Consider the following 135,569-nt stretch of genomic DNA (forward strand, 5'->3'; position numbering starts at 1 on the left):
TGGGAGTATTACAAAAAAAATAAAAATAAAAATAAAAAATCCTAACAGGAATCATCAGTATCAAAATCATAGCCCACAAACCTAAGACTAAAGTTGAAACAAATACTTTTGTGAAGATACCAACCAGTAAAACTAGACAAACATCCACTTATTTCAAAATTAAACTGCACTCTAAAAACATACATCCATATAATTCTTGTTTTGAAGAAAAAAAGAAATAGAAAAGATCTGCTCTTCCTATTATATGAGAAAAATTTACTTCATATATAGACAACAGATATACACACACAAACACAACATGGAAATCACTATTAAGACGTCCATCAGCATCAGATAACTCAACACAACAAGGTTAATATTTAATATACAATATTATTCTCATCATCATCGCAGTATCTCCACAGACCTGAACAACAAATGCTAGAGACAGTTTTGCCCCCCCTTAAACCCCCCCACCACACACAAACCAAAACTCGAGAAGCCCACACATCTCCTAACCACTAGTCCTCAATCAGGTTGAATAAAGCATATATCCCATTCATGAAAAAAATATTTTCACCTACTACAAAGATGCATATTAAGGCCAACCAATTGTACCTAAGCTCCAGTCGCATATAGGCGTGTCCATTCCTTGGCTGTAACATTTAATAATAATGCAGAAGAAAAGATGAATATTTATAGAGCACTTTTATCATACATTTGTTTCTAATAGAGGTCATGCTTGACAAATAATAGCATCAGAGGCATCACAACTTCGGTATCCTTTTATTAGCGTAGGCAGCAGGTACTAATGAATGCTAATTCAAAACTAAATCCCAATCCAGGAAAGAAAAAAAACCATTGAAATAGAGGAGAGAACGGTGCAATTTCTTGATGCATGTCTCGTTATATGGCCTAGAAGACAATACCATATAAAGTCACTCTTATGACTTATCTTCAGTTCTTTTGTTATTTATATTATAATAGTATCGCTTTGAGATTGGGGAAACATGTCATTACCGATTTCTGATGAGGCCTTTTTTTCTTTTCTTTTCTAGCTATAAAAAGCATGAATAGATAGATGAACTACAGAACACCAATGCTAGACAGCTGTTTTTAAATCCATTGTTTAGGTACTGTACAAAAATAACTTGTAATGTTTAGTACATTGTAACATTTCATGCAAAACACTAGCTACCAATTCACCATTAATTTCAGGTTCTTACGACTTTTAACGAAAATAAGCCTCAAACTATGAATAGCCTTGTCACTAGTCAGCTATAAATCAGAAAGGTAAGAGATGGAGCCTGCTGAGAGCAGCCCAATATTAGCCCAGAGAAGCCTACATTAATAAGTCAATAGTGTTGTGTTTGTTACTTAGCTTGCCTTTTGTCCTTTTTCAAGAAAATCTTTTTAATTTGTAGTTCTTTCAAAGATGCCAAGTGCAAGAGATAGATTGCATAATGATTAGCTATTTCAAAGCATTGGGGATCGATAATTCATTTCTGATCTAATGCACTAACCTTAACGCCACATGCAGGTGATCCATTATCGGACTTTCAATTCAGACTTTCAAATCCAGACTGCCATTGATCATTCCCAATTTTTATTTACATTTTACATATATTTATGCAGTGTATCTTAGACATAATTACAAAAGATTAATAAAAAAATTCAATGTCACTAATTTTTACTTGCGTTATATACCATTTGCTCTTAATTCACTTAATATTAATTATGAACACATTATGCAAACTTAAATCACTAAATATTCATTATGAACACTTTATGTCCATGAATAATCTTATTTCTCATGTTCATTTTATTATTGAACATGTCAAGACCCAACAAAATCATCTAAATTATTGTAATTATATGATATGATTTATAAACGTAAAATACAAGTACTTCAGATTGAATTTAAAAATTTAATAATATTAATTGGGATTGCAATTTGAGTATTAAACAAATATTATGACATACTTATCAGATATTGGCACCGGATTATACATTTTGGGAAAACAAAACGAAGGTAACTTAAATATTGTTTATTTTTCTCAAAAAACTTAAATATTGTTTATTAATTGTTGGACGCAATTTTGTCCAGCCTGCATCCATATATTCACGTATGTCATCTACAACTATTAATAGTGCGTTAATTCAGAAACCAGAAACCACTTGGAGTTTAGAAATTAATGTTGTTTATACTATAGCTTAATTACGCCTGGGTCCGGATCCCCTAAAGTAACCCAACCTTTGGGTTTTGAATCGGCACCATCCAATTCGAATCCGTCACTCGAGATTGCTTCGCAATTCAAATTCATCTCTCGGAATGTGTGCACTCCACTTCAGATAGATTATCTCAGATTCGAATCGGACGGTCCTGATTTAAAATCCAAAGATTAAGTTACTTCACTGGATCTGAATTCCTTACCCCTCAGATCTGAGGACTTTACTGCTCTTTAATTACTCATAAATTTCGAAAAAAACATTAAGGATTATTAAAGCATTCCATGAAAGAGAGAATGTTTTTCATTAAACTGAGTTGTTACACTTGTTTTGTTTATATAGGGAAAGCCTAGTGTCTAATCTCTGTCTAATCTCCCATTACAAAAGTCTAACAATATTTCTAACAAATTGTTTACCAGCCTAACAATCTCTAATGTAATATATAACTGCCTAACTGTCTTGATTAGTTCTGACTGCATCTTCTCTGATAATCCCAGTCTTGTAATCCTTTGACCAGTCAACATATCAACGCATCCCAATTAATTATCTTAAAAGAAAGGTCCGAATCTGGCGAGCTGGACTCCATTTGGCCTTCCAATTAGCTACACAAACCGCATGAGTTAGTTCAAATAACAGCATTTTACACAACAAATTCACAAAACAAAATATGTAGCATGTTTAGGCTGGCTTAAACTATCATAAACTAAGGCACCTCTACATGTATTATAAATTTTGTGTTGCGTCCTGAGCACATTTTCAGGGATCTTTTGCATATTTCACCCCTTTCTTAGATCTCAACCGAATATAAATTTTAGTCATCGAATCTTCAAATCGAAATGACCAACTTAAGCCTTGTTATATTTAATCATCAAATCAAACATCACTTTGAGTACTGCAGCTTTGATTAACATTGAAAAATTTTAGTTACCACTCAAATTTCAGAATTTTAACCTTACCAAAAACTTCTCAAATGTTTCAATTTTACAATCCACAGTTCCACACAGCCTAGGACTAAGCAGAACCAGGGGGTTCCACCCATCCTGGGGCTCAAAACTTGAAGTTTCTAATTAATCCTCAGCAATTATATATTTGTTTTTCTATTATTTCAATTAGAAACGGTTGTTGTTAATTGCTCATCAGGATATTAAATTTAACAATAACTAAGATCTTAAAATTTCTTAATAGTTGATGATATTTTTCTATTTATTTCTGTCATTCTATACCATTGCTTGTTAATTAACTTAAATATAACAAATAAAAAATAAAAAAACATCCATGCTGAGTTAAATTATAAAATTTGAGGGTGGTAACCAAAAACTTTTCTTTTAAAAAACCTTCCAATTTTGTCTAACTTTCATTTCCAGTACTATTATTCAAGCTTTTAAAATTATATTTATAACCTTTTAAAATGTTACTCGCAAATTTTTAAACCTCTATCTGTAAGCATTTAATCCTAAATCAAGATAATTTTAAGTTTTAACTACTTTTGTTTTCAAGCCAAATACAAATATTTCCGACAAGAATTTTGTAAATCTAAAAATACAAATATTTTATTTTTTGGTTTGAAGACAAAAATAGTTAGGAGTTTCGGATTTCGGATTTAAATGCTAGCAGATAGAGGTTTAAAAGTTTACAAGTAGCATTTAAAAATGTTATACATAGAATTGTAAAAGTTTGAATATTAGTACTGAAAATGAAAGTGGGACATCAAATACTTAGAGGATGCGCTCGGAGATTTATTTGGGGAGCAATTATTAGGCTCCAAATATTAATTACGAACATATTATGCAAACATAAATCACTAAATTAATATTAATTATGAACACATTATATATGTCCATGAATAATCATGAATATTTCTCAAGTTCATTTTATATATTGAACATCTCAAGACACATCAAAATCATCAAAATTGTTGTAATTATATGATATTTATAAACAGAAGAGGCAAGCGCTTTAGATTGGATTTAATAATGTTATTTGGAATTTCAATTCGAGTGTTAACGGTGAAAAGAATATTATGAACTATTTAAGCGATAGTGGTTCCGGATTAATAAAAAAGAAATCCAAGGCAAATATTTTTTATTGATGGAGGCATTTTGTCCAGGCTCTTTATGAATTGACGCAAGTCATGTTTTTTTGAGGAAAATGGAGGTCTAGTCTCTATTTGATTAAAGAATGAAGAGTTACATGAGTCATGTTACAATCACATCTTGAAAGATAAAATTTAAATTTGTATATTGTCCTTGTTTAACGCAATGTATACTTCACACTTGTAAAAGAATGAGATTCTTCAATTACCATGTCTCGTCTACCTTTAATTTGTAATTTACTGAACCATTGCCGTGCCGTAGCATCGTACCAGTCGTGTCTCCAGTCTGTGCAATATTTATCCCATTTATATCCCTGAAAAAACAAAATATACTGCTAGTTAATTAATCATGATAACCTCAGATTCACTTAGTTTTAATAAAAATATGATCAACGAAGTCGTTTCTTCAGTGTATATGTCAGTTTTAATAAAAAAAATATGATCAAATATGACTCTAACAAGTAGCACGTGTGTGTGTGTTTGTGTCAGTTTGGCTACACCACTATTGCTGAATGGGTGTGTGTCAGTGTGAGCAGGGGCGGACCCAATATAGAACCAAGGGTCGGAGCAGCCGCCTCTCTTGGACTTCGAGTTTTAGTAGTGATTTATCAGTACCGATCGACTTTATCTCTCTGGAAATTTTTTTACCCCCTCTGGATGTTTAATTTAATTTGTAATTCGGGTTAAATTTGATGTTAAAATCAAAATAAATTTCTTGATTTATAATTGGTAATTAGAATTATAAGTTAAAACATCAGAAATTATAAGTCAGCGTATTGGAAAATATAAGTCAAACCATTGTTTTTTTTTATCGAGTACTCAATTAGTTAATGGGTTTACACCTGATAAGCTATTTAAATCTAATACGAAATTTTTTTGCCCCCCTGATGAAAATCCTAAATCCGCCCCTAAATGTGAGTAACTGTAATCACTAATAACAGACTCGAGCTGCTAGAGTAGCCCGGTGCGTTGGCTGAAGCAGCCCCAGATGGTGTGATATGTATTCCACCTCGCAGATCGTCTTCTCTCTGATGCACAATGCATCAGAGAATATATTGGCCATAGGTCGCGGGTCCAATCCCTGCATGACCGCTTGAAACAAGGAATTAATTAGTTATAATTAATGCAAGGACTATATATTACAAGGACTTAATTCATAGAGCCGGCCCAGCAATTAATAATCTGAGAGGAACAGATGGGCTCGGCCTTATGGGCCGTTGTAGCCCAGTAATAATTAATGGATCAACGCACGTTAATTACATTTCTTTTGTCACGGGTCAACCAACCACCCACTACACTAGTTACATCTCGGCTAAACAACGATAAGGGAGCGCTTGAAATAAAAATATAAAGCAACGATAAGGGTGCGCTTCCCACTATCTTTTTCCATGTTATCGCTGAGTAAATATAAAAATAATGCGAATATTATCGCTGAGTAAATATAAAAACAAATGCGATATTGTTCAGAATTTCAAGTTTATACGCATTGCACTGTAATTAAGTATGTCATAAAGTACAATGCGAATATTATTTCCTGGTAAAACAATACTTATAAGGAGAAAAAATAATTAAAACATCACAATATTGTTAAACAATATATAACAGTGTATATATCTCCGGCACTTCGGGGTGCAAATGGGTCGGATATCATTCGACCATATCCAAAAATTATATATGGATATCCAATATTCGAATATTCGTACGGATACAGATATGAATACGGATATAGTTTTGAATTTTAATTATCAGTATCCGAATAATAGATTTATACCATATAATTTATCATAAATTATAAAAATATTTATGTATATATCTACGGATATCCGATATCCAATCCGTATCTGTCTATCCGATATGGTTTTACCACTATCCGATCCGTTTGCACTCCTACAGGCACTGTCACATGGCCATGGAATCTACAAAGGTGGAAAATAAAGTAAAAGCTTTAACGAGGAAAATAAAGTAAAAGCGTCAAACTTAAGAGGTAAGGAAACGGTGACGTTATAAGAATTTTAAATATATAAAATACTGTATAAATAATAAACATATCAAATAAAAAAAATATGAACATATTTACTAAAGATAAAAGAAATATTAATATTAATAAAAATAAATTGTATGAATATATATAAATATAAATATTAACATTAATTATATAAACCTCAAGTAATCCAATAATTTTCCAGGATAGATCTCATATTGGGAAATTTTGCGAAATTATAAATTAGAAATTGCAATTGTCCTGTTGGAATATAATCAATAGTCCCTCAATTAACTGGCAATATCAACTTTACCTTCCACAATATTGACTGCAGGTCACATTTGATCATGTCGTGACTACACGTGATGTTATTGGTGACGTTTAATTTTTTTTTCCGGTGTTAAGTGAGTTCGTTAAAAAAAAAATAATGCTAAAAATAATAAACTATTGTAAAATAAATTACAAGAAATATGACGTCATGTGAACATATTAGTTAAAATGATGTGATGTGTCATTTTCGATCAACAGGAGACATGCACATCACATAAATGGACACATAACGTGGCGCACAAATAAGTCACGTAACAGACATGTGTGACACACGAATCGGTAATGACATGACTAATTTCCTTTAGTGAGGCCCATTTGTGAAAGTCATTGAACCCAATTCATAGTTGTGTATTTTTGTTCATTTTTCATTGTTTTATTGCAAGTGCAAACAATCAATTATTAAGAGAAAAAGAAAACACTTCTAGGAGGAACTTACCATTTTTGTCCAATAAACACATTAAGAAGAATCTTAGATTTATTTTCTTGCTTTATTATACAGTCCAGTTGTGTTACATATAATAAAAAAAAAAAAAATTGAAGAATATAAGCACCTGCATTCTATGAGCTTAATTATCTGACTGAAACATATATATACGATTTCCCAAAAACAAAACATCGAAATTCGAATCCTTTGGCTTTGCACGCAGGTCCGAGTGGGGCGCAGCTAATAGCTATGTCTAAAACTTTTGTTAAATCTATTTGTTTTGTAATTAACAAATTTTCGGGATGGTTTCTTAGAAACAGCAGACATGCATATTGACCCCACTCAACCGAAAGGCAAAAGTAATTAATCCACTATCATTAAAAAAATAAAAATGAAAAACATTGAGTATTGTTTTGTCAAGTATTATGCATGCCACTTCCAAGAACTCACCTTACTTTCCCCTCAGATCGTTCTGTCCTCTGCTTCGCTTTACTCATTTTTCATTCTAACAACTCAGATCTAAAGGTATTTTCCTTCTTTCCACAGTGATCGACAGAGCGAAATGACAGGGAATTTGATAACCACTCTGCTCTCTCTAGCCACCAATTTGCTCCCCTCAATTATAGCCTCTGCACAAGCTCATTCTTCATCTTCATCAAATTCAAATAATTCAGAAAATGAGCGTGCATTTGTTGCTGTGGAGGATTTTGAGAGGCTAATTCGAACTTTGGAGGAAATCAAGGCCACACTATCTGATGCTAAAGAAAGGGAGATCAGAGACCACTCTGTGTGGCTCGAGGAGCTAAAGAAGGTCACTGACAGTTCTCACAAGAGACAGCAGATAGAGGTTAGTACCTTGTGCATATATAAAAATTAAAAGGATCTTGTTGGAACTACAAGCTGCATGTAGAATAGGGCACACTGGATCCAGAGGAGCAAAATTAGGAATGGAAATTATTCTGATATTCCTGGAGCACCTCTGCTGCCATATTCGAAGCTTGTGTAATCTTCATTGATTTATTTATTTTCTTCCATACTTAGAAAAATGTATAATATTATTTCCATAGTTAGCTAGCAAGAATCAGGTGGCATGATTCTCTCTAATTACACCATGCTGTTGTAATCTCTATAAAAGAAAACATACAATTTCATGTATGCATAATATTGTACGATTATTATTCAATGAAATAAAAAATAGTGGAAGGGGTTGGGCGAAGTGTGGTATCAAATTATTTCTTTAAGTTATTTTAACATGGCATCGGAGCATAGTTGTCTGGTAGTATAACTAGATAAATTGTTGCCCTTCTTGTCTTTAACTTCAATTTTTTATGCTATATCGCTCTAAGGAGCTATCCATCCTCTCTGATCTTGCAATGGCTGAAGAAGTCCCTGAAACTGCCCTAACGCAGGAAATTCCTGATGCTGCCCTAACAAAAGCTCTTCTTGAAAAATTAACCCAACTGGTCCTTTTACAACAAACCGGTGTGCAACAACCACCTCTGCAGCATGCTCCAGCGACAGAAGGATTACTTCAATCAAGTCCTATCTCTGTTAAATTAGATGGAGCTAATTATGCCATTTGGTCTCAAGCAGCTGAGATGTACGTCAAGGGGCGTGACAAATTGAAGCACATCAAAGGTGATGAAAATCCACCAAGGCCGGGAGACCCGTTGTATCAAAAGTGGGATATCGATGACTCGGTGGTAAAAGGGTGGCTACTCAACTCACTGCATGAGAAGTTGTTTGTGAATTTTATTCGATATCCAACAGCAAGAGACGTATGGGACGCTATAGCAAGCACCTTCTACAATGGTAATGATACCGCTCAGGTATTTGATCTCAATAAAAGGGTGACTCGACTAAAACAGTCAGGTAGAGGAGTTGAGGAATATTACAATGAATTACAAACCTTGTGGCGTGAAATAGATTTCCGCCGCCCTAACCCAATGATCCATATAGAAGATATTGAAAAATTTAATGGATTCATTCAAGAGACCCGGGTGTATACATTCTTAGATGGGCTTGATGACCGACTAGATAACGTGAGGGCCGATGTGTTGCAAATGTCTCCGTTTCCTACAGTAGAACAAGCTTATGCTCGGGTACGAAGGGAAGCAACCCGACAAGGAATTATGATGAAAGGAGGTAAAGACATAACTCATGAGTCGGTGGCAATGGTGTCAAAAGGATACAAACAACCTATGATAAATCTATCTCTCAACAAAAATATTTCTTCTCTTGATAAATCAAAATTAAAGTGTACCTATTGTGGAGGGATAAAACATGTTAGGGAGAATTGTTTTAAATTAACCGGGAATTACCCTAACTGGTGGAAGGAGCCAAATAAAAAATTCTCATCAAAAGGTCGGGTCAATTCTTTTAATTCTAAAAAAGCCCATGCTGATCCAAACTTGGTGAGTTCGGCTTCTATCCAGTATCCAAATTCCAGAACCTCTCAACCCATGCAGAGCACTATGCAGCACGGGTCTAGTTCTGATCCAGAAGTGGGTCGGGTAGGAACCAATAGTGCATCGGCCCAGTGTGTGGCTGCAATAGGAAGTGGCTCTGGAAGTCTTCATTTGACCTCTGATATTGAAAATATGGGTAAGAAACCAGGTAACTTTTCTAACTCAATAGAAAATTTAAATATACAAAGATGGGTAGTAGACTCAGGGGCAATGGATCACATGACATATTCTAGTGTGGATCTTGTAAACCTTAAACAGCCTCAGAAAAAGGGTATATTAAATGCAAATGGAATAGCATACCCGGTAGAAGGGGCTGGTGATGTATCTCTCTCATATTCCTTAACTCTTAAGAATACTCTTTTGGTATCATCATTAGCCACAAAACTGATATCAGCAGGGCAACTAACTGAATAACTAAATTGTGTTGTGCAGGATATCCTCACGAAGGAGATGATTGGCCGTGGTACTAAGCGGGATGGATTGTATTACTTGGATGATCCAATGCTTGGAAAGACATGTTTGGCTTAGGATGATATGACGAAGTTAAGAAACAGGATTTGGTTATGGCACAAGAGGTTATGACACCCCTCGTTTGGGTATATGAGAATGCTTTCCCCTCATTTATTTTTGGGTTTGAATAATGAAGAATTTAATTGTGAGACTTGTGTTAAGGCAAAAAGCCATTGTACAATTTATCCGAATAGTTTAAGTAAAAGCTCCTCTCCTTTTGATTTAATTCATACCGATTTGTAAGGTCCTTCTCCAATTGTCTCTAAATCTGGATGTAGATGGTTCATTCTTTTTACAGATGACTTTAGTTGTATGACATGGATATATTTACTTAAAATAAAAAATGAAGTCCCGGTAGTTTTTCAAAATTATTATAAAATGGTAAAACCCAATTTGAAAGGGAAATAAAGGTTGTAAGAAGTGACAATGAAACCGAATATGTAAACAATACATTACAAGAATTCTTTAAAGAGAAAGGAATTTTACATGAAATCTCGTGTGTCGGGACACCTCAACAGAATGTAGTAGCTGAATGAAAAAATAGATACATTCTTGAAACAACACAATCTATTTTATTTGAAAATCATGTACCCCCGGTTTTCTGGGATAATGCAATTTCCTTTTCGGTCTACATAATAAATCGAACTCCAACAAAAATAAACTATTTCAAAACCCTGTTACAAGTTCTTTCCTTCAAAATTACTATTCCATCAATTCTAACCTTACCACCAAAAATCTTTGGGTGCATAGCCTATGTTCATGTTCAAAAGAAATTTCGATCAAAATTGGAACCATGTGCCGAAAAATGTGTATTTCTGGATTTTGGAGCACATAAAAAAGGATACAAATGTTACAATCCAACCACACGAAAATTTTATACAACCATGGATGTTACCTTTTTAGAACATGAGGCATTTTTTAAAAACAAAGTTTCGGCTCAGGGGGAGAATACATGTGAACCGAACTTGAACTTGAGGTGTAAACAAAATTTTAATTTGCTTAGCCACCAAATTGAAAAAGATTCATTACATAATCAGCTGCTGCCTAAATTTCCACCGAATTCACTACCTAATATATATGTCACTGCCTCCATATCAAACTTATTTACAAAAGTCAAACTTACATAATATGCCGCAGCAAGAATCAGACTTATTATTTCCAGAATCGAATATTCCAAGGCAAGAATCAAACTTATTTCCAGAACAGAATAACCCAGAACCGGATATGGATCTGCAGAATATTATTTCCGAAAATGAAGTCCAGAATTTTATTTCCGAAATTGAGACAAGCAACAGTGATCGGAATGTTGAAGTCAGAAGAACTAAAGAACCAAGTTCATCCCAGCTGGACCAACCACTACAGCGGAACCAGGCTTCTGCGACTGGAAAGCCGGTCGCAGATAGTAATTACGCCGGTCGCTAAAAGTGATTCTGATCGCAGAAAGTAAAATACGGTCGCTGATACCCCGGTCGCTGAAAGCCTCATCGCAAATACTCTTCTGATGACGTCACCGGTCGCTGAATGACATCATCCGGTCGCTAATACAGTTTCTGCGACCAATATTTTTTGGTCGCTGTTGTTTTTTGCTAACGTCATGTAAAGTTATCAGCAACGAAAAATAACGGTTTATACATTCCGAAATTGAGACAAGCAACATTTATACTCATCTGGCTCTTAAATTTATTCTCCACTTCTCCGTTGATCCCCTTTTTTCAGACTCTTTATCTTTATACAAAAAAAAAGGAAATATGAAAGTACTATATTTATATTTTTTAAATTGCAAAACATAACCAAACATTATCATTAATTATGTCTTCGATTGGAATTCTCACTATGTCGACGTGTTGATTATGAACAGTTGTTGGCTTTGGATTTCCAAATTGATTCTTATCAGGTAACTAGACTTTTCTATAATATATATTTTTAATTTGTATGATTTATTTGGATATTGGTATTGGGTATTTGAATATGATGACATATTTACCATGATAGCATGTCTAATGTTATATTTGATTTTTGATGAGATTGTGTTATGAGAATGTAAGAATCGCCTATGACAGTGATTCCACATGTGTGAATATTGTACTATGTTGTCAGTGACAAAACCCTTTAAATTAGCTGCTATGTGATTGAGGCAACTGAGTGCAGCCCAATAGGTGGCCATCAGGGCCCACATAACATTTACAAATCTTTCATATTAGCCCAGTGAAGCCCATATTAATTTATCTTCTGAGAGCCCAGTGTGATGACCTAAGTTAATAGTCCAACTATAAAATAGGCAATCCATCAATCTTTTCTTTTGATGAAAAATCTGATATACCTACTTTATGTAGCAGAAATTAAATTACAGTTCTACAAATATTCCTTTATGTTATTCAATACTAATATTTCTGACAATTTGGAAATTAAATAATTATTTAAGCATTTTCCTTTCTTTTTACAATTGAATTAGATAAAATAGTTCAGTATAATCAATTAGTAGATAGGGTAGGGTCCAGCTTGGGCACAATCCATCAGTGGATCAGACCCAACCTAAATGGGCAAATTATTTCAATCCCGGCCTGACTTGATGTGCCTGGTGGAAACAAACGGTTCGGCTCTAATGGTTCCAGGCTGCTTGCTGAAAATGAGAACATGACCTGACCTATCAAAAAAGCTCTTTAACTCTAAAAGCACTGGGAATTTTCTCCCTGGAAGCATTAAAGAGGATTGGATTTTTTCTATTTCAGTGAAACCTTCTCGATTGGACAAGAGTCGCAGAAGTATTTACATAATCGCCCATAAAGAGGAATTGATTGTTTCCTTTGACGCGACTTTTCAAAATAATAAATAATACATTATTTATATGGGTGCCAATCAATTCAACGCACCACCAGCCAATACATTTACTAATTTTAATTGGTGTACCAACTTCAACGCTTTTATTTAAATCCCATTTGGCAATTACATTATGCTTATCTAGTAAGACATATGCAGCCAGCTATACAAGGATTGGAAATCATATTGCCAAGTATCAAGTATAATAAGAGAGAGATATATGCACCAAACATTATATACCAACTTATACTCACCACCACTGCACGGACTCTACACGCTGGATGCCTAAAAAGGATTGGAAGAGAGGATTTCTGGAAATTGTTTTCAAACAGCAACAACAACTAAGTTTGCATAATTTCTACACAGTCTGTTTCAAGTCAGAAAAAAAAAAAAGAGGAGGATTGTAATAAAGGTGCAGCGAGCCAACGTTAAAAAACAAAAAAATCTTTTTCATGGAAATGCACTAGTTTCCACACATGTCCACAAAATAACTTCCTATCTTCGCTGGTTTGCCATTCTTTTGTAGCATGGAAGAGAATAATTTATATTTACATTCATGATAATTACTAATTAATAAATTAAATTTGTCTAAAACAAAATGGAAGTAAAAATATATTTTCCATTATTTAAATATGAAAATATACATGACGGAATTAATTAAGCCACAATATTTTAAAGAATAATAATTATTATAATAATAATAGTAATATTATTAATAATAATATATTTTTAATTGTTCTTTTAAATAATATATTGTTGTTTTTACTGTTATTATTTGCATTTCAGTTAGACAAGCAAACAAATTCATTTTTATCCGTTCAAATTTGCTCCGAATCAGTTTCCGATCTGAATACGGATAAGTGGAGCTTATATTTAACTATTTCGGATCGGGATATTTATTAAATAACAATATAAGATTAGAATTTGAATCCGGATAATTATGTTGATAATGACATCCATTATTACCCAGAACAGGATTCCCAATACGCTACCTTCATAATTCATTCCCCTCTCATCTGTGTCGTTACAATATCCTTGTGGAACTAACGCTAACAACATATCCGGACTTTACATGCCTTCGTCTATTAGCCACTCTATATCCGTTTAAGATAGATTTGGTTTTAAATTTTTACATCCATTTACTATCTGTATTCGTATCTGCTCATGAAAAGGTGGATACGTATTTTAGTATTAATATCATCCGCTCTGAATTCGCTCTGTTAATACTCCTAATTTAATTCAGTGTTTTATTATTTCAACTAACTGTTCGCCAAATAATGTTTTCATTCTTCTATATAATAAAGTTTACACTATTATAACTACTATCAGAAAAATATATTTTTTTTTCCTTTTACTATTCCAATATTATGCACTTATATATCAAGTACTATTGGAGACGTGCATGCATGTTTCAAATTGATTCGAAGGCATACATAAAATATTGCCTAGCAATAGACGTTGACTTTAGCTTACCTCTCAGATCTGAAGACGCAGTGTTGTTCTTTCCTCCCTCTCATTTCTCATTTTCACAATTCAAATCTAAAAAACAGAGCAAAAGCAGAGTCACACACTTGTTTCCGCGCAAAATGGCAAGGAATTTGATAACCTCTCTGCTCTCTCTAGCCACCAATTTGCTCCCCTCAATTACAGCCTCTGCACAGGCTCCATCCTCTTCATCAAATCCTAATAATAACTCAGAAAAGGGACGTGCTCTTGTTGTTGAGGAGGAGCTGGAGAGACTAATACGAACTCTGAAGTGGATCAAGGCCACTATGTACGATGCTGAAGAGAGGGAGATCATAGACCGCTCTGTCAAGTTCTGGCTAAAGGAGCTCAAGAAGGTTGCTTATGATGCTGAGGATGTGCTCAGCGAGTACCGATATGAAGTCACACGTGTCCAGGTAGAGGCAAGAAAGGCTTCTCAGGCTTCTGGTTCTCAGAAAAGAAAGGAGATGGAGGTTAGTGTCTTGTGTATATAGAAATCAAAAGGATCTAGTTTTTTTTTTCCCTTTTATCGTTGTAAGGTAGAATCTTGGATTTCAATTTAGAAAAGAAAAGAGCAATGAAAAAAATTAACTTTTGCAATATATTTAAATATAATTTAATTATTATAAGTCATCTACTTCGTGAAATCAATTCGCATCATTTATATTTTCAAAATATACATGAACTTGTGTACAAGCAAAACTAAGGTGTGATTGCTCACCAAGAGGGGTTGGATTGACTTCGAACGATGAATCCAAACCGTTGAAATCTATCTACTTCATGAGTGATGCATGTACTGTTGGATTTATTGCCAACCTCATTGGATTTAATGCCAACATTGAGCATATATGTAATCTAATTATGGATTGTGTACTGTCATATATGATTGTCAATTAAAATGATCAAATAAGTTAATAGACAATTAATATATTCATTAGGATATGGTCCACAAATGTGTAAAACAATTTAGGCGGAGATCAAATCATTGATGGACTGATTTAGAAATTTGCAATTCAGAAAAGTACATTTTCAGAGGTCAGAAATCTGCCTTTATGGAGGGTTGTGTTGTCTGCACGATATCAATGCAGTCACACAGCTTTTGATGCCCCAGCACGGTTTTTGATGCACATCACATTATATCTTTTTCAATTTGGCAGATAACCATAAAGGTTATTATATATAAGAATTGGTCCCCAAGGCACAAGGTAACCAAGAAAAACACAGAAACTGAACATATGTTTTTCTCTTAAGAAAAATACAGTTCTGTGTGCCTTTTCTTCTTCTTCCACCATCAAAGAATAGAAAAGAGAAATCCATTAGGAAATAAGGAGAGGATTTATCAAGGGCCACACCTTGCTGTCTTGGAAGACTTATTCCTCGACCCGACAACAAAAGGCGAGAAGGACTTCTTGCCATTGAAGACTTGTCTCGTGCTCACGGAGACGGCTTGCTCTATGGCTTTGGTTATTCCATGACAAATGACATGGAATCAGGTGTTATGTTCCGCACTTATGATTTATATTTTGGGTCTCTTTGGCATAGGACGGTCCTTAGGTTAAGGTGGGGAACTGTTTCTCCTTTCCCGGGGTGTAAGTGTTTGACCCCTAGATGAGATGTAATTGTTTGATCTCTAGATAAGGCGTAATTGTTTGGCCTTTTATGATTCCCCAACAAGTGGCATGAGAGCCTTCCTATACCGAAGGATTAAGTCTTTTAGGATTTAGAGAGAATAAGAAATTATTTATGATTTTTTCGTCGTTTTTTGTTGAAGTTTTCTTGATTCTTTTAGATCTGAAACTTTTGGTTTGGAGAGCACAAAACATGTAAAAAATTTGCTGCCAAAATTGTCTGTTTTTCAGTTATTAAGTTGGTTAAAATTTGCTAGAACATTTCCATTTAAAATTTCAAAATTTTAATCAAATCGGTCCTGGCAGATTTTGTACAACCCTCCGTGTGGACTCGCAGAGGCTACGCAAAATTCCGCATAGCCTTTATTAGCAAATTTGAATACGCAGTTATGGATTTTATTTTAGTTTTTGGTGAAATTTATTTTTGATAAATTTCCTAAAACAAAATATACAGATTTGGAATTAAATTTCCAAATTTCAAAGGTTCCTTAAGGTGCTTCCAAAATTATGAAATCTCTCTAGATCATGAGTCAATTTCAGCATAATAAATGCAGTTTTACAGCTACTCAGAAAACAGATTTGGCCACACGGATTTTGATGTAACAGCATGATTTTTGATGCAAATGCACAAAATACCTTTTTCAAATTGGCATATCGCACTAAAATTCGTGGGGGCCATAGATCTCTCTGGAAAATTACATAATATTTTCTGAGATTAAAATTGCAATTATTATGATGCAATTAAATTTATTTATTTAATTGCACTTATGTTTTATGGCTAAGGTATAAATTATAATTCTTATGAAGGCATTAAGGTTGTATGTATCTTGAATTGAATTAATTGAGTCCTAATTGTACACAAAGGTACCTCTTTTGACAAGATTAATTTAAATTAATTTTACAAAAGAAAGTTAAGGTGCAATTAATGGATGTAATCATCATCGGCTCAAAGGAAGGTAATGGTTACATAAATTACTTGTGCAAGTGAGTGATAATAAAGTATAGTGATGACCAAAAATTTTACACATATTTGTGCATGTTGTTCAGTATGTTCTAGGCTATCAGTACTTTATTATTGCGCCAAAGTATCATAAGAAATTGACCCGTTACCCAAAGGTAGCCGCTTAATGGAAACCGATACTTTGGTTTTAAGATGGTTTTTTAAGTCTCATAAAATGTGATGATTTATTAAGATACGATACTATGAATGTAACAATGTCGAGGAAAGTTCTGTCTAGGCAAGTCAGAATTCGAAGTGTATCCTTAGGGATCCCTGACTTACCTGGGAACTTACCTGGTTGTGAAATTCGTGTGTATAGTAACAAAAGGGAAAATCATCTCATATATTTTGAGCAAGTTGGGCCTTTATTTGAATGTAATTTATAAATTCATATTTTTTATTCGTGTTGTTCTTTGTGATTTCTAGTTCGCGATTTTTCAGTTAGCATTCTTAAAGGCCTAAATAACATTTTTTTTTTATATTGAATGGAACCAACTTCAAATTTTTACATGAGAACATAGTAATAGTTCTCGGTATCATGGATCTGGACCTTGCGTTTAGAGAAACTTGTCCCACTAGTACTTCTGATCAAAAGAAGAAAAAGAAAAAGTGAAATAGGTCTAATCGCATGTGTCTTATGATAATGAAGAGGTTCATGAAGAGGCATTAATGAACGCTCAAGGGGTTATAAATTTTATAATCCTACAGAACATAATGTATTTGAGACAGGAAATGCAAAATTTTTGGAGGATGTTTAGTTTGTGGGGGGTGAGAAAAGAATTAATTTCGAATAGGAATATAATATTCCATTAGGTGTTGCGAGATTCGAAGAGGAATATGCAAATATTCCGTTAGGTGTTGCGAGTTTTGTGGATATAGATCCGAGTTTTACTCAAAACACCTGTACGGACGAAATCATTATTGAAACTCAAACTCAACAAAATGAAACAACACAAAAATAAAAATCCAGAGACGGGTGTAGGCCACTCAAGGCTGCATGAACTTTTGGAAGATGTTGTTGTAGGCCAAATTGTTTCAGACAATGCTGAAAATCCTTAAGAAAATTCAGAAGTGTCAATAAAGAAATATAATCATTCACTGACAATGACATTAGGAAATTACCCCATTACCTAAAGATGCGAAACTCATTAGTAATGAGAAGTAATATAAAACTCGTCTTGTCGTCAAAGATTTAAGAGATTTTCTATTTAATTTCATTTAATGAATGCAAGCATTAACCAGCCCAAAGGAAGGTTAATGATTGTGGAAATTATGTGTATATAGTGTATAGTGATGATTATTATGTTTACATATAATCAATATTGTCGGCCCAAAGGAAGGCATATTGATTGATATGTTATTTGAATCATCAATACTCTATTTTTTGAAAGTCTCTTTAAATATCATGATTCATGTCATTCAGCTGTATTAGTGATATGATTATTGAGGGTTTAGTTGCGAATAAATGCGACGACTGTCGCTTTAGTTCTTTGCTGATATAGTTGATGGACCGAATTGGTTTGAGAATATATAAGGAAGATAGTAAAGAAATGTGCACACATAAGGAACACAATACATAATTAAAAAGTCATAACATATTGCTCAAGTGGGAGATTGTTGGATTTATTGCCAACCTCATTGGATTTAATGCCAACATTGAGCTTATATGTAATCTAATTATAGATTGTTTACTGTCATATATAATTGTCAATTAAAGTGATCAAATAAGTTAATAGACAATTAATATATTTATTAGGATGTGGTCCATAAATGTGTAGAACAATTTAGACAAAGATCAAATCATTGATGGACTGATGTAGAAATTTGCAATTCAGAAAAGTACATTTTCAGATGTCAGAAATATGTCTTTATGGAGGGTTGTGCTGTCTTCACGGATATTGATGCAGTCACACAGCTTTTGATGCGCCAGCACGGTTTTTGATGCACATCACATTATACCTTTTTCAATTTGGCAAATAATCATAAAGGTTATTATATATAAGGATTGGTCCCCAAGGCACAAGGTAACCAAGAAAAGCACAGAAACTGAACATATGTTTTTTCCTTAAGAAAAATACAGTTTTGTGTGCATTCTCTTCTTCTTCCACCATCAAAAAATAGAGAAGAGAAATCTATTAGGAAATATGGAGAGGATTTCTCAAGGGCCACACCTTGCTGTCTTGGAAGACTTATTTCTCGGTCCGACGACAAAAGGCGAGAAGGACTTCTTGCCATTAAAGACTTGTCTCGTGCTCACGGAGACGGCTTGCTCTACTATGGCTTTGGTTATTTCATGACAAACGACATGGAATCAGGTATTATGTTCCGTACTTATGATTTATATTTTGGGTCTCTTTGTCATAAGACGGTCCTTCGGTTAAGGTGAGAAGCTGTTTCTCCTTCCCCGGGGTGTAAGTATTTGACCCCTAGATGAGATGTAATTGTTTGATCTCTAGATAAGGCGTAATTGTTTGGCCTTTTATGATTCTCCAACATGTACATGCAATTTTTTTTAAAGTTTCGAATTCATCCAGTACATGGTCAAGCGGTCAAAAAATTAATGAAAAATTAATTCATAAAACAATTTAAAAAATAGCTTATAAAATGTTCATTTTTTTTTTACCAATATAGGCATTGGCTCTTCTTCTTATGGGGAGAACTCTACGAAACTATGTACTAAATGAATTCGAAACTTAAAAATTTTTGCATGTACATGCATCACTCACGAAGAAGACAGATTTCAAAGGTTTGAATTCGTCGTTCAATGTCAATCCGATAGCCTTTTGGTGGTGTGCATGCTCACCAACCTCTGTTGGTGAACACATCACGCCCTAGTTTTGCTCTAATTAAATTATTAAATCGTTATTAAGTGAGACCTAACTTATGGAGGGTAGAATTTTAAATATTTTATTTAAGACAATATTAAAACATCTAATCTCAACCAAGAAATTTTTCTGGATTCGAACTAGATATATAATATTAAAAGAAAAAATCTACACATTAATGAAGAGAGATAATTTGTTATTTGAGAAACAAAAGTATTTATTAGTGTTGTGTTAATAGTCAAAATTGTTTTGTGATTATCAGCTCCCATTATTTTGTAGAATTGTAGTATACAAAAATAACACTGAAATTGTTATATGCATGCTAATTTATGATTTTACATTGATAAAAACATTTCGGTTAAATTATATACATGACATATATCATACTATTGAACTTACCAATGCTTCTTCTTTTTTAAAACAAAAAAATGAACTTGTGTAACTTACTCCCGTACATATATATTCTCGATTATTGGTTAAAAGTCGGAGGTCAATTTGCCAACAGATGGTACATGCTGTGGTTCACATTGTAGGCGTCTTGATTCCTTAATTATCATTTGCAGCTAACATATTTATGAAATTTAGCGTTGTAATTCATTTCTTTTTTAACAGTACATTGTACCAATTCCTGATGGCATTGTTGATCGGCTTAATAAAATAAGAAGTCGATTTGATGAAATAGCAAATGATCGTGAGGCGTCCAAAGAAAAAAATGTTACAACCCCCAACGGGTCACATGGTGGATGAAGCAAGCATTTTTGGTAGAGATGCCGACGTTTCAAAGGTCATCGATTTCTTACTAACTGAAAAGGAAAAGTCATTCTCAGTCATTTCAATTGTTGGCAAAGGTGGTATCGGAAAAACAACCATTGCCCAACTTGTCTACAAAGATCGAAGAGTTTCCCGGTGCTTTAATTTATATGGTTGGGTATGTGTCTCTGAAGAATTTGACGTCAAGAGACTCATCAAAGCAACCATTCAATCAGTGTCCAAAAAGAAAAAGAAGAACAAATCTAATGAGTTGAGCCCATTACAAAAAAAGCTTGCCAAAACTGTAAAGGGGAAAACAATATTACTTGTTTTAGATGATGTGTGGAACGAGAATCAAAGTGTTTGGGAGTTGTTTCAAGTTTCTTTTAAAGGAGCAAAGATGGTCAGAATTATCATGACAACAAGAAATAAAAAGGTAGCAAAGGTCATGCAAACAACTGCCTGTTTTATCCCAACTAACTTGTCTGAATATTCATGCTGGCAGTTATTTCAGCATTATGCATTTAGTGGTACAAGTTACACCATGCCAATATACTTGGTAGATATGGGAAGGGAGATTACAAGAAAGTGTGGTGGGTTGCCATTGGCTGTAAAGTCAATTGCAAGTCTCCTTAGGCATGAAGCTGATGAAGAGGTTTGGAGAGAGATTCTGGAAAATGATCTTTGGGAAATCAAAGAATCAAAAGAAGTGATTTTCCCAGCACTCCAGATTAGCTATGCTCATCTACCTGCCCATCTTAAGCCATGTTTTTTATTTTGCTCAATGTACCCAAAAGATTACATGTTCAAACAAATGGATTTGATAAAGTTGTGGATCGCTCATGGGTACGTCGAGTCCCGGAGCAGTAGAAATATCATAGAAATTGGTGTTGAATATTATAATGAGTTAAAAGAGAGGTCCTTTCTTGAGTATGAAAATACATTTTTCAAAAAAGAATATTGTAAGTTGCATGATATAATCCATGATCTTGCTAGACTTAATTCTGAGAATGAACACTACTCGGTGGAGAACAATCAACCACTTGATATTCCAGAGAGGATTGCTTTGCAAGAAGCACACCATTTATATGTAAGAGGATTCATGAGATATGTAAATCAAATTCCCCAACAAAATATGAAGGGTTTAAGAACTATTTTTATGGATATGCCCGAATGCAACTCAGATGTTGACTGCGTAATTTGTACAAACTGTCAAGATTATGTTTCTCAAGGTTGTGATTCTCAAGATTGTTTGGGAGACGTAACCTTATGTAACCCCATTAAATTTGAAGTGCTCAGGGTATTGATATTGCAATGGGATTGTTTGGGAAAGTTTCCTCACTCCATTTCCGGGTTGAAACATCTTACCTATCTAAGAATTAGAAGTTTACGTCTTAAAATGTTACCATTATCCATTGACCTCCTTTACAACCTACTGTCTTTAGAAATTGATTGCTTTTCCCTTGAATATCTACCTGAAAATATTGGTCATCTGGCTAACTTACAGTTTCTAACTATTAGTAGTGATGTTTATCTTAAAAAGCTACCTCAATCATTTGGTTCACTTACTAAATTACTGGAATTAATTATAGACACTGCTAATGATTTGGAGTATGTCCCTCATGGTCTTGTTAATTTTCCATCAATAAAAACATTTTCAGCAATGTTGAATGTTAGAACTATAGGTTGGTTAAAGGATATGAAGGACCTTGAAGGAAAAATCACTTTTTACGATTTAAAGAACTTTCGAAATTTAGAAGATGCCAAGCGTGCTAACCTGAGAAATAAGCACAAACTTGAGATTTTAGAGCTACTATGGGAATATGAATTTATGGGTTTATGTGATACGCAAACAGAGCTGGCATTATTCGTTAAAATCCCGAGTGATGTGGGTAGAGGGGCAAAAGCTTCATGCAATATGAGAGAAGCCGAGTCAAGCCAATCAACCTTCACTCTATGCGAAGTCTGTGGAATTCCTGGAGAATCCTCGGGGATGGTGACATGTCCAAAATGCAAGAACACGTGTCACCCTCCTTGTACTAAATTCGAAGAAACCCCACACAAAGATGGGGCATGTTTAAAATGGTGTTGCCTACGCTGCGCCAAAGGTAAACAAATGGCGATACCCGAGATAAGAGAAATGCATAAAAGGGTAGAAAAGGAGAAAACACCCCTGCCAAGACGGGAAGTCTCCTTCCCTCCTGAAAAAGAAAGGTTGCTTGCAGATCTTCTAAACGAGTACTTAGAGGATGAGATAGTTGGGACAGATGATATACATTTTTCCTTATTAGAATGCCTCCAGCCACATCCTAACCTCAAGGAACTTCGAGTAGAAGGTTACCCTTCTGCCATAGTACCAGGATGGATGAGGGATCCATCTGTCTTGCAGTCAATTCAACAAATCTCGTTAGAAAATTGTTGCTATATTCAATCCCTTCCATTCGGCTATCTTCACACTTTCAAGAAGCTCACCGTTCATAATTGTTCTAGTATCCGAGTCATCCAGCTGGAGCAGCTGCCCTCCCAGCTTAAAATTTTGTATATCTCATGGTGTTACCACCTGGAGTTGATTACCGGACTAGAGCATCTGAATATGTTGGAAACACTGGATATTCGTACCTGTGGAACCCTGAAATCACTAACAATGGATGGACTGCAGTTGGTGGAATCTACTGAGCTATTTGGTGAGTTCTCTCATGAATTAACACATATTAATCGGCAGAGCATTTCATCGCTTACAAAGTTGGTAATTGAAAACTGTGGTTCGCTTCATTCTCTGCCGGATGGGTTGATTCCACCTGGGCCTTGTTACGTGGATGTTCATGGGTGCGGCTGCCCTGACTTTGAAAAATCAATTCAGGTTCATAATTTTAATATTATTATAATTATTATTTTTTGAATATTTAGATTTTGACCACTGAACTTTTTCACTTTTATGTAACCATTTGCCTTGGTAAGATTTGTTCACTAATCAAGCTGCTCCTGCTCCTGTTTCTATTATTCACAGGAAACTTCGAGCTCGCACCATACATCGATGTCCAATATCGAGGATGATGTCGAAGATGAGGGGGAGGATGACGATAGTGACGACGATAAATCAAATTAGGTTCATAATTTTATTGCTATTATAATTATAATTATTTGAATATTTAGATTTTGACCACCGAACATTTTCACTTCTATGTAACCATTAGCCTTGGTAAGATTTGTTGACTAATCAAGCTGCTCCTGTTTCGATAAATAAATATTTCATTTTTATATTACTTTTCTGTTGCTGCTACATAAGCTCTGCTCCATTTTTTTTTACCACAGGAGTTCCCTCCAAGACCGTCGATAGAATTTAATTTACTATCTTCCTTTCGCCCACAGGAATCCCCTCCAAGACATTCGAGAGAAATGAATTTACCATCCAATTTATTAAATGAGAAGAACTTTCTTTGCTTGTGAGGACTCATTTTCATTGTTTTTGTATTTTTTTTTTATACTCTTTTTTTTTTTTCTTCAAATATTCTTCTCTTGAGGTATGTTTGATTGGGTTAAGAATAGGTTATTCGGAATAGCCTATTTGGTGTTTGGGTGGATTAGAATAGCCAGATGGGGAATCCAAACTTTTTGTCATATTAGCATAGGCTATTCCTAAGAATTTTGAGATTTGGCTATTCTAATAAGACAAACGATAGCTATTTTTGATTTGGATATTCTAGTTGTTCTTATTTTGCAACCAAGCATACAGTTGAGAAGAAGGATTAAGCAAGCCGATGGTGAAATTTGGAATTGGCCAATTTTTGGTCGTTATTTGAATATCTGCTATTTTATTATATTTATCTCCAATTTTCAACTTTCTGATAAGGCCTTTTGCTCTTTGTTAGACATAAAATTAATTGATTAAACAGCATTTCGATAATCAATTTGAGTCCCAATGGGTGACAAAATCATTTTTGAGTCCAACTTTTTTGAAGGAACAAAACCTATGAACATGATCCTTCCAGTGGAGAACAAATCTTAAATTGGTCCCCGTTTTGTTATCGCATTCAAAAATTTAGAACAATATCCAGTCCGTATCCAATCCGTATCCGAAAAATAAAAATGGATACGAATATGGTTTTACCAATATCCAGTCCGTATCCAATCCGTTTGCACCCTATGTCTATTGCATTGTCGTTTTGGCAGTACTAGTGCTACATTTTTTACAGAACAACCCCTGCCACGATAGATATTTACACAATTTAGAACAAGTTTACCTATCCTACAGTGTCAACATAGACATAACGCAACAATCAAATTAGCTATGAAAAGGGAAATAATCTAATCCTACATATGGGAAGGAGTCTCTTCAAATATCTTTCAGAGTAACAATTAGTGCTAATCAAATGAGATTCTGTTTTGACAATATATATATTTAGCTCCTAGCTGTTGTTCTACCAAATTACATTTGATTCCACATAAAAACATTTTACTTCCAAGAAAAGAAAAAGGAATTGAAAGCACAAATCTTATGTTCTTCAACTGTCAAACTCAACATCAAGCAAAAAGAACAACCAGAAATATTATCATGTTCAATAACTAACATCGATTGAGGAGCATGGGAGTATTACAAAAAAAATAAAAATAAAAATAAAAAATCCTAACAGGAATCATCAGTATCAAAATCATAGCCCACAAACCTAAGACTAAAGTTGAAACAAATACTTTTGTGAAGATACCAACCAGTAAAACTAGACAAACATCCACTTATTTCAAAATTAAACTGCACTCTAAAAACATACATCCATATAATTCTTGTTTTGAAGAAAAAAAGAAATAGAAAAGATCTGCTCTTCCTATTATATGAGAAACTGGGAATACTCGAGCTGCTAGAGGAGCCCGGTGCTCTGGCTGAAGCAGCCCTAGATGGTGTGATATGTATTCCTCCTCGCTGAGACCGCTTGAAACAAGGAATTAGTTATAATTAATTGAAGGACTATATATTACAAGGACTTAATTCATAGAGCCGGCCCAGCAATTAATAATCTGAGAGGAACAGATGGGCTCGGCCTTATGGGCCGTTGTAGCCCAGTAATAATTAATGGATCAACACACGTTAATTACATGCTACATGCCAATTGAGAATAATTTAGCATAATTTAGTTTGAATTTAGATTAAAGTAGGACAAATTTAATGTAGGGTATTTTAGGATCTGATTATAATGTAATTTAGTTTTAATTTACTGTAATCAGGTATTAATTATTGCAAATAAAAATATTATATTCTGGATTATTTCGACTAATTAATTCTTTTATATTTCTAAATGTGATGTTTGATCTGTTGCAGGCATTATTAAGGATGATTACAAGTTAATACGAATCGCATTGTGATGAAGTATAATGGAAACATAGATGCTGTTCTGAATTTTATTTTTCTATATGAAATAGAAAAATTACAAGCGTTAATTTTATTTTTCTATATGCAAATTATATATAAATTTTTCATTTGTGTATAGTGCGTGCATGCTTAATACAAAGTATGTTACATTTTTTGCACTCTAAAGAAAATTATTTAGCTTCTTATTAAAAGCAACTTTTTTAAAAGGTGGATTCAACAAATTCAATTTCTTTATATACCAAAAATAAATTAATTTAGAAATATAATAATACAAAAAATACAGCATTTCTTTTGTCACGGGTCAACCAACCACCCACTACACTAGTTACATCTCGGCTAAACAACGATAAGGGAGCGCTTGAAATAAAAATATAAAGCAACGATATGGGTGCGCTTCCCACTATATATCTTTTTCCTTCATGGATGTTATCGCTGAGTAAATATAAAAAAATTTAAGCGACAATAGAAAAGTTGAAAACATGCGTACAGCTTCGGATTGCTAATATTATAGAGAAAAGGTCCTGGTCCACAGACCTTTGTCCACGGTCTGTCCACAGACCTTATCCACTTCCTCTTTAACTGATTTTAACTACCTCCTGTTCCCACCGTTAGAGTCTCATCTCCTTCTATTTAAACATTCCATCCCCAAAAGTGCATTTTCTTTTTTAATCTCATTTTCAAAATCTTCAACCCGATCACTCTAATCTCTTTCAGCAACACTAGTCTCCGATCTCTCTCCAATCTCTCTCCAATCTCTCTCCAATTTCTCATCTCAAAACTACCTTACTTTAGCGGAGAGAGCGCCCATCCCGCACCGATGATCCCCGCATCATCCCTTGATCCATCTCCATCTCCATCCCGACGATGTACCCGAGGCTCTCGTAGAACTGCCTCCCTCACCGGCGGTGGCGGATCATGTGTTGTTCCCAGCGCACCCCTTCTCCCTGATCTCTGGAGAAGGTCACATCGCTTCCGATCGTGTGCTTGAGAATAATTTTTGTGAGAACGAAACTGTGAAAGTAAGAATTTTCATTTATTTTTTTTGCTTCAGATTATTAATTTAGATTTAACCGAGCTGAGATTTCTCTTTGTTTTGAAAATAACATTGCATTTTAAGTATCAATTCAAGTATTTTCAGTTTAATATTTTCTTAATAAAAACACAATATGACATACTTTTCACTCTTCCACTGTAGTTTTGTTCTTAGATCTAGCGGCGACAGTAAATGATAACCACAGTTCAAATCAATCATCAAGCTATCTATGGGAGGCATCTCTGGGACCACTTTTTATCAAGCAGATTGTCGATTGGTGTTGCAGCTTAGGTGTTTGCTGAAATGCCTCTGATGGAATGTGCTCCCGGTTTGAACATTTACAAAACTGCTTTAATCGTGAAGTGGCACGGCAAGTCAGTCTTGTTTATATGCAATCAGTCAACAATTTTTTACGCTTCAAATATTACAATTTATACATGTCACGGAAATTTGAGAATTTTTATACTTGTATGAGTCTCTTACATGCTTCATAACAGATAAACTGCTCAATTCACAGTGCTGCCTTTTGTAGCTATGTTAGAAATGGCAATAGCTTTACCTGTTAGCTATTTTAGAAATTACATTGTATTTCATGATTGTACTTGATTTTATGATATTGGTATGATAACTTACACACTGGTACATTTATGTACCTTAGATCTGATTGTGCAGTACAAGCTAGTTATGACTGGTAAACACTGATACGGTGATACCTATAAGTACAGTAACCCTTGCTAATAGCTTATGAATATATAAACCCTTGTTGATAGCTTATGAATATATTAACCCTTGCTAATAGCTTATGGTTAGTCCTTAACCATGGTGTACCATACCAATTGTCACCAGTGGCGAAGGTAATTGAGGCATTCAATCTATCCCTCAATTAATCATGTCTATGTCAAGTTCAAGGAATTGAGGCATTGAATTCTCTCTGTCATGTATTTGTGAGTGAAAAAAAAGAACTTCCATCACCGTCTGTGTGCAATTTGATAGGTTTTGATTTGTTTTTGTCATAACACATTAGTTAATATTATTGGATATATGAAGTAACTTTACAGGATACATCAGTTATTTGATTTTATATGTTACATAGGATAAATAAGTTAATTACATGGATTTAATATGTTATTTTTGTAGGATATATTTGTTAATTTTATTGATTAGATATGTTATTCTACAGGATTATTTTTGTCATCTACATAGAACACATTAGTTAATATTATTGGATATATGAAGTAATTTTACAGTATTCATCTTGTGGAAATCTGGAAGAAAGAGATGATAGAGAGGCGATATGGAGTATTGATCTGTTAATGTTATAGTATTGCCCCGTTAATTTTATAGTATTCATCTTGTCATTTTACAGTATTCATCTTGTGAAAATCTGGAGGAAAGAGATGATAGAGAGGCGATATGGAGTATTGATCTGTTAATTTTACAGTTTTTCCCCTGTTAATTTTACAGTATTTATCTTGTAATTTTACAGTATTCATCTTGTGGAAATCTGGAGGAAAGAGATGATAGAGAGGTGATATGGAGTATTGATCTTGTAATTTTACAGTATTCATCTTGTAATTTTACAGTATTCATCTTGTAATTTTACAATATATAAGATTCAATTGAAAATTCTACTATATACAAGATTCAATTTTATAGTATACAAGATTCAATTGAAAATTCTACTGTATACAATATTCAATTTTACAGTTCTGCTGATTCAATTTTACAGTATACAAGATTCAATTGTAAATTTTACTGTGTAGAAGATTCAATTTTACAGTATACAAGATTCAATTTTATAGTATACAAGATTCAATTTTACAGTATACAAGATTCAACCCAGTGCGGAAGCTAATAATTAACTCTAACTGTCAATAGCCACTAATAACCGCTAATAACTAACTCTAACTGCCAATAACTTCCTATAACTGTAATTTCCGAAAGTACAATTTGAAAGTACATTTATTTTGTCCTGTTGTGCAAGTTGCAATCTTTTTTTGGGACTACTTCAAATAGTTGCTGGATGTTTTGTGATTAACTGATATATTTTATGTGATATATTGTATAATTATACAGCATATAGAAGTAATTTTACAGTATTCGCACAAGTCAAAGCTGTGGACAAATGGTGGACAAAAGGCTGTGGACAATTAGACGCTTCCAATATTATACTCGGATAAGTTGATAGATTCAGATTCAGATCTAAAGACTGTTGCTCTCTTTACTCACCTCTCATGATTTTCACAACTCACATCTAAAGAACAGAGCATACGTAGAGTCCACACACACTTGTTGCATCTTGAGGCGAAGCACCACAGTTCATCACAGATCTCACATCAAGTATTATTAGAACAACAACAAAGTCTTTAGTCTCAAACAAGTTGGAGTAGGCTAGAAATGAAATCGAAACTGGAGTTCGTGAGGATCTCATTTCCATAGAGAAAAAAAACACTGTATTTTACGTTGGCTTACTACGTCTATCACAACTTTTCTCTTTTTCTCTGACTTGACACAGACTGTGTAGAAACTACACCGGTCGCATGAGTTCAATCAGGTATTATTACTAATAAAATATTTTTCTTGTGGATTATTTTCACTAATTAATTAATTATTTTTATTTCTAAACATGGTGTTTAATTTGTTGCAGCCAAATGCGATATTGTTTCAGAACTTTCAATTAAGTATGTCATAAAGTACAATGCGAATATTATTTCCTGGTAAAACAATACTTATAAGGAGAAAAAATAATTAAAACATCACAATATTGTAAAACAATATATAACAGTGTGTATATCTCCGGCACTACCACATGGCCATGGAATCTATAAAGGTGGAAAATAAAGTAAAAGCTTTAACGAGGAAAATAAAGTAAAAGCGTCAAACTTAAGAGGTAAGGAAACGGTGACGTTATAAGAATTTTAAATATGGAAAATAATGTATAAATAATAAACATATCAAATAAAAAAAATATGAACATATTTACTAAAGATAAAAGAAATATTAATATTAATAAAAATAAATTGTATGAATATATATAAATATAAATATTAACATTAATTATATAAACCTCAAGTAATCCAATAATTTTCCAGGATAGATCTCATATTGGGAAATTTTGCGAAATTAGAAATTAGAAATTGCAATTGTCATGTTGGAATATAATCAATAGTCCTTCAATTAACTGGTAATATCAACTCTACCTTCCACAATATTGACTGCAGGTCACATTTGATCATGTCGTGACTACACGTGATGTTATTGGTGACGTTTAATTTTTTTTTCCGGTGTTAAGTTAGTTTGTTAAAAAAAAATAATAATGCTAAAAATAATAAACTATTGTAAAATAAATTACAAGAAATATGATGTCATGTGAACATATTAGTTCGCGTGATGTGATGTGTCATTTTCGATCAACAGGAGACATGCACATCACATAAATGGACACATAACGTGGCACACAAATCAAGTCACGTAGCAGACACATGTGACACACGAATCGGCAATGACATGACTAATTTCCTTTACTAAGGCCCATTTGTGAAAGTCATTGAGCTCAATTCATAGTTGTGTATTTTTGTTCATTTTTCATTGTTTTATTGCAAATGCAAACAATCAATTATTAAGAGAAAAAGAAAACACTTCTAGGAGGAACTTACCATTTTTGTCCAATAAACACATTAAGAAGAATCTTAGATTTATTTTCTTGCTTTATTATACAGTCCAGTTGTGTTACATATAATAAAAAAAAATCAATTGAAGAATATAAGCACCTGCATTCTATGAGCTTAATTATCTGACTGAAACATATATATACGATTTCCCAAAAACAAAACATCAAAAGTAATGTAATATAGACACAATCTTTTATTTACATAATTTATATAAAAATAATATAAAGTATATTTGATGAATTGTGGTGGAATTTTAAGTAAAGGATATGCACCATGCGGTTCGAATCCTTTGGCTTTGCACGCAGGTCCGAGTGGGCCGCAGCTAATAGCTATGTCTAAAACTTATGTTAAATCTATTTGTTTTGTAATTAACAAATTTTCGGGATGGTTTCTTAGAAACAGCACAGACATATTGACCCCACTCAACCGAAAGGCAAAAGTAATTAATCCACTATCATTAAAAAAAAAAAAAAAAAAAAACACTGAGTATTGTTTTGTCAAGTATTCTGCATGCCACATCCAAGAGCTCACCTTACTTTCCCCTCAGATCGTTCTGTCCTCTGCTTCGCTTTACTCATTTTTCATTCTAACAACTCAGATCTAAAGGTATTTTCCTTCTTTCCACAGTGATCGACAGAGCAAAATGACAGCGAATTTGATAACCACTCTGCTCCATCTAGCCACCAATTTGCTCCCCTCAATTATAGCCTCTGCACAAGCTCATTCTTCATCTTCATCAAATTCAAATAATTCAGAAAATGAGCGTGCATTTGTTGCTGTGGAGGATTTTGAGAGGCTAATTCGAACTTTGGAGGAAATCAAGGCCACACTATCTGATGCTAAAGAAAGGGAGATCAGAGACCACTCTGTGTGGCTCGAGGAGCTAAAGAAGGTCACTGACAGTTCTCACAAGAGACAGCAGATAGAGGTTAGTACCTTGTGCATATATAAAAATTAAAAGGATCTTGTTGGAACTACAAGCTGCATGTAGAATAGGGCACACTAGATCCAGAGGAGCAAAATTAGGAATGGAAATTATTCTGATATTCCTGGAGCACCTCTGTTGCCATATTCGAAGCTTGTGTAATCTTCATTGATTTATTTATTTTCTTCCATACTTAGAAAAATGTATAATATTATTTCCATAGTTAGCTAGCAAGAATCAGGTGGCATGATTCTTTCTCTAATTACACCATGCTGTTGCAATCTCTATAAAAGAAGACATACAATTTCGTGTATGCATAATATTGTACGATTATTATTCAATGAAATAAAAAATAGTGGAAGGGGTTGGGCGGAGTGTGGTGTCAAATTATTTCTTTAAGTTATTTTAACATGGTATCAGAGCATAGTTGTCTGGTGGTATAACTAGAGAAATTGTTGCCCTTCTTGTCTTTAATTTCAATTTCTCGTGCTATATCGCTCTAAGGAGCTATCCATCCTCTCTGATCTTGCAATGGCTGAAGAAATCCCTGAAACTGCCCTAATGCAGGAAATTCCTGATGCTTCCCTAACAAAAGCTCTTCTTGAAAAATTAACCCAACTGGTCCTTTTACAACAAACCGCTGTGCAACAACCACCTCTGCAGCATGCTCCAGCGACAGAAGGATTACTTCAATCGAGTCCTATCTCTGTTAAATTAGATGGAGCTAATTATGCCATTTGGTCTCAAGCAGCTGAGATGTACATCAAGGGGTGTGACAAATTGAAGCACATCAAAGGTGATGGAAATCCACCAAGGCCGGGAGACCCGTTGTATCAAAAGTGGGATATCGATGACTCGGTAGTAAAAGGGTGGCTACTCAGCTCACTGCATGAGAAGTTGTTTGTGAATTTTATTCGATATCCAACAGCAAGAGACGTATGGGACGCTATAGCAAGCACCTTCAACAATGGTAATGATACCGCTCAGGTATTTGATCTCAATAAAAGGGTGGCTCGACTAAAACAGTCAGGTAGAGGAGTTGAGGAATATTACAATGAATTACAAACCTTGTGGCGTGAAATAGATTTCCGCCGCCCTAACCCAATGATCCATATAGAAGATATTGAAAAATTTAATGGATTCATTCAAGAGACCCGGGTGTATACATTCTTAGATGGGCTTGATGACCGACTAGATAACGTGAGGGCCGATGTGTTGCAAATGTCTCCGTTTCCTACAGTAGAACAAGCTTATGCTCGGGTACGAAGGGAAGCAACCCGGCAAGAAATTATGATGAAAGGAGGTAAAGACATAACTCATGAGTCGGTGGCAATGGTGTCAAAAGGATACAAACAACCTATGGTAAATCTATCTCTCAACAAAAATATTTCTTCTCTTGATAAATCAAAATTAAAGTGTACCTATTGTGGAGGGATAAGACATGTTAGGAAGAATTGTTTTAAATTAACCGGGAATCACCCTGACTGGTGGAAGGAGCCAAAGAAAAAATTCTCATCAAAAGGTCGGGTCAATTCTGTTAATTCTGAAAAAGCCCATGCTGATCCAAACTTGGTGAGTTCGGCTTCTATCCAGTATCCAAATTCCAGAACCTCTCAACCCATGCAGAGCACTATGCAGCACGGGTCTAGTTCCGATCCAGAAGTGGGTCAAGTAGGAACCAATAGTGCATCGGCCCAATGTGTGGCTGCAACAGGAAGTGGCTCTGGAAGTCTTCGTTTGACCTCTGATATTAAAAATATGGGTAAGAAACCAGGTAACTTTTCTAACTCAACAGAAAATTTAAATATACAAAGATGGGTAGTAGACTCAGGGGCAACGAATTACATGACATATTCTAGTGGGGATCTTGTAAACCTTAAACAGCCTAAAAAAAAGGTATATTAAATGCAAATGGAATAGCATACCCGGTACAAGGGGCTGGTGATGTATCTCTCTCACATTCCTTAACTCTTAAGAATACTCTTTTGGTACCATCATTAGCCACAAAACTGATATCAGCAGGGCAACTAACTGAATAACTAAATTCTTTTTATAAGTGGTTATTGTAAGTGCCGACAAGATGATCATTTCACTGTTCATTATTTTTATAAATGGTTAGAATATGGTGGTATTCCAAATTTTGAATATGATACCATTTGGAAATCAAAATCTTTCTTTGGCTCGTCCGACGTGATAAAATTCTTACCAAGGTTAATTTGGCAAAAAAAGGTTGGCCAGGAAATCTTACTTGTGCATTTTGTGACCAACATGAGAGCGCTGACCATTTATTTATACATTGTTCATATGTGCGCTTGATATGGAATTGGATTGCCACATACAATTCATTCCCCTTTACCTGTACTTCTGTAGATGATTTATGGTTACTTGATGCTTCTATTCCCTTAAAGGATAGACTCCTTGTGGAATTATTAAGGGGAGCTATATTATGTAATGTATGGTTAAAAAGAAATAGAGTTATTTTTAATGATAATACTACTCCCATTTCTGCTAAATCATTAGGGTTTAAGATAATCTCTTTAGCTACTTTTTGGTGTTAATCTAGCTCTGATAATTCATACTTAAAATTAAGTCTAATGCTTCCATGTGATGTTAAGGACCTTTCAGATCAGATACTAGAGGAGGAAGAGGTATCCATTCAAGCTCTTGGAACTGGCAACCCCCCAGATCATATGTCTGGAGACGAGATGTCAGATGAGGATCTCTTGGATTACTAGTCTCCTATGATATGATTACTTTTTGAGACTTTTATTTTGCTTAGTATTCATTTTGTTTTCAGTTTAGCTTTTGATGTAGTACTATATCTCCTTGTATGCTTTTATGTTTGTTGATGATGACTTGATGTATGACTTTTCATATTTGATTTTGGTACCTATTTTAGGTACCATATCAGGTATGCTTTGATTTCTATGAAATCGTTGGTAATACCACTATTTTTCAAAAAAAGTTGTCGCTATTTATTTAACTACTAGATTATATGTTGTACTCTACATTGTTTTGGTGCTCGGTGCTATTTCAGTTTTAGTTGGTTGGATCTGCGGATAATTTGACTGGGACTGAATACCGCACTGGCAGATTTTCACTCCCTCCTCATTTCACTTTGTGGGTTCCAGGTACAAAACACAAGATAAGGAAATATGATTTCGAACTTGAAGACTGCGGGACTTGCCACAAAGAAAAGTAAATGATGCCATTGGTAATGTATATGTTTATATATATGATATTGTAAGATAATAGAAATCGTCTTGCACTGATGAGCGCGACGGATTGTCTGGCGTGTGACAACATAACTGAACACAACAAGGTTAATATTTAATATACAATATAATTCTCATCATCATCGCAATATCTCCACAGACTGGAGACATTTTTGTCCCCTTAACACCCCCCCCCCCCCCCCCCCCCCCCCCCCCAAAAAAAAAAAAAAAACTCGAGAAGCCCACACCTCCTAACCACTACTCCTCAATGAGGTTGAATAAAGCATAGATCCCATGAAAAATATTTTACCTAGTACAAAGATGCATGCATAGTAAGATCCACCCTTTGTACCTAAGCTCCAGTCGCGTATAGGCGTGTCCATTCCTTGGCTGTAACATTTAATAATAATGCAGAGAAAAGATTAATATTTATTGAGCATTTTTATCATACATTTGTTTCTAATAGTGGTCATGCATGACAAATAATAGCATCAGAGACATCACAACTTCGGTATCCTTTTATTAGCATAGGCAGCGGGTACTAATAAATGCTAATTCAAAACTAAATCCCAATTCAGGAAAGAAAAAAAAAACATTGAAATTGGGGAGAGAACGGTGCAATTTCTTGATGCATGTCTCGTTATTTGGCCTAGAAGACAATACCATATAAAGTCACTCTTATGACTTATCTTCAGTTCTTTTGTTATTTATGTTATAAATGTATCGCTTTGAGATAGGGGAAACATGTCATTACCGATTAATCTTGACTATGAACAGTCCAACACCATACAAAAGGAAAAAGGAAGCAACTGCAGGAATACTATCTAATACAACTTGGTACAAATCAAATCAAACCACAGCCTAGGGTAAAGATTTTAACAGATCAGTTTTAACTTTATGCAGCGCACCAACCATATGCAGTGATGTTTTGATGCTATTGTTCGTGCGCTGCATGATGCAAAAACTACTCTGTTAAAATTTTCAGCCCACAGCCTAGAATCAATTACTGGAATACTTTTTGGTACCAAAATATGCTACACAGATTTGCCACCCGACCCTACACAACTGAATAATTAAATTTTGTTCACCGTTGCATTCGACCAATGAGACCATTGGTACACGTATCAGCACCCATAGAACCCAAAGAAGCGGCCATATAAACCATTGTGGATCCCTAGTTTGTATAGATATCACCACACTTTCCTATGCATTGTGGGACTTATAAAGAGCTGCTACAAACCATTTTAAATACTTCTACATTTTACTAAGCACATGGCTGTGGGACCAACTAATAGTGACCAATACCCTTTTTCATTTTAAATATTGCAAGTACAAACTGGTTGTCCTCTATAGCTGACGAAGGTGCTCCGATTAATAAATGAGTGTTTGTTTATCTTTATGTAATACCTATTATCTATCAAAATTTATAAAAAGAACGTCATATAAACCGTATTGCATTTTTAGAATTTTTAAAAAATGTTATATCTGTAGATTATATACTATATCCTCGAATATATGTATCTGTGCAGCATAGGTACCAACCAAAGCAAAACTGAAACCATAAGAGCATCTACATCCCTGAAACTCTTGGAGTTTCTAATCTGATGTGGCAGTTTCTAAACCAATTTCAGGAATGCAGATGGGTTTCTTATTTAACAACTTTGCTTCAAAGTTTCTTAATAAGAAACCGTTTATAAACTCTGACGTGGCCAAATAATTCGCTGAAATTCTTCTCTCTTGTAATTTATTTGCTGATGTGGCAATTAAGAAACTCTAATTTTAGTTTCAGGAATGTGGGGGTTTAAAAACTTTCAGAGACAAAATTTCTAAAAATTAGTTAACAATTATTTAGAAACTCTAAGAGTTTCACGGATGTAGATGCTCTAAGGCACCAAGAATTACCTGTCTCTAACAGCCTCGGTTTCGTTTGCTTTCCAATGTTTAGCAACATTGTCAGAAAGCGGGTCATCCGGGTTTGGAGCACTAAGAAGTGCTTGAATACTGAAAAAAGGAAATAACCAATTACTATTATGTGTAACGAAGCAAAGTATAATATGATAACATAAATTTCGAAAATTAACTTTAAAGATTACCTTAAAAGAACAGTACGAATCTGAAGTGCAGGACTCCATTTGTCCTTTAATATATTTAGGCATATTCTTCCAAGCTACACAAATCGCATTGAGTTAGTTCAGATAACAGCATTCTACACACAAATAGGATTGTCCATTGGGTCGGTTCGGTTAAAACTGAATTAAAATAATCAAACCAAAATTTTATTTGGTTTTCAATAACAAAACCAGCCGAATAACAACCGAACCAAAATACCGAAAGTAAATTTCGGTATGTTCAACTGAACCGAAATAAGAGAAATCAAATTTTAAAAGCTCTAAACTCAATACATACACAACTATCATTTAATAAACATAGAAATTAATATTAATATATATATTAGTTGTTGATGTTACACACATTGTTCAATTCCATACAAAATATGTAGATTTAATAAAAATCCAAACCAAAAAATTTCTTCCTTTTAATTTCAGAAACCGAACCATGGATTTAAACCGTATAGAGTTCAGTCGGTTTGGTCTTTTTAGTTTTGAAAAATATAATCAAACCAAATATAAAAAACTGCCGAAATTTTTATTAATATGAAAAATATTAATTAAATATCGAGATTAGAGGAAGCTTTTGAATTTTTTTTCAGAAATAGAGAAAACGGGATGGGAAATCACGGCCACTGGCCGTTATGCTTTATCCCGGCCATAGTTAGTGCTTAATTATCATCCACTAAGCTCAATAACTGGTGAACTGGGAAAAAAACCGGTCCGTTATGGCTTGAAATGGACAGTGTCCGTGATGGGGCGCTACGGCCAGGTGATACACAGCGAAAAAAATAAAAACCAAATCCTGTCCGTGATGCGTAGTAACGGACGGAGAAAAAAAAAAAAAAAAAGGGGGGCCGTGATGGGCCATCACGGACAAGGGAAAAACATAATTCGGTCCCTCCCAGACCCTTCTCTCTCGCTCTCTCGCTATTTCTTTCCCTTTTCTTGTCTCTGAACGTTTTGGATTTAATTTATAGTATATCTGAACGTTACGGGAAATTACGGATCACGGGCAAGGCCGTTATGGGGCATCACGGGCATAGGCCGTTATGGGGCATCATGGGCATAGGCCGTTATGGGGTATCACGGACATAGGTCGTTATGGGGCATCGCGGACATATGCCGTTACCCCATAACAGACAGATTTTTTTCGATGTATTCCTTTTTGGCTTCTTATTGATTAGATTAAAAAGAAAATCGCAAAATGTAGTTCAAGAGAAAAATCTGAATTTTGGCTTCTTATTTTTGATTAATTAAGTCTGAATTTTGACTTAATTCCTTCATAAAAATGTACAGAAAAATGTACATAATTGATTAGATTTTTCTATTATTCTCAGGAAAGTTCAAGCTCGCATGATAGTGATGCAGATGACGAGAGTGACGACTCAGATGAGAATGACGAGAGCTTGCACGATAGTGACGGGGATGAGAGGGAGGATGCAATTGAGGTTCATAACTTTATTATTATTATTTATTATTTGAATATTTAGATTTTGACTACTGAATTTTTTCACTTTTATATAACCATTAGCCTTGGTAAGATTTGTTGACTAATCATGCTGCTCCTGTTTCGACAAATAAATATTTCATTTTTATATTACTTGTCTGCCCACAGGATCAAGGGATAGAAATTAATTTACTATCTCCCATTCGCCTACTGGGCTATGTTTGTGAGGACTCATTTTGACGATATTTTTTTTGCTATATTTCATTTTGAAGATATTTTCTTTGCTTGTGAGGACTCATTTTCATTGTTCTTGTATTTTTTTTTTTTTTTACTCTTTTTCTTTTCTTCAAATATTCTTCTCTCGGGCTATGTTTGATTAGGTTGAGAATAGGTTATTCGGAATATTCTATTTGGTGTTTGATTGGATTAGAATAGCTAGAATTGGAAATCCAAACTTTTTGTTATATTAGAATAGGTTATTTTTAAGAATTTTGAAATTTGACTATTCTAATAAGACAAACGATAGCTATTTTTTATTTGACTATTTTAGTTATTCTTATTTTGCAACCAAACATACCGTTGAAGAATGATTAAGCAAGCCGACGGTGAAATTTTAAATTGGCCAATTTTTGGTTGTAATTTGGATATCTGCTATTTTATTATATTTATCTGCAATTTTCAACTTTCCGATAATTAATTTGTGTCCCATTTGCAATGGGTGACAAAATCATTTTGAGTCCAACAACTTCCCTTTGGGGAAAAAAGTGACAATATTTTTTTATAAATCCTGGCAGAGGCTGCCAAGTTATAATTGGCAATATTAATCAAGACAAACCTTTTGAAGGAACAAAACCTATGAACACGATCCTTTCAATGGAGATCAAATCTTAAATTGGTCCCATTTTTTGTTGTCGCATTCAAAAATTTGAGCACCTTATCTGTTTTTTTATTTAGGGGTGCAAACGGATCGGATAAATATCCGATCCGACCGTATCCGGATCCGTTTCTAAAAATTAGATACGGATATCCGAACATCCGTACGGATACAGATATAGTTTTGAATTTTAATTATCCGTATCCAAATAGTAAATATATACCATATAATTTAGTATATATTATGAAAATATTTATGTATATATCTACGGATATCCGATATCCGATCCATATCCGTATCCGAAAAATAAAAACGGATACAAATATGGTTTTACCAGTATCCAATCCGTAACCGATCCGTTTGCACCCCTATGGCTATTGCATTGTCGTTTTGGTAGTACTAGTGCTACATTTTTCGCAAAACAACCCCTGCCACGATAGGTATTACACAATTTAGAACAAGTTTACCTATCCTACAGTGTCAACATAGACCTAACGCAACAATGAAATTAGCTAAGAAAAGGGAAATAATCTAATCCTACATATGGGAAGGAAACTCTTCAAATATCTTTCAGACTAACAATTAGTGCTAATCAAATGAGATTCTGTTTTGACAATATATATATATAGCTCCTAGCTAGTGCTCTACCAAATTACATTTGATTCCACATAAAAACATTTTACTTCCAAGAAAAGAAAAATGAATTGAAAGCACAAATCTTATGTTCTTCAACTGTGAAACTCAACATCAAGCAAAAAGAACAACCAGATATATTACTATGTTCAATAACTAACAACTATTGAGGGGCATGGGAGTATTACAAAAAAAAAAAAAAAATTCCTAACAGGAATCATCAGTTTCAAAATCATAACCCACAAACCTGCAACAAAAGTTGAAACAAGTACTTTTGTGAAGATACCGACCAGTAAAACCAGACAAATATCCACTTATTTCAAAATTAAATTGTACTCTAAAAACATACATCCATATAATTCTTGTGTTGAACAAGAAAAAAAAAAAAGAAAAGATATGCTCTTCCTATTATATGAGATAAATTTACTTCATATATAGACAATACATATACACACACAAACACAACATAAAAATTACTATTAAGACGTCCATAAGCATCAGATTTGTCAACAGATAACTCAACACAACAAGATTAATATTTAATATACAATATTATTTTCATCATAATCACAATATCTCCACAGACCTGAAAAACAAATGCTAGAGACATTTTTGCCCCACCCCCCCTCCCAAAACCAAAACTCGAGAAGCCCACACATCTCCTAACCACTAGTCCTCAATGAGGTTGAATAAAGCATATATCCCATTCATGAAAAATATTTTACCTAGTACAAAGATGCATAGTAAGATCCACCCATTGTACCTAAGCTCCAGTCGCGTATACGCGTGTCCATTCCTTGGCTGTAACATTTAATAATAATGCAGAAGAAAAGATGAATATTTATAAAGCATTTTTATCATACATTTGTTTCTAATAGAGGTCATGCTTGACAAATAATAGCATCAGAAGTATCACAACTTCGGTATCCTTTTATTAGCGTAGGCAGCCGGTACTAATAAATGCTAATTCAAAACTAAATCCCAATCCAGGAAAGAAAAAAACCATGGAAATAAGGGAGAGAACGGTGCAATTTCTTGATGCATGTCTCGTTATATGGCCTACATGACAATACCATATAAAGTCACTCTTATGACTTATCTTCAGTTCTTTTGTTATTTATATTATAAACGTATGGATTTGAGATAGGGGAAACATGTCATTACTGATTAAACTTGACTATGAACAGTCCAACACCATACAAAATGAAAAAGGAAGCAACTGCAGGAATATTATCTAATACAACTTGGTACAAATCAAATTAAACCACAGCCTAGGGTAAAGATTTTAACAGATCAGTTTTAACTTTATAAAGCGCACCAACCATATGCAGTGTTGTTTTGATGCTATTGTCTGTGCACTGCATGATGCCAAAACTACTCTATTAAAATTTTCAGCCCACCTCCTAAAATCAATTACTGGAATACTTTTTGGTACCAAAATATGCTACACAGATTTGCCACCCCACCCTACACATATCTGAATAATTAAATTTTGTTCACCATTGGATTCGACCAATGAGACCGTTGGTACACGTATTATGCTTGGCAGCTACTGTCAAGATTTCAAAAAAAAAAAAAAAAAGGGACCGTTGGTACACATATCAGCACCCATAGAACCCAAAGAGGCAGCCATACAAACCATTGTGGGATCCCTAGTTTGTATAGATATCACCACACTCTTGAATAATTTCCTATGCATTGTGGGACTAAAAGAGCTGCTACAAACCATTTTAAATACTTCTACATTTTACTAAGCACATGGCTGTGGGACCCACCAATAGTGACCAACCCTTTTTCATTTTAAATATTGCAAAGTACAAACTGGTTGTCCTTTACAGCTGACGAAGGTGCTCCGATTAATAAGTGTTGTTCGTTTATCTTTATTTAATACCTATTATGTATCAAAATTTATAAAATGAATGTCATATAAACCGTAGTGCATTTTTAGATTTTTAAAAAATGTCATATCTGAAGATTATATAATATACTCGAATATGTATCTATGCAGCACAGGTACCAACCAAAGCAAAACTGAAAGCATAAGGCACCAAGAATTACCTGTCTCAACAGCCTCGGTTTCATTTGATTTCCAATGTTTAGCAACATTGTCAGAAAGCGGGTCATCTGGGTTTGGAGCACTAAGAAGTGCTTGAATACTGAAATAAATAAATAACCAGTTACTTTTATATGTAACCAATTACGTTAATATGATAACATAAATTTCAAAAATGAACTTTAAGGATTACCTTAAAAGAACAGTACGAATCTGAAGAGCAGGACTCCATTTGTCCTTTAATATATCAAGACATATCCGTCCAAGCTACACAAATCGCATTGAGTTAGTTCAAATAACAGCATTCTACACACAAATAGGAGTGTTCATTGGGTCGGTTCGGTTAAAACCAAATTAAAATAATCAAACCAAAATTTTATTCAGTTTTCAATAACCAAACCAGCTGAATTGAACTTGTCAGCCGAATAACAACCGAACCAAAATACCCAAAGTAAATTTCGGTATGTTCAACTGAAAAGAAATAAGAGAGATCAAATTTTAAAAGCTCAAAACTCAATACATACACAGCTATCATTTAATAAACATAGAAATAAATATTAATATATATATTAGTTGTTGACATTACACACATTGTTCAATTTACAAAATATGTAGATGTAATAAAAATCCAAACAAAAAAATTTCTTCGTTTTAATTTCAAAAACCAAAGCATGGATTTAAACCATATAGAGTTCAGTCGGTTTGGTCCTTTTAGTTTTGAAAAATCTAACCAAACCAAATATAAAAAACCACAGTAATTCAAAAATTCAACCGAATTTATCCATTTAAACCAAAAAACCAAACCATATAATCGGAACTTTTCGGTTAGGTTGAAAACCAAATAAACCGGACCCAATGAACACCCCTACCCACAAAGACACTAACACAAGCACATAACAAATGCAGAGAAAAAAAAGATAAGAGAATTTTAGCTCACCTTGTCAATGTTCGGATGGTAAATTTTGGTGAGAAACCGGACCTGTTCCCAAAAAAAAAAAAAAAAAATGAAGCCAATTGAACAGATAAATATTTAGAGCACACTTCGGTTATTTAAAATCGAAAGTGTATATAATCGAACAAATAACATCATACTTTTGGGGGCGCCATTGGGTATTCTTCGGGCAAGAACAACTCAAGCTTAAAAACCCCACCTAAATCAATTAACGCATTTCAAACACAACAAATTAATCAAACAAATCAAACTACCAAAGTATGGACCAATAGAAAATTTACTGACATCACGTAGATTACTAGCCTTCATAAGGAGATTGTGTGGGGCCCAGAATCATAACATTGAAATAGCGCATGTTTTCCTCAGATGGTGATGCACTAATACCAGGAGCTGGGGAAAACAACAAACAAACATTATAACATTTAGGGGGAATTTCATGTATATCCCTCAAAAACTTCAAAATTACATATTTACCCTTCTAAACTTCAAAAACTCACAAATTTACCCATTTTTTTTGTCTTTTCTATTAAAACTCATTTTTTAAGTTCGTGAAGTACCCTTTTGACCCCCTCATTAAAAAATAAAAACTAATAGCTAGTTTCATAAAAATGTCAGTCTTCTAATTTGTTGGTTTCTGAGGGAAAATGGGTCATTTTCTAAAACATTTTGCATAATTTTTCCATTAGTAAATGTGAAAAATTGCATTCAGAGTATAAATGAAGCTATTTCAAATGCAAAAGTTTTCAACTTTACTGGGAATATTACAAAATTAAAGAATTTTGCTTCATAACCAAAAATGATTTATTTAACAAAATTAGTAGTTAGAAGTGAATCCTTGGGATTTAAGTTGCATGCATGCCTTGGTAGTTTAAGATCACTGAGGAGTCTTTTTTTTATGACTTCACAATTCTACAAATAAGAGGGTGAAATTGCAAAAAAAAAAAAAAAAATAGGAAATCATTACCTGGTTCGCTAAGCAGTCTCTGTGTTTCCTGTTTCAAATCAGAAAATTCAAAACAGATGGATTTCAGAATGAAGTCGAATGAGAATTGAGGCGAGATTATGAATTAGAATCGAAGTATGAAGGAATTGCACTTACCTTGATGATTCTACGAGGGAGATTACTGTTCGCCATTGCTAGATCGGTGGATTGAGTTAGGGTTAGGGTTAGACTATCGTTAGATAGTAGATGAAGAGAGATGAGAAAGAGGAAAAGAAAACATGGAAGGCAGAGTTTGGTAAAGATAAAAGCAAAGGTAGGAATTTTTATAGAAAACACCCTTGTATTGTTCCAATTTACTCTTGCCTCAAAAATAAAAGGGGGAATTTCATGTAGCCCCTCCCAAGCAACAGGAATTTGTATCGTTAATGCAACAGAACGTGCATTAATAGATCTGGACCGTCCGATTGAGATCCATATTAATATTAAAGGCCCCGTGTATTATAGGCATGGACCGGATTGGCTCCGATCCAGATCAGGCAGATGAGATGCATTAAATCATATAGTTTCCTCGAATAAAGATTTTAACAGAGCAGTTTTGATTTTATGCAACGCATAAATCATATAGGATATTGTATTGATTTTATAGGTTGTACGCTGTGTGAAGCAAAAACTGCTCTATTAAAATCTTTACACATTTCCTTCCCACTAGCCTCAAAAGGCTCATATGTGCGTTGCATTTAAAAAATTAAACTATTTGTGGCTACATATTTTTGTCTAATAAAGATAAAATGAGTAATTTATTTAAAATGAATTTTATAGAAAGTCAATAAATTAGACAAATATGTGACTTTTAAAAAAATTTTAAGGACAAATATGATATTATTAACTTTAAAGGGGGGAATGCATTATTTTGAAGTTTTTGAGGGATGTACATGAAATTTTCCCAAAATAAAATATGCTTCGAAGGCAGCAAGATTCAAAACCTCAAAATAAATTGTTGTGTATAGTAAGCAAAATAAAATTAAAATAAAGTATATCATATATAAGATCAAAATCACCTCATATATTATATTAACAAGTGAAATAGTAAAGATAAAAAAGAGGAGGGTTCAAATGCACCCAAATTTTTGTGCATCCAAATGCACTCTATCTTTCAAATCCTTTTTTCCGTTTTCAAAGTCTGAATAGTCAATCCGAACCGTTAGATGTGATCTATATATTAAGATGTGCTTGGAGACCAAATTTTACATTTTTTGGAATTTTTTTACTATTTATTAAGCCACTTTGAAAATCGCTGATTTTACATTTTCTGGACCATTGGATCAGCGATTTTCAAAGTGGCTTAATAAATAGTAAAAAAATTCCAAAAAATGTAAAATTTGGTCTCCAAGCACATCTTAATATATAGATCACATCTAACGGTTCGGATTGACTATTCAGACTTTGAAAATGGAAAAAAAAAGATAAGGTGCATTTGGGTGCACAAAAATTTGGGTGCATTTGAGAGGAGATAAAAAATAGCTAAAGTTAAATTTATATTGATATTTCCCCTACTAGAAGGTGTTAAGGTTTTTTATCCACCTTAAAACATCTTAATATAGTTTTATTTCAATGGAATAAATGATATCAAAGCACTTAAATCATTAAGATTTTACATGTCGAATACACACATTTGGATCTGATATTATTTCTTTAGTTATGCATTGAAAACTTTAACACTGCACAGTTCAGCTGGCTAAAGCATATGTTCTCCTACCGAAATTTTTAAATATACCATGGTTCAAAAAAAGATAAATCCAAACACTATTTTTTTGAAAAATTTCGAATTTTGACACGGCCGCATCCCGAGGGAGCGGTCACCCTGTTTTCAGTTCAAAGTCACATGAGAAAAAGGCAAAAAAAAAAAAAATGGGCCGCTACCCCTAGATGCGGCCCACAGAAAAGTGGCCGCATCTAGGCGATGCGGTCATGTCAAAATTTGAAAATTTTCAAAACCGGGGTGTTTGGGTTAATCTTTTTTGGGATGATGGTATATTTCAAAATTTCGGGTTCTCCTATAGAAGAACTTAGATTTGAATCCTACAAAATATAAAAGTAGAGAGTGTGTGTGTGTTGTAGACGTTTATCCTTTATAATCAAGTGTGGATCTACTCTAATTGAATGGAGTCAATTGACCTTATTAATTTTTAAAATTTATAGGTTTTTGTGATTTTATATATAATTTAGAGTAAAAAGATTTAGGTACTGTAAAATTGACCTCATACTCAACAAGAATTTTTTTACAACTTTTGCCCCCATACTCAAAGTTGCAATTTTTATGTTTAACAAAGTAAAAATTGTTTGCTTATTCTATTTTTTGTAAACGAACTTGGACTAATTATTTTCTCTCAGCAGTCAATTTTTTTTAATTCTTTTGACTATTCTTTAAAATAAAATGAAAAGACCGAATTTTGTTACTTAAAGGGTGTCTTATTTTAATTCCAGATTTTATCCAGCAAACTTAAAATATTAAATTTATATGAAATTTTTATATATTTGAATTTGGATTTGAAAACCACAATTTTTACAAAGATCACTTCTCTTTTAATTTTTATGGTTTTCAAAGATTTTTTTTAACACAAGTGTTTAACTCGTAATCCATTTGTTTTAAAATATTTGACATGTTTAATTAAATTAATCGGAACTTCTATTTTCATTATGTTGAATTTGGATCTTCTAAAGTAACTCAAAATTTGAGTTTGGATGTAGAATTCTACTGGTTTCAGGGGCGGAGTCAGACTTTCAAGCTACGGGGGTCAATTATAAAAAAATTAAACTATGGAGGATGATATAAAAAATTTCATGCTGTGAATGAAAGTCAATATTACAATATCTATAGAATTTTACTCCAAATTATATATAAAATAATATATAAATAATAAAATTTTAAAAATAAATGAAAGTCAATTGACCCCATTCAATTATACTAAATCCGCTCTTGACTGGCTTCACTAATATTCGTGCAAATTTTGATCAGATGGTTCGAATCCAAACTCAAATTTTGAATTACTTTAGGGGATCCGCACCCAACAATGTTGACGTGCCACGTCTGGTATAAATCAAAATTTAGAAGAAAAAATATTGTTTAATGACATAAATTAAAAAAAAAAAACCAGTTTAAAAAATAAAAGCTTCTGATTTGGTGTAATATTAGAAAATGAAATTCGTACATAACAAAGGCTCCCATAATCTATTTTTTTCCGAAGGATTTCTATGACCAAATTCAAAGATTCTAAGACCATTCAAACAATGGTGGCAACGAAACGTGTAAGCAAATTCAGATAATAATTACAAAAAAAAAAAAAGATTCTAGAAACATCATAGCAGGGGAATTCATCATTAAATTCAAACTTGGCGATTATTATATATAGATGGGATATGTGGTGAGTTGCAAAATAAAAATCTTGTTTTACTTCACGTTCATATTTTTGTTTTGAAAGATCACACAGTCAATTTAAACCGCTCAATATGATATTTATATTGAAATGTGCTTAGAGACTAAATTTTATTTTATTTTTTGATTTTTTTTTACTATTAGTTAGATAGATAGAAAATCGTTATTTTTGGACGGATTCTAGACCATAAAAATAACAATCTAAACTATTTAACATGATCTTTATATTAAAAATTTTATAATTTTTAAAAATTGTTTACTAATTTTTTAGTATATTTCAAAATCATTAATTTTTTATAGTTCATAATCCATTCAAAAACAGCCGTTTTCTATCAATCTTAAAAAAATAGTAAAATTGTTCAAAAAAAAAGCAATCCCATGATTGGTTTATCATGCGGCAATCAATTTGGGCAACATAATAAATTTTGCAACCTCATTTATTTCTAGAGGGATTCAAATCAGCTGAAATCCAAATGTATGAACAGTACGGGCTGAAATTCCTAGAATTCTGAATTCAACCGTTCAACTTTTTTCTGTGCACGGATCTCGGAACAGCTGATTTTTCTGTGCACGCATCTCGAAACAGTTCAACGGTTGGATTCAAAATTACAGGAATTTCAGGGTTACTGTTCATGCATATGGAATTTCAGCTGATTTGAATCCTTTCTAGAGATATGATGATAAATAAATAAATAAAATATTCCAAACTGCTTGCTTCCTATCTCATATCTCATATAATACAATAGCGACATCTTAGCCAACAATTTATGACCACCAAGTTTCTAGCCTTCTAATCACAACCACTTGATTTCATTCATTCTTTCTTTCTATTCTAGTTGACTACTAGTTTAAACGGACTTGATAACTGTAATCGGGTTTGGATCATGCATGATTCATGCCCGTTAAAAATGATATCCATTAACAATTATTATATAATTTTTTTACCTTGCAACTATGAATTGACTTATTAATTTGGGGATATGTTAAATAATGTAATGCAAGAATTAAATATATTACGGTAATTATAATGAGTGTGGCTAATATGATATCAGTGTTATTTCAGTCTTATAACATCAATTTTAAAATATATCAAATCAACTTTAAATTGTAAATTCAAACCGTTCAAACTCACATACTTCATTAGTTGTGTGTTTACATGTAAAATTTATAAATTTTCAAACTTATTTAGTATCTAGTTAAGCAGTCAAATGTGGGGTGTTTTTAAAATAATTTTGATGCATTTATTTTTCAATATTTTTTACCGCTTGATTTGATATATACTAAAATAACTCGAAAAAAGAAAAAAAAATGTATGTAAATACATTATTATTGACATAAGTCAGTTTTATTCGTTTGAATTAGTTGTTTGAAGTCTATTCAACATCTTTTGAGGTAGATATCATATGATACCAATATCGTACTAACCGAACTCAGTTATATCTATAAATAAATAACGGAATAATTTAGTATAACTCGTTAAGTCGACATTTATACTGTTATTTGATTCTTATGATTTTTGTAATTTAATCAGATTGACATTTTAGTAATATAAAAGTCGCTTCTTTGTTTTATCTTGATCTTAATTTGATGTTGAATTCCTGATCTTGATTAACCATAATTCATCAAATCAACATATTCTTTTAATGGTTAGCGGGTCGGGTTACCTACTAGTCAAACCCGACCCGATCACGTGCATAACGTTTTAAGGACAATCGGAACAAATTTAAAAAGTTGGAAGGTTCTGAATGTAAAAAGAACTTCTTTATATCTTCGCAACTAAAAAGAAGTAGAGAACAAACAACGAATCTAAAAGGCGAGCGAGCGAGAGCTCAACGCTACTATTTCTACTTGTTCGCCACCTCGACGATTCGAAATCGAATCAATTTTTCAATCTATACATCAATTCCAGTTTTCTAATCTTCGAAAGGTGTGATCTTTAATCTCCTAAATAAAAAAATTATCCAAAAAAAAATTATGTTTTATTGCTGTCAATCATGATTATTCAATACTTTTTGCTGATTAATATTGGGTACTTTTAATTTTTAAGAATATGTTTTTATGGGTTATTGAAAGCAGCAATCTTTGAGCTGTCAAAGTTCTTTTACTTTTGCTCATTTTGATTTTTTTAATATCAAAATTAAAACCCAGAATCCAAATTAGTGTTTAGTTAGAGGTGAAAATGTTTATCCTTTGGTTAGGTTTTAATTAAGAAATTTGGGGTAAGCTATAAAATTTTTAGATTGTAATTTATTTTTTTACTTTTGTTTTGGTAATTTGAAGATTAAATAGGGGTAAAATGATAAAAGAAAGCAGCTCCGGTGAATCTACACCGACTCATGGAGGCCGAGTTCGACACCGGAAACGTTCTTCAAACGAGGTTTGCTCATTTTTTTGTTCAGGGTTTATGCTTTTTTGATAAATTAAAATGATTCAGCTTAAGAAATTATATTTGCATTTAGGTCCCTGCTGGTGGGAACAAATCAAGCGAATCGAATTTGTTGATAAATGACAGGAACAAGTACAAGTCAATGCTGATAAGGACATATTCATCAATTTGGATGATTGCAGGGTTTGTATTGATAATTTACATGGGCCACCTCTATATTTGTGCTATGGTGGTAGTGATACAAATTTTCATGGCTAGAGAACTCTTTAACCTGCTCCGCAGGGCCAACGAAGCAAGACAACTCCCCGGTTTTAGAATGTTAAATTGGTATGTTTCGCATTTTTTTTCTTTGAGGGTAGGGGTTTAACCGAATTAAAATTGTCAAACCAAAGTTTTATTCGGTTCTCAAAAATATAACCAAACCAACCGAATAACAACTGAACCAAAAAAACCGAAGTAAATTTTGGTTTGTTTGGTTAAACTGAAGTAAGAGAGACTAAATTTCAAAAGGTCAAAACTCAATACATACACAGATACATTTAATAATCATAGAAATGAGGATCAAGATATATAACAATCGAACAAAAATAAGAGAGATTAAACCGAACCAAATATGATAAAACCGAAGCAATTCAAAAATTCAATCAAACTGAATCATTTAAACTGAAAAACCGAACCGTTTAATCCAAAATTTGTCGGTTCGGTTGAAAACCGGATCCAATGAACACCCTATGTATTACACATATTTCTCAAAGAAATCAGAACTATAAATGTCTAGTGTCATAGAAAGCTTGTTTTATCTTTGTTGCTTCTGATATTTGCGTGTTTAAGTGGGTTACTTTGGTTCATTTTTTTATTTTAATTTAACTCATTAATTTTATTTTATCTTTTTATATTATTTTAGGCATTTTTTCTTCACGGGTATGCTGTTTACATATGGCCGCTTTTTGAGTCAACAACTGGTGAATACTGTGACATCTGACAAGTTGTTATATAAATTAGTGAGCGGCTTTGTGAAGTACCAAATGTTTATTTGTTATTTCCTCTACATAGCTGGTATCTATCTATTTATGTTTTAAACTTTTTCTTACCTATTTCATATTTTCTATTTCATAGAGATGCACTGGTATTGAAGTACAATTGTTTACGTATTCTACTGATGTTGTTTAATTACTGTCTCTTTATGTTGTTATGTTACCAGGTTTTATGTGGTTTATTCTGACATTGAAGAAAAAAATGTATAAATACCAATTCAGCCAATATGCGTGGACCCACATGATCCTTCTCACAGTTTTCGCTCAATCCTCTTTTACTGTTGCTAACATTTTTGAAGGAATTTTCTGGTACGTTCATGTCCTTTTTTACCATACTTTCATTTACCAGTATCAATATATTATACAGGCCATCCCAAACAGTTCTGGGTTTTTCTTGAAATCTTTTTATATATTTTTTTTAATTAAGGGTAAAATTGTTACTTTATAAATTTAAAATGAGTTTTAATAGAAAAGTCAACAAATTGGGTAAATTTGTGAGTTTTTGAAATTTAGAAGGATAATATGATATTATGAATTTTAGAGGGGGGGATACGTAATTTTGAGGTTTTTGAGGGGTATACATGAAATTCCCCCAAAATATTATGCATGACATACTAAACCGTTGTGGGTTTTGTTTGAAATCTTCCAAGTTTCTAGTTTTTTTTAATTGAATGTGAAATTTTTAAATACTTTGGTTGCTAATTTCTTGTGTTGCTACAATTTCAGGTTTCTTTTACCTGCATCTCTTATAGTAATAAATGACATAGCAGCGTATTTCTTTGGATTCTTTTTTGGAAAAACACCATTAATAAAACTATCTCCAAAGAAAACATGGGAAGGTTTTATCGGGGCATCTGTTACTACTATGTTCTCAGCTTTTGTGGTTAGTCAAATATCAAATTTTTTTTTTAATTCATGGTGAAAATACAGAGAAATTTAATTTCACAATATCATTTATCTCATTTTTTTTTCAATTGTCAGTTGGCAAATTTAATGGGTCGCTTCCAGTGGTTGACATGTCCTAGAAAGGTATTCTACTTCATTTTATTTTTTATTTTTAGAACTCTATTATCTTTTAATTATATTAATGAAAATTTGACCTTGGATAAATACAGGATCTTTCTACTGGGTGGCTTTACTGTGACCCGGGCCCGCTTTTTAAGCCAGAATCTTACTCATTAATTGGATTGGTTCCTGTTTGGGTATGAAAATATATTTAAAACATCATTTTTTTCCCATTTATTTTTGTACATGGAAACCTTGTACCAAACCTCAAAAAATTTTATTTACGTGTTTTGGTTATAGTTCCTTATATTCAATAGTGTCACACAGTTTACCATTGTAGTTTTACAGTAGGGGCAGTTTGGGTAGTTTGAAAAGTGACCCTGAAACATTCTTACTGCTTACATTTCAATGCAGTTTATCTTTCGTATAGTTTCAGACTGTGAAACAGTAGAAGAATGTTTACAACAACAAAATTATACATCTTCTTAATATTGATTTATATCTTTTTTTTGTTTTTTTCTTGATTGTAGTTTCCTTGGAAGGAAATTTCAATTTTGCCCGTGCAGTGGCATGCACTTGCTCTTGGATTGTTTGCATCAATAATTGCACCGTTTGGGGGATTTTTCGCTAGTGGCTTCAAAAGAGCTTTCAAAGTCAAGGTAATAATTACAAGTTCCTCACTTTAAATTTTTATTCCTTTCTATTATTTGTTATTAGTTGTTACTTAATCACATTTCTTTGTAGGATTTTGGCGACAGTATCCCTGGTCATGGTGGAATTACTGATAGAATGGATTGTCAGGTACTTCAATTCATATTTTTTTCTTTTTTCTTTATTTAAACATAGATAAAACTCTGTTAATGAAGAAATTTGGTTTCATCTATGTGACTTCAAAGCTGTTTGAATCTCTTTGATATTAAATATGTAAACCTAAAATGGATTTATTGTTACTTTCTAAACTTTATTCTTTGTATCTCTGTAGATGGTAATGGCTGTATTTGCATACATATACTATCAATCTTTTGTGAGGCCACAAGAGTTTACTGTAGAGATGATTCTTGAGCAGGTATATATATACTCAGACTTTAAAAAAAAAAATCAACAAATTATTATTTAATATGTTATTTAACATCCTTTTGTGCTCTTTTTTTTTGTTACAGATATTAAAAAATTTAAGCTTTGAAGAGCAACAAGTTCTCTACGAACAACTCGGAAAGGTTTTTCATGATAGGCTACTGATTCAATCCTAATTTTTTTTTGTCTTTTTTTTTTCATTTTCATTTTGTGCGTAGGCGCAATTAATACCTGTTTAGTGTTACTTTGTTGTAATACATCTCCTTTTTTTATTTGTTTAATGTAGATTAGGGACTATGCAGCTGATCCATATATTTTTGGATTCATGGCTAAGTTCTAAAGGCCAAGTTTTTAACTTTTATGAGATTTTGTATAGCCTCATTTTCCTTTTCTCTCTATTTACCAATAGCAGGGGTAAGTAATTAGATGTATCAACTTATATTGAACTTCAGATAAATTCAAATTCATGTTTACCAGCTGATAGTTCTAGTTAAAATCAATTGGGGTTGATAATTTTTGCATGAGAACTCAAATCATAGCTATAAAAATTGATGCAAAAGAAGCAAGAAGACCAACAAAATAAAAATGCCTTTAACACTAATAATATGATTAAAAGAGGGAATTTCATGTATACCCCTTGAAAACTTAAAAATTACATATTTCCTCCTCTGAAATTCATAATACCCCATAAAGTAAAAGATGTCTTATCAGTGAAATTTTCAAGTTCAAGCAATACAATAAATTTCCTAATTATTTCCTGCGAGAGAGCGAGAGTTCAATACAATTTCACTATAAATATAATGAACACAAATGAATTGCTATACAACAATCAGAAATTAAATGGAAAATTCCAAATAATTTTATATCTCACACAAGTAAAATAAATGCATGTGAACCTTAATTAATTAGCTAATATGCCGGTTTAGAACAAACAACTGGCCTGAATCGCCATTCAACAAGTAAACCTCCAATGGGTTGTACGATGAATTAGAAGATAACCTAATTGAAGGTTGTAGCATTTTACTTCCTTTGGGGCATTGTATTGTCAGGAGGCGGGGCCCGGTTCTCATCTGCCATACCTGTATAAATGTTACGCCTTTAGTTCATACACAAGCAAAAATAAATAACTTCCTTTAGGTATTATAGGAATCATTTGAAATCAAATCAATGCACATATGTTATATAACTTTTGGTGGTCAAGAGAGGAGCTTCAAACAAGGTAAAGATTTTAACAGAGCAATTTTGGCATGTACTATAGAATCAAAACAGCGCTGCATATGGTTCGTGCACTGTATGAAGTCAAAATTGCTCTGTTAAAATATTTACCCTTCAAACATCTTACTTCATCATGAAAAAAGGCATTGTCAAGGTCTTATTTTAAGAGAAAAAAAATGTTCAATGGTTATTTCTTGTAAAATGTTTAATTTTTAGCAATTAGGAGGCCAAAAGGTGGTAAAATATTAGGCCTTGTTATTATTTAAAAAGGAAGTGTACCTCGATAATTCCTTTACGGGGTGCGTGAATAGCTAAGCACAAGCAATAGTCGTTTTTACTATATCCATAATAGTTAGATGAAGTAGCCGATTTCTCTTTTTTTGCTAACATCTCCACAAAGAGACAGTGTGCATCACGATAACCCTATAACCACAAAAAAAAATGAAAACAATTCAGAAGTAAAAAAACACAAAAGAAAATATGCATACAGATGAATCAGAAGAGCTCAAGTATATAGTTGTCCTTTGCAAAATACACCTTTTTTTATCATTTTTTTTATCTTTTCTTTGAACAAACCTGCCTATTCCAGACTTCTACATGAATAATTAATGAATTTCTTTTTTCACATTTATAAACTAATTAAGGCTAGAGAAGTGCATAGACAAACAACAAATACAAAGGAAATAGAACAGTAAAAAATTTCGGTCTGAAAAAAAAATTGCAATTTATTCTTAGTTTATAATAGAAAAATGACTGCAACTAACTAATGGTTTAATTTGTTCGTTCTCTTTAATTTTTCAGAAAAATTATACAAATATAAAGTAGAAGAACCTTCCATAATCTGACAACCACAAGAGCTTGAGTGTCAAGAAGTAAAATCCGACCTAAAGAATCAGTAACAGCCGCTAATGTACCGCTAGGAGAGAGAGTTAGCCTCTCCCCTCTCCTTGGTGGGTCTTTCACACATGTCAGAGGCGATGCTGTCCCAAATTATAAAATCAAAAGAAAAATGTTTTAATTGACTAGTTTACACATTTTGTTACATACATATTATTCATGATTTTAACAAAATAGAAATAAAGAAGAGATGTACAGAAATACAACCTTTTGCAAAGGATTGGGGTTTGGGCCGAGTTTTTTTTGTGGGACTGGGTTCTCTTCTCCAAAGTATACTTGAAAAAGAGCTAATAGTTGAGATAGTAGCTGTTCCAACTCTTGACAAAATTGCCCCTACCAATGACCTGCTCCTGTCTTCTGACAGCCTTTAGATTTAATGAAGTTAGGTACGGTTAATTAACTCCAATACCTAACTGGTACAGTCCTGACTACAGAAAAAGAAAATGTACCGATATGCAGAGATAACGGAATCTTCTCCAATGGTAACAGCACAGTAGTAACGTCGACTCGACTGCAAATAAACCAACAACATTTTAACTCTTACATTCAAATTTACACTTAATATGTAAGAATAAATCTGTGATTTACAATATAAAATACAATCTTGGATTAAGATATGATCATGGCAAGTTACATTACATATTACACAACATTTTCTGAAAAATTACCTGGAGTTCCAAAAGGGGAGGGGGCATTAACCCAACAATGGCTGCATCAGCACAAGATCCGAACTTGTTTACATTCCATAATTGGAAGGGAACAGTTGAAAAATTGCTCTCTTCTTCTTCATTTTCATCCTGAAACCTATTTTTCCAAACCCTCGACCCCGCCCCGTCAGACCACTTTTGAACCATATCCTAGCATACCCACAAACCAAAATCAATCTCTCTTAAGATAACAGTATGTTATAATTTGATATATAAAGTACCTGTATATCTAAACCATCGAACCGAGCAATTATGCCGGAGAAAACAATAGAGAGCTCGTCAGAAACCGATTCTTGTAAAGAACCCGCCTTTCCCTTTGCCGTTCTAAATTTAAGTCTCAGTATCCTTCCAGGGTATATACTCTGCACAATAAAAAGGATCAATAAGAGAGATACAAATGGGTCCCACATGTCAGAGAGAAATAGAGAGAGAGAGAGAGAGAAACGCACCTGCTTGTGAATAAGTTCACCGGCAAGAGAATAAAACAGCAAGTACCCCACAGTGGTCCCCACTGCCAGCACAGGCGCTGCATCATCATCACCGTCTCTGACATGGGGGACCCATTCGATGGCAGCCAAAATCCCATCAGATTCACCTAAAGAAGGTCTGATCCTACTAACAACAGCGTAATCCGCGTTCCCAACGCGATCGCCAGTAGTGGATGAGAGAACAAGGATGAGGGATTTGGAAGGGTGGGCCAATGCGAGGGAATGGCTGTAAGGAGAGAGCGAAGAGAGAAGGGAAGCGTCTTCGAGCCATCCCTCGCGCTCACCTAAACCTAGAATTGAGAGATCGTCGCAGCCTGATGCGAGCGCGCAAACCTCTGTTAGGTGGAGGTGCGATCGTCGCGCCATGTCTTTGCAACAGTTTCCCGATTACTGAAGAGGCGGATTCGAAGCGTATCCTTACCGCACGGTAGAATGGGTGAGGATTCCTAAAGTAACCCAAATTTTGTAGTTTAGATCTGGACCGTCCAATCATAATTTGAGCCAATCCGGCTTAACGTGAGATGCACGTGGCTTCTTTAAAGCAGATCAAATTACTTTAGGAGATCCGAACTCACTGGGGCTAGAATGGGTTTGGATTCCTAAAGTAACACAAATTTTATATTTAGATCTGGACTGTCCAATTAGAATTCAGCTTAATCCGAGCCGACGTGAAATGCACTTGTCCCCTTTAATATTCGCGCCGAAACTGATCGGACAGTGTAGATCTAAACTCAAAATTTGAGCTACTATAGGGATCTGAATTCCAGTGGATGAGCTCCCAGCCGAGCAAAAATAATTTCGGTGCCTTTCTGGATTGTAGGGGTCCGCTTGAAGATTCGTGCAGGGAAATATGTGCAATCCGCATCAAAATTCGCACAACTTTTTTTTAACAACGATTATTTTTATGTGCAAATTTCAGACCACACTTTATTTAATATATAAATTGTCCAAATATCTTAATACAATATTAGATCATTTAATTAAAACAATCACAGTATACAATTTATAATTATATTACATATATGCTCAATGTTAGATTATGATTCCTAGAATTTCAACTTCTTCGTTTTATACAATGTATACCTCGAACAATAGAATTTCAAATTGTATAACTCCCAAGTAAAATATTTTAGCTACATTTTTGTAGCAGACTAAAATGATAGTCTTTATTAACTCCATATTTAGATTGTCCTGGTTTTTGTGACTATTTTGTGGTAATATATGCCAATCATCTTGGAAATTATTATTTTATTCTTTAAATGCTTACAGGAACCAGTGTTGTAAAAAACGTCCGTTTAGACCGATTTGTCGTTGGCGGTGATCAAACCGTCATGGGTTTTTTTTAACTAATTAACTGATTATTCTCGATTATTCTAGATTAATCTTTTGACGGTACCATATTCTTTTGACAACCGCATACCGTTATTTACAACACTGATTGGAACAGAATTATCTTTTTGGAAATTTTATGGTGTGACCTTAATTAGAAGCAAATTCATGAAAGAATATACAGCCCGGATTATTATGAAACCGATTATACACTAAATTAATTAACGGTCTTCTATGTAATATAACTAATACATTAAAATCAGGGGCAGAGCCAGACTTTCCGACTATGGGGGTCAATCGTGAATGGGGGTCAATCATATAAATTTTTATGCTGGGAATGAGAGTCAATTTACCGTAATCGTAGCAATTTACTCTAAATTATATAGAAAACTGTGTATAAATACAAAAAATTTTAAAAAAAAATTGGGGTCAATTGACCCCCATTAACCCTTACTCCCTCCGCCTCTGATTAAAATCCTTATAATTTCAAAACTTATGATTTCAAGTTCGATTTCTGTTACATCTGCTTTATATTTCTTTTTATGAATTTGAAAAAAAAAAGACTTGGACCAGTAAGTCGTCTGATAAATTTTTATTTAATTCATTACCAAAAATGATTGAGAAGAAAATTATTGTACATTATTCTTTAATTATGAAAAAGTAGTCATGGGACACTTCATCTCTATTGCATGGAATTACATAAACTTACAAAACTGTAAACAGTGATAATTGAGATGTAACCTTTTGTGTTTCTTGGTGCTTCTTGTGAAATTTCTAGCTCAATGTTTTCTACACCTTATCTTTTTGTTTTTTTTGGTTGGCTCATTTTGCAAAGCTAGCCGCATTTGATTGGTCTCCTTAGGCACTTTGCAAACCTACACTTCAAATTGGAGGGTATAAATTTTGAAATTTTGTATAGCGTGTTTTCTCGCGTTCTTCTCGCTACAGTATCCGCGTTCTTTCATTTTTCTCTCTGATTATCTTCTTCTGGAGGAGAAAAACAGCGTGAGCAGACCGTAATTGTGCAATTTTCTTCTTCATTCTCTTTAATGAAAGAGTTCTCACTCTCTCTGGAACACACCCAAAAATAACCTATCTTTTTTAGTTTAGATCTAAACTGTCTGATTCGAATGCGGCCAATCTGGCGCAGGATGGAGCACACGGGGCCTATTTAATCTGACGGTCCGGATCTAAATTAAAAAATTGAGTTACTTTAGGAGATCCGAACTCGAGAAAAGGCTTTACCAATTTTTTTTTATTGAATTACAATTAATTTCGTTTAGAAAATTTATTAGTAATTTTGAAAAAAAAAATGTGGGATTTAATAGAACTGGAATTTTTCGATAGATAATATATTCTAAGCTGTTTCAAACTTAACATCCTGTTGTCTTCTTCTGAGATAAGAAATGAAAAACAACTTCTCATCAAAAAATTTTAAACAATTTAATTAATAATTTAATAATTTTGATTAAAATAAAAATGTCAGTGCGCTTTACACCAGGACCAACAAAATATTTACATTATCACGTAACTTAAAAAAAAAAAAAAATGCACGGAAACAAGCCCAAAAAGCTTTCAACAAATAAAATATTTAGATTATCCAATTTAAGTCTTCTTGTTCCAATTATTGTACCAAGCTATTTAAGTGTTGGAATTTTCACAATTTTAACATAAAAATAGTAATTTAGAAACTCAACATGTTAGGCACGATATTTACACTACATATACAAATGCATATAAAAGATAATAAAATTTCATACATGTTTTATCTTTCATTCAATAATTAAAACATTTTTATGATATGAATTTGAGGTATCACATGAGCCACTGTACAGAAGATCGAAATCGCTTTCTAGTTTTATTTGTTTCCTTCTCTATAATTCATTAAAAGGAAAAGGAAATTGAATGCTCAAGTAAAAAATAAAAGTTCCATGTTTCACAATTGTTATGACATTTTTCATATGAAAAATATAGATTTGAAAAGACAACTCCATCACTAGAAAAAATAATGAGGAAAAGAAAAGGGCAAAAAGCTGGTCTAATATTAAATGTAAGAATAGTGAATCAGTTGACAGAATTAAACGTTCTTATTAACTTTTACTGACAAAAAAACAAAACAGAACAAGATATTTCTTTCAACAAAGAAAAAAACAGCCTTTAGTGTATTGTCTAAAGACAGTGCAATCTGAATGAGAAGTCACATATCAAACAATATTTTTTTTTGTGAATATAAGTAGTTGAATGACTTAATGTACAATTTTTATTAAAAAAACCCAGCAAACAAACCCAAGAACAGAATCAAGGGGGAGGAGCAGTTGCCTTCCTTGGATTTTGAAATTTTGATAGAGATTTATAGGTCCGGACCAACTTTGTTCCTCAGAAATTTTATTGCACCCCTCTGAAATTATGATATGTAATTTGCCTTTAGTGCATTGTCTAATATTAAATGTAAGAATAGTGAATCAGTCGACAGAATTAAACGTTCTTATTAACTTTTACTGACAAAAAAACAAAACAGAACAAGATATTTCTTTCAACAAAGAAAAAAACAGCCTTTAGTGCATTGTCTAAAGACAGTGCAATCTATATGAGAAGTCACAGATCAAACAATTTTTTTTTTTGGTGAATATTAAGTAGTTGAATGACTTAATTTACATTTTTTATTAAAAAAAAACTAGCAAACAAACCCAAGAACAGAATCAAGGGGGAGGAGCAGTTGCCTTCTCTGGATTTTGAAATGTTGATAGAGATTTATAGGTTCGGACCAATTTTGTTCCTCAGAAATTTTATTGCACCCCTCTGAAATTATGATATGTAATTTGAGTTAAAATTAGAATAAATTTCTTAAATTCGGATTGATAATTAGAATTAGAGGTCAGAGTATTGAGAATTACAAATAAGAGCATTGAAAACTATAAGTTGAGCATTGTTTTTTTTTTTTATCTAGTATCCGATTAGCTAATGAGTTTAAATTCGATTAGTTATTTTTTTGCCCCTCCTGACAAAAATCCTGAATCCGTTCATGAACAAATCAATACATACTAGTATACAACTCAATTATTAGTTACAGTAGAAAAATATGGAAAAGGAAGAGTAGAACTAGGGTGTTCTTAAGTTCACCAAGTCTCTTGGTGAACTCAAGTATAAAACCCGTTAAATTGGCTTTAAATGACGAATCCGAACAGTTGAAACCCACCTACCTTACGAGTGATGCGTCTACATGTGAAAATTTTAAACATTCGAATTAATTTAGTATAAAATCAAGCGGTCAAAACACATTAAAAAAATGAATGCATTAAAATTAATTTATTAACATTCTAATTTTGACCGATTGACTTTATCCTAAACTAATTCGAATGTTTAAAAATTTCACATGTAGACGCATCACTCGTAAGGTAGGCGGGTTTTAACGGTTTGGATTTGTCATTTGAAGTCAATTTAATGAGTTTTAGACTTGAGTTCAGTAAGGAACTTGTGAACTTAAGATCACCCAAGATCTACTCGGAAAAGAAAATCTTAATTTGTGATGACCTATCATTGGATATGTAATTTTCAACCATTTTACAAGTTTTAGAATTATTCCTTTTCTTCCTTTATTTCTCAGAAATGTCATGATCGCCTTTTCCTTTTTTTCTAAATGTAGTTGTAGAAAAGCACCATCATCATTATCTAGAATAATTCTTGGTTTTTTAAAATTAGTTGAGATTGCACTGTTTAGGGGATTTTTATTGAACTTAATGCTTCATTTGTTGCCAATGTGAGATGAACCAGTAAGTACATATTAATAGTGCTAGTTTGGCTTGAGGCAGCGCATGTGAAATTGTTATTTTTTTTTAACTGCATTACTTGTGCACTGCATCGAGTCAAACCACCTCTGTCAATATTCTTATTCGAGATAAACAGTATGTTATTTTGGTTATCAATTTTATTTTTTCTTTTGATAAATTATAAAATATAAATATTCATAGTCTCTCTTCAAAATTAAAAGTAACATTTTTTTGTCTATAAATAATACTTCTCCGTAAAAAAATTAAATAATTGTACTATTTATCATTCATGTTTATTTCTTCCCATGTCACATAAATTGTGCGTGTTATGGTTTGACCGTCAAATTTGCTTTAAGATTCGTGTACACAAAAAATTGATGTGAACACATAAATATTAAAACGAAGCATAAGGATCTTAAAATATATCAAACAGTGGTAAAGTTCATCAAGCCTAATGTAAGTCTAATAGACATCAAACCTACTAATTAATTATAATTTATTATAAAGAATCTTGTCACATCAAAGATAATAAAAAAATATACATTAATAATACGGATAGAGTACAAATTTTGTTTTTTTAATGATGATACTGAAATTAATTTGAGTACAACATGATACTTTATCTCGATTGTTTATCCATATGCCGCCAAAATAAATACTAAACTAAATTTAAACCAAAACCTCTTTTACATTTGGAAGCTGTCAGTGTCAGCCTGTGAGTGAGAGATCCCCTGCTATTTCTCTTTTCCGCTTCTACCTTCAGATCAGAGAATCCACCACGTGTTGAATTTTCAATGGAACATTGACTCTCAATTTGTAAGTAGAATTGGAGAGGATCCGGACTTAAGCTGAGGGGACAATCTCACAGTTCATCCAGAGGACATTTTTGCAAATGCGTCCATTTATTATACATTTATTATCCTCTCTCTCTCTTAAAGTACGTGTCATTTCTTTTCCCCCACCGGGTCCACCACTTGTGTTCTGATCCAGTGCAGTACCTTACCGTATAGAATGTGATCTTTATCGTCCATCTTAACCTTGCACAAATCTCAAAGCTAATATTTTAACAGCATAGTGTTGACTTCATGCAGCGCATGAGCCGTATAATCAAACAGTGTTGTGCATTAGTGCATATGGTTCGTGCTCTGAATGAAGAAAAAAGTGCTCTGTTAAAATCATTACCCATTATCGGCGAATTATTCTCCCGTGTAGAATGATATCTGAAGCGTTTGTCTTGACCTTGCACGAATCTTAAAGCAAATAAGAGTTTTTTACTCATAAGGTACCGCAGGGATTCCTTTTTTTCCTTTCTCCTTTCTCAGTTCTCACAGCCTTTTTCTTTCTTCTCTCCTCATCCATTTCCCCCACAACCTTTTTTCTTCTTTTCTCAGTAGTGCTAAATACACTCACTAATTACAAATACATCCCAAAACTATAACACAATTACAAATTCCCTTCCTTTTCTCTTTCTCGCTTCTCAGTTACTGTTTCCTGCTCACTCAATTAGTCAATTTGCTTACTATAATAAAGTTTTCATCTTTGTCAAAACCATTTCGTCTCTCTCTCTCTCTCTCTCTCTCTCTTCTTCTTCTTCTAAGCTCTTAGTTCTCAGAATCAGTTAACTGAGTACAAATTGAAGGTAAATTATTACTTGTACACTAGTAAAGTTCCTTTCTTTCTGCAGTTTGTTTGGTTTTTTGTTCTATAACTTGATAATTGAATTATTTGTGAAATTTGTGAAGAAAATGGCGGAGATGAAGCCAGAGGAATTCATGTATCGTCCCATGGATCAGTTACAAGGTCTAGAGTATTGCATCGACTCCAATCCCTCTTGGTGTATGTTAATTTTTCATTTTACTTTCTAATTTGTTACCAGTTGAAAAATAAAGGTATGAACTTTATGTAAAAATTTGTGAATTTGTATTGATGAAAATTGCAGTGGAAGCAATAGCTCTGGGATTTCAGCACTATATACTATCTTTGGGTACAACAGTGATGATACCAACTATGCTTGTTCCTCTCATGGGTGGTTCTGATGTGAGATTTTTTATTTTTTTTTTACCATTTTTATTCTTTAATAATTGAAAATAATTCAAGCAAACTTCACTTGGAAACATGAATTTTTGGGTGATTTTTTTTTTCTATTTGAAGTAATTGTTAGTGAATAAATGTGCAGGGTGACAAGGCAAGAGTTGTACAGACACTATTATTTGTCACTGGTATAAACACGCTGGTACAAACCCTAGTTGGTACCAGGCTTCCAACTGTGATAGGCGGTTCATTTGCATTTGTTGTACCAATTTTATCGATAATTAGAGACTCCTCTCTTGCTAATATATCTAATGACCATCAGGTGACTTCTCTCTCTCTATCTCTCTATCTCACTCAGTGAAATTTGTTTTCAATATTTGAATTGTGTTTGTAAATTTTCTGTACAGAGGTTTCGTGCAACGATGAGAGCAACACAAGGTGCCTTAATAATCTCTTCTACGATTCAAATAATTCTCGGATTTAGCCAATTATGGGGTATTTGCTCAAGGTACATCTATTTTTCTAAAAAAAATATTTATCTCACAAATTTCTTATGACTAAAAAAATAATTTGTTGTGCCTTAGACTCTTATCATTTTCCATGGTGTCATCTAAACAAACGGAGTTTCTTTATTTTGCATTTAAGCCCCCAACTGTATTTTTGCATTCCCAACCTCATTTTTTCTTTACAATTTTTTTATAAAGCACTATCAACTTTTTTTTTTTTTTTTTGGTGGTTGATTGATAGCTTCTGAAATTTTGTGTATTTAATTGCCAAAATTGGAAGTTAGGTGGCAGAAATGGAAATAAAATAAGACTATGGATCCAAAGTCTCAATCTTTTCGCTTTCTTGTTATAACTAGTTGAAATTAGTGTGTTTTCTCACAATAAATATTGACCAATAATTTAACTACTGCTATTTTTATGTGATTATTTCAATTTTACAATTGGATACTTTTCACAAACCCAATTAATTTTTTTTTTTTGTGGAATATATTGAAATGGTGATGGGACATCTTTGACCAGACTAACCAATCATTAATTGATATAAGCTATCCTTTTTTAGGGGCTTTAGCACCACATCTTTAATTGTGTTTCTCACATTTTGTAAAGGTGGCATCTTTATTTATTAAAGAAAGTACAGCATTTTACATACTTTCAAAGGGCACCTATTATTCTGAAAATGATGTGCTGGAATATTGTTACAATAATAATACCAATAAAAATAATATGCAAAGCAGTATAATTTTTTTTTCTTTTCTTTTGTTTTTTTTTCAGATTTTTCAGCCCATTAGGAATGGTACCAGTGGTAGCACTGGTTGGTTTTGGCCTTTTTGACAGAGGATTCCCTGTGGTACCACTTTTACACTTTTACCCCTCTTTTTTTACATATGCACCTTAATTGTGGGGACCCTGGTATTTATTTATTGGTACCATGTTTACTATATAACCAACATGATCTATTTAATATGGTTGTTTCCTCTTGTCCTTTTGTCATTCAAAAAATAGACCCTTTTTTCTGCTCTCCATTTTGCCTAAAATGGAGATGTCCATTATGATATATAGTTTCTCTGTGAAAATACCAGGCTGGAAGATGTGTCGAGATTGGTGTTCCCATGATTATCTTATTTGTTGCCTTGTCTCAGGTTTGACATTTATCTTTTTCTATATTCATACACAGAATATGCATATAAATACATGAATTTTCATCTAATTGTAATTTTTTTTTTATTATTCTAGTATTTCAAATGGATTCACACAAGGCATGTACCGATATTGGAGAGATTCGCATTGCTAATATCAATAGCCTTTGTATGGGTATTTGCTCATATATTAACGGCTGGTGGTGCATATAAAAACCGGCCTTTGCATACACAAATTAACTGCCGTACCGACAAAGCCAACCTCATCTCTTCAGCTCCTTGGTTAGTTTCTATTATACTCTTATTCATCTTTGTATCTTCCTATCCTCTTTACTATATTCAAAGTTCAAAGAGAAACCGTTCAACATGACCTCTATATAAAAATGTACTAGCGAACTAAATTTTACATTTCTTAGAATTTTTTACTATTTTTTTAGTTAGGTAAAATATGAATGGTCTACAATTTTTAGATAAAGTGATTTTCTACCTATCTAAAAAAATTAGTAAATAAATTATAAAAAATGCAAAAATTTGATCTACAATTACATTTCAATATAAAAATCATGTTGAACGGTTCGGATTGACTATTTGGACCTTGAAAACGAAGATATTGATCCATAGTATGAACCGATCAGCGCTATGCATATTACCATGGCCTCCCTCATTTTGTTAAATATTTTCATCTTGCTTCATTGATTGATTGAATCTTTCAAACAGACTGAATTATATTTTCATGTTAACTGTGCAAATATAATTATATACTAATGAAATGATATGATTGTGAATTATTGAAGGATAATGATTCCCTACCCTCTTCAGTGGGGTCCACCAACCTTTGATGCTGGACACTGTTTCGGCATGATGGCTGCTGTCATAGTTTCTATGGTGGAGGTACTTATTTTTATTTCAACAATTATTATTATTTTTTTCCTATTTTTTGTTTTTGTTTTTGTTTTCACCCTTTCTCTTGTACCTAATATTTTGTTTAGTCAACTGGAGCATTTAAAGCAGCAGCTCGACTTGCCAGTGCAACTCCACCACCAGCACCTATCTTGAGTCGAGGCATTGGCTTCCAAGTAGGAATTTTACTTCCTTCTTTATACTTATTTTATTATTTTTCTTAATTAGTCGTTTCACTTATGTTTAATTTATTTGTTTATTAAATTTATGGTAGTATTTTTTTTATTTAATTATAAAAAAAAACAGGGATTGGGAATTCTAATAGATGGGCTATGTGGTTCTTTAACCGGCTCTACGGTCTCTATGTGAGTACTATTTTGATTACTGATAGATTTTATTTTGTTTGACATAGAATCAAATGTTTACTCTCTCTCAAACTTTTGTATACTCTAACAGAGAGAATGTGGGCCTTCTTGGATCAACACGTGTGGGGAGTCGTCGGGTTATACAGATTTCGGCTGGTTTCATGATTTTTTTCTCCATTTTAGGTATAATTTATTTCCAAGTTTGTTTCCACTTAAAACTTGAAGTCTCTTATTTTTACCCCTGAGGGACATTTTGGTAAATTTGAACTTTTCAAGAATCTGCTTCAGAGATACACGGTTGATTCTATATTTTTTATAGGCAAATTTGGAGCCTTGTTTGCATCGATACCTTTCCCGATATTTGCTGCGGTATATTGCATTCTCTTTGGAATTGTTGGTAAGTTATTGTCATAAATCTCTCTCTGGATTTGTTGGTTGTTGGAATTAATTGTAAAATCTTAATTATTTTAATTTTTTTTGTGTGCTTTTAGCGGCGGTGGGACTGTCTTTGTTGCAATTTACCAACATGAATTCGATGAGAAATCTGTTTATTGTTGGTGTATCGCTCTATCTTGGATTATCGGTTCCGGAATACTTCAACCGGTACACACTAGGAGCTCAGCACGGGCCTGCTCACACAAAAGCTGGATGGGTATGATAATTTTCTCCATTTAACCTTCCTTTTAAAAAAAATATCTACTAGTTTGGATTTGGATTTGGGTTTGCTAGGTACCAGAATTTCACTGGGGAATTTCTTATTTTTCGAAATCTGGAAAAAGAGTTTGCTCATACCAGAAATAGGATAGTCAACAAAATTCCTCTCTTCAAAATATACTGTACTGATAGTATATTGAGTGAGGCTATGGTACTATACATAGTCCATATCGATCAATATTTTCATTTTCGAGGTCCAAACAATTAATCTGAGTTCAACATAATCTTCATATGAAAATGTACTAGTAGATCAAATTTTGTAATTTTTTTACTATTTTTTTAGATAGGTAGAAAATCACTTGATTTAAAAGATTAGAGATCATTCAAAAGTAGTAATTTTCTACTGTCTAAAAAAACTAGTAAAAAAATTCTAAAAAATGTAAAATTAGTCCGTGAGTACGGATTTTGAACAAAAATATTGATATGTAGTACGGACCAATCCGCACTATGTATAGTACCGTAGCCTCACTCTATTGCTCATTATATTCTTCGGCTCCCCTATGTATGCTCATATTGGTTAAGACTAGTTGGGTGGGGGCATTATAGTCATAATGAAGGATTTTCTTTAGCATCCTTAACTCATAGTTATTTTGTATACAGTTTAATGATTGGCTTAACACAACATTTGCTTCGCCACCAACGGTTGCATTAATCGTGGCCGTGGTTTTAGACAACTCATTGGAATTTAGAGGGGCGGGGCGGGACCGGGGCATGCCATGGTGGACCCCGTTTCGCACTTACGGAGGTGACAGCCGAAACGCAGAGTTCTATGGATTACCATTTAATATGGGTCGTTTCATTCCTAACTATTATTAAATCAAATGTTAAAGAGTTATTGTATTTGTTTTGTACATAGAATCAAGGTTCAATTAATTTTATGCTCTTTGTAACTCTTGGAGCATTTGAACTTGTTACATGATCTCTTTGAATGTTGACAATATACAGAGGTCTCAAAATAAAAATGACATGAAAAATATGGAAAATAGTAATAAAAAGAAATCATGAATTACAACATGAAAAATATGGGAAATAGTCATACAAAAAATAGTACTTAATTTTTTTTATTCCACACAAGTTTCTGTCAACAATCAAGTGAACTCGTTTTTTTTTTTTTTCTATGTATTTTGTGTGATTTTTAGTTTGTCCTTAGAGAATTCAATATTTTTTATATATAACTTCACTATTACAATGGTTTATATATATCCAGTGACACTGTGGGATATAAAATATTTGTAACAATATAATAAAATTGCAGTTATTTTATTTATTTTGCACTTAATAATTCAACCACAAATTATCTTAAAAAACATTATTCAACAACATATATTTTAGTATCTTACCGTAACACATGATTAGATTTTTTTTTTTTCCAAGAGATTAATAAATAAAGCTCTTCCAACAATAAATCCATATAAGATGAAAGAAAGAAATTTCACATGTTGAGGTTTTTGGAACAAACTGTTTGAACTAAATTAGTGATTTGTTTTTTTTTATTTATCCACTGACTATACATGCTCAAAAATTTATCTAATACATATTTCTTAAAAGTTTCTAACCTACCAATTCTACAAGTTCCGTGTATAAATCGTTTGTTTTATTCTTTTTGAAAAATTATCATATTATAAAGTGGCTATTACACAACCAACCCAAAGTCGCATATGACATGAGTTCCATCACGTTTTATTGCATGGGATCACTCATAAAAATAGAGCCCTTTATATCATGCATAATTTGCTTGTATTACCTCTCACAAATACATCGTGAATTAACTCTTATATTATCAACTATATATAGTTTGGAATAACTTTTTTGCTCAATGTTATATTATTAAAAAAATATTTTTTAAAAAACTTATAATATATTGTATAAATATGCTATTAATTTGTTGCATACAATCAATTAATATTTTTGAAGATGTACAATCAATTAATATTTAAAATAATCTAATAGATTTATCAAGAGTTTAGTTCATTTTGAGGACATAATTTACTATGATAATAGAGAAAATCAACATTATTTTAATTATGATCATATAATCTATATGTCCCAATTCTGTTGGGTTTGTCCATTTCCATTAGCGAAAGCCATTATAATTCAAATAAAAGAATGGTATGTTATATTTTCAAATGCCCGATTTGGCTCTCGTTGACGTGCTGAGTTAATTTTGAGGCATTTTTAAATCTATTGTAGCAGTAATGGTATCTCTCATTGAGATTACGCTCATTAATATTCTCTTTATAGTGAAAGGAAAAAATTAATTAAAATATTATTTTTGTTTAATTTGCCAAGCAAATGTTCAATATTACTTTTAAAATATTAAAAAAATTATGTGGTTATAAAATTATTTATTATTATTTATTATTATATATATGTCTTTGATGTTCCGAAATAAATTGTTGAATTGTTATTAGTAATTATATATGGTTTTTTTTTATTTTGAGGTGGAGGCAAATTGCCTATTAATCATATATTAATAAGAAAAAAAACATATATCTAGAAAGATCCAAATTAATCACATAACAATATCCCAAATAAAAAAAAAGAGTTTTCCACATAATTTTGTGGAGAGAAACTAACCAAGGTTAACTATTCAACCTTTTACATTCCATACACAAAATTAATTTCTAGTAAATCCAACCTTTTCTGCTAGGAAAAAATATTTAACAAAAATTCGATCTAGTTGCACATAATTCGTTCAATGTAAAAGATTTATTCAATATTGAAGTTGAAACACAGGTCAATATAGAAAAAAACCTGAAAAATTGGAAACTCACATCTAGTAAAAAAAATAAAATAAATAACGTGACGTGACTAATACTTCATAATTTGGTCAGGTCATGACATGATATGTGGTCACTAAAATGATGTAGGATAATCACGTCATGTGAATTGGTCCGACTAATTATGTTATTTTTTCAGATTTTATTTAATTTATAGAATATAACAGTAAAATATACTTGAAGAATTACAAGATAAATTATAATAAAAATTAATATTGATTGATCACATAACTGATTCCTTTCAAAATGACGACATTATTTCAAAAAAAAAAAAATACAAGGACACAAATGTCCTCATATTCCCTATTTTCTTTTTCCATATATATTCTCAATTTGTTTTTCTGACTCGCCACAAATTTAACTTGAAAACTAGCGTTGTTTCAGCCTTAACTTTTATATTGTGGAATACGACCAAAATGAATTATTAAGTAAAGAAAAATGAATTTAGCATAATGCATTGGAAATATATAAATCTGTTGCAATTCAAAAGAACTGTAGAGACTCTGTTATTCAAATCTAATATTTTCATTTGTTTTAAAATTTATGCATAAAAACACCTATTAAAATTCGTGCATTTCAAAAAAATAAAAGGTTGAATTTGATATAACAGGAACTCTGCAATTCCTTTGGATCGCAGCGTATTTATTTCTTAATGCATTATGTAGTAGTTTCTAATGATACTGTTAGAATATAAATATTTGTAAAGACATAATAAAATTGCACCCATTTTAATTAATCCTCAAGGCCAACAACTTACTGGATCATCAACATCATCAAGAGCACGAAGATCATATCCTTAATTGCCAAGTAGGTTCCGCTCTGGTAAATCCAATTGAGTTTCTGTGTGATATCTTCGAGCTCACCATGAAGTCAGAGCATGTAGGTTTTATAGTTTTTTTTTTAACAGCTGTCGTAAATTTTCTGACCCAGTTGGAACTTTCTGCATGGTTTTTTTCTTCAATCACAATAGCTATTCTGTCAGCAATTGCTCTGACCTGGTTCAGTCACTCTGTTACCAATTCATTTCTGACCTGGTTCACCCCCATGAGATAATATTAGTACCAAGAAAGACACAGAACCCGGAAGTGGGTTTGCAATCATTCAGTGAGCCGGCCCAATCGGCATTGGAGTAGGCATGTAGAGAGAGAGAGGAGGCTGACTGTAGAATAATGCCATGGAAAATGGTGCCTTTGAGAAAGCGTAAAATGCACTGAACCGCTGCCCAATGTGTCGTGGTAGGGGATTGCATAAATTGTGACACTTTGTTGACCGAAAAGACAATGTCGGGTCAGGTAAGTGTGGCATATTGAAGAACTCTCACAATAGAGCGATAAAGATGCGGATCATTGAAACTTGAAACCAAGTCCGTGGACTTTTCTTTAAACCATAACTGGCTTTGGTTAGTCGGCATAGGTGATTGGGCTTGATAGGATCAATAAAATCCAAAGGTTGTTGCATGTAAACCGTCTCTTGGAGATCACCATGAAGGAAGGCGTTTTGTACGTCTAATTGGCGAAAAGACCAACTGCGAGTAAGAGCAATTTGTTACCATACAAAGCCAAAATATTTATGGGCTTATGCCCATATCGCTAATTAACGGAAATGAATTTCCGATGAAACAAAAAGAGAAGACAGAGAGATTTAGACAGAGCAGTGAGTCTCCAAAAGTGTCTCCTCTCAAAGCCATCTCATTCTAGGGTTTTTGCTCTCTTGTAACAATCTATCTATACACTTGAAAATCTCATAGATTAGTATATGAAATTGTAAGAGAGAGTGAGTGTTAATAGCTTGCTTATCATCTTTTATTTGTAAAGACTCCTTGATATATTGAAGGTGCGCCGTATGCTCCCGTGGTTTTTTTTCGAAAGGGTTTCCACGTAAAATTGTCTCTTTCATTTATTTTCTTGTGCTTGATTGCTTGTTTGTGTTGGCTTCTTAATTGACTTTCATATTTCTCCATTTGATCAAGTATTGATGTATGCCCGCAAGGTGTTCGATTAAATTACTCTTTGAAAGCTTCTGCGTACTGTTCCCAACACAATTGTGATAACAAGACGAATGGTAGTGGGGCGAATGACTGGACTATAAGTCCCAAAATAATCAATTCCTTCTTCTTGGTGGAACCCCTTAGCAACAAGTCAGACTTTGTAGCGTTCAAGGGTGCCATCCGCACGTCGCTTGATTTTGTAAACCCACTTACACCTTACAATGTTTTGGTTGGGAGAAGGAGGTACAAGAACTCATGTGTTATTAGGAAGAAGAGCATCGTGTTCTTTAGTTATAGCCTCGACCCAATGATCATGAGACTTAGATTGGTTGTAAGTCTTTGGCTCGGTGTTAAGAAATGATTCGGCCAAGAGGGCAATATGGTCAGTGGTGGAGTGTTGCTTGCGAATCTTAGTGATCATAGGATGCCGGGAGGTAGATTGATCAAGCTGAGAAGAATTGAAAATTTTCAGAACAGGTGTCTCTGTAGAAAATTCGAACTCTATTTTTGAAGGGAGGTCCTTAGCAAGGCCGGTCCTGAAGATTTCGGGGCCCAGGGCGAGAGAAAAATTTGTGATCTTAATATAAATAATTTTTTTTATTGATATGTCAATAGATCATTTTGTGGTTTAATTTTTTTCCAAAGTTTTTGAATAAAACCTTTTTGAGGTTTTAGTTTTTCTTCTTCCTCTTTTTATTTTTTTTCGCTATCTGATGCATATTTTCTAGGAAACATTGTTTTAAATTAAAAGATAAAACAAAGTAATAGAATGATAAAACCTAGGCAATGAGGCAAAGCAGTCCAATACAGAGACAGCGGTCCGTCGCCTTGTCTCACCCAGTTCAGTCGCTGCCGCTGTCTCGCTACCGCTGCTCTTGAGAAGAGCAAGATTTCTTAATTTCTTTCTTCCTCATTTACTCGTTTATTGATTTACAGAGAAAAAACGACGGAACTAGATTTTCAATTTTCTAGGTTTCTAATTTTTGGAGTCACTGTTGATTGTTGAAGAATTGATATGTTTCAAAATGAAAAAAAAAAGAAAAGAAAAAGGAATGATTGAATCAATTCACGGATATCAATCAGATTGATATCTTTCCTTCTAGCGAAGAAGAAAAATTAGGAATATTTTTTTGTTGTCGGCTGTCCGTGAATGAAATAATATTCATCTCTTTCTGTTTTGCGATTTTAATACATATAATTTTTTTTATTTTCGGGGCCCTTTTGGAATTTGGGGCCCAGGGCCATCGCCCTAGCTGCCCTGGGTCAGGGCCGGCACTGGTCCTTAGCGCACCATCTGTAAAATTGAATGGGGCCCGGATCCGCTTCAGAGGAGGGAGTAGGCACAATGGCTTTGGTCTGCCAGGAGTAAGTAACAAGGGGAGCATGATCCGGTCCAACGCTGGTAGGATCCGAAAGGGAGATTGAACCAATCAGGAGGGGAAGCGCCTTTGTTGGAGAGGGGATCGGCTCTGCTGTAGTAACTGAAGTATTCAAAATTTCCAAGGGACCAGTAGATGAGCTCAGTTGAGGGATCAATGGTTCGGATGGAGGTTGAGATGAATCTTTGGGAAGTATCAGATCTGCTGTGGCATCTAGATGACAACACTTGTGTTGTTTGTCTCCAGAGGCAGCAGGTTTGTTGTGCCAATTTTCAGTTTGAAATTCGATTTGTTCATGGCTAGGGTTGGATTGACCATATGGTTTTCAACCCCATCCCCTTTGTTCAACATAAAGGTTTGACGGTTTTTTTCTCTACGGACTAAAGCAAAGGCTTGTTCTATTGTATGAAAGGGTTTTAGTTGTTGGACAGTTGCCCGGATATGATCGAAGCGATCATCAAGACTATTAAGAAATATTAAAACACGGTCTTCTTGAACAATATTATTATATTTCTCAACATAAACAAGATTGGTCATATGGTTTGGCCTACGGACATCTAACTCTTTCCAAAATCTCTGTAATTGAGTATAGTAAACCTCAACTGAACCCCCAGCTTTTTTGACCCGGTTCACCTTTTATTTTAAGTCAAAATATTGAGTCAAATCATCTCCATCATAAAAGGCTGTACGAATCGAGTCCCAAACATCTTTAGCTACAGAGAAAGGAAGTTACCTACTAAGGACGGATCAATGGAGTTAATTAAATAATCCTTGACCTGGAAGTCTTCAATCTACCACTTGCGGTAGCTTATCTCTGCCCGACAGCTTCATCTTTAACATCTGAGACCATAGGTTGAAATTCTTCCTGTCGAGCTTGATTGTCATAGAGGAAGCAAGCCCATCTTGACCGGTATTAACCGGTTTGTTTTGTTGTAGAAGTTGTGACAAGGTAGCAGTCAGACTCTCCAAGAGAACAAATTTTGACTTATCGGCTACAAACTCTGATTTTGTGTCCATTTTTCTTTTCTAGACTATTCAAGACAGTAAGGACAAAGAAATAATCAGAGGAAAAAATGACAAAGAGAACTCACACAAGAAACCGATTTGGCTATAGAAATGCACATAATCGACACGTGCTCTGATACCATGACAACTTATGAGAAATAAAGTAAATAACACACAACTCCCGTGAAACTTCCTTTCCACCCTGATTTTATTTCAATGGTAAAATCTGAATACATGCCTTCTACCAGAGATAACATCCTCCTCTTATAACAGAGATTATGGCGGCTAGGGCATACCCTTTTCTGCTGGCCTACATTCCTTATTAGTGTACATATTTTCTTTTATATTTGAAATAATACAAACAGAAATATAATAAAAGATAAATCTTCCTCCAGCTAGCATAAGAGGTAAGTCGTATCAACACAAAATTCGGCAATTCTCAAATGAGAAACCTTTCCTAACGTAACTATTACTAAAAAAATATGTTCCATTCGATACAAGTTAAATTTTTAGCAACATACATAAGCTCTAAATAATTACATGATTTGGGGTTCATTTCCAGCATTGCCATGCATGTCCGCCTCATTTGTGACAGGACTAATCTGCTCAGTCGAAAATTGTCTCTCATTATTTGATATGCTCATCGGAGGGCCCAGTTGAGAACTGTTAGAGGAACTTTCTTGCGTTTTTCGGAATGTATGGCTTGATAAGTCCTTTTCATCATATATCCTTGCCACTGAAAAGAGGCTCGATTTGAAAGAATTTATAGAAGTAAAGCATATGTGGTGTCTGTTTTGCTTTACAAACATAGCTAACTGTATCAGGCAACAAAACATTGACGTCACGCCAGTGATGAGAAATAAGCCCCAAAAGCTTACAATGTCGAGGATTTCGGAAGAGTGGCTATCTTTATTTGGACATGACAACGGCTCACCAAACCATTTTTCTGTTATCCTTGTGCTTGTATCCCCTTCGGTTAGGTTGAGGATTGCCCTAGAGAGGTCGGTGACAAGAGGAGAGCCTTTCGGAAATACCTGTATAATAATTTTGAACATTATTATAATTTGGTTTTGTTTCTTAACCTGTAAAATACACAAATTTGGCAATTTTTATACTTGGATTTTTTTTGTTTCGTCAACATTTTAGTTCATCTGATACTCCTGACTATATGCAGAGTTGAAAGAGGAGGTAACACATTTGGTTAGGAAAAAAGTCCTAAGATTGTTGGTTACCTAAAGGTCGAGTATTCGATTCCCCCTCATGTATTCGCAACTTCTGCGAATATTTAAAAAAAAAAGAAAAAAAGAAAAGGAAAAAAAGACTATATGCAGAGTTGCTAGAGTAACGATCAAGGACAACTTACAAATCCAAATCCGTTCGTCTTGTAGGGTAGGTTGATAATTTTCAAGTTGTTACAGTATTTGCTTTGAAATACTTGGAGGTAAGGGGTCTCATCCACAATAGCGTCAATGGTGTGATTCCACATTAATGGTTCTGCAAACGAGTAGGGTTTATTAAAGGCAAGAAGTCTACTTTCGTCGAATTGCATTCTTAGCAAGAAATCTTTCGTGATAGGATTTGTTTGGTAGGCGATCTTCCCTTTACTTGTCAAAAGCTCATCTATGTTAGAAGTAAGGCGCTGAACTGTCAGCATCGATGTCAAGTTGGCGGTGTAACTTGCTTGTAATATGAACACCACGAATATCCAAATGATTATGACGAATCTTGATAAGTTGCTAATTATTGTTTCCCCTGCAATAAGGTTCATAGTTAAGACCCTTTTTAATTTTCATATTCATTGAACTATGTAATCAATTTTTAATTTAATGAAAATTGTTGTATGGCTATATATGCGCCAACTAACTTGCAAACAACTGGATTTTTGATCCGTCAAATCTATTTTTTTTAACCTATGGTGTTCAAACCTTTGCAGGAAGTCTTTGTGGACTTTACTAAGATAACAACAGCTTGTACCGCATAAATGAAACCATATTTGAATAATTTGATTGATCCAATTTGCAGATAGTAACATGATTAAATTTATTTTTATTTCATTTTTGTACTTATGTAATAAAAGAGATGATTGCTAATTGTTTTTTGTTAAATTATGTAGTAAAAAAGAAGGGGAAAAGATGCAGGCAATCGAACTTACTGTGAGAGAACACAAGCGTGGAGAATGAAAAATAAAAAACGGTGCCAAGTTGGTTTGTTGGCGGTCCTCTGAACTCATCGTTGATGCGGTGCTCCAATGCCCAGATTACTGCACCGGTGAAAACAAACAATGCCAAAATACCCAACCAGAGATCAGGCTTGAGGGGTTTGAGGAATAACCATACATTCTTGCTCTGTTCATTCCTCACCAGCACCAGCATCGACAAGCCCGTTGTTGTATACGGCAGTGTGAAATCAGCAACCAGTGATCTGTTGTAGGTGATCGTCGTATCAGCAACCATTGCATCATAGGTCTGCAAGAAGTTTTATTATTTGATATTAACTTATTTTCTTGATAGATAATTACAATGGAAAAATTGAAACTACATTATGAAAAAAATTTAATGTGGAGTAGTAGCATGCAGTTTACTGCAATTAATAAAAAATGAGAACATAAGTTAATTAATTCCCCCCAATTGATCATAGGCAAATGTCTTCCCCAAGTACGTTGCTGGCCAAATATAATATCAAAATGGCACTAATTGAAATCTATGAGATTTTCAACAGATCCATAAGTTATATTATTTTATAGTGATGAGTTGATAAATCTACAATAACCTTATCAAATTGTATAGAGAAAGTTTTTCATTGAGTGCAGAATTGAGACAGCTTTTAGAAATAGTCAAGGCCTGTTAAATAAAGATCAAATGGAAAAATTGTAACTTCATAGAGAAACAGTGTACATAATTTTTCAAATTATTTACCTTTTAAACCGAAAAAGTATTTCAAAAATTCATTTTATATGAAAAAAGATGTAAAATATGGAATTAGCTTGCTTATAAATAGCTAGAATTGCTCGTCACCCTCAATATGCCAACTCAATTTTTTGAAATTGTTTATTTTACAATAGTAGAGGAATTCATCCATACTCTGCACAAAGTTTGCCGAGGGTACACAAATTCCTCAATGAGAGGATTTTTCACCAAAACTGTTGAAAAGTCAGATTAGGATATTTTTCAAGCAATAAATTAGTTGACTTGAGGAATTAATAGTGAAGTTCGATGCATATCTTCGAAAAACAATAGCTAGCTAGCTAGCTATAGATCGACAATGACTTAAAATGTGACTTCTAAATTTTGGACAACCAATTTTGAACGATTCAAGTCAACGTAGAATTCAAAGTTATTAATAAACTTGGGACCAAGGACTTGTTAATTCAAAGTTCAATTCAATAACTAATAATTTTGCAACCAATCAATGCCCCACATTTTTTGATAGAAAAGGATAGGGATCAATGGTTGATGTGAATCATATCACTGTTCATCCTTATCACTTCTCTATATATATATAGTGTATTATTATACACTGGAATTAGTTCATTCTTCTAATTAACAAAACATATCAAATTAGCCATGGAGTAAGACAAATTAGCCATGGCTAAAATGAGTCATGGAGTAAAACAAGTTTTTGCTCCATGGCACTATATTTCCATTTTGAGAATCCAAACAACCGATCGAAACCGCTCAACATGATCGCCATATTGAAATGTGCTTGGAGACCAAATTTTACATTTTTTGGAATTTTTTTACTATTTATTAAGCACTTTGAAAATCACTGATCTGGTGGTCCAGAAATTTTTATTGTTTTTTTATTGTTCACACTAAAATAACGATTTTCAAAGTGGCTTAATAAATAGTAAAAAATTTCAAAAAAAATGTAAAATTTAGTTTCTAAGTACATTTCAATATAGAGAAAATGTTGGAAGGTTCGAATCGGTTGTTTGTATTTTCAAAATGAAAATATGGCGTAGAGTACAAACGTGGTTTACTCTATGGCTCACCTAAGTCAACCTATATATATATATATATAGAGGTTGGCTAAGATCAAAGTGGTAGTTCTTGAGTTTTGATGCTATCAATTCGTCTTTCAATTTTCAAAGTTCAAAATGTCAATCTGAACCATTCAAGTTATTCTCCATATTAAATTGTGCTTGGAGACCAAATTTTACATTTTTCTGAATTTTTTTACTATTTATTAAGCCACTTTGAAAATCGTTGATCTAATGATGACTTGACAAATCAGAAGCCACCGTTGGATCAGCTGTTTTCAAAGTGGCTTAATAAATAGTTAAAAAATTCAGAAAAATGTAAAATTTGGTGTCCAAGTACAATTTAATATGGAGAACAACTTGAACGGTTCGGATCGACGTTTTAAACTTTAAAAATTAAAAAACGAATTGGTAGCATCAAAGGTGAGGAACTACCACTTTGATCTTAGCCAACCTCTATATATATATATATATAATGACAATAAGTGAATTTTATAATGGTCTTGGAAAAAATGTACAAGTGAACCAGCTGGATGCATTGAACTTAATTAATTAGTTGATTCCATAATAAATAGAGTCAAAGTACGTCACATTATCTGCAAATATTAAATTTATATTCTCTTGTGTGTTAAATATGAATTGTCTATAAATTTGACTATAAATTGTATATTTTACAAATTTAAATAGAATTGTGCCTGCGGTTGTAGCAAATGTCTAATAGATTAGCTCAGAACAATTTAGACCCCCTCATGATTATTAAACATTCATGATAACACCATCTTTAAAGAAGAACATTATAGAGTTAATTTGGACAATTAGATAGAGAAAGAAAAATATAAAATATAATTTATTAATTAATCCATCGATTAAATCTAATTTATCTCATAACAACACATTCCAAGTTCATACTAATGCATGCATGTGAACTCAATAAACATATTGTTTTAAAAGAAAATATTATTCTCATTTAGTATACTCTAGAGTCTATTTTTCCGATGTATTTCAAAGTATTTATTTAGCCCTGGCCAAGAGCAAGGAAGTTAGGATACTACTTGACCTTGAAATTTCAATCCTTAAATTTGGAGTCATGAACCTTGTAATTTTGATGTTTGAATCTTTCATATTAACAATTAACATTTCAAAGTCATATTTGACGATAAAACAATTTTTATGGTTGTGAATGGCCAAAAAAATTGCTGTGATAGTGAATGTGTCCCTTCAATAATTAACGCAAGTCTGATCAAAATTAATCATTCCTGATTGTTCTAGTTCTTGAGATTTTGACCAAATTAAATTGTAAATTTATAATATCCACATATGATATGCTTCCGGTTTACTTAGCTAGACTGTGAGATTTTAGCAATGATTCTCAACCCCTATTCTATGTTAACTAAACATTCCTTAATTAACTTCTAGGACTAAGAGTAGGGATTATAATAGCAAAAATACTATAGGAAATAGAGGATATATAATTAGCAGAAAATGCAATCAGGATTTAAAGAAAAGGCATACCCCATTACCGACCATCTTCACAAGGTTGTCATATTTCACATGTCGCACCTGTACATACTCGAACGGCAATGCGTATGGCAACTTCGCCACAGCCTCCTCGAACATGTCTATCACAAATCCTGTTGCTGTTGTCTGGTTTGTGATGTTATCCGTCTCCATGTCCAGAAACACCTCGTATCCTTGCAAAGGCCATGGCACTGCTATTCTTAATTTTTTACTAACGGTAAGTTTCACCCACCCTTTTGGCTGTACTGTTGACTCACTGGGCCAAATCACCGGCCCAAGGTTGTTTCGAGAGGTTGAGTAGGAAGCGTTGCTTTCAGCAGGCCATGTTTTGGATAAGCCATGACTTGGGGTGTAATAGCCTATAGGTCTATCTTTGTCACCATTTACATTAACAATGCGAAAAAGTGACAAGTTTAGCTCACCATTTACTAACTTGAACAAGACACCCAAGGGCTCATCAAATGTCGTGTTCAAGATAGCGTGAAGAAATTCCTCACCGGTCGTCGAGACACCCATGCTCGAAAGATCAGTGCTACCATTTGTAGCATTAACAAATTGGTTGTCGATTTGTTTCATGTGCTCAGCGGCCATAGCCAGAGCCCAGGCAGCATTGTATGCCCATATGACATACCGATTTATGTCATGGGAAACGGCGGAGTCTGCATGAGGATGATCTTTCAAGAATTGGCGGGTCCATCTATTTCTGAAGTTGCGTAACTTGTTTGTCATGTTGTAATAGTTTGTGAGGCCCAACACCCCTTCTATCGATCCTGGTTGAGTGTTCGCATGAATCCAGCTGAGCTGACTTGTGAGCCCATCTGTCAGTATCCAAACATACCCATCAGACATCATCCCGACTGAATTTGCCATGTTAATTACTTTTGTGGCTAACGGAACCCTCATGTGCATGATGAAAACACGAGTTTGTTCATTCTGGAGCTTAGTAAGAATAGCTTTGATATCAACTGTGTTGGCAGAGGTGGCAATGGGTTGACGGTACGGAATTTGTGCCTCCACACCATGGAGCTCATCCACGAGGTAAGGAATTAATGAGGCACCATATTCATCGTCTTGGTAAACTGGTACCACGCGGCGCCACCCAAATGCTTTCACGAGAGCTGTGATTGCATGGGCCTGAGTTATGTCATTTGCCGCAGCACGGATGAAATATGGAGATTCAGAGTGCGACACCGATGGGCTAGATGCTGAGGGAGATACTATTGGAACTTTTGCTTTGGTTCCCAGTTCAGCTACAAAAGCCGATTCAGGCGATGTTCCCGGGCCGAGAATTGCGTGCACTTTTTCATTCATAATTAGCTCCAAGGCTGAATAGATGAATATATTCAATCAATGAAATGAACTATATTATTATCTGATTGAGCAAGTAATTAATTCATATGTAGTGTAAAATACAGATGCAAGCTGCAGGAACTAACCGGCAGAAGCAGAGGTGATTATATCACCGCCTGGGGAGGGTCGAGTTACGAGGCTTACACGGTTATTTGAGTTCGGGTGAGCGGTGTAAAAGTCATCCAAAGCCATTGGGATGGTGGTCTTGGCGATCATCCCTACCGGTGAATTCGGGTCATAAATAAATCCAACTTTGAAATTCATGGGCTGAGATGAAGTAAGGGTTGAGAGTTGGATTAGCAGCAGAGAAGTAATGAATAGGTGGCGAGGGAAGATGGAGAGGAGGTTAGGGAGCGGTTTTGGTCTCATGGCTTGTGAATTGGACAGGAGAAAGAGAATTTGATTTGGAATCAAAAGGCTTTGGGACGTGTGGAGATATAAAGGTGGAGATTGTATGTGGTACATGGGTTGGATTATGATGTCGGATCCTCATACTTTGGAAAAGAACCGTTGCTGATCAAAAGAGGAATTCTCTCACATAGTGCACATGAGACATAGAATCAACACCAATTATAATGGCCAGGATATCTTTCATTAGGTGACCTTACCAGAAGGCAGCAGCAGATTTTATATATGATAATTATTTCCATGGTTCTGAAAATTGGAATCCGAATCAGAATTACTCACTTGACCGTGAAATTCAAATCGGATGAATCGACTGAATCATATTAGAAACTCGGATATTTATTTGATAGAAAATTGTTTTGTACTAAAAAATAAGAAAATTTTGGTAAAACAAATAATTTGTTAAAAAACTATGTTAAGACAAAAGATAACATTCAAATAATCGACTAATTATATAATATAATACAAGAATTACAACTATAACACACATTTTATTGCCAAAAACTTTACCGAGCTGACTGGATCACCTCTCGTTGTTGTTGTATAGATTCAAATAATGAAGATATTAATGTACTGTCAAATGAAAATATATATCTAATGAAGAGACTTCTGACTACTTTCCCTTCATTTCGTGGGTGTACATCAACAACTCTCAACTATCAACGGACTTTCACAAAAAAACAAAGAAGGTGTGTGGATTTTACATTTCTAGTTGCTTTACAACACTAATCTTTTCTTTTAATTAAAATTTACATTTCAGAGTTCTTAGACAAGTTGGTAATAAGGTGTGTTGATTGTATGTCATGAAGCACATGCATTACCTAGAAACTACGCAATTTGACGCTTTCCTAGAAGTATGCATATTATTTTTCATTTTTTACCACTTGACTAATTTATAAAATTTGTATGTGTTCATTTCTGACTGCATTACCTAGAAACTACACAATTTTAATGTGTTCATTTTTCATCATTTTTTGACCGCTTGATTTTATATTAAATTAGTTTGAAAATTTTAAATTTTGACATGTAAACGCATCACTCATGAGGTAGATCGGTTTCAATGGCTTGGATGCATCACTTGAAGCCAATTCGATGGGTTTTTGAGCTAAGCTCACAAAGGGGCTTGGTGAGCTTAGAACACCCTAGTTCTAATATATATTTGAGTTTGGCTATGATGAGTTACAGAGTAAAATATTTGTTTTACTTCACACTCATATTTTCTACTATTGAAAGTTCAAAAAGTCGATATGAACCACTCAACATAATCTACATATTGAAATGTGTTAGGAGACCAAATTTTACATTTTTTTAGATATTTATTATTATTTATTTAGAATTTTTTTAAATCACTGTTTTTTTATGGTCCATAATCCATCCAAAAATAGTGATTTTCTACCCATCTAGAAAAATTGTACAAAAATCCCAAAAAAATGTAAAAATTGATCTCCAAGCACATTTCAAAATGTAGATTATGTTGAGTGGTTCGGATCGGTTATTTAGACTTTAAAAATGAAGATATAAACGTGAATTAAAATAAGAATCTTTCTTTGCATCTCACCATAGTCCATTTCTCTCTCTCTCTCTCCATATATATATATATATATATAAAGAGAGAGAGAGAGAGATTGGTTAATATACTAACATAGGTTCAGAGCACTTCGTTATAACAAGTGAGTTTTTACGATTTCGAAGTTCAAATAGTCAATCTGAAGTGCTCAACGTGTACTCTCGATCAGTGGCGGAGCCACAGTGTTCCAGGGTAGGCAGCTGCCTACCCCTGGAATTTTTTTTCTTTTGACTAGATTTTTCAATGGGTCTTGTCTACCTCTGGATTCAATTCGGAGTAGCAATTGTCAGTTTAGACTTCAGAAATGGTTTGTGAATCGTTTAATCTAATTAGGAAAGAAAGTTATTTTTAAATCTTGGTTCAATTCGGAGTAGTGATTTCCCTCCGCTCAATTAATATCAATTGTTTTAGAAATTACAAGTAATTGTTTTAGTAGTTTTGACAATTAGTAATTTATTAAAAATTACAACCGATTCGATAGGCAGAGATGCAATTTGGTAGGCGGGTGGAGGCGGAAAGAGAATTATCGAGGCGATTCAAATCCGAACCCGTTAAGAAAAAAATACCCGAACCCGATTGCTGCCCACCCCTGACTCAAATCCTGGCTACGCCACTGCTCTCGATATTAAAATGTGCTTGGAGACCAAATTTTATATATTTTAAAAAAATACTATTTTTTTCGAATTTTATAAAATAATTGTTTTTGGATTTTTTATATGTTTTTTATATATGAAAACATTGATTTTAGAAAATCCGAAATATTTTTTTTTTTTTCAAAAAAATGTAAAATTTAGTCTCCAAGGACATTTCAATATGGAAAATAGATTGAGCACTTCAAATCGGTTATTTCAACTTCAAAATTGCAAAACTCACTTAGTATAACAAAATGTTAATTATGTGCCAACATTGGGTTTTTATTTCGCAAAGAAGAGATTTGATCCGTTATGACAAATCCTTTGAGTAGGGATGTAAACGGGTCTGATATTATCCGATTTCATTCGGATCCGAATCCGGAAAATTACCTAAATTATCCGATTTGTATCTGTATCCGAGACTATCCATAAAATTATAATAGATAAGAATACGGTAAGACTTTTAACTATCCGTATCCAACCGTTTATACTTTTAAACCACACAACAAATGTGCTATATATTCTTAAATTGATTTATTAAATTGCATATTGTACCAATAATTTATTAAATTACATATAGACATATATTTTGATGAACAATATAACAATATGACATAATTAGTAACTAATATTTTAATAATATAATTGATATTTTGTAACCAACAAGGTAATTATGAAAAATATCTGTATCTGTCCGATATCCGATCCTTATCCATAACGTTTAATATTTGATCCGTATCTGTATCCAAGACTATTCATATACATATCTGTATCCGAAAAATTATAACGGATACGAATACGGTAAAATCACTATCCGATCCGTATCCGACGGTTTACACCCCTACCTCTGAGGTCTTTTACGCGGTTTGTGGGGTCCAGCTGGTAATTTCTGATCGCGTCATGTAATACCTTAGGAGTTACACATAAGATGCTCAGCTGATAATGACCGATCATGGAACCTTCGAAAGAAACGTAATGGAGGAAGATTTTTCAGCGGAGAACGAACACCACAAAATAATTAGGCTATTTTTGAAGGGGCAGATATGAATGGCTATTATAATTACTAGAATCATTATTAGTTCATTACCATGAAAATAACGTTCTAGTAATACAATATGTAAATTAACTCTTGTTCTTCTTTAAAAAAAATTGAAAAAATTTAGAATGAGACAAAATTTTATAATTTTAAAATTTAAAATATATTTTTATAATTTTTTCCGAATAACCTATCAAAATAGAACCGATTTTTTTATTTATATCCAAAAAAAGATATAAATTTAAAAAACTAACCCAACTGCCTGTTAATTTCCAAATCTACCCAAACCAGAAATTTTTTTTCCGGTTTCAATACCAATTTCCGGAAATTGGATCCTAAATCCGGAATAATTTTTTCCGGAATTAGGATATATTTTTTTTTTTTTTAGGAAATTTTTTTTTTCATTTTTCAGTTTTTATTTATAATTTATTTATTTATTGTATTGAAGTATTACAAATATTTAATATATTTAAAAAAAAATAGATGGAATACTATATAATTTGATTTATTCGAACGACTGCTACAAATAATCCGGATCAACATTTTTCATGCCGGATTTTTTACGGCCGTAAGAAAAAATAATATAATATAATATATGTATATGTATATGTATATATAGAGTACGGCTAACGTGCTTCCGGTAGCATATGAGCCGAAATGGTTTCGGTGGAAATTTGAAATTTCAAAATCTAAAAAGTCGATCTGAACCGTTCATCTCCTTCTCCATATTAATATCTGCTTGGAGACCAAATTTTACATTTTTATGAAATTTTTTACTATTTATTAAGCCACTTTGAAAATCGCTGATCCAACGGTAGCTTCTGATTTTTACTGTTTGGTAAGCCACCGTTGGATCAGCAATTTTCAAAGTGGCTTAATAAATAGTAAAAAATTTCAGAAAAATGTAAAATTTGGTCTCCAAGCAGATATTAATATGGAGAAGGAGATGAACGGTTCAGATCGACGTTTTAGATTTTGAAATTTCAAATTTCCACCGGAAGCATTTCGGCTCATATGCTACCGGAAGCACGTTAGCCGTACTCTGTATATATAATATAATATATGTATATATAATATAATATATGTATATATATGTATATATATAATATAAGAGGAGGGTTCCAATGCCTCATTTTTTTCATATCTCATCATACCTCATATTTTATATTTTCGTTTTCAAAGTCCAAATTGTCGATCCGAACCGTTCAATAAAATATTTATACTAAAATATGCATGGAGATGAAATTTTATATTTTTTGGATTTATTTTGCTATTTTAAAATATTTATACTAAAATATGCACATTTTAAAATATACATATAATATAATATGAAATATACATATAATATAATATGAAATATACATATAATATAATATGAAATATACATATAATATAATATGAAATATACATATACATATACATATACATATACATATATTATATTATATTATTTTTTCTTACGGCCGTAAAAAATCCGACATGAAAAATGTTGATCCGGATTATTTGTAGCAATCGTTCGAATAAATCAAATTATATAGTATTCCATCTATTTTTTAAAAAATATATTAAATATTTGTAATACTTCAAATACAATAAAAAATAAATTATAAATAAAAACTGAAAAATGAAAAAAAATTTCGGAAAAAAAAAAAATCCTAATTCCGGATTTAGGAAAAAAAAAAAATCCTAAATCCGGAAAAAATTATTCCGGATTTAGGATCCAATTTCCGGAAATTTTTTTTCCGGAAATTGATATTGAAACCGGAAATTTTTTTTCCGGTTTAGGTAGATTTGGAAATTAACAGGCAGTTGGGTTAGTTTTTTAAATTTATATATTTTTTAAAATATAAATAAAAAAATCGGAAAATAGAATCATATTTTTTTTTAGTCACAGACAATTACTTTCTTCTGATTCTATGTACGTAGTTCTGTAATTGCCAAACATGCAGACGGTATGTCATACTTTTTATTATATATTTGAACCCAAAAATAATCTCAATTAAGACTTAACTCACCCATACACCCTAAACCTTTGTAACAAATATTAATATTATTATTATTATTATTATTATTATTATTATTATTATTATTATTATTATTATTTATTTTTATTTTTTTGCAAAGAAACATGCCCGTAGGCCTTGTATTACATCCAAACAGAGTATATAAGATAAGTAGATTTCGTACCTATACACTGCCTACTCTAAAATTCATTAATAAATTAAAATTGTGTATGTATGTAAAGCCAGTGACTCCTTCAATCAAACTGCTTCTTTCCTGGAATATGCCTACAATATAATCAAACTCATTTTCCTTGAGCAATCTCCATATTTCGATTATTTCACAGTATGCCATCCAGTCAGTTTCGAGAGGCGGATGGAAGTCTAAGCACACATCAGCGAGTACCTGATTATCGGTATAAAAAGTGCATGGCTGCAAAAGAGATATGTGCATTTGTCATAAGAGACATATGTCTTTGTTAGTTGACCAAAGGCTGTTTTTTGAAGAAAGAAGAATTTAACTATAAAACCAAAAAATGTTTAATGAGGTCGGATCACAAAGGAAGGGAGCGGGTAAACGGACCGTGTTTCACTGTCAAAGAAGGATCAAGTTGACGAGTTAACGGGTCTACATCATTGTACCATCCAATACCAATAGGAAAACAAGAAATTTTTTCCAGAGTTCCACTCTTCCAAATTCCTTTTCTCATCTCTTATATCCATAGGTGGGTGTTCTTAGAGATGAAAATTAAACCTTATCATTGTTCGAAGACAGCAACGGGATGAACCCATGGGCTTAAAGCCCGTGATGTATATCTAACCTATTATAATATCTAACCTATTAATATCTAACCTATTTGACCGTTTGTTCCAGTCTCTAAATGAACCTGATGTATATCTAACCTATTAATATCTCGCCTCCTTCTTGACTTGGCCAACTGTAGGCTCCTGCACCATGGTCTGGTTTGATGCGAACTGAATTGCACAAGTTTAATTCCCTTTGTACCACCACACTGGTACCGTACGTGCCCGTGCACATCTAGTTCCTGGCTATCTGCATAATTATTCCATTAACCATTTACAATGACCAGTAACACGTTTGAGTTGAAGCTACTGTTTGAGGGTTTGGAATAGCAAGAAGATGATGCTGACATGGTTTTGAGGCGACATGTTTCATACATGTTAGGTTTCCTAGGGTTTGAAATTTTTTAAACCAAACCGAATCAAAATATTAACTTCATCCACTAAAAAAAAAAAAAAACCGAAACCATTTAGGCTAGTCTAAATCTGTTCGGTTTCAAAATGATTACACCGGACCCAATAAACACCCCTAATTTTGACTGGTACAATTACATAAACAATTCTTCAAGCGAACCAAACCGGACAAGTAACTGGATCCAATTTTTTTGGTCCAACGAATAGTCCGGTCCGATTATGATAACACTGCTTACAACAATAAATTATGGATATTGAATCCATATAACATAAAAATAAAGAAATTGTATCCCTCATGCAACAAAAGTAATCGTGTTTGCTATGGTTCTATTGTTTGGTCCCGTGTAATTTTGACACTATTGGTGTGCCTAATTAAGTTTTACATGTTGATGTATTTGGAGTAAATTATTTGAACTAATTAAATTGGTTAATTATCTGCCTAGTGTCTGATTCACTTGTCAAATAACTATACATATTCATTATTTTATCTAATATGTATTTCTTAGAATTTTCGTGCAAACTTATTTGTTTTTATTATTTTTGAAAAATGCTAACGTGTCGATTATACAACTAATCCAAAGTCGCATAAGTTTTTGCACGCTTTATTCATGGGATCACTCATCATATATGAGTCCTTTAATTATATCATGCATAATGTATTATTTCTCCTCACAAGTATATTGTGAATTAATTTATATATAGTTATAGTTGAATAATATGGAACAACAACATATTTTGCAACATATTTTGGTCGTATGTAATATTATTTAGAAAAAGAAATCTTTTATATTATACAAATAATACTTTTGTTGCATACAATCAATTAATATTTATAATGATCTAATAAATTTACTAAAAATTTAGTTCTTTTGAGACATTAATTTACTAAAATAATGAAGAAAATCAATATTATTTTTGCGATATAATATATCTTAAATAATTTAAAAATTATTTTTTATGATATTATATTAGCTTCTACATTAGTTACTTATAATTATATTTATATATAATTTATTTTTTGAGGCATTAATTGACTAAATAATTGAAGTTATCTAACTTTTTTTTATAATAAAGTTCAAATACAAACAAACTAATTTTAACAACCATATCCATAAACCATGAATAACGAACAATTGATTGATATAAATTTTAAAAAGAAAAAAAATCAATTAATTTGATTTACTTATAATTTTTCTATGTAGAAAGACTTGACTGTAAGAAAATAATTGTATGCAACAAAAATAAATTTAACTATAAAATTTTAATTTTGATTTAATGTGGCAAAGATGTAATATCTTTTTTACAATGGCAACTTTTGTTATGTTTTTTTTGTTGAATTATGACGTGATTAATCGTAGTTATTAGTTATTATTGTATATGTTTTTCATTTTTCAAATTTTTGTTTTTTTTGAACAGTTATTATTATCTTTTTGAGGTGTACGCAAATTGTCTTATTAATTATATATTAACAAAAAAGTATTATATTAAGAAGTGAAAATAAAACTAGAAATAAAAAGATGAAATGACATAAAAAATAACATCTAGAACGATCCGTAATAATAATAATAAAAGAGTCTGCTCATAATTTTACATTTCATACAATTTTGTTTATAAGACTTCTGTACGAGGCTCTATCGGGTACTTCTATTTCTTATTATATTTTTCAAAAGAAACAAATAGTGATAAAATCCATTCCACCACTACTTTAATATCTTTGTCTTCGTTTATTACTTAAATTTAATAGGCGTTCTTAAAAGAAAAAAAGAATAAATTGATAGGAAACAATTTTGGATGAGAAGATCACTAATCTAGAATAGCTCACTAATCCGAGTTAGTGAGCTATTTCATATTTTGGACAGATTCATTAATCCAGGTTATCATAGCCCATTCAAACACGGAACAGAGAAAATAAAATAGCTGCTAATCTGAGTTCGCAATTTCGCATGTTATTCTTACTTCATTCAAACATAAAAAAAATGATCTAACAGCAAAAGATAGCACTATTTTTTTGTGAAAAACCGGATAAGGGATTTCATATTCAATTTTGAATATTAGATAGTTTGGTGACTCAATTCAACCTCTTCTACTGAAATTTTGTAAAACACCACCGAGTATTTACATCATAATTATTTTTTTGTAAAACACCACCGAATATTTACATCATATATTAAGAAGATTAATTGTTAATTGATATTTTTGTCTTTTTTGAAATTTTGATTCACCAATTCTTATCTTTATTAAAATATTTTAAGTTCAAGGATAATGTAAAAAAATAAATAGAAATCAGACAATAAGACTTTATGTCAAATATAGAAATTCAATTTTTTTTTCTAATTTATTATTATAAAAAAGGGTAATAATATCGTCATAAAAAAACCAATAAATATATTTTTTTTAATGTTTGGGGGCCGAATTCAACTAGATAATGTGAAATCTAAGGATATATTTCAGGTGGTATTTATATGTGATATTTCACTATTAGCCAAGAAGAAACACAAATATATACATTGTTTCTATTTCGGTGTAGACTTTAAATAAATATATTTTATTAAATGTATCTCGGAATAGAAAACAAATATATAAAATTAGAGAATATGAATTAACAAGCGCATGCACTGGCTATTTTTATTTTTGTTTTATGTATCCATATATATAACTCTCATGCACCCTAAATTGTAAAAATGACAAACAAAATTCTTCTTTGCACTATATATAAACTCTTATATTATAAAAAATCTCTCCAACCCAATGAGCGTTCATCCAATTTGCGGTACCTGATTTCTTTGGGTAAGGAATTCGAGCCTGTTTATTAGATTCATGGTTTCCATTGAAGATTCGTGCTGTAGCATCAATGTCAGTTAAAATTTTCAAGTTCTTTTGAACATAATACTATTGTGAGAACAATTTTCAAGTTCTTTTCAAGTTCATTTCAGAGCTTCTCATAATAGAACCATGGTTCACCTTCTCCATTTACTCGCTGGGTTCAGATATTGATTAGAGAACCAACACCACAAAAATTTTGACTGGTAAATCATTTACATATATGAAGAAAGGCTGCAAATTGGTATGAAAGAGGAGAGGAGGATCTACCTGTTTGCATTTGGATTCATTCAAATTGGTATGAAGAGATTCCTTGCAGTGCAATATCATTAATTTTTAGCAGTTTCCTTTCAAATTGGTATGAAAACATTGGTGCTAATTTTAGCATTTTTCTTTTGTCCCTGGTACTATTTTTGACCTATCTTGTCAATAACATGTTGTAACTAATTTTAGAGGATCTATAGCTATTTTGAGATGGCTATTATAGCCAGAATAGTAGAATACTTTCAATGTGTACTATAAAAGGAACCTTAAGGAGGCGATTAATTAGATAACAGTTTGTGTGAGAGATTTGAGAGGAAGTTGCAATATCTAGCTTTCTCCTTAATTTCTTCTATTTGTAAACTTTTGCTTGGTGATTGGTGATTTTTTTTCTCTGGGGTTTTCAGCCAGGGGTGGATCTTAATGAAACTCAAAAGGTGCTTAGCCAGTCCTATAATTTTAGTTTTTATCCATATGTATTGAAGTTTTTATTAATTCTTTTCCTCTAGTTTTTATATATTTTACGAGGTTCTAATTAATAAATAGCGATTATCGTGTCATTGCTTTTAAGTTCCGAAAGAACCTATAGCTACCTATTTAAAACCCTGATAAAAAGAAAGCGGTTGATAGCGTCATAGCTTTTAAGGCCCGAAAAAGCTATAACTAGCTATTTGGAACCCTCATATTTTAGCCTCTAATGAAATATCAAATGTGTACTTGTAGTTTAATAGCTAGAATTTCCCATTTTAATTGTGGAGACTTCGATTTAAGTCCCACCTACCACACATTAAAAGTTTTTGTATTTTACAATTAGCTCTTTTATCTAAATTTTATAGTTTGGCTCTTGTTTTCACCTGAAATTGTGTCTCTTGTGTGTTTGTTGTTGTGCTCTATTATATGTTTGAGTCTCTCTTCGCTGTCTAATACCCATATATATGTTAGATCAATTTTTTTCTTCTGATATTTCAATGTTTTAGCCTAAGTTAAGACTCTTAATGGCCTGACCAAATATAGAAAAGGGGCCAAAATGCACAATTGTAATTGTACATAAATGTACTTTAAACAATGGTGTAGTGCCAATATGCTACCTCCTGGTACAATACCTGGTACTGAGAAATTGGCACCTCCTGGTACAATACCTGGTACTGAGAAATTTGCCAAGATTTCCTACTGTTGTTGTTTCATCTCATGTCATTCTTTTTCTTTATATGTGCAGATCTGTTTCAGAAGCTTAAATTTCAAATTCAGAGAGGGGAGAGAGAGAAAGATCAAACTTCATGCCTTTTGCTTTGGACGATTCGGGATATTGTTCAGATCATTCGGAAGATTCCACAGCTGGGTACTATCCACCTATAAAAACCGAGGATGACAATTTTGTGGAAAGCTCCTTGCCAATCCAAAATATAAAAATCGAGGATGAAAATATTATGGAAGGGTCCTTGCCAATTCTGAATGAACAAAATGGAATCAGACGGATGCGCTTTTTGAATTTCGAGCGAAGGATTAGGAAACTTGGAGGTATCGAAAGATGGTTGCTTTCAAATGGGCTTCAAAAATTTGTACCATATTTCGAGCGAGAAAAATGGAACATGTATATACTGTTTAATAGTTCCATGGAAAGCCTTGAAAAGATGGGTGTACTCCCGATTGGACCGAGGCGCAGGTTGGTTCATGCTATAGAAATGCTTTCTAAGGAGGAACCAAAGGCACAGTCGGAGCCGTCCGGTCCACATCAAGATTCGTGTGGAAAGCTTCAAGAGTCGTGCGGATCAAATTTCGTCCCATGCCCAACGGACTGGCCCCCGTTCCTTCTTGATTAGATTGTGTAACAGTGTAAGTTGGAACTTTTTTTGTCATAGATAATCAAAATATATTCATTTTCAGGTGGGAAGATTCAACAAAATTGGAAGATCAAATGTAAATGCTTTAAAATTTTTGGTAGAATCCGATAATTGTAGTGCATTATTCACCTGAATTTATTTGGTGGTAATTTTCTATGTTTTCCTTTTGATATCATGCATTACAGCTTTATGAGGTGCATCTTAAGCTATGCATTCAATGTTTTTAATAGAAGATTTAAAGTCACAATTTCATACAATCTTATTTGAAAGAGAGAGCCTGATATGTACAAGGTGTACAACATTGGTCAAACGTATTTTACTATTTCTCAATCAAAAGTATTGTACAAAATAAAAAAAAATATGTCTATGTTTCTATACCTTTTTTAAGATTTTTTTTTTTGTAAAAGGTATATACTTGTTATTTAAAACAAATTATAAACGACATTTTTTTGATCAACATTAATCATTAAAGTAAATAAAATTAATTAATGAAGTATTGATGGACAAATATATATACATAGAGGTTGGCTATTCTACTTCCATAAGCATATGTTGACATATGCTTATAACTCATTTTGTGTTTCCAATATCCAAATGGTCGATCTGAAACGCTCAACATGTTCTCCATGTTAATATGTGCTTGGAGACCAAATTTCACATTTTTTGAAATTTTTTTACTATATTTTCAGAATTTTTCAAAACAGTATAAAAAAATATGTCCAAGCACATATTGGAAACTCAATTTGAATAGAGAACATATTAAAATAGAGAACATGTTGAGCGCTTCAGATCAACAATTTGAATATTGAAAACTCAAAAACGAGTTATAAGGATATGTCCACATATACTTATGGAAGTAGAATAATCAACCTCTATATATATATATAAAGAAAGAGAGAGAGGTGGGCTACGGTGCTATGCATATTTAGTGTGGTATGGTGCTATGCGTTTTCAATCCCCAGATGGATCTCAAAATCCGTGCAAGAATTAGTCGCTGATTAAGATTTAACGGAGACAAACGGAGATGGAAGTTTCTATTATCGCTGATTAAATAGTGCCTCTCTCTTGTTGCCATAGCATATAATATCAATTAATGCTGCCGCTGACTCAATTAAAACTAAAAAAAAAACACATTAAATTTGCACGACTCACGAGGTCTATTAATGAAACAGACAAACGGGGAAACGACAGGCATCAATTAATGTTAACGGAGACGGGGAATTGAAATCTCCGTTTATATCCATTCAATTTTAATCAGTCTATTAACTCTTGCACGAATCACGAGGTCATTCTTCTAATTCGACGTTCCGTTTTCTGGTCTAGAGCTTTGTATCTGAATCCCACTGAAGTGGAAAGAGACGAGAGATTGAAAATCTCCCAGTAAATAAATAATGAATATAATAAGCAGATGATCAAGTAAATATTTAGTATGTTTTATTCCTTACTATTTCAAAATAAATTTGCGGAACATAATAAGTAAATTAATTTCCTGTTAATATAATTGAGGCATGATCCTTGGTACGTAGCAAACTCATCTAGATTTAGATAAGAGTACTTCTTATGTTTTTGGTTTCTCACGATGATTAGAATTCTTTTGTCATTAATAATTAAAAAAAATTGAAATAATAAAACTTAATCATTAATTATGTTCTATATCTAAAGCAATACATCCACATCAGAAGTTGTGAAAATGAAAATTAGTTTGTTCTGGGAAAAAGGTAAAAAAAAAATGAAAATTAATTTTTTTTTCTGTACTTTTTTTTTTCTATCTTTTTTCCTGAACAAATTAATTTTAAAGTTCATAATGTCCCATTCTCTACCACAACATAAAGAATTAATAATGGTACGAAGCAAGATAAGATGAACTAATTAATAATGGCACGAAACAAAATAATGCCATATAACCGTTGACTTCTAATTTCTTATTATTATAAATGATACATGATATTGTCCCATCCACTGATTATTGAATAGCGCAAATCTCAACACTTTCTAATATAACAGTGGATCTGAATATGACCGTTTCTTGCGTCAACTGTCTATTAGAAAATTACAACATGTGAGATATATGAAAATTACAAAACAAGATAGAAAATAATTAACAACTTAATTGCGTATATGATTAAACAAAAACAGCGCGTCATTAAATTTAATAAATCGTCCCTTAAATTTAATATTTGCAAACTAGATATGACGGTGTCAACTACCTAGGTTAATTTATTGGCTATAAGAGGCAGAAATCAAACTTTTGTGTGACTTGAGAGTAGGGCTGGCAAAAAAATTCGTAGTTCGTGATTCGATTTGAGTTTAATTTGAGTTTAGTTCGATTCGAAATTAGTTTATTTTGAAACAAATCAAACCTAGTTCGGTTCAAATCTTATTCAAATCAAACTCAAACTGAGTATAATTCGTTCGAAATTCATTCGCGAACTATTTAGGTTCGAATCTCAAATAATACAACTAATGGATTTAACCATTAATTTTAATAATGCAGGAATCAAACTTATTTCACAGCTCAAAATTGTTAATATAATTGTAACTTATAATAGGAAAATGTTTCAGCAACGTAACAAATTAACAATGGAATAAGTTTCATTTGACTAGGTCCATGCCGTGATTTTAATCAATCTAGCAGCGTAAAAGGTAAGGATATCTTGAACTAGCCCATAATCCATTAGTGTGAATTCGTGAAAGGTATTTAAAAGAAAACCGTATGAGTTTTGTCCCGCGAGAAGAAATCTAATGCATAAAAATGTGTGGTTTGCAATTAATTCGATTCGAAATTAGTTCGATTCAAAACAAATCAAAACGGTTTGGTTCGAATCTTATTCAAATCCAAACTCAAACTAGGTTAAGTTCAATTCGGTTTGATTCGTTGCCACCCCTACTTGAGAGGGGGCTATGGGATGTTGCAATTGATTGGGAAGAATGGATTTGTGGTGCTCATATCTTCTGATATTGGTGCTCCTAGCCTACGTTTGTGTTCAAGGCCAGAACCCAAATTCTAACGGTAACATTTTTGTTAAATTTTTGCTTTCATCTCATTTTAATAAATTCCACGTACCTGCTTGATTTTATACATCATCATGGAATAAACATATTAAAGCCTGTTTATGCATGAAAAGTGAGTTTATACTTGGTCAGTTTCATATTCATTTTTTCAAACCAAACTAAAGATAAACCGGAACTTAAAAGATTAACATACACAAATTAAAAGATGGAATTAAGCGTCTAATTGTCCACAGCCAGTTGTCCACAGCCAGTTGTCCATAATTTGTCCACAGAAAAACTGACATTTGACTTACGTGAATACTGTAAAACTATTTTTTCATCCTGTAAATTTACAAAATATATCAAATAAAATACATTAGTTAACACTACTACAGAATAAGAGATTGCACACGGACATAAATGGAGGAGCTACACGCATTTCCTACCATGTAGAGTGTAAGGGTGTAGAAATCTTTGAATAAATATACACAGATATTTACCTATGTGCGATTAGAAGAGAGCTACACAGATTACTACATAAACAGCCGTGTACGATTATTATTTCTACACGGACGTTTAGATAAATAACTGTGTACAATTACTATTCCACACGGATTATTACATAAACAGCCGTGTACAATTCCTTAGAGAGCTACACGAATTATTACATAAACAACCATCTACAATTACGTTTAGCTAAATAAAAATAAATACAAAATATATATAACCTATGTGCCGAATTGAGAATTCAGCACATAGGTGATCCTTTCTTGTTGAGATCCTATGTGCCGAATTGATAAACTAATTAATCTATGTGCCGAATTGATAAAATAAAAAATATGTGCTGAATTAATCTATGTGCCGAATTGATAAACTATGTGCTGAATTGATAAAATAAAAAAAATATGCAACCTATGTGCCGAATTGATAAACTAATTAATCTAATTATAACATATGCTATGCGTTCCTTTCTTGTTGAGATCGAGTTGTCAACTAGTTGGCATTCAAAGTGCTCCCAAGACTGTTAGTAACAGTTTGTAACTAGCACAACAGAACAAAATAATTGTACTTTCAAAGAGACCACTTACTGTACATTCGGAAATTGCAGTTATAAGAAGTTATTGGCAGTTAGTGTTAGTTATTAGCAGTTATTTCGACAAAACACGTGATAAAAGGACAAAATTTAATTTTCCGAATAATTTAATTTAATTTTTTTTCTTTATTTAACCAACACACAAAAAATCATCAAAATAATGAATATTGTAAAATTGACCCCTTTAACTATAAAAATAAAATGTACAAACTATAAAATTGTAGTCATGTAAAATTTCACATATTAAAACTATAAAACAAAACGTACAAATTATAAAATTTCAATACTTTAAAATTGTCACCTTTAAACTGTAAAAATAAAACGTACAAACTATAAAATTTCAACAATGTAAAATTATCAGATGAACAAGATAAAATAAAATGTAAAAAGTATCAATTTTCAATACTAATTAATAATGGCACGAAACAAGATAATGCCATGTAACCGTTGACTTCTAATTTCTTATTATTATAAATGCTACATGATATTGTCCCATTCTCTACCACTCATGACGAGGATATTGTCCCATCCACTGATTATGGATTAATTAGCGCAAATCTCAACACAAGAAGAAAAATCGGATGGGTGTTTCACACTTTCTAATATAGCAGTGGATCTGAATATGACCGTGTCTTGCGTCAACTGTCTCTTAGAAAATTACAACTTGATAGATATATGAAAATTACAAAAGAAAATAGAAATTATTAACAACTTAATTGCGTACATGATTAAACAAAAACAGCTGTCACTAAATTTAATAAATCGTCCCTTAAATTTAATATTTGCAAACTAATAGCATATGTTATAATTAGATTAATTAGTTTATCAATTACCTAGGTTGATTAAACAAAAACACGTGTCAACTACCTAGGTTGATTTCTTGGCAATATATAAGAGGCAGAAATCAAACTTTTGTGTGACTTGAGAGGAGGTTATGGGATGTTGCAATTGATTGGGAAGAATGGATTTGTGGTGCTCGTATCTTCTGATATTGGTGCTCCTAGTCTTCGTTTGTGTTCAAGGCCAGAACCCAAATTCTAACGGTAACAATTTTTGTTAAATTTTTGCTTTCATCTCATTTTAATAAATTCCACGTACCTGCTTGATTTTATACATCATCATGGAATAAACATATTAAAGCCAGTTTATGCATGTAAATCCAGTTTATACTCCATCAGTTTCATATTTATTTTTTCAAGCCTAACTCAAGATATATAAACCGGAACTTAAAAGATTAACGTACACAAATTAAAAGATTATCCTTTTTTAAATCGGGACGGAGACTAGACGCATAAAGACAGAAACAAAGGAGGAGAAAATCCTTCGTTTTATGTCTTTCACAATTAGTCTTGGCCTCCTACTTCGAATCCTTCTTACTCACGCAAAAGCTAGCTTACTGAGTTAGAAAATTAGTGGTTCTCACAGCGGTGCAATAACCCTAAAGAGACATCAGTGTTATATATGAAACCCTAAGAGAGAAGTGAACAGGGAGCTGGAGAGACCAATCAAGGAGTTCAGAGTAGGCCTGTTAAACGAGCCGGGCCGGCTCATGGGCTTTGAGCTGGGCTCTTAAACGAGTCAAATTGAGCCGAGCTCAATTCGAGTTAAGCCCGAACTCGGCTCGAACTCGAAATAGAACATCCTTTCCCTAATCGATCCGATCCGAGCCGGGCCGCCCATTGGGTCGAACCATCGCTCTGTTTCTCTTTCGCTTTCCTTCGCTTCGCTAGGAGAAGCTCCGTTTCTCTTCTTCTTCTCCAGTTTCCATCGCTCTCGTCGCTCCGCTAGGAGAAGCTCCATCAGTCTCTCGCTCGGTACGCGCTCTCTCTCTCTCTCTCTCTCTCTCTCTCTGAGTTGTTTCAATTGAAAACAAAATCTGTTGTAACTTATAAAAAAATTGATAAATCTCTATCTGATACTTTTATTTTGTGGGTCTCGGTGCTTTTATTTTGTGGGTCTTGTTAAATTGGAAACAAAATCTCTATCTCTGATACTGGTAGGCCACCGACTTGGAATGGTGTCGACTGGATGTGCATTTTATATGAGTTTCTTGCTTTTATTGTCCGTACACCTTTTCCTTGTTCTTCTTTTGTATTTATCTCTGTCCAAGTCTGTATTGCATCTCTGATGGATTTCTGTATCAGTGCATTAATGATTTATTTTATTAAGGTGGTCTCTCCTATTTAGCAAATTAAGCCTTGATTAACCATGGATTAAGCTTCACTGTTCCATAGAGACTTTGTTGAGGCCAGTGTTGTCTCACCTAACCTATTTTTTTCACTTATGATATGAGGCTCAATCAAGCTTTGGTTTAGTTCTCGTTTTATTATCCATATACAATTAAACACCAAATAAGCCCATGTAACAATCGGTTCATAGTTTCCAAATTTATTTTGCAGAGCTCTTTGCTATTCTAGCCATGAAATACTAACTACTGTTATGTTGTTTTTGTAAATAGATGATTATGATCAGCATATAGTAGATCTGTCTGATCCATTTTCTCATGAATTTTGTACATGGGTTGTAAATTTTGTTTTACGGAACCAAAGAGACATAGATTAAGGGCTTGTATACCAATTTTTACCATTTTAGAGATTTTATTTACATTTTTAGGAATTTTTCTCCTGTCAGGGGCATGGACTGTCATTTTGACAGGAAAATTCAGAATTCTCTCATTTTTAAATATGAACTTTGAAAATTCATAACTTTGTGTAGAAAAATCAGAAAAATGCAAAGTTTGAGTCCATTTCATGTATTTTTCAATGCTTTATCTGACTGTGGAATTGGTTTTGCAATTTAGTCCTTCAATTTGTCAGCAGAGGTCAAAATAATGCTTTTCATTGCATTTCATTGTGACAGTAGCACTTCATGGTGCATGTGTGGCTGAGTATCATACATAGGCATTGTCTAGGACTGGTTAAGGGTATTTTATACCTATGCAAAGACGATATAGTGTGAAAGATCATGCGTTTGAAATTCAGATGAAAAATCTCCTTGTAGATATTAAATAGTTTGATGGCTTAACCTCTAATATTTACTGAAAAAATAACATAATTGGAATTAACTTCAACCACATTTTCTGTTCATGTACATTAGTTATAGTTGGGTCACCTACAGAGCAAGGAATTTGTAATGAATTGAGTTACAAAAGCAGCAAGCACCGCATCAATATACACAAAACCAGAATTTATTTTGAAAGAATTACAGAAGTTATTGGGATAGTGCCATAGCCGGACAAAAGAGGTGGTGAGACAGACATGCCTTTGAAATATATTACAGTTAATTGAGTTTGAGCCGAGTTTTAGGTTTGAGTTGAGTTCGGGCCGAGTTCGGGCCGAGCCTAAAGAGTCCAATGGACTGAGCCGAGTTTGGGCCGAGCCTAAAGAGTCTAATGGACCGAGCCGAGTCGGGCTTTATTCTTCAAAGTTGAGTCGAGCCGAGTCGGGTTCTAATGAAAGAATGAATGGGCCGGGCCGAGTTTTGAGCGAGTTACCGCTCATTAGCAGGCCTAGTTCAGAGTATAAATAGGACGGGGAGCGGTGGAGTTGTTGATAATTAAAAACAGGGCAAAATTCGAAGAGGTGTCCAAAATGTAAAAACCCTAACTATTAATCTACACGGTTCAAAGAAAACAACCGTGTATAGTGAATGTAAAAAGACATGGGTCCTTCCAAAACCATGTATACTTTATAAAAATAGGCACGAAAAAACAAAAACTCTAATTCAAAGGGGTTTATACACAATCGTTTCTATAGAACTGTGTACGCTAATTAATATATATTTTATTTTTTTAATTCGTGTTACTAGCCAATAAAGAATCATAAAATGAACTTCATACCGAAGGACCTTGCTACTATTTCTAATTTCATCAAGATTCGGAAGGTTATTCACAACTTTTCTCAATCAAGGAATCTCTCCATAGAAGTAATTTTTCTCACATCCATGCAAGGTTCCTCTGATAAGAAAAACTGTGATTAAACCTTCATATTCTGATGATCGAAAACACAATTTCTAGTCATTGAATATTCATTTCCCTATTCTTCGTCTGATCGGGGTTGTCTAGTCTTATAGCTCATCATAGTTCCTCTAAGTGCATATGAGGTGGAAATAATGAAGATGAGGGACAAAGACTATATCAACACCTATCGGAGGGAAGAAAATGGAAATGAAGAGACAAATTAAGGGAGGGGGGTTAACTTAAATGTAGCAAGTGTGTGTGAAGAGGTGGTTGAGCGGTGATTACTACACAAGAAATAAATACTAACAGAGGTTATGGTTGAGAGACGTGAATGAACCGTACACGGCTTGAACTAAAAAACAGTGTTTGAAAAATGAATAAAAGAATACACGGTCTTTAAATAAAATACCGTGTATGAAATGGTACAACCGTACACAGTTTAATATTAACAAACTGTTTACAAATAAACGTGACTTACTGACATAGTTTGAAACTTTTAGATTGTGTGTGCATGTTGGAGTTTTTTTCGCGCAAGCGCCTTCTCCAAAAGTGGAATTTTTATGCATATTTCTTGTATGGTCGTGTTTTTTGCACTCGTGCATCCGAAAGTAATAATTTTCTATCAATATAAAATAATAGTTAAATTTTTTAAATAATAAAGTTTGTTCTCCAAGTACAAATTTTTCTATAAAAAATATGTTGAGCAATTTGTATGTATTATTTGAACTTAAAATGAAATATGAATTCTTACACGGGCGGATGTGTACGTAAGAGCATTTACATCCCAGCAATTCAAATGAATTTCTAAATAATTGTCAACTACTTTTTAGAAATTAAGGTCTCTAAAGTTTCTAACTCTCACATTCCTGAATTTAATTTTAGATTTTTATTAAGTCGGATTGTCAACTACTTTTTAGAAATTAAGGTCTCTAAAGTTTCTAACTCTCACATTCCTGAATTTAATTTTAGATTTTTATTAAGTCGGATTGAAAAGGAGAAACAATTGAGCCAATCATTTGGTCAACATAGAGTTTATAAATATTTTCTTTATAGGAAACTTTACTACATAGTTTCTAAATAAGAAACTCTCCCATATCCCTGAAACTGGATTAAAAACTATTACATCATATTAGAAACTCTAATAATACATTAAAACATAATTGCACTTACAGTATGTTGCATAGATAAATACTTCTAAAACATAATTGCACTTATAGTAAAACATCAATGATAAATACTGTAAGACATAATGATAAATACTTCTCAAACATAATTGTAACTTACAATAAAATATCAATGATAAATATTCTCAGACATAATGATAAATACTCTATGTTACATGGATAAATACTCTATGTTAGAAGGGTAAATACTTATCAGAAATAATGATAAATACTTGTTTGAACATCAATTAACAGATAAGCATTTATTAACGAGGATTGTTATTAGATAACAGTATAATTAATGCGGAGATTATTTTTAAAGGAATAATTAATGCGGAAATTATTATTAGAGGAAGACATAATTAATACGGGGATTGATATTAAATGGTAGTCTAATTTAATGCGGGGATAAAAGAAAACTTTTAACGAAATTAGTGGGGGGATATATGGCAGTTAAGGAAGAGAGAGAGTGCGGAGAAAATGGGGGGATGAGATTGGGGGGTTTCATATAATTATTCTAAATACTAACAGTTTTTTAAACACTCATTAATGATTGAGCGGTTCCCTCATGTTTTTTTTGGCAGTATCTACGGGGATAAATGCGGGGTGGGGACTGCAGAGATTGTTATCAGCGTCCTAAAAATTAACCTCTTTCTTATAAGCTTGGTGTGCTAATTTATTATTCTCTATCAACTGTAATTAATAAGTTGACCGATATCGATCCCTTCCAACATTCGTCCCATTTCTAGGCTAAATGGCACAAGTTATAGAATATAACAATTAAAAGTACTTGTTTATTCGGGCTAATATCATGCATGTCTTCTGAATTAATGAGTATTCTTTTTTATTTGAAGAATCTCACTTTAATTATGGATATTGGTAATTATAAGTGTACATTGCTTAGATATGTATTACAATATGAAGAAACTTATAATAAATTCTTAATTTTTTTTCATTCTTCGATAAGGAAAAATGGCCTCTATACATCCATATTCTTTTGAATATATATAGGAATTACAATCGAGTATGCGATATTTTTCAATCATCATTTGGGCTAATAGTTCCCCAATTAATAATCATAGAAAAATTAATTTGGTTTGACTGAATTGAAATCCCCCCCCCCCCCCCCCCCCCAAACGTATTCGATCTTTTTATTTAAAATTATCTGTAAATGTTCACGCAATGAAACTGAATAGTTCTCGATATGCATTTTTGCATTTTGTGTAAATTTATTTCAGAGATTTCATGTTCATGAACTTTGTGTGCGTGAAACATTTGTTGCCAAACAAACGCTTTAAAAAAAAAATGCCACCATTAGAAAAACAAAATTGTTATTGTACATATTGATCAGTCGCAACATTGGTGCGTAAGGTCCTTGCCAGTATATGTTAGATGATTACTCCAAAAGAAAAAAGAAAAACACTCAAAATTAACGAAATCATTTTGATCAACAATTACAATTTTCTTCTCTTTGCAGGTTTCATAAACATAGACTGTGGTGTTACAAGCAACACGAGTTATGTTGACAGCTTTACAGGTTTAACATACGTATCTGATGATCAATATATCGACACGGGGTTGAATGACAAAGTCTCTAGTTATTACACACCGTATAAAGAATACCAAGATCTTGAGACCCTTAGGAAGTTCCCTAATGGTACTAAAAACTGTTACACTCTAACGCCAGTAACAGAAGGTTTAAAATATCTTGTGAGAGCAACATTCTATTATGGGAACTATGATGGATTAGAAAAAAATCCCAGCTTTGATTTATATTTTGGTGTCAATTTCTGGTTTACTGTTAGCATCTCTCGACCTGATTATTTTTATGCTCCCAAGATTATTGCTATTGCCCCTGCTAATTGTATACAAGTTTGTCTGGTGAACAAGGGACTCGGGACTCCTTTCATCTCTGCGTTGGAGTTGAGACCATTGTCTAGCACTCTTTATGAACTTGCAAACGCTACCCAATCTCTGAATCTGTCTTCTAGGGTAGACATGGGATCAAATAATTCGTTGGTATATATGCAAAATATAGCATTTATGAAGAGAAGGAACATTTGCTCCTTCAGGGCTTACTTTTGGTTATAATATCACTTTGACATGCATCCTGAATTTGTCCATTGTGAGAATTTATTGATCAAACATTTTAATCATCTATATTTTCTAGACCTGCTATATTCTTCTAATTAACCTACAATAGTTTATTTCAAAATTCCAATAGGCAAAAATCGTTCAATTCACCTCATGAAACTAGTGACATTTATTTTTGGATATATAAAGTTCAGTAAAATATAAAATTCTATTTAAAAATCTGATATTGTGCAGAACATAATTCAATAATTAGGAATCTCTTTTGTTGGTTGCGAGCAGGTACCCAGATGATGAACACGACCGGCTATGGTATAGTTACACAGAATCTTCATGGAATTCAATATCCACAGGCTCTGTTATTGACGGCTTTACATTTGAGGTTCCATCCCGGGTGCTACAGACAGCTGCTGTTCCCTCAATAGAAAACAACTCCATTGACATAACATGGTCGACACCTAACCGGTCGACTATCTTCTTTGTCGTGCTCCATTTTGCTGAGATCCAAATTGTGCAAAACACTAGTCTCAGGGAGTTCGACGTTTATGCAAATGGAGAACAAGCGGACAAGGACCCTGTTCCCTTAAAATACCTTACCGCAGGGTTTGTTTCCTACACAACTACATTCCTGACAAACTATAATGTGTCCCTCAAGAGTTCCACAAGGGCAACTCTCCCACCCATACTCAATGCATATGAGTTGTATACAATCTTACCAGTGACAATGTTGCCAACAGATGCCACAGATGGTACATCTCTATAATTTTCTATATTGAATCTCAATATTGTTCATTATCCTCAGTGGATTAATTCTGCTACTGACAAACAAACTTCATCAGAAATAGTTTAAAAAATTCTGAAAGAATTTTAACTTCCATGCAGTTAGTGCCATTCAATCAATCAAGGCAACATATAGTATCAGAAAATATTGGAACGGTGATCCTTGTCTTCCTACAAACTACAGTTGGACTGGGGTTACGTGTACAATTAATTCCTCTCATATTCCCAGGATCACAGTTTTGTAAGTTTTACATACAATATAATGCTTTCTTAAAATCTTCTTTCTGCATTGATCCTTCTGCAGAAGCAATTAGGTTCTATTTTTTTGCAGAAATCTATCATCCAGTGGATTAACTGGGGCAATGGTATCTGCATTTGGATACCTAACTGAGCTTGAGAAATTGTAAGTTCGTTTAACATTCAGCAAAAATAAAACTATGTTAGGCAAGTTATTATAACATCACTTACATTATTGTAACTTGTAACTTAGCAATTAATAAGTTTTTGACATGAAATTCTCTTTTAAAATCCTTTCAGAGACTTATCTCACAACAATCTGTCGGGCAACATTCCTAATTCTCTGGATGAATTAGCATCACTTACATTCTTGTACGACAAGAGAACCCTTTCTTTTTTAGCCACAGCATCAATTCCCACCGTCTCATCTTATGCTCTTTTTAATTACAGGGATCTCTCAGAAAACAGTGGGCTTTCAAGAACACTTCCTCCTGGTCTCCAAAAAAGACAAAATGATGGTCAATTGACAGTGCTGTATGCCTATTTTACCCATGTTGATATGATGAAACTAATAATCCTTTAGTCCTACCACTTGTTTCAAATGCCATTTCTTTAGTTTAGAAATTTGTTTACTAAGTAGATACATCCGTTAGTAGTGACAGCCTGGCATCCAGTGCTTGGATGTTCCAAAACTGTGCAAAAACTATCAGACAATTACCTTTATCATTTGTTCTCTTAAAGGAGCAACATAAATAATTTCACAAAAAACTAAAGAATAACAAACCATCGAGTAGCATGTATACATATAATTTAACCAAAGTATTAAATTTCAGATTTAACAGCACTGACGATGGACCAGCATGTTGAAAATTGATCCAAAAATAGGAGCACGTTTTTTAGAATAACTGTTAGTAGTGCTAAGTTATTTCGAGTATATGTTTATAATAGCAAGGACAGATTAGTGCATGCTAAATTTAGAGTAGGAATAGTGGTTAGTTATTTTCAGCATGTTGTGTAGTGGGTGCTTAATTTAGGGAGTTGTGGGTGTCTATTTTAGAAACATTGTAATGTTATAAATATCGTAGAACTCTATGTAATTGAGTAAGAGAGAAAGGAAATAAAGCGTTATTTCTATTCAGAAAAATATTATTCTCTCTTCAATTCTTTGCATACTGGCACAAAGCAGTGTAGTATTGCTGAGTTTATCCCAACAAAATGGTATCAGAGCCAGGTTCGGTGGGCAAGCAATTGAAGGTAGAGACAATTTGCAATTGATGGTAGAGTCAATTGGTGCACAACCTTGAAGAATTGCAGCAGCAACAATTGCTAAAGAAGCATTGACAACCTTGAAGACGGCATTTCAGGGAAGTTCTCGAGTTGTGGCAATCAAACGACAAATCCTACACGGAGATTTGTTGCATATGAAAATAGAAGAATCAATGCAGATTTTTCTGGTGAAGAGTCATGATCGTTGTCATCCAAATTCAAGCATATGGAGACAACATCTTAGAGCAAACCATGGTGGAAAAGGTGCTGAGAAGTGTAGCACAAAATTTGATCACATGGTGGCAGGAATTGAAGAATCAAACAATCTTTCAACCTATTCCTTTGATGAACTGATGGGATCACTGCAGACCCATGAAGCAAAGTTCAGATCAAAGGAGAAAGGAGATGAAAGGGCATTCTACAGAAAGGGGGAGTCCTCTCAAGGCAGAGGTGGACGTGGCCATTGTAGATTTGGCGAGTTTGAGTTTCAGCACGACAAAAAGATGTCCAGTTCTTCTAGCAGAACAGATATGGCTGTGTGCAAGCCGATTGTTTCAGAAAACAAAGGGAAGAACAGCAAGCATGCTGTGAAGAAAAAAAGAAAGAGCAATTCATGCTTTTCATGGCGTGTACAGAAGGTGGAAGGCAAAGATCTACAATCTTTGAAGAAGCAAGAGTGAACCCAATTTGTATGTTAAGAAGAGTTGTTGATCGTGTGCTTGTATGTAGATGATATGATATATATGAGCACAAATGAGAAGTTGTTAACAGAATTTCGAGCAAGCATGAAAAAGGAGTTTGAGATGACAGATTTCGGATTGTTGCATTACTTTCTTGGTTTAGAAGTAGAGCAAGAGCATGGCAGCGTCTTTGTCTCTCAAAGAAAGTATGCAAATGATTTGCTAAAGAACGGTATGCATAGTTGCAAGGCAGCAACTACACCCATGAATAATAATGAGAAGTTAACAAGAGATGATGGTACGGGTTTCTGTGATGAAACAAAGTTTAGAGGCCTAGTTGGAGGTTTGATTTACTTAACCCATACAAGACGAGATATATCCTATGCAGTTGGAGTGATATCTAGCTACATGCATAATCCGACCAAGCATCACTTTGGAGCAGCAAAGAGAGTATTGAAATACATCTCGGGTAAAACAGATTGTCGAGCTGAAATTTGTCAATTCAGAAAATCAGAAAGCAGATGTTTTAACCAAGGCATTATCACTAGCAAGTTTGAGAACATGAGGAAGGAGATTGGAGTAACCAATTTTGGATCAAGGGGGAGTGTTGAAAATTGATCCAAAAATAGGAGCACGTTTTTTAGAATAACTGTTAGTAGTGCTAAGTTATTTCGAGTATATGTTTATAATAGCAAGGACAGATTAGTGCATGCTAAATTTAGAGTAGGAATAGTGGTTAGTTATTTTCAGCATGTTGTGTAGTGGGTGCTTAATTTAGGGAGTTGTGGGTGTCTATTTTAGAAACATTGTAATGTTATAAATATCGTAGAACTCTATGTAATTGAGTAAGAGAGAAAGGAAATAAAGCGTTATTTCTATTCAGAAAAATATTATTCTCTCTTCAATTCTTTGCATACTGGCACAAAGCAGTGTAGTATTGCTGAGTTTATCCCAACACAGGACACAAGAAATTCCCGAAAGCTGTAATCTTTATAATTGTGGCTGTTGTTATCGTGTTGCTGATTGTTGGATCAGTGGCACTATTCTTTTTGTGCCTAAAGAAAAAGAAAGGTAGTTGTTCCATAATGATTTAATTTCTTTTATAAAAAAAGGTGAAATCAAAACTTCCAACTCTAAATAACTCATTGTCGGCCTATTCAAGGCCTTTTTAGTTTACTATTTAAATAACCCATTGTTGGCCCATTCACCCAAACATTTGACTATATGACCAATTTAATAAGTTTACTATTTCCCAAAATAAAACATTAATTTCAACACCCATGAGATCCTCCAGTAGAGTTTTCAACCTACAACCTCTAACACAGAAAGCATATATGTATATGCATATATGTATCTACTTAGTAATTGCCTTGACCAATTGAACAAAAGACTGGTTGCATTACACACTTTTCCTTCTAGGATGGCATGAGATCAAGAGCTTTTTTATTGGTATATGCATATATGTAATTTTGAAAGGCATCGGATTATTGAATACCACCTTGAATACAAAACAGCACATAAATATGAAAGGTACTTATACCCGCAGATCAAGGGAATGAAAAATTGACCTGGCGATCTCTCCTCAATGGAGTTAACTGAATGAACTAGCTACACTGTTTGCCTAATTTTTCGTATTAGCTGATTGTTGCATTTCTTTGAAACATTTGATAAATGATTTAATATTTGTAGATAAATACATCAACCCACTTACATCTCATGTCCTTGATAAATTATTTAATATTTGTAGATCCTAGAACATTTGGTACGGGAAATAGTTCTCATGTACTTGATGACCCAAATAACCCTAGCGAGTCTGGGACTGGAGGAGATGGATTAAATTTCAACAAAAAAGTATTTAGCTTTTCTGAGCTGAAGCTTATCACAAATGACTTTAGAGAAAAAATTGGAAGTGGGGGGTTTGGTGAAGTTTTTAAGGGAAGACTTGGAGATGGAAATGAAGCTGCCGTCAAAGTGTGTTCGGAGTCATCTACGCAAGGGACTCAACAGTTTCTGAATGAGGTAACAAGAGTATCTGTCATTCACTGTTGTAGCATTCGCCATGCATGATTAACTATATCTTGCATCAGTACATTTATGTTCTGCATTTCTTCTTACAGGAACATAGGTTACCTGAATATTCATACTTTAAAGGAAGTAATACTTTGAATATATTGTATACTATGGAAAATATTTAGATCAGAGTATCATTTTAAAGGAAGAGAATCTAAGGCAGAATGTACCGCAAATTTTTATCTAGGTTGAAAAGTTGTCAAGGGTTCATCACAAGAACTTAGTCTCACTACTTGGCTACTGCAAGGACGGAAATTACATCGCTCTCATCTACGAGTACATGCAAGAAGGAAATCTGCAAAATTGGATTAGAGGTTGTAAAGATGCAGAACTATAATTGTTTCCCTTGTTCAAATTAGATTAGTATCAATATTTCTGCAAGTGATTTTCACTGCACCAATATTTATTGAAAAACGCATTGATGTAAATCAAGGACCCAAACTGTAAAATTCAGTCAGATAAAAACTTGACAGTCTTCAGAATGAGGATTTAATGTTAGTTTAAACAAGGTGCTAAACAACAAGGAGATCAAAATTTTGGTTTATAAATTTCATAATTGACATATTTGACTTGTAGGTAATGCTCAGCCCCTTTCATGGAAACAACGACTCAGAATTGCATATGAATCTGCCCAAGGTCTGTCAATTTTGTTACTATTGCCATCAAGGAATAACTTGATTGATATGTCATGGAAATAACCTGATTTTTGCATTTAATACAGGATTAGAGTATCTTCACAAAATGTGCAATCCACCACTAATTCACAGAGACATAAAAACCAGCAATATTCTTCTTACCAGAAATCTCGAGGCAAAGGTTTCCGATTTTGGTTTAGTCCGGGCTTTCTCAGGCACTCATGTCTCCACCAAAATCGTCGGGACACCTGGTTATTTGGATCCCTAGTATGTTCTCCCTACCTCTCCAGTCTATTTCAGTCATTTCTTAAGACGTTTTGGCACTAGACCAAGGTCCTATGCGATGGGATTTGTTGCCCCTGTATTTTACCTTCAAACCAAATCGGTAATTAGTGTAACAAAAGGACATGAAACTGCCCTATTGTTTCAATAGTCGTACTCATGTTCTACAGGGTCATCAGCATGTCCCCTTTATTATTTTACATTTTGTAAGGTTAAAATGGTAATTGTCTCAATAATTTTATTTAATAAAAATCAAAAAGTATATAAATTAAAATTCTAAAGAATGTTTATTGAGGGTGGATAAGATCTATTATTGCTAGTTTTCATTACTTATGTACTTGTTTGTTTTTTTGTTAATTTTTTTTTTATATCTCTGCAGTTATGCCTCCACCTCCCAGCTCATAGAAAAAAGTGACGTTTACAGTTTTGGGGTTGTCTTGCTAGAAATGGTCACCGGCAAGACGCCAATCCTCCAAGGCCCACAAAAGACACATTTGGCTCAGTTCGTCCAGCAAAGGCTCTCGCAAGGAAACATAGAAAGCATATTGGACCCATTTATGGGAGGCCAATACAAGTTAAACTCAATTTGGAAAGTTGCTGAGCTGGCACTAAAGTGCACCGACCTACGTGCTAAGAGGCCTGACATGACAGCAGTTGTGACTGAGCTCAAAGAAAGCATGGATCTAGAAATGTCAAGCTTTGAAATAGTTAGCGTTGCTTTGGGGAGCATAAGGGAGCATAGTGGGAATTTTGAGATGGCACAAATAGGGGGCTCGGGGCTACCAGATCATGGACCTTTGGCAAGATAAATATCAGCGTTAGATAGCAAGGTGATGCATGCTGTGTGTGTCCTACCCTGTCAGTGGTTAGGTTTGATATAAAATTGTTTATTTGTAAGAAAAAAAAACCTGGTTGTTTTCTTATAGTAATTTAAGCATTTATAGATTGTTTTCTTAAAAGTTTTTCTTGGTGAGGTTGAATGTAAGAAAAATGGATCCTATGGCATGAGCTGCTACTAAGAAGACTTATACTCTGTTATACTTGTGTCATAAAACAATTTGCATGAATTCATTTTGGTTCATTTTATTGACTTGCATAGATTAATTGCTAGTAATAATAATTGATCATGTAATCTGTTGCTTACACTCTCACCTACAGATGTTGGATTTTGAACCATTGATCAAGCAGTGCAGAAAATGATGCCAGGATGGAAATCAACCTTGCTGTCATTTGAGGGTAGGGTTATATGCATAGTAGGAATTACCGGCCAATACCGATCCGGATCGGCCGATACATATCAGTATTGGCAGACACCGATCCGATACTGAGCCGATACTCAAGGATTCTCTGTTTTTCGTCCAATTTCTGCTATTTTGGTCAGATTCTGGTCATTATTCGTCTGAAAACTTGAATCCGTAATTGATTAAATAGAGTATAAACTATGCACATGCTGAAAACTCGTCACATTCATTGATTAAATAGAGTATCAAGTATCAACTATGCTGAAATAGAGATATATGAACCCATGATTAAAGATGTTAATAATTTTTCATTTGGTTCTACAATGTCTTCTTTTTTTTGTTCTAGACAACAATATTCCCATTTTGATCATAATACAAACGATGATGAAGTGATCCAGCCAGCACGACATATTTTCTGACAGTGAAAGAGTGTGTTTATAGTTTTAATGCTTGTATTATATTATATTAGTGGATTATTTGATTTTAATCATTTATCTAAACATAAATTATTGTCAAATTAATTTTTTTTATCAATTTTTTCCTATTTTTTAGTGTAAAACAAGATTCTGGCCAAAAAGTTTGATTTTCCGATCCGAATCGGCCGATACCCCAATCCCAGATTGGTATCGGCCGGGACCAATCCCGATCCCGATACCGACATTTCCTACTATGGTTATATGTTAAATATTAAACTCAAAACTGAGACAGATTTTAAGGCTACATTAAATGCGAAGTTGAAGGGGCAAATGGAGGTCATTTTGGAAATAAATTATGTATTCTTGCAATTCAGATCCGAGAAAGCACAAATATTAAATCACAAAATTATAGATCAGACGGTTCAATTTTGAAACAAAATTTGCAAGACTTTTGGTGTAGAATGGATAATTGTGTTCTCATTAACACCATCAGTTCAACAGATGGCCTTAACTAGTGAGCCGATGGCGTTGATACAAAAATATTGGGCAGCTGAAACAACCACACAGTGTTAGAATGTATTGAACCTCAACACCATCAGTCCAACTAATGGTGTAGGTACTAAGAATATCGGTCGGATTGGTAAGACAATAGCGTTGATTCCAAAAAAATATTAAAGAAACGAAACCCGACTTTTCGATAATATAGGTCTAAGGTCTTAGAAATCTTGAGTTTAGAACTGAATCGTTGGGTCTGCAATTGTGTGATTTAATATTCTTGCTAACTTAGATCCAATGGTGGGATCTAAATTCAAACTGTGTGTTACTTGAAAACGTTTAATTTTTGAGATGGCGGTCTAATCAACTTAAATTTCTCTGGACTCTTCTTCTTCCTTTTTGTAATTATGTGATCACCTTTCTTTTGTTAGGGTTTCTCAGATCTCTCCCTATCCCTCTTTGTGTGATCACCTATTTCTTCCTCTCTTCTCACTAGTTCCCCTTCAACAAATAAATTCATGAGTGACTACATGAGTAATTTGTCTTACCCAATACTTCTCAAAATCTTAGGGCTGCTCGAGTCCAAGGAGGCAGTGCGTACGTGCATGCTGACGAAGAGGTTGAAGAATCTGTGAACCCCTTTACCCCTCTTCAACATCAATGACAGGGATTCTTTTGCTCTAGTTTCTGTGAGGGTAATCACTACTTCACAAGATTAAAAATGTTTATATTCTGGAGTTTTACCTCATCATCTACGCGCCATCTACGCGTGGTATGAATCTAGCTCAATCGTATCTTTTTTATATATATTGCGCATGCATGCCTACATCAATATAACCCCATCAATTGATCAACTCATGATCATCTGTGGGAATTAATTGAATTGATCACCATTTTTTGTTTTTATATGAATGCATGCGTGCACACATGCGTGACCAATTAATAAAATTAACCCAACTGATCTGCATGCATGCATTTATCTTTTTCAATATTTTTGTATTTATATGTGATTTTTTAACAATAAAATATTGTGGGTACTATAATTAAATAAATTGACTCTCATTTTTTGATACTTATATGCATGCATGCACACCTGCATACATCAATTGATGAACCGATATGTTGTGGAAATTAACTAAATTGAGCCCCATTTTTTGTATTTGTATGCATATATGCACACATATATCAATTGATCAACCCATCTGTTGTGGGAATTAATTAAATTGACCCAATATATAGTTTGCAATATAATATTGTGGGTACTGTAATTCTATATATATAGTTTATTCCCACTCGTGTTTAATTGTATATATTATTATTCCAAACATGTATAGGAACTGATTGCAGAGGATTTGTCGAAAGAACATCTAAAATTGAGAACTTGACGGTTTTCACTTTTTTTCTTTGTTCGTATTCATTTTTAGAAATGCAAACTTTAATCATAGAGAGTTGTCCAAAGTTGACAAGGCTTATTACAATAATACAACATGAATTTTGTGTAAGTTTTTTTCCAAATACATAGCTTCTCTTCATTTTTAAATATTGTTGTTTAAAGTAAAGATTTATTTTTCAATTGATTAATTATTTGTTACAGTTTTGTGATGATATGCCAGTTGAATGGCATAGAATTCTGGTTCCAAATCTGCTGGTTGAAGCATCTAGCTGATAGAAGAAATCATGAGATGGTTGAGATTAAGTTTTGGAAGTTTGACCACTAGCGATGAAAAAACCGTTATTAGATGTCTTTTTTATTTGTTAATAGAGCCCATATATGTAATAGTGACATAAATTGAATCAGTCAGTACCGTACCAGTAGAGCCACAATTAATCTGATAACGGAAGACACTTCCCATCCTAACCCAAATAATTACAAAGTAAGCTTAACATTTATTTTTATCTTTTTGAAAAAAAATAAAATAAAATAATGTATTCGAGGCACATGTCCGGCTCTTGTGCAGGACGATGGCCTCGGGTCTCAAGATCCAAGGAGGCCCAATTTTTTTTTTTTTTAGTTTGTATATATTAAAAAAAATTTAATCTGTAGATATTAAAAATAAATAAAATATTAGAACCCAAACTTTGTACATATAAAGGGTCCAAACTTTTATATAAATAGATATGAATTATTGACATATCAATGAACAAATTGTATATATAAAGGCCCAACTTTTATCCCTCTCTGGAACCAAATCTTCAAGACCGACCCAGTCAAGACATTACAATTGTTATCTCATTCAAAATATTGCCTCAACTTATAAATATTTTTTCTTGGTCGTGTAACAAGTTATGGGTAAATAGAGAGGCTTAGAACAAAACAGTGGATTGTCATTGGAGCGCACATTTATATGATCAAACTGGTTACGATAGGCTCATTGACTTTTTTTTTTATTGAGTCAAGTCAAGGACTCACATGAAAGAACGTGATGTCCTTGCGACCTGGTGAGATGCTAAGAAAGTGACATTCTTTATTTGCAAGTGGAGATTACTTGTGATTATAATTAGCAGTTGCGCTATAAAAAACAGTTGTTCTTGCTCATCTTTTCCAGACAAGAACAAGAATTGTCCTTGCCAGACATGGTGCGGAGTTGCTTAGTTCTTCTGGTAATAGCTGTGGTTATAATTGGGGTCCATAGCCAACATGATTCTTCAGGTAAGACTGCTATGTCTTCTAGTATGCATTACATTTGCCTAATTTCTCTCAGTATTTTCTTTGTTTTTTCTTTAAGTAAATTGTTATCAGTATAAAAACACTATATAAGCCCAAAAAAATCAATCCAACGAACTCCAAAATTCAGGAAGTGAAAGAAAACAAATGAATATTGTTGTGAGAACTTCATTTGAGAAAAAAACTTTATCGCCGCTTCCTTTTAACCCGAAGCAGCGAAGCTTTATCGACTAAACGAAGTATATACGATTTTGTTTTCTTTCACAAAATTCAGCGCCGCTTCCACCTAAAACTCTGTTTTTGTTAAATGGTTTACTGGTTTTTGTAAAAGCTAGTCAATAAACCCAGTTTTGACAGCCAGTTTTAATGCATATACGATTTTGTTATTGAACCAACTCGGAATGATCTCTGGTTCCCTTTTTTTTTTTTTTTTTTCTTGTTTTCTTGTTTTCTAGCCAGGCCGCCCAGTCCGGTCCGGGTTTATTTTCATTAATGCGAATTAAATTATAAACTGCCTCATGCAGAAGTTACCAATTTTTAGTTTATGTAAGGAGCTAAAGGGCTATAAATTATAGGATATATCCAAGATTTTTGTCTAAAACAGGGCTGTAAATTATAGGATATATCAGACATCTTTGGGGTTACAATGTAATTTAGCTTTATAGGCTTAATTACTTAATTGTTCATTTGCTCTCCCCCACCTTGTTACCCATCCAGACCAAAAAAAATAAGAAAGATATGGAATAAAAAAACTAAGGATTTCTTCTTTCTATACCAATTATACCCCATATTAATTTCTCTAGCTCCCTTATCTTTTAGAGCATAGGAGGAAAAATCGGAATCGGTCGGAATCGACCGAATCGGATTGGAAACTCAGGCTTTATTACGAGAAGCTTGTTTTATATTAAAAAATAAGAAAAAATGATAAAAAAATTATTGTCAACAATTTCTGTTTAAATAAATGATTACAATCAAATAATCCACTAATACAATTTATGAAGTTATATATTTTAGTAACAAAAGAGAGTATTGTGTGGTGGTAGTTGGCTTGCTTGATAACCAAGAGGTCGTTGGTTTCAGTCATGCTTGATGGGAATTTTTTTGGAGATCAGTATTTGTACGTTTTGGCTGATGGTATGACTGGGATCAAACTGTTTCAGCCAAAATTTTAATAAAATACCACCATTTCGTTCGAAATTTGACCGGTATCGGGCTGTTTCGGCTGAAATTGGATCAAAAATTTACATACTGTATAACTCGGCCTGAAATTGAATCGGTACAGCTTGATTTTGGGCCGGAACGACTGATTTTCCTTCTATGTTTTAGAGCTATTTCTTATTTTTTCTTGTTTATGGTTCGGTAAATCTTAATTGAAAAATAGCAATTAGTGCACATGCATTAACATTCTCTTTCATTTCCAGAGGAGTGTGCATTGACATTCTTAGTTAAATGCCTACAGGCCATGTAATCATATAAAAGAAAAAAGATTAACCAATAGTGGTTCGGAACAAGATAAATTAAGTTAATTAATTATGCTGATATGAGATCCGATTCATGCCATATTTCCGTTGACTTCTTGGTGATAAGTACTAGGCTGCCCCTCTACAATTTGCACAAAATGTGTTCTAAAATTATTGGAATAGTGCAAATCTCAACGCAGCAAGACAAATCGGACGGGCATTTCACAATTTCTATTGTAGTAGATCTGATAATGATTACCGCGTCTTGCGTCAACTGTCAATTAAAAAAATACTCAAAAGATAAAAAATTAATGATGTGTTAGCCTACATGACAAAATTAACAGGCTATCAATAAATTCACTAAATCGTCCCTTAAATTTGATATTAATTAGCAAACTCATACATATATATACTAGATTTCTTGGCTATATATCCCGAAGTTTTAAGTTTTAACTGCTAATTATGAAGAATGCATTTGTCATGCTCATATCTTCTGATATTGCTCCTCCTGGTCTTCGTTTGTGTTCATGGGCAGAACCCAACTTCTGACTGTAAAAAAAAATACATTTATTTTTCCTTAATTCCATTTTATTCATTTCCACCTGCTTAATTTAATAGTTGGTTCCTTCGTACAATGGATTAATATCTCTGTTTTTAAAGTTCAAATAATCGATTCAAATCGTTAATTCATCACCAAAGCCGGTAACTCACCATTACGTTCGGCGCCAAACCAAAGCTCGTAACAGATCAGTTTGCATGATCAACATGCATTTGTTATGATTGAGCAAAGGATAATAAAGAAATGGGCCAAGTACTTTTTGAGATAGTTTATTTTAAATTTTACACACGGGTAACCCATTAGCCATCTGAAGTCTCAAAATGAAAATCGTGAAACCCGGATGCGATTGTGCTTCTTTCGTTATTTTGAAACCGATGGCTAAGATGTGTTGGATCGTTGTAACACGGCGGAGATCTGAGATGCTCACCATGTGAGGGATGATGCAGATCCGATGGAGCGGTCGCGAGTCCCCTCTCGATATGGTCGGGGTTCTCGGCACAGTGGGCCAGTGCAAGATGGAGATGACCAGTGTGACGATGACAGCTAATCCAGCATCCGGGATGGCAGCGGCGGTGGAGTGCTGATTTAAGATCAGAGGTGGCAGTGGCGGGGCAAGGGTGGATCTGTTGGAAATTTCAGAAGGATACAATGAAACAAAGAGAAGAAATTTGCTGCTGAAATTAACTTCTATTGCTTGATTAAATTCGATTACAACATGCTGAATTTATAGCTAAACATTATTCTAAATAAGGAATCCACTAACCCCACTACATGCTATTTCTGCCTAGTGTAAATAAGGAAACCATATTCTCCACTAACTCAACTAAACATAGAAATACTAACTCTAGAACAAATGACAAATACAGACTTCTAATTTTGGAGAAATTCAAATCCACTAACTTCGGCAGCCATCTAAATTAGATGTGTTAATTTTGAATCAACTTCCAACACTCCCCCTTGATTCAAAATAGGTTACTCCAAGCTTCAACATCATCTTCATCTTCTAAGTCATCATTCCAGATCTTCGTATCCCAACTGTCATCCTCCCATGTCGGTTTCACCTCTTCTATCTGCTCCTTAGCCTCTTTGATAGTAGCTACTTGAGATTGTGACTCGGCTGATTCATCAAACACTGTGGATTCTTCCACAACATTATCAGCCTCCATGACCTCCTCTTCAACCACCTTGGGCTTTTGCTTCTTTATCTCATATTTCAACCTCTCTTTAACCTCAGTTGTACCAGAACTTATACTGCCCAAACCCTCAGCACTTTGTGCAAGGAACTGCCATCTCATAGCTTCCAATTTTTTCTGCTCTTCCTTTTGTTTCCTAGTTAGAAGCTTGCCCTCTAGCATCTTCTTCAATTGCTTCTCCTTTTCTTTCTCCTTCTTTCTTATCTTTGCCTCCTCAACTGGCAATGCACCATATACCATTTCTTGCACTGACACATTTGTCTTCTTTACTTTCTTCTTAGACTCCACCTTGGTCTCGGTTTCCATCTGCACATGCTTCCCATCAGATTCTGGTTCAGGTTTTGAATCATGCATGTTAACATCTGCTCCATCTGTGGCCTCTTTGGGTACTTCAGTTTCCTCCTCTGTGATTGTTGGCTCTTGCTTAGGATTGACTTCTACAATATGTAGTCTCATCAAGGAAAGTCTCTTTTCTTCTTTCTCTGCCTTCATTTGTACAAGCTGGTCGAAACATGATTCTGCCATCCTCAGCACTTGTGTATCAGTAATGGTAACCAGATCCCCATCAGAATCCTTGTACTTGATCAGCACAGATTTTAATGAAGGAAACATCTTCGTCACAATATCTCTCAACACTTTGAAACTACATTTTTCTGAAATCTGAGCCAGCCGTATATCATGGTTGTACACCAGCTTCAATGGCCTCTGACGAATGAGCCCTACATTCTCCACCTTGAGGGCTTTTTCATCAAACAAAATATTTCTACTCACCATGATTTTGCTACTTTCTGGACTGCTGCCACCATTATCTCTTGTGTGCACTGCTACTGTGCCATTGTTGCTTGCATCAATCTTGCTCTTGGTGTATGCCATGAAGAGTGCCGGTTGGTCATTTTCTTTTATAGCATAGCTTGCTTGATTCTCCTCCCTTTGCTTCTTGTAGCACTTAGATTGGTAGTGCCCAAACTTATTGCAGTAGTAGCATTGGATGTTCTTCTTGGCTTCATGGCACTCAGATTGATAGTGCCCAAACTTGTTGCAATAATAGCACTGGATGTCCTTCTTGGATTCATCATATGATTGACTATTTTCAGCAGTGTTGCTTCTGCCTCTTCCTCTTCCTCTGCTGAAATTGCCTCTGCCTCTGTTTCTTGACGTCTCCCCCTGCATGTAGAATGCCTTGTCATCGCCTTTATCTTCTGCTTTTGACATCCTTGCTTCATGAGTCTGCAGTGATCCCATGAGTTCATCGAAGGTGTAGGTTGCTAGATCTTTGGACTCTTCAATTGCTGCAACTACATGATCAAACTTGGGTGTTAGGCTCCTTAACACTTTCGCCACCACCGTCTTCTCTTCCATGGTATCTCCAAATGCTCGAATTTGGTTGACCACCCCTTGTACTCTTGAGAGGAAAATTTGCACGGATTCCTCCTTGTTCATCTGCAATGTTTCAAAGTCCCTGCGTAGGCCTTGAAGTTTGATTGCCATGACTCGAGTACTCCCTTGAAATGCTGTTTTCAGGGTTGTCCACGCCTCCTTTGCGTTGGTGGCTGCTGTAATTTTCGAGAAGATGGTGTCATGCACTGCTTGTTGGATGAAGAATAGAGCCTTTGCATCTCGCTTTGCTGTTTCTGTTGGTGTGGGATCTGCGGTCGGTGCTCCCGTCTCCACCAATTCCCATAGACCTTGCGACTTGAGCAAAGTTCGTATCTTGATGCTCCAGAACTCGTAGTTGTCTCCCTTGAACAGCGGAATCGATGGATTCGAAACGCTCATGTTCTCTGCCATGGTCGGATCTGCCCTGATCTCTAACCTTCGGCTCTGATACCAATTTGTTGGAAATTTCAGAAGGATACAATGAAACAAAGAGAAGAAATTTGCTGCTGAAATTAACTTCTATTGCTTGATTAAATTCGATTACAACATGCTGAATTTATAGCTAAACATTATTCTAAATAAGGAATCCACTAACCCCACTACATGCTATTTCTGCCTAGTGTAAATAAGGAAACCATATTCTCCACTAACTCAACTAAACATAGAAATACTAACTCTAGAATAAATGACAAATACAGACTTCTAATTTTGGAGAAATTCAAATCCACTAACTTCGGCAGCCATCTAAATTAGATGTGTTAATTTTGAATCAACTTCCAACAGGATCTGGTGTGCAACAGTGGCGGGTTGGAGGCTCAGTAGTCTGCTATGGCTGAGCTCGAAATCCCAGATCCGTCTTGAAATCTTTCGTAATCTCTCTGACAAGCTTCTGAAATGGGAGCTTCGTGATGAGAAGCTCAGTGCTCTTCTGGTACTTCCTAATTTCACAAAGTGCCACCGTGCCCGGCCTTAAACAATAAGCTGAGTTACACGATATGTGAATTTTCCGTCCAATTCGACCGAAATGCTTTGATTCCAATCAAATTTCAGACGAAATGGTCCTATGCCAGTCATACCATCAGCCGAAACACACAAATATCAATCTCTAAAAATTTTCCCCTCCAGCGTGACTCGAACAAATGATCTCTTGGTTATCAACCAAGCCAACTATCACCACACTATGCTATCTTTTATTGCTAAAATACATAACTATATGTAAATATACGTGTTGAAATGCTTGTATTATATTGTATTAGTTGATTATTTGATTATAATTATTGGTTTAAATTGAAATTGTTGACAAATTATTTTTTTAATCAATTTTCCCTATTTTTTTAGTATAAAACAAACTTCTGGCAACAAAGTCCGAGTTTCCGATCCAATTCGGCCGATTTTGACTGATTCACCCGATTCTGATTCCACGGTCAAAAGACCAATCCCGATTCCGATTCTGATTTTTCCTTCTATGATATTTTGTGTCTTGATTACAATTAGATGGAGCCTATTTATATTCTTGATTATGATATATTGCTAAATATCTCCACTAATCATCTCCTACCTACCACTCTTGTATTCCTAATTATCTCCCACGTTGTACGCTCACTAATATCTCCAATGTATATCTCTATCACTCAACAAATGTTGGAACATTTTTCCAGCTTCATTTGGGCTAATAATTCCACCCGCTCTAAAAATTCTCCAATTTTCATTTGGGTAAACAACATAGTTCGACTGCTTTTATGTATTTTTTTATACATGAATTTCTGTAAAGATTTTTCTGATTTCATATTCATGAATTTTGTATGAGTGAAATTTATGTTCCCAAGCAAACCTTTTTTAATACTATACTACCTTTTGACAAAAATCTATATTAGTAGTATGTAAGGACCTCTGCAATATATATTAGATGATTACTCCAAAGGAAATAATTCAATCAAAATTGAAGAAATCAATTTGATCAACAATTACAATTTTCTTTTCTTTGCAGGTTTCATAAACATAGACTGTGGTATTGCAAGCAACACTAGTTATATTGACAGCTTCACAGGGTTAACATACGTATCTGACGATCAATATATCGACACGGGGTTGAACGGAAAAATTTCTAGTCAGTATGCAGTGGACAAAAATATGTATACAAATCTCGAGACCCTCAGGAGCTTTCCTAATGGTACTAAAAACTGTTACACTGTAAAGCTACTAACAGAAGGATCAAAATATCTTGTGAGAGCAATATTCTATTATGGGAACTATGACAAATTACAAATTATTCCCAGATTTGATTTATATTTCGGTGTCAATTTCTGGTCTACCATTAACATCACTAGACCTGATTATTTGCATTATTACGAGATAATTGCTATTGTCCCTGCTAATTATATACAAGTTTGTCTGGTGAATACCGGATTTGGGACACCGTTTATCTCGGTGCTGGAGTTGAGACCATTGACTAACACTCTCTATGAACTTGCAAACGCTACGCAATCCCTGAATCTCTATGATAGACTAGATATGGGATCAAAGAATACATTGTTGAGGTATGCAAAATGTAGCGTTTATTATCAAATATTATAGTTGTCCATTTGCTCTCGATTATGTTCTTCTAATACCTACAATAAATCATCCCGAACACCAAATTTTCAGGTAATGATCAATTCTCACCTCCCAAAACTGAGTGATACTTTTGTTAAATTAAATAAAGTTCAGTAAAGTCAAATTTCAAATTAAAATATTAATATTAGGTATCTATCATGTTGGTCGAGAGCAGGTACCCTGACGATACCCACGACCGGTTGTGGTTTAATTACACAGATTCTTCATGGAAGGCAATATCCACAGGCTCTGACATTGGTGGCTTTACATTTGAGGTACCATCCCCGGTGCTACAGACAGCTGCTGTTCCCTCAATAGCAAACAGCTCCATTGACCTAACATGGTCGACATCTGACGAGTCAACTATCTTCTTTGTTGTGCTCCATTTTGTTGAGATCGAGGTCTTGCAAAATACTAGTCTCAGGGAGTTCAACATTTATGCAAATGGAGAGAAACTGGCCATGGAACCTGCTCCCATGAAGTACCTTATGACAGCTTATTATTTGTACACCCATACAGGCCACACAAATTATAATGTGTCAATTAAGAGTTCCCCAAGAGCAACTCTCCCACCCATACTCAATGCATTTGAGTTGTACACAATTTTACCAGTGACAATGCTACCCACAGATACCAGAGATGGTATATCACTAAACTTTTTTATATTGTCCTTAGTGGAATAATTCTGATAGACAAACAAATTTGATAAGAAATTAGTTTACAACATTTTAAGCAAAATTTTAATCTTCCATACACATACAGTTAAAGCCATTGAATCAATCAAGGCGAGTTATAGTATAAGAAAAGGGTGGAATGGTGATCCTTGTCTTCCTACCAACAACAGTTGGACTGGCATTAGCTGTACAATTAATTCCTCTGATATTCCTAGGATCACAGTTTTGTAAGTTCTATATCCAATACATTCCATAATTGAATTTTTCTCTCTGTATCGGTTCTTTTTCAGAAGCAATTAAGTTCTATATTTTTCAGAAATCTATCAACCAGTGGATTAACCGGGGCAATGGTATCTGCATTTGGATACCTAACTGAGCTTGAGAATTTGTAAGTTCGTTTAACATTCATTAAAAAAGCATTTTCTAAGCAAGTCAGAATAGCATCTCTTACATTCCTGTAACAAAGCAATTAGACAGTTTCTTACATGAAATTCACTTTTATAATCCTTTCAGAGACTTATCTCACAACAATTTGTCGGGCAGCATTCCTAATTCTCTGGATAAATTGACATCACTTACATACTTGTAAGACAAGGGAACCCTTTATTTTTTTAGCCAGAGCATGAATTTCAAACATATCAACAAATGTTCTTTTTTACTGCAGGGACATCTCAGAAAACAGTGGTCTTTCAAGAACACTTCCTCCTGGTCTCCAAAAAAGACAAAAAGATGGTCATTTGACAGTGCTGTATGTTTATGTTCCCAATATTGATCAAATTAATGATCCTTTATTCCTACCACTTCTTTGAACAAATTTGTTTACTATGATTGATACCATAATCCACAAGTAGCAAGGCATCCCATGCTTGGATGTTCCAGAACTGTCTAAAAACTATCAGACAATAAATGCTAGGTCCTGATCTAATTTTGAGTTACTCTGTCGGTAAGGTAGCTTCCCATATGCTGGCCTAGGTCATGAACGAGCAGCCTGGATACACATAATTTGACCAAAATCTTAATTGACAGCTTCAACAGCACTGAGAGTGAATCAGGACACAAGAAATCTTCGAAAGTAGTTATCTTTGTAATAGTGGCCATAGTTATCGTGTTGCTGATTGCTGGAGCAGTGGTGCTTTTCTTTTTGTACCAGAAGAAGAAGAAAAGTAATTGTTGCATAATTATTAATTTTCCCTTTCTTTTTGTAGTCAAAATTTTCAAATTTTCACTTTTCTTACTTGCAACTTCCCATACAGAGGGCATGAGATCAAGAACATTTTTTATTGGTATATGCATATATGCCTATATGCCTATATGTAATTTTTCATTACAAACTTTAATTTTTAGGATGTCATTGAATACCAGATACACTGGAAAAATGACCATAAATAAAAAGAAATTATATCCACATTGGAGTTTAACTGCCCAGTAAACCTGCATTTCCTCACATTTTATAAATGATTTGTATTTTGTAGGTCCTCGCATCAACCCACCGCCATCTCACCAGGACCCAAGAACATTAGGTACAGAAAATAGCTCCCTTGTATCTGATGACCCAAAGGACCCTGAGAAGTTTGGAGCTGGAGGGAAGGGACTAAATTTTGACAAAAAGCAATTTAGTTTTGCTGAGTTGAAGTTTATCACAAATGACTTCAGAGAAAAAATAGGAATTGGGGGATTTGGTGAAGTTTTCAAGGGCAAACTTGAAAATGGAAATAAAGTTGCCATAAAAGTTCGCTCTGAATCATCTTCGCAAGGGATTCAACAGTTTTTGAATGAGGTAACAAGCATATCTGTCATTCATCATATATATAATGTCTGGTTGGGAGCTATAGCTAGAATAGCGAAATTTGAGATTAGTAGATGAGAATAGAAAAAAAATAGTGATTTGCAGATTAATGTGAAAATAGTGTTATTCGGATTAGTAAAAATCTTGTTTCGGTGTACATTTGGAATGGTGCTAATTAAGAGAAAAGATAGGCAAGTAGGGTCTCAAACGATTTCTCACGATATGGAGATAGTAGAAGTCGTGTCAACTTTGTCATTTTGGGTCTGTATTGGCAGAAATTCGAAAAGGAAATATTTTCTCTTTCTTCACACTTCTGAATAGTAGCTATAACAACATTCACAAGGAATAGAGAATAGTAGCTATTCTAGCTATTCCGAGTAATAAAAATATTGTTTGGATGCACATTGCTATTCCGAATTACTCCTATTCTCGAATAGTCTCTATTCTTAACACATCCAAACACACCCTATAGTATGCAGCATGGATAATTCACTATATTTTGCATCAGTGATCAGGACCTAGCACAACTATGCTCTGCATTTCTTCTAACAGGAGCTTAGGTTATATGAATTTTTATACTTGAATGGAAGTGACACTTTGAATAAACTTAGCGCTGTATAATAATGTTTAGAACTATGTATCATTTTAAAGGCATAGCACCTAATGCAGAATGTATCTTAAAATTGCATCTAGGTTAAAATGTTGTCGAGGGTTCATCACAAGAACTTAGTCTCACTGGTTGGCTATTGCAATGACGGAAATCACATTGCACTCATCTATGAGTACCTTGAAGAAGGAAATCTGCAAGATCGGCTCAAAGGTAAAGTTGCACAATTAAAAGTTCTATCTCTTGTTACAACTGAAAATTATGCACTTCACCAATATTCTATAATAAATACTTTGATGTGGATCAAGGTTGCAATATGTCAAATTCAATCAGAGAAAAAATTTGCAGTCTGCAGGATAGGGATTTAGTCTTACTAAAAGCAAGGTGCTAAACAACCGACAGATAAAATTTTGGCTTAAATATTTTATAATTAACATCTTTAACTTGTAGGCAAGACTCAGCCTCTTTCATGGAAACAACGGCTCAGAATTGCATATGAATCTGCCCAAGGTATGTAAATTTTGTTTCTGTTGCCATCAGGGGACAACTTGATTCACAGGTCATCAGTGACCTGATCTTTGTTTGCATTTCATACAGGATTGGAGTATCTTCACAAGATGTGCAATCCACCACTAATTCACAGAGACGTAAAAACCAGCAATATTCTTCTTACCAGAAATCTCCAGGCACAGGTTTCTGATTTTGGTTTAGTCCGGGCGTTCTCAGGCACTCATGTCTCCACCAAAATTGTTGGGACACCAGGTTATTTGGATCCCCAGTATGTTCTCCTTGCCTCTCTAGTCTGTTCTTTCTGACTTGTCTATTCTATCCATTTTTTAGGATGTATTGGTACTAGACCCAGATTCATTCCTATGTGAGGGGATTTGTTGCCTCTGTGATGCATGTTTACCGAATTACCTTCACCTAAAATAAAAACAGTAATTTGTGTAACAAAAGGACATTAATGTATTAAACTCCCCTATATAGGGTCAAACGTGAGTAGGGGTCAATCATATAAAATTTACAATAGTCGTACTCAGAGGCAGAGCGAGACTTTCAAGCTATAGGGTGAAATGTGAGTAGAGATCAATCATATAAACTTTTTAAGCTACGAATAAGGGCCAATTTTACAATATTCATAATATATTACTCTAAAAGTATAAAATGTATATAAATTGAAATTTATAGAATGTTCATTGAGGGGAAATTAATCTATTGTTTCAAGCTTTCATTACTTCATGTACTTGTTTATTAGTTTGTTAATTTTTTTCATATTACTGCAGTTATGCCTTGACCTCCCAGCTCATAGAAAAAAGTGACGTTTACAGTTTTGGGGTTGTCTTGCTAGAAATCGTCACAGGCAAAATGCCAATCTGTCAAGGCCCACAAGGGAACGAGCATTTGACTAAATTTGTGCAGCAAAGGCTCTCCAAAGGAAACATAGAAAGCATATTGGACCCATATATAGGAAGCCAATATAACTTAAACTCTATTTGGAAGGTTGCTGAACTGGCACTTCGGTGTACGGACCTACCTGCTAAGAGGCCTGACATGACAGCAGTTGTAGCAGAGCTCAAAGAAAGCCTGAGTCTAGAAATGTCTAGCACTGAAACTTGGAGCGAAGCTTCTGGCGACATAAGCAGTGATTATCAAACAAATTCTTTTTGTGGTGCTAGCCTTAGTGGCAATTTTGAGATGGCGCATATTGGGAATTCAAAACTACCACCAGATTATGGTCCTTCGGCAAGATAAATATCAGTTTTAGATAGCATGGCGCTACATTGCCTTTGTGTCCTTTGTCAATGGTATGGTTTAATATAAAATTGTTCACTAAAAAAAAGATGGACATGTTGTTTTATTATTATAATTTAAGCATTTACACATTCAGCAAATCATTTGTTAAAGTTTTTCTTTGTGAGGATGAATGTACGGAATATGGAACCTATGTCATGAGGTGCTTTTGAGAAGACAAAAACTCTGTTAGTATAATGAAACAATTTCCATAAATTCATTTTGGTTCCTTTCAATTGACTTGCATAGATAGATACGAATAAGAATTAATCATGGTTTTACAAACTCTAACTATTAAGCTATTCCAGAACAATACAAATGATCTTTCAATAATTGCTATTATTTGTCAACCTCTTAATCTCTGATTAAAGCACCCTAACCCCATAACATCACATATGCAAACAGTCTACAATACATTTTTTTTTCTTCCGTGCTATGAAATATTACATAAATGATAAGACACCAATAACATTTCTTTTCTCAGTTACTGATGTCTAGTATCTTTTATTCAGTTCTTCAACTAAAATAACAAGAAACAAACAATTAAGAGCAAAATTAATGCTACATATCTCTTTATAACAAAAGTCATATTTTATAATCCTTTTTTTATGAGAATCATTTAAATTTTTTTGATGATCATGTATTTTACAATCATATATATCATTTTTAAAAAGCACATACTAAGTAATAATTAGTCTAAGGTAAAATATAGCTGTAAGTTGTATCAGAATGCATAAAATGCAGATCACTAAACTGTACATCCTGCAAGCTATATCCGAAAAATAATATAATTTTGGAAAGAGTACAAGACCAAAAGAAGAAATAGTAGCTTGCATCATTAAGAATTAACTCTGTTGTAGTTGTCATATTCGAATTGTTTTATTCAACAGTCAGGAAATGCATGAATTACTTACGAATGTATAACTATGGTTCGCAAAATCAGAATCGTGATTGGTTACTTGACCGTAGAATCCAAATCAATTGAATGAGTTGAATCAGATCCAAATCAATTGAATGAGTTTGATTCCTCCCGCCAAAATAAACACAAGTCACTCAAACAAACTTGAGCTAAAAAACAAAATCAAAGAAATGACAAATAAACGTAAACTAGAAAAGCTAAAGCTAATAAACGGATAAAAAAAATACAGAGAAAATGGAATACACTGAAAAGTAATATTCCTCCCGCCAAATTGATCATATTCAAATTAATGCAAATTAGTTTTGAGAACTCAACAAGAAATTTGGCATCATTAGTTAATTATTTCCATTAGTTATGATAACTCTCTTGTAAGATAGGGAAGATGTCAATTGAGGCGGGAGAGTTGAGTTTGTAGTAGCCTTAAGTGACACATTATATTCATTACGATCTGTGGTGACGTATTTAATCCATCCTGAATATAGTTTAGTTGGTACATTGTGTCAAACAGTATTGAAAATGAACACAATACGTCTACCGGCACAACACATCCTAATAAAGCGTGTCTGGCCATCTGTGCTAGCTGGTATTTGATTATGTCGTGCTGGTTTTTGAAAATGACTTGTCTTTATTCATTTTAGTCCACTATACATTACTAAATATGATTCTTTTATGAATTATACCTCCATTCCAAATTAGTTTATAAAAATATCCACCTGTGCTCAACTGTGTTTAGACGTACGTGCCGTGTCGTGTTGAAATTTTCACAAATGAGCATAGCACATAGACGTGTAGATACAACACGTCTAACGTAACTGACCGTGTTGTGTTGTGCCAATGCCATGTTCTTAAACATGTTTCGGATACGTAGTGTTTTTGCAATACACTAACTGCCCTTAGCGTTGTTCGTATGACATATAAGTAACTTGTTTCTCATCATCATAGCGGCCCATGTTTAAATAGTCCCAAGCTGTTAGAAGACCTCACATTTTAAATAGTCTCCACAATTTTCAAGGACCTGAGGCCCAAGTTCTTTTAAATCAATACTTCATGAAGAACAATTTTTGGATTTACATGGGCCTATTCATAGAAAACACTTAGTACGATATTGCTTAATTATAAAATTCGGCAAGATAAAGAAGAAATAAAAATCAGATAAAAATTAATATGAAAATATTTCGAAGATTTTTTTTTCTTTTTTTATTTATAACATTAAGAACCCAATTTGATTTCTAAGCTCTGTCAAACAAAATATTTTAACGAGAGTTCCAATGGATTATTAGTGTAGTAATGCCCTAAATAATAGGTTATAGCCTAATAGGGCAGATTCGTTGCGTCGTTTCTTCGATCAGGTTGGCGAAGCAAATATTATTTTAAGTTCATTCAATAACTGTTTTGACAATATGATCATCAAATATTTGAAACATATATTACTTGCAATTTGGAGTTGATGAAAATTATTTTCTTTGTTTGTAATAATTAAAAAATAAAGAAGCATTACAACAATTATAAAAAAAATTATAAAAAAATCGAAGTCAATGGACCCATTTTGAAAGAGTAAATCGCACTACATACATGCATACATACATACATGCATGTACATACATACATACATACATACATACATACATACATACATACATACATACATGTGCATATCAATGGACCCATTCTAATATGTATGCATGTACATACATACATGCATACATACATAAATACATACAAACATATACATATACATATACATATACATATACATATACATATACATATATACATATACATATACATATACATATACATATACATATACATATACATATACATATACATATACATATACATATATATATAGAGATACATATACATACATATACATATATACATATACATATACATACATACAAATATATATACTAGTATGAGTGAGTCTATGGTACTATGCATATCACGGGTTGTTACCGTGCTACGGCTCTATATTCAAGTTTTCAAATCCTAACGGTCGATCCGAACCGTTCATTTTGTTCTCCATATTAATATGTGTTTGGAGACCAAATTTTACATTTTTTGAAATTTTTTTACTATTTTTTTAGATATTTAAAAAATCACTTGATCTGAAAATTCTAGACCATCCAAAAACAGTGATTTTCAATAAATCTAAAAAAATAGTAAAAAAACTTCAAAAAAAATGCAAAATTTGGTCTCCAAACACATATTAATATGGAGAACAAGATGAACGATTCGGATCAACCGTTAGGATTTGAAAACTCGAATATAGAGCCGTAGCACAGTAACAAATCGTAATATGCATAGTATCATAGACTCACTCTAATAGTATCGTACCCGTGCATTGCAACGGAAACATATTATAAAATGAAAAAGATCTAAATTTTGATTTACAATTTGAATTTCAAACTTTGATACAAGTAAAGGGATTTGGTAAAAAAGAAAGAAGACAAATGGCTTGTAGAAATATATACATTTCATAGGCAAAAGCCAAAAAGACAAAAAATATTTAGTCAAAGTGAATTCGTATTAATAAATTAATTGTTCCATTTTGTGGCACTAATTATAGTTAATGTTACTAAAAACCCTCAATATAAATTATCCATATAATTAACAACTGAAACTAAGAAGGAACCTGAAAATACTAATAAAAAATAGAATAATTATCAGGAACCCCCCACTCCCATCCCCCCATTTTCCCCGCACTCTCTCTCTTCCTTAACTGCCATATATCCCCCCACTAATTTTCCTAAAAATTTCCTTTTATCCCCGCATTAAATTAGACTATCATTTAATACCAATCACCGCATTAATTATGTCTTCCTTTAATAACAATTATCGCATTAATTATACTGTTATCTAATAACAATTCCCGTTAATAAATGCTTATCTGTTAATTGATGTTCAAAAAAGTATTTATCATTATTTCTGAGAAGTATTTACTCTTGTAACATAGAGTATTTATGCATGTAACATAGAGTATTTATCATTATGTCCGAGAGTATTTATCATTAATGTTTTACTGTAAGTTGCAATTATATCTGAGAAGTATTTATCTATGTAATACAAAGTATTTATCCATGTAACATAAAATATTTATCATTATGCATGAGAGTATTTATCATTGATGTTTTACTGAAAGTTACAAGTATGCATGAGAAGTATTTATCCATGTAACATAAAGTATTTATCCATATAATGTAAAGTATTTATCCATGTAACATAAAGTATTTATCATTATGTCTCAGAGTATTTATCATTGGATGAGGAAATTGTTTATTTAATGGTCTCCAGTTGTGCGGGGACGATTCAAAAAAAAAGAAAATTTTGTGCGGGGACAATTAATGGATTGATTTATTTTTTCATAAATAGAGATCATTGCATAGGGTTTAATACCTGACAAATTCAAGTTAAATACTTTGATGTTTCAAGTTAAATACTTATAGTTTTTTAAACGCTCATTAATGATTGAGTGGTCCCCCCATGTTTAATGGTCCCCAGTTGTGCGGGGACGATTCAAAAAAAAAGGAAATTTTGTGCGGGGACAATTAATGGATTGATTTATTTTTTCATAAATAGAGATCACTGCAGAGGGTTTAATACCTGACAAATTCAATGTAAATACTTTGATGCTTCAAGTTAAATACCCGTAATTTTTTAAACGCTCATTAATGATTGAGCAGTCCCCCCATGTTTTTTTTGGCAGTATCTGCGGGGATAAATGCGGGGATAGACCTGCGGGGATTGTTATCATGATCCTAAAAAATAACATTTTATCTTATCAAAATTGAAGAAGTAAAATTGTAAAAAGATTCACTGTAGCTAGCTTAAATTGAGTAATATAATAAGTTTAGAGATATCAAATAATTTGATAAGATATCAAATTCTGATAAAATATTTTTTAAAAGATGTCAGCATTTGATATTCTTAAAAATAAATTGATCATAAATTATAATTCATAAATAAGGAAAGAATGAATAGGAGACAGCTGGAGAAGAGAAATAAGGAAATTAATAAATTGATTTTCTCTCCAATTTTGTTCTCTATTCAATTTTAATTGTAACATATCGTGTGGTAGTATGTGTGGCGAGTATGTTTCTAACTAAATTTAGACTTTTACACGTAAAAATAATGCATTTAATCAAAAGAAGACATATTATTTGATTAGAGGGCTGATATTAAATCCGAAATTTCATATTTCCATCATAGCCGTTGGCGGATCAGGATATCTACGTGAATAATATAAGAATGGAGATGTACATATACATACATATGCATAGACACATACATACATACATACATACATACATACATACATACATACATAGTTGGGTAACTTGATTTCTAATATTTAGTAAAAAAAAATAATCAAGTTCTAATTATAAAATTTGTGCAATGTTCTAATTAAATAGTTGGGTTGAACTTGCAGGATCACTCTAAGAGTTGTGTATTGGTTGAATTCGAATACAGATATGGATATTTATCCTTATTTTTTTATCCGCTTGTTTTAGAATCTTGTATATTTACAGAGGAATATTTTTTTTGTTATCATCTATTCATTAAGTTTTGTCAATGAAATGTATATTTTGTAGTGACATAGCTAGTTAATTAACAAGATAAAAATATATTTTCTTCCCGATAATAATAGAATATTCGAATTATATATATATATAGAGAGAGAGAGAGAGAGAGAGCGAGAGATGGACTTGGGTGAGACGCGGAGTATACACGTTTGGTGCTCCATGGTACATTTTAGCCATTTTCAAAATCCAAACAACCGATCCGAACCGCTCAACATGATCTCCATATTGAAATGTGCTTGCAGACCAAATTTTAAATTTTTTGAAATTTTTTTACTATTTATTAAGCCACTTTGAAAATCGCTGATCCGGTGGTCCAGAAATTTTTACTGTTTTTTACTGTTCACCCGGATTTTCAGATTTTCAAAGTGGCTTAATAAATAGTAAACAAATTCCAAAAATTGTAAAATTTGGTCTCCAAGCACATTTCAATATGGAGATCACATCTAATGGTTCGGATCGGTTGTTTGGACTTTCAAAATGAAAATATGGCGTGAAGTACAAACGCGTGGTGCTTCGCGTCTCACCCAAGTCCATCTATATATATATGTGTCTATATATATAGAGTACGGCTAACGCGCTTCCTCTAGCATATGAGCCGAAATGCTTCCGGTGGAAATTTGAAATTTCAAAATCAAAAAAGTCGATCTGAACCGTTCATCTTCTTCTCCATATTAATATCTGCTTGGAGACCAAATTTTACATTTTTCTGAAATTTTTTACTATTTATTAAGCCACTTTGAAAATCGCTGATCCAACGGTGGCTTAACAAAACAGTAAAACCATTGGATCAGCGATTTTCAAAGTGGCTTAATAAATAGTAAAAAATTTCAGAAAAATGTAAAATTTGGTCTCCAAGCAGATATTAATATGGAGAAGAAGATGAACGGTTCAGATCGACTTTTTGGATTTTGAAATTTCAAATTTCCACCGGAAGCATTTTGGCCCATATGCTAGAGGAAGCGCGTTAGCCGTACTCATATATATATATACATATATACATATATACATACATATATACATATATACATACATATATACATATATACATACATATATACATATATACATACATATATACATATATACATACATATATACATATATACATACATATATTTTGCTGCCGGCAGCATTTCTGCCGGCGGTGCTGCCACTGTTTTTTCTATTTTTTGATGTTCAAATGACAAATCTAAACCGTTAGATGTTTAATCTATATTATAATCTACTTGGAGACCAAATTTTACATTTTTTTGGAATTTTTTTACTATATATTAAGCTGGTTTGAAAACCGCTGATTTCAATGCTGCAGAAATTTACTGAAATCAGCGGTTTTCAAACCAGCTTAATATATAGTAAAAAAATTCCAAAAAATGTAAAATTTGGTATCCAAGTAGATTATAATATAGATTAAACATCTAACGGTTTGGATTTGTTGTTTGGACATCACACGGCTAAATATAGCCCCGGCAGCACCTCTGCCGAAATGCTGCCAGCAGCAATTTAGACAGACCCTACATACATATATACATATATACATACATATATACATATATACATACATATCTACATATATACATACATATCTACATATATACATACATATATATAAACATATATACATATATACATACATATATATATATACATATATACATACATATATACATATATACATACATATACATATATACATAGGGTCTGTCTAAATTGCTGCTGGCAGCATTTCGGCAGAGGTGCTGCCGGGGCTATATTTAGCCGTGTGATGTCCAAACAACAAATCCAAACTGTTAGATGTTTAATCTATATTATAATCTACTTGGAGACCAAATTTTACATTTTTTGGAATTTTTTTACTATATATTAAGCTGGTTTGAAAACCGCTGATTTCAGTAAATTTCTGCAGCATTGAAATCAGCGGTTTTCAAACCAGCTTAATATATAGTAAAAAAATTCCAAAAAATATAAAATTTGGTCTCCAAGTAGATTATAATATAGATTAAACATCTAACGGTTTAGATTTGTCATTTGAACATCAAAAAATAGAAAAAACAGTGGCAGCACCGCCGGCAGAAATGCTGCCGGCAGCAAATTAGCCACAGCCTATATACATATATATATATATATATATATAGAGTAAGGCTACGCTACTTCGCGAATTAAACATGTTGTTTTAATTCGCGCTCATATCTCTAGTTTCGAAGTCCAAATAGCCAATCCAAACCATTAGATATTTAATCTATATTAAAATGTGCTTGGAGACCAAATTTTATATTTTTTGGAATTTTTTTACTATTTATTAAGATTGTTTGAAAATCACTGTTTTTTAATGGTGCAGAATTTCAATAAAAACAGAAATTTTGAAACCATCTTAATAAATAGTAAAAAAATTCCAAAAAATGTGAAATTTGGTCTCCAAGCACATTGTAATATAGATTAAACATCTAACGGTTTGGATCGAATATTTGGCCTTCAAAACTAGAGATATGAGCGCGAATTAAAACAACCCTTTTAATTCGCGAAGTAGCGTAGCATTACTCTATATATATATACATATATATATATAGAGTAAGGCTACGCTACTTCGCGAATTAAACAGGCTGTTTTAATTCGCGCTCATATCTCTAGTTTCGAAGTCCAAGTAGCCGATCCAAACCTTTAGATGTTTAATCTATATTAAAATGTGCTTAGAGACCAAATTTTACATTTTTTGAAATTTTTTTACTATATATTAAGATGACTTGAAAATCGCTGTTTTTTTTACTATTTATTAAGATGCAAAATTTTAATAAAAACAGCGATTTTCAAACCATCTTAATAAATAGTAAAAAAAATTAAAAAAATGTAAAATTTGGTCTCCAAGCACATTTTAATATAGATTAAACATCTAACGGTTTGGATCGGCTACTTGGACTTCGAAACTAGAGATATGAGCGCGAATTAAAACAACCCGTTTAATTCGCGAAGTAGCGTAGCCTTACCCTATATATATATATATATATATATGAGGAGGGATCAAATTACAATATTTTTTGAGTTACAACAAGTTACAACAAGCATTATTTACATTTTCAAAGTCCAAATCGTCGATCCAAACCGTTAGATGTGATCTCTACAATAAAATGTGCTTGGAGACCAAATTTTACATTTTTTGGAATTTTTTTACTATTTATTAAGATGGGTACAAAATTCAATGGTATGAATTTGACTAGTTTTTGTACCCACCTTAATAAATAGTAAAAAAATTCCAAAAAATATAAAATTTGGTCTCCAAGCACATTTTATTGTAGAGATCACATCTAATGGTTTGGATCGATGATTTGCACTTTGAAAATATAAATAATGCTTGTTGTAACTTGTTGTAACTCAAAAAATGTTGTAACTTGATCCCTCCTCTATATATATGTAACTTTCAAGTGTTGTAACTTGATCCCTCCTCATATATATATATATATATATATATATG

At 33.3% G+C, this 135,569-nt stretch overlaps 11 protein-coding genes and 1 long non-coding RNA gene across 28 annotated transcripts; 8 read left to right on the forward strand and 4 right to left on the reverse strand.

The window, feature by feature from the left end:
* Window positions 1-334: 334 nt before the first annotated feature.
* On the reverse strand, window positions 335-44,055 carry LOC144549012 (ubiquitin-conjugating enzyme E2 36-like). Of its 3 annotated transcripts, XM_078297762.1 has the most exons (9): window positions 43,894-44,055; window positions 43,759-43,786; window positions 43,098-43,184; window positions 42,935-42,993; window positions 42,780-42,821; window positions 42,036-42,109; window positions 41,848-41,945; window positions 35,077-35,114; window positions 335-597 (listed from the first exon to the last, which is right to left on the reverse strand). In XM_078297762.1, the coding sequence occupies exons 1-8, from the start codon at window positions 43,927-43,929 to the stop codon at window positions 35,077-35,079; spliced, it is 462 nt and encodes a 153-aa protein (XP_078153888.1). In that variant the 5' UTR covers window positions 43,930-44,055; the 3' UTR covers window positions 335-597. The 3 variants fall into 3 exon arrangements, with proteins under 3 accessions (XP_078153888.1, XP_078153887.1, XP_078153886.1); XM_078297761.1 differs by lacking the exon at window positions 35,077-35,114 and having other exon boundaries at window positions 335-635; XM_078297760.1 differs by lacking the exons at window positions 335-597; window positions 35,077-35,114 and adding an exon at window positions 40,240-40,590 and having other exon boundaries at window positions 43,894-44,054.
* Window positions 7,407-10,243, forward strand: LOC144549002 (uncharacterized). 7 transcript variants are annotated; one of them, XM_078297740.1, is made up of 4 exons: window positions 7,425-7,777; window positions 7,868-7,882; window positions 8,385-9,651; window positions 9,936-10,243. In XM_078297740.1, exons 1-4 carry the CDS (start codon window positions 7,598-7,600, stop codon window positions 9,971-9,973), a joined length of 1,500 nt encoding a protein of 499 aa, XP_078153866.1. In that variant the 5' UTR covers window positions 7,425-7,597; the 3' UTR covers window positions 9,974-10,243. The 7 variants fall into 7 exon arrangements, with proteins under 7 accessions (XP_078153863.1, XP_078153862.1, XP_078153861.1 ...); XM_078297739.1 differs by having other exon boundaries at window positions 7,426-7,777; window positions 8,382-9,651; XM_078297741.1 differs by having other exon boundaries at window positions 7,427-7,777; window positions 8,445-9,651.
* Window positions 14,380-23,624, forward strand: LOC144548805 (uncharacterized). The gene is made up of 4 exons (XM_078297526.1): window positions 14,380-14,788; window positions 20,381-20,482; window positions 20,580-23,378; window positions 23,526-23,624. Exons 1-4 carry the CDS (start codon window positions 14,417-14,419, stop codon window positions 23,622-23,624), a joined length of 3,372 nt encoding a protein of 1,123 aa, XP_078153652.1. The 5' UTR covers window positions 14,380-14,416.
* LOC144549001 (uncharacterized) lies at window positions 31,121-34,464 on the forward strand. Of its 6 annotated transcripts, none has more exons than XM_078297731.1 (3): window positions 31,121-31,512; window positions 32,014-33,283; window positions 34,125-34,464. In XM_078297731.1, the coding sequence occupies exons 1-3, from the start codon at window positions 31,228-31,230 to the stop codon at window positions 34,223-34,225; spliced, it is 1,656 nt and encodes a 551-aa protein (XP_078153857.1). In that variant the 5' UTR covers window positions 31,121-31,227; the 3' UTR covers window positions 34,226-34,464. The 6 variants fall into 6 exon arrangements, with proteins under 6 accessions (XP_078153857.1, XP_078153856.1, XP_078153858.1 ...); XM_078297730.1 differs by having other exon boundaries at window positions 34,135-34,464; XM_078297732.1 differs by having other exon boundaries at window positions 32,014-33,271; window positions 34,135-34,464.
* Window positions 44,056-48,922: 4,867 nt separating the features above from the next.
* Window positions 48,923-53,050, forward strand: LOC144549009 (phosphatidate cytidylyltransferase 1-like). Of its 3 annotated transcripts, none has more exons than XM_078297756.1 (13): window positions 48,923-49,097; window positions 49,451-49,547; window positions 49,630-49,883; window positions 50,461-50,612; window positions 50,758-50,899; window positions 51,317-51,473; window positions 51,572-51,619; window positions 51,706-51,792; window positions 52,126-52,254; window positions 52,340-52,396; window positions 52,578-52,661; window positions 52,756-52,812; window positions 52,956-53,050. In XM_078297756.1, the coding sequence occupies exons 2-13, from the start codon at window positions 49,467-49,469 to the stop codon at window positions 53,007-53,009; spliced, it is 1,302 nt and encodes a 433-aa protein (XP_078153882.1). In that variant the 5' UTR covers window positions 48,923-49,097; window positions 49,451-49,466; the 3' UTR covers window positions 53,010-53,050. The 3 variants fall into 3 exon arrangements, with proteins under 3 accessions (XP_078153882.1, XP_078153885.1, XP_078153884.1); XM_078297758.1 differs by having other exon boundaries at window positions 48,956-49,097; window positions 49,460-49,547; XM_078297759.1 differs by having other exon boundaries at window positions 52,756-53,050.
* A 354-nt stretch (window positions 53,051-53,404) lies between these two features.
* LOC144549007 (Rab3 GTPase-activating protein non-catalytic subunit) lies at window positions 53,405-56,486 on the reverse strand. The gene is made up of 8 exons (XM_078297754.1): window positions 55,938-56,486; window positions 55,710-55,850; window positions 55,450-55,638; window positions 55,231-55,292; window positions 54,989-55,146; window positions 54,716-54,864; window positions 54,164-54,307; window positions 53,405-53,748 (listed from the first exon to the last, which is right to left on the reverse strand). The coding sequence occupies exons 1-8, from the start codon at window positions 56,340-56,342 to the stop codon at window positions 53,575-53,577; spliced, it is 1,422 nt and encodes a 473-aa protein (XP_078153880.1). The 5' UTR covers window positions 56,343-56,486; the 3' UTR covers window positions 53,405-53,574.
* A 5,973-nt stretch (window positions 56,487-62,459) lies between these two features.
* Window positions 62,460-67,723, forward strand: LOC144549005 (nucleobase-ascorbate transporter 2-like). Of its 2 annotated transcripts, XM_078297752.1 has the most exons (15): window positions 62,460-62,711; window positions 62,815-62,908; window positions 63,012-63,109; window positions 63,249-63,425; window positions 63,511-63,611; window positions 64,381-64,456; window positions 64,689-64,748; window positions 64,843-65,027; window positions 65,540-65,636; window positions 65,735-65,821; window positions 65,952-66,010; window positions 66,102-66,193; window positions 66,330-66,407; window positions 66,502-66,662; window positions 67,325-67,723. In XM_078297752.1, exons 2-15 carry the CDS (start codon window positions 62,818-62,820, stop codon window positions 67,538-67,540), a joined length of 1,578 nt encoding a protein of 525 aa, XP_078153878.1. In that variant the 5' UTR covers window positions 62,460-62,711; window positions 62,815-62,817; the 3' UTR covers window positions 67,541-67,723. The 2 variants fall into 2 exon arrangements, with proteins under 2 accessions (XP_078153878.1, XP_078153879.1); XM_078297753.1 differs by lacking the exon at window positions 62,460-62,711 and having other exon boundaries at window positions 62,786-62,908.
* Window positions 67,724-73,948: 6,225 nt separating this feature from the next.
* LOC144548996 (glutamate receptor 2.8-like) lies at window positions 73,949-81,092 on the reverse strand. The gene is made up of 5 exons (XM_078297725.1): window positions 80,809-81,092; window positions 79,367-80,697; window positions 76,028-76,340; window positions 75,239-75,627; window positions 73,949-74,909 (listed from the first exon to the last, which is right to left on the reverse strand). The coding sequence occupies exons 1-5, from the start codon at window positions 81,089-81,091 to the stop codon at window positions 74,412-74,414; spliced, it is 2,814 nt and encodes a 937-aa protein (XP_078153851.1). The 5' UTR covers window position 81,092; the 3' UTR covers window positions 73,949-74,411.
* A 16,411-nt stretch (window positions 81,093-97,503) lies between these two features.
* LOC144548858 (putative LRR receptor-like serine/threonine-protein kinase At1g51820) lies at window positions 97,504-110,831 on the forward strand. Its single transcript, XM_078297571.1, has 10 exons — window positions 97,504-97,626; window positions 103,182-103,723; window positions 104,052-104,544; window positions 106,127-106,723; window positions 106,808-107,337; window positions 108,448-108,777; window positions 109,016-109,142; window positions 109,405-109,464; window positions 109,550-109,730; window positions 110,125-110,831. Exons 1-10 carry the CDS (start codon window positions 97,545-97,547, stop codon window positions 110,552-110,554), a joined length of 3,372 nt encoding a protein of 1,123 aa, XP_078153697.1. The 5' UTR covers window positions 97,504-97,544; the 3' UTR covers window positions 110,555-110,831.
* LOC144549013 (uncharacterized) lies at window positions 104,742-105,457 on the forward strand. The gene is made up of 3 exons (XR_013509540.1): window positions 104,742-104,978; window positions 105,113-105,184; window positions 105,263-105,457. It is a non-coding gene; the product is annotated as an uncharacterized LOC144549013 (long non-coding RNA).
* Window positions 110,832-117,260: 6,429 nt separating the features above from the next.
* Window positions 117,261-118,154, reverse strand: LOC144549118 (uncharacterized). The gene is made up of 2 exons (XM_078297864.1): window positions 118,058-118,154; window positions 117,261-117,973 (listed from the first exon to the last, which is right to left on the reverse strand). Exons 1-2 carry the CDS (start codon window positions 118,126-118,128, stop codon window positions 117,544-117,546), a joined length of 501 nt encoding a protein of 166 aa, XP_078153990.1. The 5' UTR covers window positions 118,129-118,154; the 3' UTR covers window positions 117,261-117,543.
* A 3,747-nt stretch (window positions 118,155-121,901) lies between these two features.
* LOC144548860 (putative LRR receptor-like serine/threonine-protein kinase At1g51820) lies at window positions 121,902-126,724 on the forward strand. Its single transcript, XM_078297572.1, has 10 exons — window positions 121,902-122,385; window positions 122,506-122,644; window positions 122,734-122,805; window positions 123,082-123,165; window positions 123,444-123,580; window positions 123,890-124,194; window positions 124,897-125,028; window positions 125,266-125,320; window positions 125,408-125,588; window positions 126,094-126,724. Exons 1-10 carry the CDS (start codon window positions 121,902-121,904, stop codon window positions 126,560-126,562), a joined length of 2,058 nt encoding a protein of 685 aa, XP_078153698.1. The 3' UTR covers window positions 126,563-126,724.
* The last annotated feature ends 8,845 nt before the right edge of the window (window positions 126,725-135,569 follow it).

Source organism: Carex rostrata, chromosome 34 (assembly GCF_964058835.1).
Source record: "Carex rostrata chromosome 34, lpCarRost1.2, whole genome shotgun sequence".
Taxonomy (NCBI): domain Eukaryota; kingdom Viridiplantae; phylum Streptophyta; class Magnoliopsida; order Poales; family Cyperaceae; genus Carex; species Carex rostrata.

Bases quoted from the DNA above. Each gene is read 5' to 3' on its own strand.
- LOC144549118 (XM_078297864.1), bottom strand. From the start codon at position 118,128: ATGCATGATTCAAAACCTGAACCAGAATCTGATGGGAAGCATGTGCAG. The intron at 117,974-118,057 runs GTCTAAGAAGAA...GGCAAAGATAAG, and splicing joins GAAACCGAGACCAAGGTGGA to AAAGAAGGAGAAAGAAAAGG.
- LOC144548858 (XM_078297571.1), top strand. From the start codon at position 97,545: ATGGATTTGTGGTGCTCGTATCTTCTGATATTGGTGCTCCTAGTCTTC. The intron at 103,724-104,051 runs GTATATATGCAA...TTCAATAATTAG, and splicing joins TGGGATCAAATAATTCGTTG to GAATCTCTTTTGTTGGTTGC. The intron at 107,338-108,447 runs GTAACCAATTTT...TAATATTTGTAG, and splicing joins ACATGAGGAAGGAGATTGGA to ATAAATACATCAACCCACTT.
- LOC144549005 (XM_078297752.1), top strand. From the start codon at position 62,818: ATGGCGGAGATGAAGCCAGAGGAATTCATGTATCGTCCCATGGATCAG. The intron at 62,909-63,011 runs GTATGTTAATTT...TGAAAATTGCAG, and splicing joins CGACTCCAATCCCTCTTGGT to TGGAAGCAATAGCTCTGGGA. The intron at 66,408-66,501 runs GTAAGTTATTGT...GTGTGCTTTTAG, and splicing joins CATTCTCTTTGGAATTGTTG to CGGCGGTGGGACTGTCTTTG.
- LOC144549009 (XM_078297756.1), top strand. From the start codon at position 49,467: ATGATAAAAGAAAGCAGCTCCGGTGAATCTACACCGACTCATGGAGGC. The intron at 52,255-52,339 runs GTAATAATTACA...ATTTCTTTGTAG, and splicing joins AAAGAGCTTTCAAAGTCAAG to GATTTTGGCGACAGTATCCC. The intron at 52,813-52,955 runs GTTTTTCATGAT...TGTTTAATGTAG, and splicing joins TCTACGAACAACTCGGAAAG to ATTAGGGACTATGCAGCTGA.
- LOC144549007 (XM_078297754.1), bottom strand. From the start codon at position 56,342: ATGGCGCGACGATCGCACCTCCACCTAACAGAGGTTTGCGCGCTCGCA. The intron at 55,639-55,709 runs GTACTTTATATA...TGGGTATGCTAG, and splicing joins TCGATGGTTTAGATATACAG to GATATGGTTCAAAAGTGGTC. The intron at 54,308-54,715 runs GTTCTTCTACTT...TTGTGGTTATAG, and splicing joins TGGTTGTCAGATTATGGAAG to GGTTATCGTGATGCACACTG.
- LOC144548805 (XM_078297526.1), top strand. From the start codon at position 14,417: ATGGCAAGGAATTTGATAACCTCTCTGCTCTCTCTAGCCACCAATTTG. The intron at 14,789-20,380 runs GTTAGTGTCTTG...CTTTTTTAACAG, and splicing joins AGAAAAGAAAGGAGATGGAG to TACATTGTACCAATTCCTGA. The intron at 23,379-23,525 runs GTTCATAATTTT...TATTATTCACAG, and splicing joins ACTTTGAAAAATCAATTCAG to GAAACTTCGAGCTCGCACCA.
- LOC144549012 (XM_078297761.1), bottom strand. From the start codon at position 43,929: ATGGCGAACAGTAATCTCCCTCGTAGAATCATCAAG. The intron at 42,994-43,097 runs GCTAGTAATCTA...TAATTGATTTAG, and splicing joins CACACAATCTCCTTATGAAG to GTGGGGTTTTTAAGCTTGAG. The intron at 636-41,847 runs GTAATTCTTGGT...TAAATGTTACAG, and splicing joins AACCGAGGCTGTTGAGACAG to CCAAGGAATGGACACGCCTA.
- LOC144549001 (XM_078297729.1), top strand. From the start codon at position 31,228: ATGACAGCGAATTTGATAACCACTCTGCTCCATCTAGCCACCAATTTG. The intron at 31,513-32,013 runs GTTAGTACCTTG...TATCGCTCTAAG, and splicing joins ACAAGAGACAGCAGATAGAG to GAGCTATCCATCCTCTCTGA.
- LOC144549002 (XM_078297735.1), top strand. From the start codon at position 7,598: ATGACAGGGAATTTGATAACCACTCTGCTCTCTCTAGCCACCAATTTG. The intron at 7,883-8,381 runs GTTAGTACCTTG...TATCGCTCTAAG, and splicing joins ACAAGAGACAGCAGATAGAG to GAGCTATCCATCCTCTCTGA. The intron at 9,652-9,935 runs GTAACTTTTCTA...TGTGTTGTGCAG, and splicing joins AAATATGGGTAAGAAACCAG to GATATCCTCACGAAGGAGAT.
- LOC144548860 (XM_078297572.1), top strand. From the start codon at position 121,902: ATGTTGGTCGAGAGCAGGTACCCTGACGATACCCACGACCGGTTGTGG. The intron at 122,806-123,081 runs GTAAGTTCGTTT...TTTTTACTGCAG, and splicing joins CTAACTGAGCTTGAGAATTT to GGACATCTCAGAAAACAGTG. The intron at 124,195-124,896 runs GTAACAAGCATA...AATTGCATCTAG, and splicing joins TTCAACAGTTTTTGAATGAG to GTTAAAATGTTGTCGAGGGT.
- LOC144548996 (XM_078297725.1), bottom strand. From the start codon at position 81,091: ATGAGACCAAAACCGCTCCCTAACCTCCTCTCCATCTTCCCTCGCCAC. The intron at 80,698-80,808 runs GTTAGTTCCTGC...TCATCTATTCAG, and splicing joins AATCACCTCTGCTTCTGCCG to CCTTGGAGCTAATTATGAAT. The intron at 76,341-79,366 runs GTATGCCTTTTC...AACTTCTTGCAG, and splicing joins TGAAGATGGTCGGTAATGGG to ACCTATGATGCAATGGTTGC.